The sequence below is a fragment of the Cnephaeus nilssonii genome, assembly GCF_951640355.1.
Source record: "Cnephaeus nilssonii genome assembly, chromosome: X".
NCBI classification, from domain to species: domain Eukaryota; kingdom Metazoa; phylum Chordata; class Mammalia; order Chiroptera; family Vespertilionidae; genus Cnephaeus; species Cnephaeus nilssonii.
Window position 1 is genome coordinate 33,732,573 of NC_137071.1, and position 144,179 is coordinate 33,876,751.

The 144,179-nt window shown below is 39.0% G+C and overlaps 1 pseudogene across 1 annotated transcript; it reads right to left on the reverse strand.

Moving 5' to 3' along the window:
• Nucleotides 1–5,781: 5,781 nt before the first annotated feature.
• On the reverse strand, nucleotides 5,782–116,567 carry LOC307095992 (pyruvate dehydrogenase [acetyl-transferring]-phosphatase 1, mitochondrial-like; annotated as a pseudogene). The gene is made up of 3 exons: nucleotides 116,351–116,567; nucleotides 115,151–115,280; nucleotides 5,782–7,424 (listed from the first exon to the last, which is right to left on the reverse strand). The product of its transcript is annotated as a pyruvate dehydrogenase [acetyl-transferring]-phosphatase 1, mitochondrial-like (transcript).
• Between the last annotated feature and the right edge of the window lie 27,612 nt (nucleotides 116,568–144,179).

Genomic DNA, 144,179 nt, shown 5'->3' on the forward strand with positions numbered 1-144,179 from the left:
TATAATAGGGCTGCCAGAAGGACAAGAAGAGCAGCAGGGATTAGAAAATCTATTTGAAGAAATAATGACAGAAAACTTCCCGGATATGGGAAAGATAAAAGTTACGCAAGTAAAGAGAGTCCCAAGCAGGATCAACCCCAAAAGACCCACACCAAGACATGTCATAATTTCAATGGCAAATATAAATGATAAAGAGAGAATCCTAAAGGCGGCAAGAGAGAGACAGAGAGTTACCTACAAAGGAACACCCATCAGATTGTCAAATGATTACTCATCAGAAACACAACAAGCTAGAAGTGAATGGAAGGAGGTATACAAAGTGTTGCAAAGCAAAGGACTGAATCCAAGAATACTATATCCAGCAAGACTATCAATCAAAATTGAAGGGGAAATCAGGAGCTTTGCAGACAAAAAAAGCCTCAGGGAGTTTATCACCACCAAACCAGCAATGCAAGAATTGCTAAAGGGAATACTGTAAAAAGAAGAAATAAACAGGTAAGAAGGAATACAGACACAAAAATAGATATGACTGCAAACAAATACCTTTCAGTAATAACTTTAAATGTAAACGGACTAAATGCTCCAATCAAAAGACATCGAGTAGCTGAATGGATAAAAAAACACGACCCATGTATATGCTGTCTACAAGAGACCCACCTCAGAACAAGAGACTCACACAGATTGAAAGTGAAGGGATGGAAAAATATCTTTCAGGCAAATGGAAATGAAAAAAAAGCAGGGGTAGCAATACTTATATCTGACAAAATAGACCTCAAAGTAAATGTCATAACAAGAGATAAGGAAGGCCACTTCATAATACTAAAGGGAGAAATCCAACAAGAAGAAATAATTCTGGTAAACATATACGCTCCCAATATAGGAGCACCCAAATACATAAAAAAACTCCTGGAGGATATCAAGGGAGAGATTAATAGCAATACAATCATAGTAGGAGACTTTAATACCCCACTATCACCACTGGACAAATCCTCTAAACAAAAAATCAGCAAAGAAACAGCAATCTTAAATGACTCACTAGACCAGATGGAATTAATTGACATCTTCAGAACATTTCACCCCAAAAGCCACAGAATATACATTCTTCTCAAGTGCACATGGGTCATTTTCAAAGATAGACCATATGCTGGGTCACAGGCAAAGTCTCTTCAAATTCAAGAAGATAGAAATTATATCAAGCATCTTCTCAGATCACAGTGGCATAAAACTGGAAATCAACTACAATAAATACAATCCAAAGAAATCAAACACATGGAGACTAAACAGCATGCTATTAAACAAGGACTCAATCACCAGAGAGATCAAGGAAGAAATAAAAAACATCATGGCAACAAATGACAATGAAAACACAACAATCCAAAATCTATGGGACACAGCGAAAGCAGTCTTGAGAGGGAAGTTCATAGCTCTACAAGCCTATTGCAAAAAACAAGAAACAATGGTAATAAATTACTTAACCCTACAACTCAAAGAGCTAGAAAAAGCGCAGCAAGAAAAGCCCAGTGTAACCAGAAGGAAGGAAATAACAAAGATCAGAGCGGAGATAAATGACATAGAGACCAAAGAAACAATACATAAGATCAACAAAACCAAGAGCTGGTTCTTTGAAAGGATAAACAAGATTGATGGACCTCTAGCCAGGCTCACCAAGAAGCAAAGAGAGAGGACCCAAATAAACAAAATCAGAAATGAAAGAGGTGAAATAACAACAGACCCTGCTGAGATACAAAGGATTGTTACAAAATACTACGAACAACTCTATTCCAACAAACTGGACAACCTGGAGGAAATGGACATATTCCTAGAAAAATATAACCTTCCAAAAATCAATCAAGAAGAATCTAAACAGCTCAATAGGCCAATAACTATGGACGAAATTGAAGCAGTCATCAAAAAGCTTCCGGCAAACAAAAGCCCGGGGCCTGATGGCTTCACAGGAGAGTTTTACCAAACATTCAAGGAAGAACTAAAACCTATCCTCCTCAGACTATTCCAAAAAATTCAAGTGGAAGGAACACTTCCAAGCTCCTTCTATGAAGCCAGCATCACCCTAATACCAAAACCAGATAAAGACAACACAATGAAAGAGGATTACAGACCAATATCCCTCATGAACATAGATGCCAAAATCCTCAACAAAATTCTAGCAAATCGGCTCCAGCAGTACATCAGAAAGATCATACACCATGACCAAGTAGGATTTATCCCAGGAATGCAAGGATGGTACAATATCCGCAAATCAATAAACGTGATACATCACATAAACAAATTGAAAGATAAAAATCACATAGTCATATCAATTGATGCAGAAAAAGCATTTGACAAAATCCAACACCCTTTCTTGATAAAAACTCTCAACAAGATGGGAATAAAAGGCTCATACCTCAACATAATACAAGCTATATATGATAAACCCACAGCAAACATCATACTCAATGGACAAAAACTAAAAACATTTCCCCTAAGAACAGGAACAAGACAGGGATGCCCACTCTCACCACTCCTGTTTGACATAGTACTGGAAGTATTAGCCATTTCAATTAGACAAGAAGAAGAAATAAAAGGCATCCAAATTAGAAAAGAACAAGTAAAGCTGTCTTTATTTGCAGACGACATGATATTGTACATAAAAAATCCAAAAGACTCCGTCAAAAAACTACTAGACTTAATAAAGGAATTCGGCAATGTAGCAGGATACAAAATTAACGCCAAGAAATCTATGGCCTTTCTATACACCAATAGTGAACTTACAGACAGAGAGACTAAAAAGGCAATCCCATTTACCATCGCGCCAAAAAAATTAAGATACCTAGGAATAAACTTAACTAAGGAGGTAAAAGACCTATACACGGAAAACTACAGGACACTGAAAAAAGAGATAGAGGAAGACATAAACAGATGGAAGAACATACCATGTTCATGGATTGGTAGAATCAACATCATTAAAATGTCCATACTACCCAAAGCAATGTATAGATTCAATGCACTCCCCATTAAAATACCAACGGCATATTTCACAGACCTTGAAAGAACTCTCCAAAAATTCATCTGGAATAAAATAAGACCCCGAATAGCCACAGCAATCTTGAGAAAGAAGAATAAAGTAGGAGGGATCTCAATACCAGATTTCAAGCTGTATTACAAAGCCACTGTTCTCAAAACAGCCTGGTACTGGCACAAGAACAGACATATAGATCAATGGAACAGAATAGAGAATCCAGATATTGACCCAAACCACTATGCTCAATTAATATTTGACAAAGGAGGCATGAACATACAATGGAATAAAGACAGTCTCTTCAATAAATGGTGTTGGGAAAATTGGACAGATACATGCAAAAAAATGAAGCTTGATCACCAACTTACGCCATACACAAAAATAAACTCAAAATGGATACAGGACTTAAACATAAGACGGGAAACCATAAAAATACTAGAGCAATCCACAGGTAGCAAAATCTCAGACATATGCCAAAAGAAATTCTTCACTGACACTGCTCCTAGGGCAGTGGAAGCTAAAGAGAAAATTAACAAATGGGACTACATAAAAATAAAAAGCTTTTTCACAGCAAAAGAAACCATCAACAAAACAAGAAGAAGGCCCACTACATGGGAGAACATATTTGCAAATGGCATCACTGATAAAGGTTTAATCTCCAACATCTACAGGCAGCTTATGCAACTTAATAAAAGGAAGATAAATGATCCAATAAAAAAATGGGCAACAGACCTAAATAGAATCTTTTCAAAAGAAGACAGAAGGAAGGCCAAGAGACACATGAAAACATGCTCAACGTCACTAATTATCCGAGAGATGCAAATCAAAACAACAATGCGGTACCATCTTACACCTGTCAGAATGGCTATCATCAACAAATCAACAAAAGACAAGTGTTGGCGAGGATGCGGAGAAAAAGGAACCCTCGTGCACTGCTGGTGGGAATGCAGATTGGTGCAGCCACTGTGGAGAACAGTATGGAGTTTCCTCAAAAAACTGAAAATGGAACTCCCATTTGACCCAGTAATCCCACTCCTGGGAATATATCCGAAGAAACTAGAAACACCAATCAGAAAGGATATATGCACCCCTATGTTCATAGCAGCACAATTCACCATAGCTAAGATTTGGAAACAGCCTAGGTGCCCGTCAGCAGATGATTGGATCAGAAAACTGTGGTACATCTACACAATGGAATACTATGCTGCCATAAAAAAGAAGGAATTCTCATCATTTGCAGCAACCTGGGAGGAATTGGAGAACATTATGTTAAGTGAAATAAGTCAGTCAATGAAAGAAAAATACCACATGATCTCTCTCATTTATGGATAATAAAGAACATTATAAAATTGAACAAAAAGATAGATACAGAGACAGTAAAGCATCAAACAGACTGTCAAATTATAGGGGGAAGGTTAGGGAGAGATGGGGGAGATAAGAGATCAATCAAAGGACTTGTATGCATGCATATAAGCATAACCAATGGACGCAAAACTCTGGGGGGTGAGGGCATATATGGGAGGGGGTTGGGGGGGCAATGGTAAGATATGTACACATATAATACCTTAATAAAAAATTGGAAAGAAAAAAAAACAAAAAAAAGAGATAAAAATATTGAAGATTTGCTTTTGTTCTTTGATCTTATTTTTATCATTATTGAATGTCTGCATCAAAGAGAAGCAGACTTGCCCAGCTGGTGTGGCTCAGTGGATTGAGTGCTGTCCCATGAACAAGAAGGTCACTGGTTTGATTCCTAGTCAGGACACATGCCCAGGTTGCAGACTCAATCCCCAGTGGTGGGCATGCAGGAGGTAGCCAAGCTATATTTCCTCTCACATAAATGTCTCTCTCTCTCTCTCTCTCTCTGAAAAAAATCAATAAAAACATTTTTAAAAGAAGCAGACTTAATATAGTTCAAAGAATGCTGAGTTCAGATATATTCCCTCCTTTGCTTCCCCCTTGTAATTTGAACAAATCACTGATATCTGTGGGCTTTTTTCCCCCTTTGTTCTATCACTACGTGCTCTTTTTCTGTTTTGGGGGTTTTTTAGTCTCTTCTTTTGCTTCTGGATCTTTTATTTCAAACTAAATAAAACTTTCATTAATACAAACTAAAAATATGTTTTCTTTATTTAACATCAATATAAGTGTAGATATAACTAAAAACCTTTACAGTCTTCAAGTATGTGAGAAAATAGAATATGTTTCAATTACATTAGGTAATTTGGTAGGAAAGTGATTAGTTTGTTTTCCCATTTTAAAAGCATTCCAAATAATCAAGAACACTTACAAATTCAGATTGCTTCGTTCTCAGTCATTTATAGCTTAAAATACTGCATTTGGAAACCACCTGAGGATAAAATAAGTTTATATGAATAACGCACAAATTGTATATCTAGGAAATCATGCAATATATAAATGTTCTCCTGTACATTGGTATCAGTGACAAAAGGAGCTTGCAGATGTGAACAGTTCTGTTTCTCTTACTAGGAAAATATGCCCAGCAAGATCCTTGCTTTTGACCTATTCAAGATCCTACTTGCCAGGTCATCCTAATGTTCTCAGACTGATACAAGAAGTCAATGTCACAAGAAATCTGTGATAAGAAACTGATTTGCCTCAAGTGCAGGAGCTGTGAGGTCTGAGCCAGGAAGAACGACACTCTCATTATCCTACCACCCTACTGTCAAGCCCATTTGAGCTCTTGGGTAAATGGGTAAATACTTAGAATGACCCTCTAGAAATGTTTACTACTGTAGTATCTTTTAAAAATCTATTTCATTTGAAAATTGCAAGGGTAAGATCTCACTATTCATGATTTTATATGGCCCTACCACATGAGAATTGAAGTGAACTACAATGATAATGTCATCTCTGTATATCTGAGCAAGCTCTTCAGGAAGACTCAGTATTTTGGAGAGACGCTCATGATCAACAGTCCCAAACTCATTGTTACCCACAGCATGGCGAAAAAGATGCTGCATTCTGATCCTCAAATATTGAGAACAACTTGGCTCTCCTTTCTATTAACAGGCCATGAATCTATCCTGGAGTCACCTTGTAGCCACCAACAGATATTGGCTGTTGGTGGTGCATGCCGTTTAGGTACTCGCCCACAATCCTAACCACATCCTGTGTATGCATTTATCTCCTACAACCCATCAGTAGCCAGTACCAGAAACTTATCTTGTGGCCTTAAACAATGGTAGTTTACCTCTGGCTCAGCAGTGATATAGGAGATGTATAATAATTAGGAGGGATAAACTTGGTATATTTGTTGTCATTCAACTTGTCTGGGCCAGATTCAATCACTCTCTTGAAAGTCAATGCTCCATTTGAACTTTACATCTCCAAAAGAACTAAAAGTCATCAGAAAGCCAAGCAGCCGATCCTATTTTGGATGTTCCAATTTTAGCCTTTCCAGTTCACTTTCATTCTGAGCATTGTGGTAATTAGAGATAGTGACTGCTGACCAAGAGCTGTCCTCCTTCCTGCACACCCAGCATGGCTCTGCTATCACCAGTATTGGCCACATGAAAGTTGACACCATCCACATGGGCCACATAAGCAGTAGCCCCAGAAAATGCCACTCAAAGCACCAGGTAGTTGAGGAAAGCATTAATTAGAGCCTCCTTAACATCAATATCATCTGACTCCCTAGTGTTGAGGTCTATAAGTTCTTGCCAGTAAGTCCTCAAGCTGTTGAAGTACAATTTGGATGCCTCCTTGCTGAACTAATCATTGGGATACTTGTGCCATTGGAGAATAGGTAGCAGTGCCCGGCCAGTCTCCACTGTATTTTGAATCTCTAGCAAAGTCTCGTGAGGTTACAAAGAGACAGCAATATAATAAAAGTTTTCACTGACTGCCTGGGAACAAGCACAGCTTGCATGGCCATCAAAAATCCCCCAAAGCATCCCTCTGGGTCTGCAAGCAGGTTGCTGTACTTCTCGGATCCTCAATGGGTGCATTTGCAGGTAGCGGATTGCTGTCAAATCCAAGGATAGAACTGACATTTTTGCCATCAAATTCTGGCACTTTGAAACTGTATTCATTAGCTTTCAGGATGCTGTAGACTTGTGGAAGTGTGAAGTAAAATTTCTGTGGTGTGGAAGCATATCTCTTTCCTTGGGTGGATTGCCACCAGGTCTCCCTTGGCCTGCAAAAGGTAGCATATGCTGGATGAGGTGTATACTTCAGGTGACTCTGAGGAATGTAAGGAGATGAGCAGCGGAGATGCCTGTGGGGCAGTAATATGCAGTACCATAGAGTCTGTTAAGTTCACAGTTACAAATCAGAGGCAAAAATAGTTGAATTGGTCCTGGAATGGCATCAGAGAATAGCGGCAGCCTGGAACTTCTGACCGGGATTCCAATTCATCTGGGCCAGGGGGCACACACACATTCTCCTAGCCCGAGGGAAAGGCAGAGACACAGCCTAAGGCAGTGGGGGCCCAGACGCGAGCAGAGTCATGCCCTGAGACCAGCCCCTCCATCCAGCTCAGCAGAGTTCAGATGGGCTTCTCATGGAGCCACCCCAGACCCTTGGCAAGGCAGGTGGGAGCCTCTCCTTTCTGAAGGAACAGATGGCCACATGCACAGCCCTATGGTCCCTCCACTCTTTTTCTGTTCTATAAATCAATGCTGTTTAGAATACATGTAAATTTAACTTAGCAGATAAATATGATTTTCCCCACTTATGTTGACATTTAAATTTGGCCCATATATTTCTCTAATAGTGAAAAACTGATCTCAGAGTGCTGTTTGAAAGTAAGAGCAAAGAAAATAGAAAGCTCTTATACTTAGCAGGTCTATGAAGGACTTGAATAAAGAGAAAAGAATATGCAGAATATAGACTTGCTTTTATTCCCCATCATCAGCCAGATTTTTTCATGACTTAGAGCTAAGAAAATATTAGCCTCTTTACAAGGAATTGTCCAAAATATTTTGCTGGAATGTGGTCTTCTAAGATCTGATCTTAGACTCTTTTGGGTCATGTTGCTCATGACATTCTCATTTAAGATTTTTTTTTTCTGAGCAAGTTGGGTCTTCAATGCATAGTCTTCACTCATTATCTTTGTCCTTATTATTCCCACAACCTAAGGTGTCTTCATATCTAAATATCACTAATTCTTCCTAACTCCTAGTGGCTAAGAAATATTTAAAATAAATCAATTTCTATTTTTATATAAGCTGAATTATAGATGTGTAGTTTTTAGAAACTGTCTAAAGTTAGCCTTTTTCTCTGAGTTATTGTTTTCTGTATATACTCTCACTCCAGTGAAATGAGAAGATTGGGTTGTTTACTTTTCTGATATTCTCTTTGACTTCAGCTGATTTATCTGTAAAAGCAGAAGGTTTTAACTACTTGTATTTTTTTTTTCTCTACATTAAATTATTCTATATAATAAAAGCCTAATATGCTATGTGTCTGGTTGACCGGTTGGCCATTCAACCAATCAAAGCATAATATGCTAATGATATGCTAAGGTCACTCAACTCACTATGATGTGCACTGACCACCAGGGGGTAGAGGCACCAACCAATAGGTTAGCTTGCTGCTGGGGTCCAGCCAATTGAGACTGAGTGAGACGAGCCGGACACGCCCCAGCTGGCCAACCTCCTCAGTCCCCGGACCCGATTGTGCACCGGTGGGGTCCCTTGGCCTGGCCTGTACCCTCTTGCAATCCGGGACCCCTTGGGGGATGTCGGAGAGCCAGTTTCAGCCTGATACCACAGGCCAGGCCGAGAGACCTCACTGGTGCATGAATTTGTGCACCAGGCCTCTAGTTGCATATAATGTGAATGGCAGAAAAAAAATGTCACATAATAACTGGTCATATGGAGTAGAATAGAATGAAAACTTGGCAGTTCAGTTTGACATAGAAACCTATTGACTGAAAAAACTGTAATGTACTGTTTATATACAGACACAAGTATTCAGTTTTAGATCATGTTTTAAAAGGGGCATTGAAAAATGAGTATATGTTAGGGGTGATCAGGATCATAAATTGCCTGGAATTAAAATCATATGAGAAAAGTTTAAAACAACCTGGGATATATAGACTGGAGAAGAATGAATTTTTAGGAACAAAATAATTGTCTCCAAACATTAAAGAACTATCATGTAGAAGAGGGAAGAGGGCTGTTCTGGGTCTAAACATGTGTATTAATTGGGTGAAAGTTACCAGGAAAAAAATTTAGTTTGGTTCAAGAGAGACTTCTGAATAAAAATGTCATCCAATCAAATTGATTGCTTTAGGGAATGAGCTATTCATTAGGGTAATGTTCATATATATATATATATATATATATATATATATATATATATATATATAATCATCTGTTAGCGATATCATGGAAAAAACAAGAAGGTAGATTCTACTTTTAGAGTCCCTTCCAAATCTAAGCTTTTATGAGTCTGAGTTTTATTTTTTGTTAACCTGAGTGGTGCAGGCTTTATGATATCACATGGTAGAAGAAAAACATTCCTAGTCTTTTTAAATTCTCTTTCCATTGGATCACGCTTGGTTCAAATACTGAATTGCTCAGTTAGCTCTAGTAGCATTGTGTACACTATTAGTTGCATGTTCCAAAGTAACTTTCAAAATCTTTTTGAAATCTTCCATGGCAACTGGTAATGTGAAAGAACACGCTGGATTGTACTGCCACTTCTGACCCCATATTGCCCACCAAGAATGGATTTTCATAAGAATACTTTTTAACTTATTGAGGGTCTGTAGTCAGTAACAACTATAATTTATTTAAACAGTATTATAGTGTCCATACTCTGTATACCAAATGTTTATAATATAAAAATTGATATTTACATTTATTAATTAAACTTGATGAGGGTGGTGCAGAGCTTTCAATTTTCTGCAAAGAACATGGTGGAAAATTATATAATTAATATTGAAATAGAAAAATTTCCTGTCACTCATGCCAGATGCTGAAATTAAAGAATGCAATGCAAATATAGGTTTGAACCATGGCAGAATGGTTTAAAATAACTCCAGACATTATGAATGTTTATTTTCCTGTATTTTAATTGCCCTATAAAGCAAAGAGGATACATTTTCAACAAATGAAATGAATTCAAGTCATTTCAGAATTGATAACTGCAATAGATTAACATTTTTGTGCCACATGGAAAGGAATAAATTTATAATACTGGGTAATATTTGAACCTACTCATTTATGTAGTAAAGATGGTTAGTCATAAAACAAGAGAAATTGCAAGTAACTTAATCTTCACAAAATTTTCCCAGTTCTTATATTTAACATTATTAAGTAGAGAAAAGGAACACCCTAGATTTCTAATCATGAATATGTGCTATGCTTATTTTATGCAAACAATAAATCTTCTGTGATCCTCCAGGTTCATTTTTTTTTCACGTGGAAAACCTTATTGGTGACAGGCATTCCTTATAATGATCATGGTTTTGGAAAGTAGTTTGCATATTTTGGCACTTCATTTTAGAGAGGAACTGAAATTGCTGCCAACATTGCACTAAACTACACCTTTAAAGGTGTGTGGGATTTTTTTTTTTTTATGTCTCCACTATTTCACTTTGGAAAATCCTAGAATAAGTACAGTTATACATTCCCCAAAGAACAGCTTCCCATAATCAGCCCTAACAAATTTCAGGAAGTTCTATTTTCATGGGGGAAGTGCTTTAATCAAGATTAATTTTTTCCAGTTTTCTGTAATTGGAGCTCTTCCTGAGTTTTTTCTCAACCCTCCTTTAGGATGAAATTATCAAATTTCCATGGCAATTAAATAAAAAGTTCAAGTGTGTGGATCATTTTGTATAATACTCACCAAGGTACAAGTGAAATTAAGTAAGGGAGAAAAAAGTGCAGGATTTAGTTTGAAGGGCATAGTTTCACAAAATGCAAATCTGTGACTGAAATCCTCTGCTGTGAAAGGTTTGCTTTCTCACCAGTTTCATTTCTCTGGACCTGTTTTATCCATAGCTCCATCCAGACACAAGTTCCATAATTTAAAAAGCAAATAATAGCATAAAATTATTTTTTAATTGTATCTTTACCACATTATTTTTTTTTCAAATTTATTTTTTTATTGTTTAAAGTATTACATGAGTCTCCCTTGCCCCCCATTGACCTCTTCCCGGCCTCTCCTACCCCCAGCACATGCCCTCACCCCGCTACTGTCTGTGTTCATTGGTTATGCTCACATGCATGCATACAAGTCCTTCGGTTGATCTCTTACCCCTTCACCCCCCCCCCACCTTTCCTCATAGGATGGACAATCTGTTCCATGCTTCTATGGCTCTGGTTCTATTTTTGTTCATCAGTTTATGTTGTTCATTATATTCCACAAATGAGTGACATCATGTGATATTTATCTTTCTCTGACTGGCTTAGTTTGCATCCATACTGTTGCAAATGATAAGAATTCCTTCTTTTTTACAGCAGAGTAGTATTCCATTGTGTAGATGTACCACAGTTTTTTAATCCACTCATCTGCTGATGGAGACTCAGGCTGTTCCCAAATCTTAGCTATGGTAAGTTGTGCTGCTATGAACATAAAGGTGCATATAACCTTTGTGATTGGTATTTCTTTTTTCTGGGGATATATTCCTAGAAGTGGGCTTACTGGGTCAAATGGAAGTTCCATTTTTAATTTTTTTTTGAGGAAACTCCATACTGTTTTCCACAGTGGTTGCACCAGTTGTTTTTAATCTTACAAACTCATCATTTCCACAGTTAATTAAATCATCACCACTTTTACCCCACCAATTTTAAAGAGGTTATGCTTTACATTTGCAATATACATAGATAGTTGTCACAGTCTGCATTCTATCTTGGGTGCCCATGACTTCTGAGTTGGTTTTTAAAAAAATAATTCATTTATGTTCATTTTTTGTTATAAATTTCCATGTGTTTAATACATGTGTAGTGCAAAGTATCTAGCATTAAGTACCATACAAAATAGTTTCACAGCCCTGTGAAGTATTCCCTGTGTTTCTCCTAGTCAAACACCCCCTTTTCCCCAAATATCTGACAATCCCTAATGTTTTGTCATTATCGCATTTGTATCTGTTCATGTGTCAATATTCATGGGTTGCTTCCATATATTGGGTATTATAAACTAGAGGCCCAGTGCACGAAAATTCATGCACTGGGGAAGGGGGGTCCCTCAGCCCGGCCTGCCCCCTCTCACAGTCCAGGAGCCCTCAGAGGATGTCTTAATGATGGCTTAGGCCCACTGCCTGTGGCTCTTGCAGCTGCTGAGTCTTTGTCTGTAAGACGTCCGGTCTATCCAGTCTAATTAGCATATTACCATTTTATTAGTATAGATGTTGCAATGAATATAGCGGTGTGTATATTTTTTTAAATTAGTGTTTTCATTTCCTATGGATAGATCCCCAGAAATGGAATTACTGAGTCATAGGATTACAACTTTTATTTTTTAGGAGCCTCCATACTATTTTCCTAATGGCTGTTACAGTGTACAATCCCACCAACAGAGCATTAATGTTCTCTTTTATCCACATAATCTCCAACAATTGTTGTCTTTTTATAATAGCCAATCTGATGAGTGTCAAGTGATATTCATTGTGGTTTTGAATTGCATTTCACTAAAGATTAGTGATGCTGAGCATCTTTTCATGTATGTGTTGGCTATCTGTATGCCTTCCTTGGGGGGGGGGGGATGTATATTCAGGACCTCTAGCCATTTTATTTATTTATTTATTTATTTATTTATTTATTTATTTATTTATTTATTTTCTTTATTGATTAAGGTATTACATATGTGTACTAGCCATTTTTTACATCTGATTGTTTGTTGTTGATGTTATTGTTGTTGTCTTGATGTTGAGTTGTATTGGTTCTTTATATATTTTGGATATTAACCCCTTATCAGATGTGTCATTTGGAAATATCTTCTCCCATTAAGCAGATTGCCTTTTCACTTTCCTAATTGTTTCTTTTACTGAGCAAAAGTTATTTAGTTTGATGCAATTCTGCTTGTTTATTTTTTCTTTTGTTTCCATTGCCTGGAGAAGCATATCCAAAAAATATATATTGCTAAGATGGATATCAATGAGTTTAGTATCTAGGTTTTCTGATAGGAGTTTCATGGTTTAAAGTTTTACATATAAGTATTTTATCTATTTTTAGTTTATTTTTGAAAAGGGTATAAGATAGTGGTCCAGTTTATATATATTTATTTGTATGTAGCTGCCCAGTTTTCCCAATACCACTTCTTGAAGACACTGTCTTTCCCCATTGTATATTCTTACCTCCTTTGTTGGAGATGAATTGACCATATACTTGTATTTTTTGTGTTCTCTACTCTGCTCCATTAATCTATGTTTTTTTTGTGCCAGTACTGTATTGTTTTGATTACTATAGTTTTGTAGTATAGTTTGAAATCAAGGAAAATGATACCTCCAAATTTGCTCTTCTTTCTCAAGATTTCTATGGCTATTCTGGGTTTCTGTAGATCCATGCATATTTTAAGATTTTTTTTCTAGTTCTCTAAAAAATGCCATTGGTATTTTGATAGGGATTTTATTGAATCTGTAGATTGCTTTGAATAGTATGGACATTATTAATGATATTGAATCTTCCAATACATGAGGAGTGTGGTATATCCTTCCATTTATTTGTGTTACATTTAATTTTTCATCAATGTCATAGTTTTCAAACCTGATGACAAACCTGTTATCATATTCATTAAATTTATTTCCAGGTATTTTATTATTTTTTATGAAATTATACATGGAATTGTTTTCTTGATTTCCCTTCCTGATAGTTTATTATTGTAGAAAAAAATTCATTTTTTTTAAATACATTTTTATTGATTTCAGAAGGAAGGGAGAGGGAGAAAGAGATAGAAACATCAATGATGAGGGAGGATCATTGATCATTACCTCCTGCACGCCCCCCACTGGGGATCGAGCCCACAACCCAGGCACGTGCCCTTGACTGGAACCAAACCCAGGACTCTTCAGTCTGCAGGTTGATGCTCTATCCACTGAGCAAAACCAGCTGGGGCAAAAAAACAATTTCTTTACATTAGTTCTAATAGCTTTTGTGGAATCTAGGATTTCATATGTACTATCATGTCATTGGCAAATATGATATTAGTTCCTCTTTTCTTTATACATGCATTTTGGTTTTTTTAAATCTGCTTTCTATGGCTAGGACTTTCAATACCATGTTGAATAAAAGTGGTGAGAGTGGACAACCTTGTCTTGATCTTAGAGGAAAAACTTTCAGCTTTTTATTATTGAGTATAAATTTAGCTGTGAGTTTATCATATATGGCCTTTATTAAAGTGAGATATGTTCCCTCTATCTAAATACATTATTGATGCATGCATATGAGCATAACCACTGGACACAGATTGGGGGTGGCGGAGAGGTGAGGGCATGTGTTGTGGGGTGGAGGCAGGCAGGGAGAGGTCAAGGGGGCGGGGAAGGAGACATATTTAATACTTTAAACAATAAAGAATTTAAATTAAAAAAAAATAAATTTTATGGAAAAAAATAAATGCATTATTTTGGCTTTTCATCAATAATGGATGCTCAATTTTGCCAAATGCTTTTTCTACATCGATTGAGATTATAATATGATTATAATCTTTAGTTTTGTTGATTGTGATATCATACTAGAGGCCCAGTGGACAAAATTCGTACATGCGGGGTTGTCCCTCAGCCTGGCCTGCACTCTCTCGCAATCTGGGATCCCTAGGGGGATGTCCAACTGCCAGTTTAGGCCAAATCCCACAGGGACCCCTGCAGGATCGGGACTAAACTGGTAGTCGGACATCCCTCTTGCAATCCGGGACTGCTGGCTCCTAACCACTTGCCTGCCTCCCTGATCTCCCCTAATTGCCTCTGCTTGCCTGCCTCATTGCCCCTAAGCACTCGCTTGCCTGCCTGATCACCCCTAACCACCTCTGCCTCAGCCCTCGTCCAGAAGTATGTCCGGAATGATGTCTGGAAGTTTGTTCGGCTGTCCAGTCTAGTTAGCATATTATGCTTTTATTATTATAGATAGGTTGACTTGCAAATACTGAACCATCTTCCAATCCTGGAATAAACCCACTAAGTCATAGTGTATGATCCTTTTAATGTATTGGTGAATGTTATTTTTGTTTTCATAATTTTTCTGAAGTTTTTTTGTGTCTATGTTTATAGGTTACTGGCATATATATATATATATATATATATATATATATATATATATATACATATATATATACATATATATATGTATATATATATATATATATTAGTGTTTGTTGTTGTTTTGGTAACAGGGTGTAATGCTGCATTTGTAGAATAAGTTTGTAGGCACTCCATCTTCAACTTATTGGGATAGTTTTAAAAGGATAAGTATTAATTTTTTAAATTTTTGGTAGAATTCACTCATGAAGCTTTCTGGTCCTGGACTTTTCTTTGTTGAGAGTTTTTAAAAATTATTATTACCTATCCACTTGTGTTACTAGTAATATATTTATTCAGATATTCTGTTTCTTCCTGATTCAGTCTTGGAAGAGTGTGTGTTTCTAAGAATTTATCTTTTTATTTTAGGTTGTCCAATTTGTATGCATATGATTCTTTTTGTTGTATTCTTAAAATCCATTGTATTTCCATGGTGTCAATTATAACTTTCCTCCTCTCATTTATAATTTTATTTGTGGTCTCTTTTTCTCTTGATGTCAGGCTAAAGGTTTATCACTTTTACTTATATTTTTTCAAATAACAAGCTCTTAGTTTTATTCATATTTTCATTTTTTTAAATTGATATTATTTATTCCCACTCTGATATATACTATTTTCTTTTTTCTGTTAACTTTAGGCTTTATTTGATCATCCTTTTCTAGTTTCTTTGAGCATGAAGTTAAAGTATTGAGATTTTTTTATTTGTTTGTTTATTTTGAGATGGGCCTGTATCTCTATGAACTTCCCTCTATCTCTATGAACTTCTCTTTTAAAATTGCTTTGGCTGTGTTCTGTAAATATTGGAACACTGTGCTTCAATTTTGATTTGTTTCAAGAGTTTAATAATGTTATCTTCAATTTCTTCATTAACACATTGATTATTTAGTGTCTTATTGTTTAGCCTCCATGCTTTTTTGTGTTTTTCTCTAGCTTTCTTCTTGTAATTATTTTCTAATTTTGCCTCATTGTAATAAGAAAAATGCTTGCTATGATATCAGTCTTCTTACCTTTATTGAGAAATGTTTTGTGACTTAACAAGTGATCAAAATGTTCCAAGTGCACTGGAAAATACTGTGCATCCTGCTTTTTGGGGATGTAATGTTATAAAAATATCTATGAAGTCTATCTAAACATTAAAGGCCAATGTTTCCTTGTTAATTTTCTGTCTGGATGCTTTACCCATTGATATAATTGGGGTGTCAAAGTCCCCTACTATTATTGTTTTATTATCAATCTCTCCATTTGTGTGTTAATATTTGTTTTACATAAATAGGTGTTCCTATTTAGGTGTATAGATGTCTACAAGTGGTATATATTTTGTTAGATTGATTCTTTTATCACTATGTAATGTTCATCTTTGTCTCCTGTTACAGTCATTGTATTAAAGTTTATTTTGGCCCTAACTGTTTTGGCTCAGTAGATAGAGTGTCGGCCTGTGGACTGAAAGGTCCCAGGTTTGATTGCGGTCAAGGGCAAGTACCTTGGTTGCAGGCACATCCCCAGTAGGAGGTGTGCAGGAGGCGGCTGATCAATGTTTCTCTCTCATTGATGTTTCTGACTCTCTGTTGTCCCTCTCTCTTCCTCTCTGCAAAAAATCAATAAAATATATTTAAAAAAAAGTTTATTTGGTGTGATATAAGTATTTATAACCCATCTTACTCTGGTTTTTATTTTTCCTAAATATCTTTTTCTATTCTTGCACTTCCATTCTGTATTTGTCTTTAGATTTGAAGTGAGTATCTTATAAGCATCATATGCATTTTTTTTTAACTTTGGAAAATTCTTCTCAGGTGGGTTTTTTCCAGTTGCTGCTCTGTTTGAGTGTTTTTTCCTACCTTGTCTTCTAGCTCACTGATGAAGTCCTCAGCTTCTTCTAGTCTACTGTTGATGCTTTCTATTGTGTTCTTTATTGCAGCTATGCCATTTCTTCATTTCTTCTTTGTTCTTCTTAATTTCCTCTTGATTCTTACACATGTTGAATTTGTCTTGCATCCGTTTCAGCGTCCTTATGATTATTACTCTGAATTCTTTCTCTAATAAATTGCTTGCCTCCTTTTCATTTACTTTCTTTTCTGGTGATTCCTCCTTTTCTTTCCTATGGGGGCTGTATCTTTGTCTCCCCATTTTCACTCCTCTCAGGGTGTCTGGTTATGTGGTTCACTCTTACCACATTGATCAAAATACAACTCAAAAAGACAAAACGGAGAGAAAACAAAACATAAATGTATTCACAACACCAATATCCCCAAATAAATGTGACCACCAGAGAAAAGAGAATTAAGGGGGAGAAAAGAGTGCAAAAATGATATTGAGAATGAAAAAATGTAAAAGAGAAAAAAAGAATAAAAAGAAGGGGAAAATATAAGTATATGGGGAGAACACTCCACAAAACCAACAACTAATCCAAAAAATGCAAACAATAAACATGCAGAAATAAAGAGGGGAGCTAAATCTGAAGAGGCAGAGCTTATTTCCATAAGGTAAGATAAAGGAATTGAATGAATGGGGGAATGGCCACAATTCAGTATAGAGGAGGTAGAAAGAGAATGAGTGTATAAGAAGAAAAGTAAAAAACAAAGTACTCAATAAGAAATATAAAAATATGAAAAAATAAAAATAATAATAATCCTAGCTAATAAAGAGGGAATATGGTAATTGACCCTCATGCCATCAAAAAGATGGCGGTGCCCACAGCCAATAGGGAGAGAATATGCTAATTGACTGTCCCACCCTCTAAAATTGTGGCACCCACAACCAATAAGTAGGGCATATGCTAATTGACTGCCCCACCCTCAAAGATGGCAGTGCCCCCAGCCAATAAGGAGGGAATATGCTAATTGATTGCCACACCCTCAAAGACAGCAGCGCCCACAGCCACAATATGGTGGCACCCAGTCTCCTCAGCACTGCTGGGGCGGCAGGCACACAGCAAGGCTGGGCCCACCCCCAGGTGGGCCTGGACACTCCAAGCACCTGCTTCTGGAGTCCCCCAGTCCCCTCAGCCCCCCAGCCACCCAGGGATGCCCCGAGGTGCAGGCAAGCCTCAGTTAGTTGCTGCCCAGCCTCTCAGGGCTGCCCGAGGCTCATGTAACCAGAGCCAGCCAAGGCTTGCACTGCTGGTAGTGGCAGTAGCAGAGGTGTGATAGGGTGTCGCCTTCCCCTGATCGCCGGGTCATCTCCTGAGGACTCCCAGACTGTGAGAGGGGGCAGGCTGGTCTGAGGGACTCCCCCTTCAGTGCATGAATTTTCATGCACTGGGTCTCTAGTAGTTAAAATAAAAATAATATTTTAAATATATATTTATATTATATATATAAATTAAAAAAATATTTCCACTTTCTTTAATCTATCTATATTTATATTCATCTATTTTTGGAAAAGGAGAATATAGTAGAGAGCAGATAGGCCTGAGTTTGGTGAGTGAAACTAATTAAGCTATTAGTAGAAGAAGAGAACATGTGAGGAGAGGAAAACAAAAGCATAAAATTAAAAACAAAATCAACAACAAAAAAACTAACAAACAAACAATCAAACAAACAATGACAACAAGAAAAAATTGTCTAGCACAGAAAGAGAAAAGAGAAGGTTGCATGGACTTGGGGCAGGGGAGAGGAAATTAGATATATGAGTAAGCCAACAGAGACTACTATAATAGTATGCACCAATAAAGCAGATAAAGAATATCAATTTTTAACTAGGAGTAAAAATAAAGGAGAGATAAAAACGAAAGCAGGAACATGAAAAGAGAAACAGGATGAAAAAGGGACAAGTGAGGAAGAATGAGATGGCATAAAGGAAATAATGAGAGAGGGTAAAATAATGATAATGTGAGTGTTTGTAATTGAAAGATCTTATGCATTGGGTTTAGTGAGTAAAAGCAAGGCAATTATAAGGACAGAGCAACCATGCAGCTGTGTGTCTCTCCCCTCGCCCACCCCTGGCACTGTGTGGCCAGTATGGAATTTCAGGCTGCCTTTCTTGGCACAGTCTCCCATGGCTGTGGGCTTAGATCTAGAGTCCCCACTGCCAGCAGTCCTGTGGACTCCCTTCCAAAGTCGAGTGCTACACACATCCCCAAGGGATGCGAATTTGGTATAGCACAGTCTCCCTCAGATACTCTTGTCCCAGTTGCATGTGTTTCTCCCTCCAGCCCGGATCCTAGATCCCACCTCTTTCCAGGCCATCTCTGACATATCCATCCACAGATTGCCTCACCAGTTATGTTTAATTCACCAATTCCAGGTGTATGTTATTCGATTCATCTGTTTCTTCTATCTGCTTCGTGAGAAGGTGCAGGACTGCTATGCCTATTCTGATGCCATTTTGTCTCCTCTTGGACAGACTTTTTAGGAGCCCTTTCCCAGGGAGGCTGGAGTCTTGGTGTTTGTGGGTTCCCAGTTGAGGCAGCTGGTCCCTACCCGGTCTGACTGTAGGGTCCCAGGAGCTGTCCGAGGTCTCCCCAGGTGGAGATGAGGGTGGGCTCCCAGCCACAACCACTCTCCCTTCAAGATGGCATTGTCTCTGTGGGAGATCCGGCCACCCTGGGGGAGATTTCAGCAGTAGTAGGGTAGCCTGGTTGGCCAGTCACCAACAGTCTTATGGAATATAACTGTCCCTACTCACACATACACATAAATTATCTAACCCTACAGCTCAAAGAGTTAGAAAGAGAGCAACAAGAAAAGTCCAGCATAAGCAGAATGAAGGAAAAAATAAAGATCAGAGCGGACATAAATGACATAGAGACCAAAACACAATACTAAAGCTCAATAATACCAAGAGCTGGTGCTTTGAAAGGATAAACAAGATTGATGAACCTCTACCAGGCACACCAAGAAGAAAGTGAGAAGACCCAAATAAACAAAATCAGAAATGAAAGAGGTGAAATAACAACAAATCCCACAGAAATACAAATAATTATGATGAAATATTATGAACAATTCTATTCCAACAAAATGGACAACCCAGATGAAATGGACATATTCTTAGAAGAATACAAGATCACAAAACTCAATCTGGAAAAAAAAAAAAACATGAATAAGCTGATATCTGCCGAAGAAATTGAGGCAGTGATAAAAAAAATCTTCCAGCAAACAAAAGCCCTGGTCCAGACAGCTTTACAGAGGAGTTCTACCAAGCATTCAAGGAAGAACTAAAACCTATCCACCTCAGACTATTCCAAAAATTCAAGAGGAAGGCACACTTCCAAGCTCTTTCTATGAAGCCAGCATTACCCTAGTCCCAAAACCAGATAATGACAACACAAAAAAGAGAACTACAGGCCAATATCCTTGATGAAAATAGATGCTAAAATCCTCAACAAAATTCTAGCAAATCGGATTCAGCAATACATTAGAAAGATAATACCATGACCAAGTGGGATTTATTCTGGGGATACAACGATGGTACAATATCCAAAAATCAATAAATGTGATACATAAGATAAACAAATTGAGAGACAGAATCACATAATCATATCAATCAATGAAGAAAAAGCATTTGACAAAATCCAACACCCTTTCTTGATAAAAACTCTCAGCAAAGTGGGAATAGAGGGCTAATATCTCAACTTAATAAAATGCTTATATGACAAACCTATAGCCAACATCATACTAAATGGGCAAACACTAAACTCATTTATTTTAAGAATGGGAACAAAATAGGGATGTCTACTTTCACCACTCCTGTTCAACATAGTACTGGAAGTGCTAGTCATAGTGATCAGACAAGAAGAAGAAATAAAAGGCATCCAAATTGGAAAAAAGAAGTAAAACTGTCCTTATTCACAGATGACATGATACTATATGTAGAAAACCCCAAACACTCCATAAAAAATTATAGACCTAATAAATGAATTTGGCAATGTAGCAGGATAAAAAAATAAAAACTCAGAAATCTATGGCCTTTTTATACACCAATAATGAACTCACAGAAAGGGAAACAAAAACAAAAAATAAAACAATCCCATTTACCATTGCACCAAAAAAAATTAAGATACCTAGGAAGAAACTTAACTAAGGAGGTAAAAGATTTATACACAGAAAACTACAGGACATTGAAAAAAGTGATAAAGACATAAACAAATAGAAGAACAAATGGATTGGTAGAATCAACATCATTAAAATGTACATACTACCCAAAGCAATCTACAGATTCAATGCAATCACCATTAAAATACCAACGGCATATTTCAAAGATCTAGAACAAACTCTCTAAAAATTCATCTGGAATTAAAAAAAAACGAAAATAGCCACAGCAATCCTGAGAAAGAAGAACAAAGTTGGTGGGATCGCAATACCAGATTTCTAGCTATATTACCAAGCCACAGTTCTCAAAACGGCTGGGTACTGGCACAAGGACAGACATACAGACCAATGGAACAGAACAGAGAACCCAGAAATTGACCCAAGCCATTATGCTCAATTAATACTTGACAAAGGAGGCAAGAGCATACAATGGAGTCAAGACAGTCTCTTCAATAAATGGTGCTGGGAAATTTGGTCAGATACATGCAAAAAAATGAAACTACATCACCAACTTACACCATACACAAAAACAAACTGAAAATGGCTAAAGGACTTAAAAGACAGGAAACCAGCCGAAACCGGTTTGGCTCAGTGGATAGAGCGTCGGCCTGCGGACTCAAAGGTCCCAGGTTCGATTCAGGTCAAGGGCATGTACCTTGGTTGCGGGCACATCCCCAGTAGGGGGTGTGCAAGAGGCAACTGATCGATGTTTCTCTCTCATCGATGTTTCTAACTCTCTATCCCTCTCTCTTCCTCTCTGTAAAAAATCAATAAAATATATTTAAAAAAGAAAGACAGGAAACCATAAAATTTCTACAAGACTCCATAGAAAGCAAAATAGCAGACATATGTCATACTAGTATCTTTACCAACGCAGCTCCTAGGACAATGGAAACTAAGGAGAAAATAAACAAATGGGACTACATCAAAATAAAATGCTTCTGCACAGCAAAAGAAACCATCAACCAAACTTCAAGAAAGCCCACTGCATTGGAGAACATATTTGCCAATGATATTTCAGATAAGGGTTTAATCTACAAAATTTACAGAGAACTCATACAACTTAACAAAAGGAAGATAAACAACCCAATCAAGAAATGGGCAAAGGACCTAAATAGACACTTTTCTAGAGAGGACATACAGAAGGCCAAGAGATATATGAAAACATGCTCATAGTCACTAATCATCTGAGAGATGCAAATCAAAACAACAATGAGATACCATCTCACACCTGTCAGAATGGCTATCATCAACAAATCAAAAAGCCACAAGTGCTGGAGAGGATGAGGAGAAAAAGGAACCCTCATGCACTGCTGGTAGGAATGCAGACTGGTGCAGCCACTGTGGAAGACAGTATGGAGTTTCCTCAAAAAACTAAAATTGGAACTCCCATTTGACCCAGTAATTCCACTTCTAGGAATAAATCCCAAGAAACCAGAAACACCAATCAGGAAGCATATATGCACCCCTATGTTCATAGCAGCACAATTTACAATAGCTAAGATTTGGAAGCAGCCTAAATGCCCATCAGCAGATGAGTTGATCAAAAAACTGTGGTACATCTACACAATCGAATTCTATCCTACCTAATAATAGACAAATATGCAAATTGACCATACCTCCGACACACCCACCAGCCACACCCACCAGCCACGTCCACCATCCAATCAGAGTGAGCATGCAAATTAACCCAAACCAAGATGGCTACAGCCACAGAGAGCAAGGTTTCCTAGGTAACAGAGGAAGCCCAGCTCTCCGCCCTTGCCAGGCCTAAGCCTCCACTCAAGCTACAAAGTTTCAATTATAGAAGGTAAACAAATTCAAACAAATGGCGGCAGAATGGAGCTTGAGAGAGCAGGCCAGGGTTTCCACTGGCAACAGGGGAAGCAAAGCTTTCCGCACACCCTGGCCGGGCCCACCTGCTTAAGGCAACAAAGTTTCAATGATAACCCCAACAGAAATGGCTGCCGGCCTCGGAGGGAGCCCCAGGCTTGGCTCCACTCCAGGCTACAAAGTTTCAATTGTAGAAGGAAAATAAATTCCAGATACCAGGGCCTCTGCTTGGGTTGCCAGGGGGCGTGGCCCGCCTGCAAACCACCACAGGCCCCTCGCTCAGGCTGCCCCACGCCCCAAGGGAACCCCCAGCTGATCCAGGACACCCTTCAGGGCAAACCCGCTGGCCCCCACCCCTGTACCAGGCCTCTATCCTATCTAATAAAAGAGTAATATACAGATTGATCATCACTGCAACACACAATATAGCTGCCCCCATGTGGTCAAAGATCCTGCCCCCATGTGGACACAAGATGGCCACCACAAGATGGTCAGCAGGAGAGGGCAGTTAGTGGTGACCAGGCTGGCAGAGGAGGGAAGTTGGGGGCAAACAGGCTGGCAGGGGAGTGGTTAGGGGGTGATCAGGCTGGCAGGCAGAAGCTGTTAGGGGCAATCAGGCAGGCAGGCAGGCAAGCGGGCCTAAACGGGCAGTCTGACATCCCTTGAGGGGTCCCATATTGGTGAGGGTACAGGCTGGGCTGAGGGACAACCCCCCTCCATGTACGAATTTTGTGCACCGGGCCTCTAGTGCTGCTATAAAAAAGAAGGAATTCTTGCCATTTGCAACAACATGCATGGGATTGGAGAGCATTATGCTAAGTGAAATATGCAAGTCACAGAAAGGTAAATATCACATGATCTCACTCATATGTGGGATATAATGATCAAAATAATTTGATGTACAAGAATAGATCCAGAGGCAAATGGCAGAGGAGGGGGTGTGTTGGAGAGCAACCAAAGGACTTGTATGCATGCATAGTAGCATATCCAATGGACACAGACACTGGGGCGGTAGGGGTGTGCCCAGTGTGGGAATGGCTAAGGGGGCAGTCAATTGGGTAAAAAAGAGATATATGTAAAACTTTAGACAATAAAAAAATAATAAAAGAAAGAAAAGCAAATAAAGTTTCAAAACACATAAATAATAATAATACTAATAAAAGTGTAATATGTTAATAAGACCAGATATCTTTCCGTACGAAGCCAGGGCTGCAAGGGAAGCCTGGGTCCCGGGTGCCAGTGGGAAGTTGGTGCTGGCAGCTGGGGAAAGGAAGGCCTACTCTTGCACTGATTTTGTGCATCAGGCCTCTAGTAAGAGTATAAATATTCATTATACCACACTAATAATAATACTTACTTTTAAATTTTACTTGCATATTAATAAACTAGAGGCCTGGTGCACAAAATTCGTGCATGGGGGTTCACTCAGCCTGGCCTGCAATGACACCAGAGTCCCACACCCCAGCCTCTGGCCAGAGGTTCTCCCTCTGCGAGGCTGGGGCACTGGACGCTGGGCTCGCGTCACTGGGGCAATGCCACCAACGTCCCTCCCCCCACCTCCCACTGCTATAGGCACCACCATCTTTGTCATGGAGTGATGGTTAGTTTGCATATTACTCTTTTATTAGGATAATAATAATTACACTATAAAAAATTTTAAAATGAAACTCTTTTAACCAGTGATCCCACTTCTAGGAATATATCCTAAGAAACCTGAAAGACCAATCAGAAAGGACATATGCACCCCTGCATTCATAGCAGCACAATTTACAATAGCTAAGATTTGGAAACAGTCCAAGTGCCCATCAGCAGATGAATAGATAAAAAAGCTTTGGCACTTTTATACAATGCAATACTAAGCAGCAGTAAAAAAAAAAGAACTCATAATTTTCAACAGCTTGTATGGATCTGGAGAGTATTGTGCTAAGTGAAATAAGCCAGTCAGAGAAAGATAAGTATCACATGATCTCACTTATATGTGGAATCTAATGAACAAAATAGGTCCAGAGACATAGAAGCATGGAACAACTGACAGATTTCTGAGAGAAAGCAGGAGTAGATGGGTGAATGGTGTTGGGAGAAATTAACGAGGGAACTTATATACATACTAGAGGACCAGTGCATAGATTTGTGCGCTGGTGGGGTCCCTTGGCCTGGCATGCAGAGATCTGGCTGAAACTGGCTTTCTGACATCCACCAAGGAGTCCTGGATTGCAAGAGGGTGCAGGCCAGGCCGAGAGACCCCACCAGTGCAAGATCAGGACTGGGGAGGGGCTGTGGGGGTGGGGAGGAGGGGCTCCAGGGTATGCTGGCCTGTCTCACCCAGTCCTGATCGGCCGGACCCCAGCAGCAAGCTTAACTACCGGTTAGAGTATCTGCCCCCTGGTGGTCAGTGTGTGTCATAGCGACTGGTTGAATGGTAGAGAATGGTCGGACACTTAGCATTTTAGGCTTTTATTATATAGGATATGCATAGCCCATGGACACAGACAGTAGTGTGGTGAGGCCTTGGAGGGGTGGGTGCAGAGTGGAGGGAGTCAATGGAAAAAAAACAAAATTAAAAAAACAAAGGGGACATCTGTAATACTTTCAACAATAAAGATAATTTTTTAAAAATAAAAAAGTCTATTCTTAAGCATTTTACACATTTTCATATCAGTCAGACTGCTGCTTACAATGCATATGTTAAAAATGATTCTATCTCACACTCAAGAAAATAAGTCCTTAACTGAGTTTAGGTGTGCTTCTAATATGAAAAAACATGTGGGTGAGTGGGAAGAGATAAACCAATAAACTTGTATGCATATATGCTTAATGTATGGACACAGACAATAGGGGGGTGAAGGCCTGGGGTGGGGATGGTTGCTGGTTGAGAGAAGTCAATGGGGGAAAAAGGTGACATATGTAATACTTTCAACATTAAAGATTAAGAAATATATGAAAAAGTATATTATTGAGAATATGATAACTGTTCCAAGATTCAAAATTCTCAGAAAACTAAAATAAAAAACTTAATGATGGATTTGCCATTGATATTTCAGATAACCCTTATCATTCATAATATTGCAATTGTAATGGGATGATATCTTAGCTGACATGATAGAATTCCTTTATACACAAATGTCATCCAAAAGCTCTCCCACAGTATCTCTTGACAGTAAAAGAAAAAGAAAGTTACATGAATAATGGACTATTAAAAGACCTTAGAGTTATTATATTTTACATTCAAATATCATTCTTATCACACAAGGGATTGTTGCTAACAGAAAGAATAGAACACAGGAAAGGCATGATTCAGAACATGTGCATTTTTAGACATATATTTATGCTATAGAAAGTTAAGCCAGAGTCCTGGCTGGTGTGGCTCAGGTGGTTGGTGTCCTGTGCACCAAAAGATTGCCAGTTCAATTTCTGTTCAGGGCACATGTCCGAGTTGAGGGCATAATCCCCGGTAAAGGGTGTGAAGAAGGCAGATGATCAATGTTTCACTCTCACATTAATGTTTTCCTCGTCCTCCTTCTCCCTTCTTCTCTCTCTAAAAATCAATAAAAAGTTAAACTAGGTTATTTCAGTGATTTGGAGGTACTTTATTCAGAGGGAAGCATCACTTTGTGAGATCATGGTCTTCAATAACTATCCAAATGGATGCCAAGAATTGTTAGAATTAACATAATTTAATCAACAAATAATGTTGATTTTCCCCATGATGTTAACATCCAGAAGTTGTAACTTACTCAGAGATTCCAGGGCAAGCTCTCTCTAGATAACATAGTATTTGGAAAAGAACTTATAAATGATTTAAAGAGAAATATGAAAAATGAAATTGTGTGGTTTCCAAGTACACTGTGAGTGAACAAAATAAGCAGCCATCCATTGTTCAAGCTCCACACACAATGGGCTTGGATAATGACTCTCTTCCTTGTGTCCCCATAGCGATTTACTCATTTAATAGATAATATCATGGTACTTATTACTATATTTTAAAACTGTCATACACAATAACAAATAGTTTTATAACAAGAAAAACAACAGCACTTTAGAGGCTGTCTCAAGTGGCATGATAATAATAGTGTTCACATGGTGGGCTAAGAAAGGGCAATAGAAATTCTGATGTAACATTTTCCACATAAATTCCTGGTTAATTGAAATGATATAATGATTTATAGTCTTTGATATCAGTTTTAACCATGTTCAAGAAGTCAGTTTCCTCAACCAATAACAGAAGTTAGCAAAAAATATTGATGATAATGATTTATAAGTAACTTCATGGGGATAAGAAATCAAAAGTCATGGAGTAAAAATGAGTTTGGAACTTAAAGGGACACACATATATTGAACATGGTATCTTTAAGAAAGTGAAATAGATATATTTTATCCAATAATTTCACTGTCATTTCAAATTAGTTTTGTTGAGCTGTCCACATGAATGGTGGCTCTTGCCCTGAGAGATTATAAAACATATCACTTGCCTTTCCCCCAGTAATTCTAGGCAGAACTCAAAGGTAATTTAATTAATTCAACCAGCAATTATTGATGATTAATTTGTGCCTATGTACCAGAAACTTGACTTGTGTTATATGAGATTAAGATGATCTTATGTTCCACAAATTTAAAAAAAAACAAACACCTTCTTGTTTGTAGAATAAACCTGATATCAAATTATTTGTACATATCTATACTATTAAAAGCCTAGGTGGCCCTCACGCCCTCGCACGATGCCTTCACATTATCACAAGATGGCCGCCCCACATTGTCACAAGATGGCCGCCCCCACATCATCACAGGATGGCTGCCACAAGATGGCCAACAGGGGAGGGCAGTTGGGGGCAATCAGGCCAGCAGGGAAGGGCAGTTGAGGGCCATCAGGGGAGGGCAGTTGGGGGCGAGATCAGGCCAGCAGGGGAGGGAAGTTGGGGGCGACCAGGTCGGCAGGGGAGAGCATTTGGGGCGACCAGGCCAGCAAGGGAGGGCAGTTAGGGGTGATCAAGCCAGCAGGGTAGCGGTTAGGCGTCAATCAGGCTGGCAGGGGAGTGGTTAGGGGGTGATATGGTTGACAGGCAGAAGCAGTTAGGGGCTTATATATCAATCTTTGGATTACACAACATATACTGTGGACAGGGAAAGAGAAGTCAAATGACCTTAGAGATTTCTTCAGTTATGATTTTCTTGATCAATCATGCTATGCATTAAGGAATTTGAAGTATAGAAGTTTGAGTGAATGGGATCTGCATATTCTGACACTTCTCAGAAAAAGAATTTGGGAAGGAATAGAAAATTTTTAACTTTGGATTAATAATATTAGCTAAGGCAAAAGATGCCTATAGTTGAATAAACAATAGTAAAGAAAACTTACCCTCCTTTTTATTATAGTTCTTTGAAGAATTATTAAGCCTTGGCCAATGGAAAGGGCTAAACCAATAGAGCTGAGAAATAAAGAAAATATTGTGTATCTCTTTTTTGTGTGTATGTTTATATAAAACATAATTTGAAATAATTATTTTAGACTCTGTTATTTAAACCTCATCTCTGTATTAAACATGACAGTTGAGAGGTGACTTGTTTTACAAAGCTCTTATGATAGTTGTAGCTATTACCCAATCACTCTATCTCCAGTATCTTACACAACACCTTTTACATAGAAGGGGTTTAATAAATATTTTAGAGTATATTAAATTGACCTGGAATAGCATGGAATTATAGTTCAGAAAATGAGATACTGGAGTTTGCTATTTCAGAGATGTAATCCTATCTAATAAAGAGGGAATTTGCAAATTGATCATCACACCATCTCAAAGATGGTGGCGCCCATAGCCACAAGATGGTGGTGCCCAGTCCCCTCAGCCCCACCAGAGGCCCCCAGTCCTTTCAGCCCTGCTGGGGGGGTGGCAGGCATGTGGTGCAGCTGAACCTGCCCTCATCCCCCCAGCAGCTCAGGGCCGGCCCGAGGTGCAGGCAAGACTCGGATGACAGCTGCCCAGCCACCTAGGGCTGCCCAAGGCTCAGGTAACCAGGGCCTGCTGAGGCTTGCGGTGCCAGCAGAGGCAGCAGCAGAGGTGTGTTGGGGGCATTGCCTTCCTCTGATCGCTGGGTCGCTTTCCACTCCTGAGGGCTCCTGGACTGTGAGAGGGAGCAGGCTGGACTGAGGGATTCCCCACTCCAGTGCATGAATTTTCATGCACCGGGCCTCTAGTATTTCTAATAATTACATATTCCAGAATGCATGCATGTAAGTAAGTGGCTGATGTAAAAGGTAGTTGACTATATCTTCTTGATGTATGTCATAACTCATTCAATGAATAAAGTATTTAATCATTTTATACTGACTTCTTATTCAGCTTTACCCTCCTACATATTTCTGGGCATATCAAGATCTCTTTGAAGTTGAAGGAGAATGTTTAGGAAGCAAGATGAAAATCTGGCCTTCAGTTGGTTTACATATAACATCTTCTGTTTTATTGTATCCTTGTAATCTCTTGCACAGAACTTAAAGATCCAAAGAAAAGCAAATAAGTAGCATTATTCCAACTTGACCTTGAATTGTAATATATATCAACAACTCCAGAGGTGGTATTAGAGAATCCTTTCTGGTGTTGGGGAAAAAAAAGAAACAGAAAAGAATGAGTTGGCAAGAAGGGAGTATCACAATTCACTTACTGAGATCCTTGAATTAAACATTCTCATATATTGTTCATATAAAAAGGATTACTGACACTTGGTGGCAAATAGGAAGAAGTTGTCATCATATTCAGTCTTGCTAAAGCAAAGGAACCCCATTTTGAAACAGGGAATGTTTAAAATTGCATTTTATAACAAACCAAGTGGACACACCTAGATAGAACATGAGATGGCTTAGTTGTTACAGGGATTTTTTTTATTAGAAAATTGACTTTCTAAAAATGTGTTAAAATAGTTCACAAATTTCTGTATGTGAATATTACTATCACTATGTTGATTTTAATATTATTAAATGTGTAATTACATCATTGCCGCCAGTCTTTCTATAGCAGAAACAAATAAACAGCAAGTACGTATTTGTCAGTCTCTGCAATAAACTATAGTGGCAGCAAACAATCTGTTGCTAATTAGGCTTGTGGAAAACTAAATCAACCGTCAAAAACCACAAATTATTTTAGGCTTCTTCTAGCATAAACAGAATACCTTGAGGGTCCATAACATGTTATTTTTGTTGACAGTCTTCCACTTTTTGACCAATTGATCTCATGTTTCTGATAGTCTCTGTCTTGATTGCCCTTAGCTCTGTTTTCTCTTGGCCTTCAAGCAGCAGTTTGTTAATCCCTCTGATTTTTGTGTATTTAAGCAGGATTACAAACTTCAAATACATTGAAAAATGAACCTGTATACAATCTTTCAAAACCACTTAAGTGATCTAGTGATGGAAGTACCAGCCTTGTAAGTAAATATAGAACATTTAGGAAATCGTCCTAAGTGTTTATTTATAAGTCATTTTTAATTACTAACTAAGAATGAATGAAAGCTCTGGAAAATATAAAATGGCAGAGCCTTTTGTGTTAAATTACTCTTTACCCACAATACAAAAAGGATAATACTGTGTTTTTTTAAAAGTTTGTTCTAATTTCATTGGAAATAAAATAAAGACTTTTAAACTGCAGAAACTTTAGTACACAGGTAAAAGAATAAGTCATTACAATGACCAAGCAGTTATGAGCAATGGTCATGCTCCACTGCAAGGATTCCTTACAGTTTCATTCACCTAAATGATGACTGATCAAGTAATGAATTTTTAAAAATTATTTGTTGTTACTGGAAGTTCAAATTCAACTGGTATTCTTTATTTTATATGATAACTCTACTCATAATGGACTAAGTGTAAATTAAGAAAGCAATGTGATTTTATTTTCATAGCATCTGGCAATAATAAAAAGTCATAGCATCTGGCAATAATTAAAATGATTGTATCCTGTGTGTTTAACCTTGTCTGAGTTCAGAATCAAATTAGACCTAGTTAAGGAGTACCAGGGATCATAGCCTAGAAATAATTTTATTGTCCTAAACCTGAGTTACAGTGTACCACAATTAAGCACCTAGGCACCATTTTGCCTACAATAACAAAATTTTCTTGTTTGCTCTGTCAAAACAATCAGGATGTGCTTTAGTATTTTTCATGTACTCTGACTCATTTGGAGGCTGTAGTCATATTCTTAACGCCAGACTAGTGCTTGAGTTCTAGAACCACTTATCTAATCTTGTCAGCTCTACTGTATTTTGAGCTGATTTTTTTTGGTAATTTTTATTGACTTTATTTGCTTAATAACATTTTATATGTTTCAGGTGTAGAAATTTTAATTTTTCTTCTTAAGGACTTTTTCAAAAATTCTTTATTGTTTAAAGTATTACATATGTGTTCTTTTTTCCCCATTGACCTCTCCACAGCCACCCACACCTTCCACACATGCCCTCACCCCTTAGTGTCTGTGTCCATTGGTTATGCTTATATGCATGTATACAAGTCCTTTGGTTGATCTCTAACACCTCCTCCACTGCCATTTGTCTCTGGATCTATTTTTTGTTCATCAGTTTATGTTGATCATTATATCCCACGTATGAGTGAGATCATATGATATTTATCTTTCTCCATTTGCCTTATTTTACTTAGCATAATGCTCTCCATGTCCATCCATGCTATTGTGAATGGTAAGAGTTCTTTCTTTTTTACAACAGCATGGTATTCCATTAGAATTCCCAAATATACTCCCTAAACTCTACTTTTTATTATTATTTTTAATCAGTGTAAAAGCCCTAGATGTTTTCTTAGAAATTCCTTTCTTCCTTCCTTCCTTCCTTCCTTCATTTCTCCCTTTTGCCTGCTTTCCTTTCTGTCTTTGAGCATTTATCCACATTATTTCTTCATGTTTTTATCTCCATTATTCCCACTTTTCAGCTCTGTCTATCTCACCCTCCCTCCCTTTCTTAGTCTCTTTCGCTTCCATCTCTATCTCTCTGCATCCTCATGAGCATTTCTAATTTTTCTTTTTTTGAATGGTTAACCATTTTATTCCCCCCACCACCACCATGAACATTTCTTAAGCACCTACTCTGTATAATCTCTTGAAGTTTCAATATCAAGTAAGACAAAGTTGCATCCCTATATGAGTTTACCACTTAGATAAGTGGACACAAACATCAAAAAGTACAAAATAGAGTGTCATATTTGTTTAAAAATCCTATGGAATAAATAGAGATATTCTTTGGTGCAATAAGGAAACAGAATGGGCATATATATCAGACTGGAGGACATGATCAGGAAGGCATCTTAGAGACTGTGATGCTTGTGATGGACTTTAAAGTACAGATAGAGGTGACTATTTCACAATATATAGCATCAGGTCATTGGGTTGTACATTTAAAATATATACAATTTTTAATTGTCAATTATACCTCAATAAAGCTTGAAAAAAGAAAATAAAAAGAACAGATAGGAGTTAATTGCAGCATCATTCACAATAGTCATGATACACACACACAATGGAATATTATTTAACCTTTAAAAAGATGGAAATTTTATTTTTGACAACATAGATGGAGCTGGAAGATGTTATGTTAACTGGAATAAACAAGAGACACAGAAAGACAAATACTACATAATATGCCACTTATATGTATGATGTTAAATAGTCTAACTCATAGAAACAGAGAATAGCTTTGTGGTTGCCATGGGTGAGGGAAAGGGGAAATGAGATGATTTGATCAAGGGTACAAAGTTTTAGTTATGCCTGATCAATAAGTTCTACTATTCTAATCCATTCCATAGTGACAGTAGTTAATGATACTTTTATGCACAGTTATCCCTTGCTTTTTGAAAGTTCGCATAATGCCACTTTACCTTTACAAAAGACCTACATGAGTACCTGTTTTCACTAACAAAAGAAACCTAATAATTTTTTCACTTTTACACAAATAGAAGGAAAGCAAATAAAGCATTCAACTTATGAAAGGCTTTATAGGAACATTCTATTTCAAATAATGGGAAAACCTGTACTTGAAATTTTCTAAGAGGATAGATCTTAACTTTTCTCACACCACACACACACACACACACACACACACACACACACACACACAAATCGGAAACTATGTAGAGATGATAGATATTATAATTAAATAGATTGTGGTGATAATTTAAAATTGGGTACATATATCAAAACATCAAGTTGTACACTTTAGTATATACAATTTTATATGTCAACTAGAAGCCCGGTGCACAAAATTCATGCACGGCGAGGGGTTGTCCCTCAGCCCAGCCTGTACCCGCTCCAATCTGGGACTCCTGGAGGGATGTCTGACTGCCTGTTTAAGCCTGATCCTTGTGGGATCAGGCCTAAACGGGCAGTCGGATATCCCTCTCACAATCCAGGACTGCTGGCTCCCAACTGCTTGCCTGCCTGCCTTCCTGATTGCCCCTAACCGCTTCTGCCTGCCAACCTAATCACCCCCTAACCACTCCGCTGCCAGCCTGGTTGATGCTTAACTGCTCCCCTGCCAGCCTGTTTGCCCCCAACTTCCCTTCTCTGCCAGCCTGGTCACCCCTAACTGCCCTCTCCTGCAGGGTTGATCACCTCCAACTGCCCTCCCTTGCAAGCCTGGTCCCTCTCAACTGCCCTCCCTTGCGGGCCTGGTCCCTCACAACTGCCCTCCCTTGCAGGCCGGTTGCCTCCCAACTGCCCTTCCCTGCTGGCCATCTTGTAGTGGCCATCTTGTGTCCACATGGGGGCAGGATCTTTGACCACATGGGGGCAGCTATATTGTGTGTTGCAGTGATGATCAATCTGTATATTACTCTTTTATTAGATAGGATAGAGGCCTGGTGCACAGGTGGGGGCCAGCTGGTTTGCCCTGAAGGGTGTCCTGGATCAGGGTGGGGTTCCCTTGGGGTGTGGGGCGGCCTGAGCGAGGGGTCTGTGGTGGTTTGCAGGCGGGCCACGCCCCTGACAACCAAAGCGGAGGCCTGGTATCTGGAATTTATTTTTCTTCTACAATTGAAACTTTGTAGCCTGGAGCGGAGCCAAGCCTCCTGCTGCTCCCTCTGGAGCCAAGCCTCCTGCAGCCATTTCTGTGGCAGTTAATTCACCTTCTACAATTGAAACTTTGTAGCCTTAAGTGGGTGAGCCCGGCCAGGGTGTGTGGAAAGCTTTGCTTCCCCTGTTGCTGCCGGCAACCCTGGCCTGCTCTCTCAAGCTCCATTCTGCCGCCATTTGTTTGAATTTGTTTACCTTCTATAATTGAAACTTTGTAGCTTGAGTGGAGGTTTAGGCCTGCAAAGGCTATTGGAAAGCTTGGCTTGCCCTGTTACCTGGGAAACCTTGCTCTCTGTGGCTGTAGCCATCTTGGATGGGGGTTAATTTGCATACTCGCCCTGATTGGATGGTGGGCGTGGCTTGGCTGGTGGGCGTGGCTTATGTAGCAGAGTGATGGTTAATTTGCATATTACCATTTTATTAGAGAGGATGATATCGTAATAAAAATAACTTATAAAAGGTTCATAAAGGAGGGGTGAAGGTCACCTTAAACAGTAAAATGAACATGAACAAAAGCATGGTGGTATCATGCATTCAAGATGCATTCTGAAACTTATGTTCAATATACTGAGAGGAGAGGGTACATGTGGAGTGAGGCAGAGGACTTGACCATAGAAATAGACATTAGTCAGAATATGGAGTGGCTTACATGTTAAATTTAAGAAATCAATTTTAATTTGGAAGTTATGGGCAGCCATTTGATGAATTTTAAGCATGAACATGGCATAATCATGTTACAGGTTTTTAAAATATTACTTTAGAATTATGTGAAGTGAGATAGCTTAGGGCAGAAAACCAAGTTAAGGAGGTTATTGGTACAATAACTAGGCAAGTATAGATAAAACATTTATCTAAGGAAATGGTTTTGGGACAACAAGAGGGAATAGATTTGAGTTATTGGGATGTGTCCTAAACAGGACTCATCCTGTAACCTTCCTAATTTGGATATATCCTGCACTTGTTTTACATAGCACTTATGACAGCTGTAGCTAGTATTCAATCTACCTCCAGTGTCTTATACAACACCTTTTACTTAGAAAGAGTTCAATAAATATTTTTGAGTATATTAAATTGTCCTAGAATGGCAAGGAATTATAGTTCAGAAAATGAGATACTGGAGGCTGTTATTTCAGAGATGGGATATTTCTAAATTATTACATATTCCAGAATGCATGCATGTAAGTAGGTGGCTGATGTGAATGGTAATTGAAGAACAAGTAATTGTGACACAAAGGTGATAGATCAGTTATGTAGATGGATACTTTATTCTCTTGAGCATGAACAAAGAAATCTGTACTAATGGTGGCTTCTGGGGAGGCACAATCTTTTTTTTAAATATATTTTTATTGATTTCAGAGAGGAAGGGAGATTGAGAGAGAGAGATAGAAACATCAATGATGAGAAACATTGCTCAGCACAATCTTGATGGAACATGGTCTTGGATTCTGACTGCTACATAATGGGTTTCTAGTGACATGTTCATACATAGGGAACCATAAATGAACAAATTTCAGTATGTGAATATTAATATAATTAAAAATACATATGACTGTGATTTGTGAAGGATCACTGAGGTAATTGTTTATAATTAAAACATAATAATAACAAAACAAACAACCATACAATACTATTGGTCAGATGTGGCCCTTGGTTTATGAGACTTATCTAAATATATATAAATATATATATGAAGTCTTGCAGCAGGTAAACAGTCATTTTATAATAGGTTACATGTATATTTTGTTTTTTGTTTGTTTTTTAAAACTTATAGTGCACTGACTTAATTTTTTAAAATTTATCTTTATTGTTGAAAGTATTACAAATGTCCCCCTTTTCCGCCCCCCCAATGATCCCCTCCTCCCTAATCTCTCCCCTGCACTGTGTCCATGGGTTTTGCATATATGCATATAAATTATTTGGCTAATCCCTTCCAGCCCCCACCCTTCCCTCTGAGAATCCTCAGTCTGTTGCATGCTTCCATGTCTCTGGATCTGTTTTGTTTGTCAGTTTATTTGTTCATTAGATTCCAAATATAAGTGAGATTGAAAGGGCAGAGCAGGACTAACAAGATCATGTGATATTTGTCTTTCAATGACTGGCTTATTTCACTTAGCATAATATTTTCCAGGTCCCTCCTTGTTGTCTCAAAGGGTAAGAGATAGTTTTATTACAGCTGTATAGTTTTCCATTGTATAAATGTGCCACTGCTTTTTTAAGTATTCATCTACTGGTGAGCACTTGGGCTGTTACCAGATCTTAGCTATTGTAAATTGTGCTGCTATGAACATAGGGGTGCGTACATTCTTTTTTATTGTTTTGGGTTTCTTAGGATATATTCCTAGAAGTGGGATCACTGAGTCAAATGGGAGTTCCATATTTAATTTTTTGAGGAAACTCCAAACTGTTTTCCATTGTGTTTGTACCAGTTTGCAGTTCCTCCAGCAGTGTACTAGGGCTCCTCTTTCTCCACAACCTTGCCAGTACTTGGTTTTTATTGATTTATTTATGGTAGCCATTCTAGCAGGTGTGAGGTGATACCTTATTTTCATTTTAATTTGCATCTCTCTCATGATTAACAATCTTGAGCATATTTTTATGTCTCTTGGCCATTTGTATTTCCTCTTTTGAGAAGTGTTTATTTAAGTCATCTGCCCATTTTTAAATTGGATTGTTTGTCTTTCTTTTGTTATGTTGTCCAAATATTTATATGGAACCATAAATGACCCTGAATAGCCTCACAGTCTTGAGAAAGAAGAGCAAAGTTGGAGGGATCATAATACTGGATATCAAGCTATAGTGTAAAGCCACTGTAATCAAAACAGCCTGGAAGTGGCACAAGAACAGACATATAAGAGATCAATGGAACATAATAGAGAGCCCATAAATTAACTCCATAATTAAAACCATTATGCTCCATTAATATTTGAAAAAGGAGGCAAGAGCATACAAGGGAGTAAAAATAGTCTCTTAAATAAGTGATGTTGGGAAAATTGGACAGGTACATTTAAAAAAATGAAACTAGATCACCAATTTATGCCATGAACAAGAATAAACTCAAAATGGATAAAAGACAAATGAAAGTTGTGAAACCATAAAAATTCTAGAAAAAAAATGTAGGCAGCAAAATGTCAGGCATCCCACCTAGAATAATTTTCACAGATACAATGCCTGGAACAAAAGAAACAAAGGAGAAAATAAACAAATGGGACTACATAAAAATAAAAAGCTTTTGCTCAGGAAGATAAACCATCAAAGAGAGCCCACTGCATGGGAGAACATATTTAGCAATGATACATTTGATAGGGGATTAATTTCCAAAATATACAAAGTGCTCATACCAGTCAATTAAAGTGTCTTTTGAATTAGAGTAAATTATTACATTTTATTCTCACATGTTTTGGAATAAAAATACAGTGTTTAAAACATGAAAAATATTAATAAGTCAGAATTTTAAAATATTTTCTACTATATTTAGTCCCAAATTAACCACTTGTCACCCTCCAGAGCAGCAATCCCAGACTTTATGTTTGTGCACATGTTCAGAATGATAATATTTAGATATCATATTGTGAGAAAACAGACCATACTGTTCATGGTCTGAAGGACTGGTGCTAGGCTACCCTGCTCTACAGTTCATCCTAAGGGCTGAGGGTAATATCGTGGCACTCCTATAACTCACATTTGGCCTGCGTCTTTTTTTGTTGTTATTAATCCTCACCCAAGGATATTTTTCGCATTGCTTTTTCAGAGAAAGAGTGGAAGGATAGGAGAGAGAGAAGGATCTATTTGAGTGACACATCAATTGGTTGCCTCCTGAATGCACCACAACCTGTGGCAGGGAGCAAATCTGCAAACGAGGTACATGCCCTGGAGTGGAAATCAAACCCATTATTATTCAGTGGGTGGGGGCAATGCTCTAACCAGTTAGCAATACCGTCTAGGTCTAGTTTTCTTATGAAGCACCGCCCCAAATTTTCTGAAGTTCAGAATGAACAAATACATTTATGATTAACACATCAACTTAAGTACTAATAAAAGTTAAATTCAATACTGGAGAAGGTATGGTTCCTGCACTCAATGTATCCCTGTGAGTTCAGCTAGCCTTGGCTCACATGTCAATTATATTAATTCTATGTAAGAGATATCTAGGTCAAAATTCCCTAGTTTACACTCTCAATCTGCCTATAAGGAACTTTTCTTCATATATAAAACAGCTCTCATCAAATTATCCCAAATGTCAAATAAACTTGTTCTGAAGTAACAATACTTGACATAAAAAGAATGTCAGTGTTCCTGTTAAGAGGCAAACAGATGAGGCATTAACATCCTATGTTTTGTAATTGCTTTCAATCACTTTTTTCATTTTACTTTTCATTATGGAAATTTTGAAATACATACAGAAGTTAGGGGCAAATCATGTTTCATCTACACCCAACCCACTTTCCACCATCGCCATTCTACACTGATTTATTTTTTTTCATTAAATTTATTGAGATGACATTGGTCAATAAAATTATATAGGTTTCAAGTGTACAATTCTATGATATAACACCTGCATACACCATTGTGTGCCCCCCCCCCTGCAAAATCAAGTCTCCTTCTGTCACCATAAATTTGAGTTCTTTTATTCTTTACTACCCCCATCTCTTTCCTTCTGGTAACCACCATACTGTTTGTGTCTATAAGTTTCAGTTTTATATCCCACATATGAGTGAAATCAGATGCTTCTTAACTTTTTCTGTCTGACTTATTTCACTTAGCATGATATTCTCAAGGTCCATCTAATTTGTCACAAATGGTAGTATTTCATCTTTTCTTATGGCTGAGTAGTATTCCATTGTATATATGTACCATGTCTTCTTTACCCAATCCTCTATTGAAGGATATTAAGGTTGTCTCCATATCTTTGCCTCCATGAATAATGCTGAAATGAACACAGGATTGCATAAATCTTTGCATATCCACGTTTTTAAGATTTTGGGGTATATACCCACGAGAGGGATTGCTGGGTCATATGGTAACTCTAATCTTAATTTTGTGAGGAAGTGCCAGACTGTTTTCCATAGTGGCTATACCAGTCTACATTCTGACCAGCCATGAATGAGGATTTCCTTTTCTCCACAACCTTTCCAGCACTTTTCATTACCTGTCTTGTTGATAATCACCATTCTAACATGTGTGATGTGGTACCTCATTGCAATTTTGATTTGCATTTCCTAATAGCTAGTGAAGCTGAATATCTTTTCATATATCTGTTGACCATTGGCATGTCTTCTTTGGTAAAGTGTCTGTTCAGGGACCTTGGTAATCGAGAGGACTTTATGAATTTGACCTTAAATATAAGAGAAGCAAAAGCAAAAATAAATAAATGTAACTGTATTAAACTAAAAAGCTTCTGCACAGAAAAAGAAACTGTGAAAAAAGAAGGCAACCAACAGAATGCAAAAGAATGAAATAGAAACCTTACCTCATGCCATATATAAATATTAATAAAACATGTTCAAAGTATTAAATGTAAGAGCTAAATTTATAGAATTATCAGAATCAAATCTATGGTAAATCTTCATAACCCTGTATTTTTAAATAGATTATTATATATGACCAAAAAACACAAGCAACAAATGAAAAATTGGACTTTTACATCATCTGTATATTGTATTTTGTGTTCACTATCCATATAAAAATAAAAGTAAAATTGTACCAGCTCACTCTGTCAAAAAAAAATGGACTTAAAAAAATGCATCATAGGAGAAGGGAAGATGGCTGCCGACAGGAAGGCAGACTGCAATATACTGTGTGAGTGAGAGAACAAAGAGAGAGTGTGTGGTCTCGCACTGGGAGTGTTTGTTAGTGAGTTGAGGGACAGCAATACTCCAGGAGACTATGGGGTCAGCCGGACGGGGTTCCCCTGACCGGGAAGCCCCCACTGCTGCTGGGTTCCCTCCCGGAGTGACCAGCTCTGACACAGAGACCACACCATCTTGAAGGGGAAAGTGGATGTTATCAGAAGCCTGAAAATCTACAACTATGGCACCCAGCAAACAGCTGCAAACTGGAGAACACTGGTTCCCAAGTGGCGTGAACACATGGATTCAGAGGAGCTCTGGACCCCCTCGCTAAAGGTCAGATTTCGCCTGGGATAAGGTGAGGTCTGTGGTCTGAGCAGGAGAGAGAAACGTGCACTGCGGGAGCTGGAGGATCTGGGGAAGTCTGCGACCAGAAAAATCAGCAGCCCTTGGGGCTGACATGATCCGAGAATGTGGAAGGGGGTCCACAGAGCTGCTAACAGAAGGGAACTCTAAAAAGCAACCCATAGCTGAACTGGGCACAGAAGGACAGCCTAGAGATGTTGGGGGTGTGCCAGCTGCTTGGACCCAAGGAGAAAGGAGACTACACAGATTTGAGCGCAGCTCCAGGATTTGCACTATTGCTCTGGCTCTTTTCTGTCTCTCTCTCTCTCTCTCTCTTTTTTTTTTCTGCTTGGATCCTTGCTTTTGATTGCTGAGCCCAGTGCATAGGATCACCCAATTGGGGACACTCTAGGAGACTTCAGGGGAAAGTTGTTTTTGTGAAACCTGGGGATAAGAGCGGGGAGTGGCAATCAGAGAAGCAGCTCTGGGGTGGCCCTTTCCCCAAAACTGATATTAAGTGCCACAGGAAAACAAAATCTAAACACTAGCTAGAGAGGACCTATAGACCCGGAGGTCAATCCAGAAACACTGCCACCCAGGGGTTGAATCACAAATTTACTCTTGTGTAAACACAGATAAAGGAGTATAAGAAATAAAGACTTACTGCCTGCTTGAAAATCAGAACTGTGGCCTACAACACTGAGGAGCAGTGGAACTCAGGGAACTTCAATACTCTCCTGACTAGGAAGCAGGAGTGCAAAACAGAACAGTAGAGGAAGTGAATGACCTTCACTACTGCACATTTTTATTTTTATTTTTTTCATCTTTTACTTAAGAAACTAAATTTTTTTCTTTTTTCCTCACTTGACTTTACCTTTTTAATTATTACATTTTTATTTTCAATCACTATTATTACTACTACTATTTTCCTTTTTTTAAAAAGTGTCATTTTATTTTCTCTTTATTTTAATTTGGGATTAGTGTTCTACATTCTATTTTCATCTTTCCTTTAGCATCACTTTACTCTATCTCAACTTTACCTTTATGCCAACACTCTCTTCGTCACTTTCCCCCTTTTGTTGTCCTGTTTCTCTTACCCTATTCCTGCTTTAGATTTTCCCTATTCCTTCTTTTTAGCCCCTACTTAAAATTTCACCCTACTTATATATCTAATTTCCAACCCCCTGATCCAAGTCCATAGAAACCTCTCTCTTCTCTTTCTTCACTATCAAAAATGTTTTTTTCTCTGTCCTTTAGTTGTTGTTTGCTTTATTGTTGATTAAATAGTTTTTTTATGCTTGTTTGTGAGATTGTTTTGCTTTTTGTTTTTTTTGTTTTGTTTTTGTCTGTTTTTTGCTTCTGTTTTCCCTCGCCTCACTTGATATTAGTTGTTGTTTGTAGTTTGCATTCATCTCTAGGTATTTGTTGCTGGCATTGGTTGGGATTAGCGGCCATTCTATTGGAGTTTCCGCCCATATAAATAGTTTTATCCCCTGTTCTTTCATATTCTCTTTCTTTTCTCTCTTATTTTTTTCCAGTTTCATTTAGGCACTCTTTTTTTTATATCTCTCTTCTTCTTTCTCTCTTATCCTCTAATTCACCTTTTTCTGGTGGTCACCTTAATTTGGGGTTATTGATATCGTGAATAAATTTGTGTTCAGTGCCTTGTGCATTGTGCCTTGTTGTGTTGTATTTTGTGCCTTTAAATCAACACAGGAGAGAGAGAACTACATAACAAGACACCCGGAGAAGAGAGATCATGGGGAGAAAAAGAAACAGCCTGCATATGAAAGAAAAACAGGCATCACCAGAAAAGGAAGTAAATGAAATGGAGGCAAGCAACCTGTCAGAGAAAGAATTCATAGAAATGGTCATAAGGTGGATGAAAAGAATGGAAGACAAAAATTCAACAATATGTGTAAGAACCAAGAGAAAATGAAGAACCAAGAAGAAATGAAAAATGACATCACTGCTGTAAAGAATTGAATAGAAAGCATCAACAGTAGACTAGAAGAAGCAGAGGACCACATCAGTGAGTTGGAAGACATGGTAGGGAAAAATATGCAAGTAGAGCAGGCTCTAGAAAAAAAAATTAAAAAGCAAGAGGAAAGCCAAAGGAAATTTTGGGACAACACGAAACAAAACAACATCCACATTATAGGGGTGCAAGAAGGTGAGGAGCTGAGCAAGGAATAGAAAACCTGTTAGAAGATATAATGACAGAAAACTTCCCTGATATACGGAAGAAAAACCTCACACAAATCCAAGAAGCTCACAGAGTCCCAAACAAAATGAACCCCAAAAGACTGACACCAAGGCACATTATAATTAAATTGGCAAACAACAGCGGCCAGGTAATAATCTTAAAAGTGGCCAGAGAGAGACAGAAAGTTAGCTACAAATAATCCCCCATCAGACTAGCAACTGATTTCTCAACAGAAACACATCAGGCCAGAAAGGAATGGAATGAAATATACAAAGTCATGCAAAGGAAGGGTCTGAATCCAATAATACTGTACCCAGCAAGGCTATCAATCAAAATTGTGGATGAAATCATGAAAGAAGAAATAGGAGGTAAAGGAACACAGGGGTTGACAATAAAAATGGAAACAAACAAGTACCTATCAATAATAACATTAAATGTAAATGGATTAAATGCCCAATCAAAAGACATAGCGTAACTGATTGGATAAGAAAATATGACCCATATATCTGCTGCCTATAGGAAACTCACTTCAGAAAAAAAGACGCACACAGACTGAGGGTGAAGGGATGGAAAAAGGATTTCCAAGTGAATGGAAATGAAATAAAATATGGGGTAAAAATACTTATATCTGACAAATTAGATCTCAAAGTAAAGGACATTAAAAGAGATAAGGAAGGCCACTTCATAATACTAAAGGGAGCAATCCAACAAGAAGAAATAACTCTGGTAAACATATATGCACCCAATGCAGGAGCACCAAAATACATTAAAAAAAACTCCTGGAGAATATCAAGGGAGAGATTGACAGCAATGTAATCATAGTAGGGGACTTTAATACCCCACTATCACCATTGGACAAATCCTCTAACAAAAATCAGCAAAGTAACAACAATCCTAAATGACTCACTAGACCAGATGGAATTAATTGACATCTTCAGAACATTGCACCCTAAAGCCACAGAATATACATTCTTGTCAAGTGCACATGGGTCATTTTCAAAGATAGACCATACATTGGGTCACAGGCAAAGTCTCTTCAAATTCAAGAAGATAGAAATCATATCAAGCATCTTCTCAGATCACAATGGCATAAAACTGCAAATCAACAACAATAAAAACAATCCAAAAAAAATCAAACACATGGAGACTAAATAGCATGCTATTAAACAAAACAATGACTGGTTACCAGAGAGATCAAAGAAGAAATAAAAAACATAATGGCAACAAACAACAATGAACACACAACAATCCAAAATCTATGGGACACAGAGAAAGCAGTCTTGAGAGGGAAGTTCATAGCTCTACAAGCCTACTGCAAAAAAAACAACAAACAATGGTAATAAATTACCTAACCCTACAACTCAAAGAGTTAGAAAGAGAGCAACAAGAAAAGCTTAGTGTAAGCAGAAGGATGGAAATAATAAAAATCAGAGTGGAGATAAATGACATAGAGACAAAAAAAAAATCAATACAAAATTCAACAAAACCAAAAGCTGGTTCTTTGAAAGGATAAACAAGATTGATGAACCTCTAGGCAGGCTCACCAAGAAGCAAAGAGAGAGGACCCAAATAAACAAAATCAGAAATGAAAGAGGAGAAATAACAACAGACCCCACAGAAATACAAAGGATTGTTTAAAAAAATACTACGAACAACTCTATTCCAAAAAACTAGAAAACCTGGAGGAAATGGAGATATTCCTAGAAAAAGACAACCTTCAAAAACTCAATCAGGAAGAATCTACACATCTCACTAGGCCAATAACTATGGAAGAAATTGAAGCACTCATCAAAAAGCTTCCAGCAAACAACAGCCTGGTGCCAGACAGCTTCAAAGGAGAGTTTTACCAAACATTCAAGGAAGAACTGAAACCTATCCTCCTCAGACTATTCCAAAAATTTCAAGAGGAAGGAACACTTCCAAGCTCCTTCTATGAATCCAGCATCACCCTAATATCAAAACCAGATAAAGACAACACAATGAAATAGAATTACAGGCCAATATCCCTCATGAACATAGATGCCAACATCCTCAACAAAATTCTAGCAAATCGAATCCAGCAGTACATCAGAAAGATCATACACCATGACCAAGTAGGATTTATCCCAGGGATGGAAGGATGGTACAATATCTGCAAATCAATAAACGTGATACATCACATAAACAAATTGAGAGATAAAAATCACATTGTCATATCAATTGATGCAGAAAAAGCATTTCCCAAATTCCAAAAAACCCTTTCTTGATAAAAACTCTCAGCAAGGTGGTAATAGAAGCATCATACCTCAATATAATAAAAGCCATATATGATAAACCCACAGCAAACATCATACTCAATGGGAAAAACTAAAACCATTTCCCCTAAGAACAGGAACAAGACAGGGATGTCCACTCTCACAACTCCTGTTTGACATAGTACTGGAAGTATTAGCCATTTTGATTTGAAAAGAAGAAATAAAAGGCATCCAAATTGGAAAAGAAGAAGTAAAACTGTCCTTATTTGCAGATGACATGATACTGCATATAAAAATCCCTAAAGACTCCATCAAAAAATGATTGGACTTAATAAATGAATTCAGCAATGTAGCAGGATACAACAATAACGCCAAGAAATCTATAGCATTTCTATACACCAGTAGTGAACTTACAGAAAGACAGACTAAAAGAGCAATCCCATTTACCATCACACCAAAAAAAAAATTAAGATACCTAGAAATAAATGTAACTAAGGAGGTAAAAGACCTATACGTGGAAAACTACAGGACACTGAAAAAAGAGATAGAGGAAGACGTAAACAGATGGAAGAACATACCATGTTCATGAATTGGTAGAATCAACATCATTAAAATGTCCATACTACCCAAAGCAATATATAGATTCAATGCACTCCCCATTAAAATACAAATGGCATATTTCACAGAACTAGAAAGAACTCTCCCAAAATTCATCTGGAATAAAAAAAATACCCCGAATAGCCACAGCAATCCTGAGAAAGTAGAACAAAGTAGGTGGGATCTCAATACGAGATTCCAAGCTGCATTACAAAGCCACTGTTCTCAAAACAGCCTGGTACTGGCACAAGAACAGACATATAGATCAATGGAATAGAATAGCGAACCCAGATATGGACCCAAACCACTATGCTCAATATTTTTATTTTAAATTAATTTTTGACAAGGGAGACAAGAACATACAATGGAGTCAAGACAGTCCCATCAATAAATGGTTTTGGGGAAATTGGACAGATACATGCAAAAAAATGAAACTAGACCACCAAATAACACCATACACAAAAATAAACTCAAAATGGATAAAGGACTTAAACATAAGATGGGAAACCATAAAAATACCGGAGGAATCCACAGGCAACAATATCTCAGACATATGCCAAAGCAATTTCTTCACAGATACCGCTCCTAGGGCAAGGGAAACTAGGGAGAAAATAAACAAATGGGACAACATCAAAATAAAAAGCTTTTGCACAGCAAAGGAAACCATCAACAAAACAACAAGAAAGCCCACTGTATGGGAGAACATATTTGCAAATGGTATCACTGATAAAGGTTTAATCACCAACATTTATAGGAAACTCATACAACTTAATAAAAGGAAGATAAATGATCCAATAAAAAAAAATGGAAAACGGACCTAAATTGAAACTTTTCAAAAGAAGACAGAAGGAAGGCCAAGAGACATATGAATACATGCTCAAAGTCACTAATTATCCGAGAGATGCAAATGAAAACGACAATTCGGTACCATCTCACACCTGTCAGAATGGCTATCATTAACAAATCAACAAACGACAAGTGTTGGCGAGGATGCAGAGGAAAAGGAACTCTCTTGCACTGCTGGTGGGAATGCAGACTGGTGCAGCCACTGTGGAGAACAGTATGGAGTTTCCTCAAAAAACTAAAAATGGAACTCCCATTTGACCCAGTAATCCCACTTCTAAGAATATATCCCAAGAAACTAGAAACACCAATCAGAAAGGATATATGCACCCCTATGTTCATAGCAGCACAATTTACAATATCTAAGATTTGGAAACAGCCTAAATGCCCATCAGCAGATGAGTGGATTAGAAACTGTGGTACATCTACACAATGGAATACTATGCTGCTATAAAAAAGAAGGAATTCTTACCATTTGCAGCAGCATGGATGTATCTTGAGAGCATTATGTTAAATGAAATAAGCCAGACAATGAAAGAAAAATACCACATGATCTCACTCATTTATGCAAAATAAAGAACATTATAACCTGATGAACAAAAAGATAGATACAGAGGCAGTAAAGCATCGAACAGACTGTCAAATTACAGCGGGAGGGCTGGGGAGTGTTGGGGACGGGGGGAAAGAGATCAAAGTACTTATATGCATGGACCCAAGACACTGGGGGTGGGTGGGATGAGGACATGCGATAGGAGGTAGGGGATGCTGGGGTAGGTCAATAGGAAAAAAAGGAGATATATGTCCTACTATATGTAATACTTTAAACAATAAAAAAATGCATCATTGGACACAATCAAGAAAGCAAAATGACATGTGGAATGCGATGGGAGGAAATATTATAAAATTATATAACTAGTAATTTTCTAGTATCCAGACTGTATAACAAACTTTTACAAGTCAACAATAAAAGGAAAAGCTCCAAACTTAAAAAAATAGACAAAGAACTAGAATAGACATTTGTCCACCGAGAATTTACAAATAGCCAATCAACACAGAAATTAATTAGTAATATTTTCAATCATTAGGGAATTATCAATAAAAACCACAATGGCATTCCACTTTAAACCCAATAGGATGTCCATAATGTTTTAAAAGAAAAATAACATGTGTTGGTGAGGATGAAGAGCAATTAGAGCCCTTGTACATTGATGATCAGTAGTTAAGGTGTCTTAGATGCTGTGTGAAATATTCTGTAAAATTTAAAATCTATGTTTCTACCAAAAACCATGGAAAACAGGTATTCAAATGGAAATTTTTACAGAGATATTCAAAGAAGTACTATTCGCAATATCTGAAAAGAGGAAAGCACTCCGATGTCTATCAACTGGGGAATAGATATGCAAAATGTGACACACTCATACAATTATATGTTAATCATAAATGTGTATGTATTACTAACATGAATGAACCTTAAAAATATGCTAAACTGTAAAAATCCAGATGCAAAGTGTATATATTTTTTAATTTCATTTATACAAAGCATGCATAACTGTAAATCTATATAGTTAGAAAGCAAAATAGTGGTAACTAGGGCCTGAGGAAGTAATCCTACATAATAAAAGGGTAACATGCAAATAGACCAAATGGCAGAACAACCAGACAACCAATCAAAGCGTAATATGCTAATGATATGCTAAGGTTGCTCAACTGCTAGCTATGACATGCACTGACCACTAGGGGGTAGACAGTCAACTGGTCAACCAGTTGCTATGACATGCACTGACCACCAGGGGGCAGATGCTCCGACCAGTAGGTTAGCTTGCTGCTGGGGTCTGGCTTATTGGGACTGAGCGAGACAGGCCAGACATGCCCTGGAGCTCTCCCATGGTCCCTCCCCAGCTGGCCTACCTCCTGCTTCTCTCCCCAGCCCCGATTGTGCATAGGTGGGGTCCCTTGGCTTGGCCTGCACCTTCTTGCAATCTGGGAACCCTTGGGGGATGTAGGAGAGCCAGTTTCAGCCTGATCCTGCAGGTCACTCCCCTTGGGAGGGCACCAGACGCAGGACTTATGACTGGTGAATGCTGCTGTGGCAGCGCGAGCCTCTCCCGATCAGGACTGATTGGGCACGAGTCAGCGGCAGGCACAGTGGGGCCAGGATGAGCGGGAGCAGCAGGTAGGAGCTGCAGACAGTGTTGGACTGCGGGTTTTGGCCCGTTCCCTGCAGGTCACCCAGAGGAACCCTACCCATGCATGAATTTGTGCACCGGGCCTCTAGTTGTTACAGGACTTGTTTAAGGAAGGGGTTATAAAATGTTTCAATATTTGATATATCTGATTATTGTACACCATGGTGAATGTGTTGTCATTTAATTGTACACCTTGAGTTAAAGTATATGTGAATTTTATCTCTTTAAAAAGCCAATAGACTTAAATAAATTTCTAATAGTTATATTATCTGTATTAGAACCAATAAGCATAGTAAAAGGAGTCTCTCTCTCTCTCTCTCTCTCTCTCTCTCTCTCTCTCTATCTCTCTCTCTTATTATTATTTTTTTTGGTCAATTGGCTTATAGATATGCAAGGGACTTAGAAAATACACATTGGGATAAAAATTATCAAATTAGTTTTCAAACATGTGACATAACATTTTAAAATAAATGTAGAATATAAGCCAGGAATCAAAACAAAATGACAATCCTCCATATAAATGAACTTGCTGGTAAATTTTAAAATGTCCTGTTATTTATGAATTGGGAGTGTATGGAACCCGTAAAGATGCTGTAAGAAGAATATTGATAGAGACCAGCTGCCTCAGATGCAAACCCATGAAAACCAAGACTCCAGCCTCCCCAGCTACAGGCACCTAAAAAATTTGTCCAGGGCGGAGACAAAGTGGTGGCTGAATACTTGGGGCCTGCACCTTCTCACAGAGCGGATAGAAGAAACAGCTGAATTGAATAACATCCACTGAATAACATCCACCTGGAATTGGTGAATTAAACACAGATGGTGAGGCAATCTGTGGACAGAAATGTCAGAGGTTACCTGGAGAGAGGTGGGATTGGGGATCTGGGCTGAAGGGAAAAACGTATGCCAACGGGACTAGAGTCTCAGAGGGAGACTGTGCTGCACCAAATCCATGTATCTCAGGGTCAGTATAGCCCTCAAATGTGGAAGGGGGTTCACAGAGATGCTGGCAGCAGGGGACTCTAGATCTAAGCCCACAGCTGTGGGAATCTGCACCCAGAAAGGCAGCCTGAAGTTCTATATTGGCTGTGCAGTACAGGGGGGTGGGGAGGGGAGAGGGGCGGAAGATATGAGGCTGTGTGGTTACTCTGTCTTTATAACTTCCTTGCTTTTACTTGCTAAACCCAGTGCATAGGATCTTTCAATTAAAAACACTCACCAAGACTGTAGGGGAAGGTGGTTTTTGTGGAAACTGGAAGCAGAATAAGGAGAGATGAATAGGAGGCCAGCTCTGGGACAATCCATCCCTCCAATCCTGAACAGACATTTTTCTCCTGAAGACCAGGCTTCTCCTAGCAGCTCAGCAGCACCCAGTTTTGAGTGCAGCAGAAAAGGGAAGATTCTAAATACCCCTAGGGAGCCCTGGGGGACTGGGTTGATGGGCCATTTGGTCTCAGAAACTAATACGGAAACTAACACCACCACCTAGGGGCCATGTCAGAAATAGACGTTTGTGTAAATACAACTGAATGCAGGCAGAAAACAAAGTGGGCAGATAGATCCTGCCTGTTTGAAATCAAGGTTGTGGCGTATGATACAGAGCAGTGGTGGATCGCTGGGAACTTCAACACTGCTGACTACCTGACAGAAAACTGAGATGTGGCAGGCAGAACAGTAGAGAGGGCTCTTAAACCAGCCCCCATGGGACATTGAAGCTCCGCTGAAGCCAACAAATTTCACTACTTAACTTTTTATTTTTTATCTTTTACTTAGGAATCTAAATTTTTTTTCACTTTATTCTATTATTATAGTTTTCTTTATTATTATTATTTTATCTTTTCTAATTTTATTTTTCTTTTGGATTAGTGGTCTATATTCTATTTTAATTTTGTAATCATTATTTTACTCCATCTTATTTTTTCTTTTATGCCAACACTCTCTTCCTCACTTTTCCTTTTTTATCCTGTTTCTCTTCTATTCCTCTTTAGTTTTTCTCTATCCTTTCTTTTTTTAAAAAAATATATTTTATTGATTTTTACAGGGAGGAAGGGAGAGGGATAGAGAGCTAGAAACGTTGATGAGAGAGAAACATTGACCAGCTGCCTCCTGCACACCCCCCACTGGGGATGTGCCCGCAACCAATGTACATGCCCTTGACCGGAATCGAACCTGGGACCTTCCAATCTGCAGGCCGATGCTCTATCCACTGAGCCAAACCGGTTTCGGCTATCCTTTCTTTTTACTCCATGTTAAAATTGATCTTCTTTATCTGCTTTATTTTTTCAATTTTTTGTTGATTAAGGTATTACATATGTGTCCATATCCCCCCATTGCCCCCCAAACCCACTCCCACACATGCCCTCACCCCCCTGATGTTTCTGTTCATTGGTTATGCTTTATTGATGCATTATTAAAGTAGTCTCTGTTGGCCTACTCATATATCTAATTTCCTCTCCCCTGCTCCAAGCTCATGCACACTTCTCTTTCTTCACTAACCAAAATTTTTTTTCTTCCTGTTTTTCTCTTTTGTTGTTGTTTGTTTGTTAGTCTGTTTTTTGTTTTTATTTTTTTTATTTTATACTTTTGTTTTTCTTCTCCTCACTTGTTCTCTTCTTCTACTAATAGCTTAGTTTCAATTGCCAACTCAATCCTATCTGCTCTCTATTCTCCTTTTCCAAAAATAGATGAATACATAGATAGATTAAAAATGGAAAATTATATATATACTAGAGGCCCGGTGCACGAAATTTGTGCACGGAGGGGGTTGTCCCTCAGCCCAGCCTGTACCCTCTCCAATCTGGGACCCCTCAAGGGATGTCTGACTGCCCGTTTAGGCCCGATCCCTAAACGGGCAGTCAGACATCCCTCTCACAATCCAGGACTGCTGGCTCCCAACTGCTTGCCTGCCTGCCTTCCTGATTGCCCCTAACCGCTTCTGCCTGCCAGCCTGATCACCCCCTAACCACTCTTCTGACAGCCTGTTTGCCCCCAACTTCCCTCCTCTGCTGGCCTGGTCACCCCTAACTGCCCTCTCCTGTAGGATTGATCACCTTCAACTGCCCTCCCTTGCAGGCCTGGTCCTTCTCAACTGCCCTCCCTTGCAGGCTGGGTGCCTCCCAAACGCCCTCTCCTGCTGGCCATCTTGTGGTGGCCATCTTGTGTTCACATGGGGGCAGGATCTTTGACCACATAGGGACAGCTATATTGTGTGTTGCAGTGATGATCAATCTGCATAGTACTCTTTTATTAGATAGGATAGAGGCCTGGTACAGGGGTGGGGGCCAGCTGGTTTGCCCTGAAGGGTGTCCCGGATCAGTGTGGGGTTCCCTTGGGGCGTGGGGCGGCCTGAGCGAGAGGCCTGTGGTGGTTGGCAGGCGGGCCACGCCCCTTGGCAACGCAAGCGGAGGCCCTGGTATCTGGAATTTATTTTCCTTCTACAATTGAAACTTTGTAGCCTGGAGCAGAGCCAAGCCTGGGGCTCCCTCCGAGGCCGGCAGCCATTTGTGTTGGGGTTATAATTGAAACTTTGTTGCCTTAAGCGGGTGGGCCCAGCCAGGGTGTGCGGAAAGCTTTGCTTCCCCTGTTGCAGGCGGCAACCCTGGCCTGCTCTCTCAAGCTCCATTCTGCCGCCATTTGTTTGAATTTGTTTACCTTCTATAATTGAAACTTTGTAGCTTGAGTGGAGGCTTAGGCCTGCAACTGCTGGCAGAAAGCTGGGCTTCCTCTGTTACCTAGGAAACCTTGCTCTCTGTGGCTGTAGCCATCTTGGTTTGGGTAAATTTGCATACTCGCTCTGATTGGATGCTGGGTGTGGCTTGTGGGCGTGGCTTGTGGGTGTGTGGAAGGTATGGTCAATTTGCATATTTGTCTATTATTAGATAGGATGTAAATTTTAATATACATATATAAATACACATTAATATATATTTTAAAAATTATTATTTATTTTAACTTAGTATTTTCTAATTATTTTTAGTATTTTGCTTTTTACTTTTCTTCTTATACACTCATTCTTTTTCTACCTCCTCTATACTGCATTGTGGCCATTTTCCCATTCATTCAATTTCTTGAACTTACCTTCAGGAAATAAGCTCTGCCTCTGCCGATTCAGCTTCTTTCCATCTTTTCTGGGTGTTTGTTGTTTGCATTTTTTAGATTAGCTGTTGTTGTTTTTTGTTGTTTTCTCCATATATATATATATATATATATATATATATATATATCCACACACACTTATCCACACACACTTATTGGCCAGATTATTATGATCTCTGAATGCATAATAATCTGGCCACTCAGTGTGTGTATGTGTGTGTGTGTGTGTGTGTGTATATATATATATATATATATATATATATATATATATATATCAGCGGCCCGGTGCATGAATTCGTGTATGGGTGCGGTCCAGCCAGCCTGACCAGGGGGAGGGAACATGGGCGGTTGGCTGGCCTGCCTGCTAGTCGAACTCCTGGTTGAGGGGACAATTTGCATATTAGCCTTTTATTATATAGGATATACACTGAGTGGCCAGATTATTATGTGTTCAGAAATCATAATAATCTGGCCACTCAGTATATATATTTCTCCTCCTTTTTTCTTCTTTTACCTTTCTCTTTCTCGCTTAGCTTTTTTCTTTTTCTCAATATCATTTTTATGCTCTTTTCTCTCCCCTAACTCTCTTTACTCTGGTGGTCACCTTTATTCATGGTTATTGGAATGATAAATACATTCATGTTTTGTGCCCTCTGTGTTGTGTCCTTTTGAGTTTCATTTTGTGTCATTAAGTCAACATGGTAGAGAGTGAGCCACATAATCAGACACCCTGAGAGGAGCAAGAATGGGGAGTGAAAGAAACAGCCCCCATTGGAAAGAAAAGGAGGAATCACTGGAAAAGGAAGTAAATGAAATGGAGGCAAGCAATTTGTCACAGAAATAAGTCAGAGCAATGGTCATAAGGATGCTGAAAATGATGAAAGATAAATTCAACAACATGTGAAAGAACCAAAAGGAAATGAAGAGCCAAGAATAAATGAAGAATGACATAGCTACAATAAAGAACACAAAAGAAAGCATCAACAGTACACTAGAAGAAGCTGAGGACTGCATCTGTGAGGGAGAAGACAAGGTAGGAAAAAATATCGAAGCAGAGCAGCAACTGGACAAACAAACTTAAAAAAAGGAGGAAACACTAAGGCAGAGTTGGGAAAACATGAAATGAAACAACATCCACATAACAGGGGTGCCAGAAGGAGGGGAAACTAAGCAAGGAATAGAAAACCTGTTTAAAGAAATAATGACAGAAAAATTCCCTGATATGGGGAAGAAAAAACTCACACAAGTCCAAGAACTCACAGAGTCCCAAACAACATGAACCCAAAAAGTCCGACACCAATAAACATTATAATTAGATTGGAAAACACCAATGACAAAGTAAGAATCTTAAAGGATTCCAGAGAGTGACAGAAAGTTACCTAAAAGTGATCTCCCATCAGAATATCAACTGATTTCTCAACAGAAACACATCAGGCTAGAAGGCAATGGAATACAATACACAAAGTCATGCAAAGCAAGAGTCTGAATCCAAGAATACTATACCCAGCAAAGCTATAATTCAAAATTGAAGGTGAAATCAGGAGCTTCACAGACAAAAAAGGACTAAGGGATATTATTACCATCAAACCAGCAATGCAAGAAAAGCTAAAGGAATGGCTGTAAAAAGAAGGAATAGGAAGGGAAGAAGGACAGACATAAAGAATAAAAATGGCGACAAACAAGTACCTATCAATAATAACTTTAAATGTAAATGGATTAAATGCCCCAATCAAAAGACATAGAGTGGCTGAATGGATAAGAAAATAAGAACCATATACATCCTGTCTAAAGAAGACCCACCTCAGAACAAAGGACTAACAGAGAGTGATAGTGAAGAGATGGGAAAAAATTTTTCAGGCGAATAGAAATGATAAAAAAGCTGTGGTAGCAATACTTATATCTGACAAAATAGACCTCAAAGTGAAGGCCATAACAAGATAAAATGAAGACCACTTCATAATACTAGATGGAGCAATTCAACAAGAAATAAGTCTGATAAACATCCATGCAGCCAATACAAGAGCACCCAAATACATAAAAAATTACTTCTGGAAGATATCAAGGGAAAGATCAACAGCAATACAGTCATAGTAGGGGACTTTAATACCCCACTAACAACACTGGATAAATCCTCTAAAAAAAAGTCAGCAGAGACATCAATCTTAAATGACTCACTATATCAGAAGGAATTAATAGATATCTTCAGAACATTTCACCCCAAAACCACAGAATATACATTCTTCTCAAGTGCACAGAGGTCATTTTCAAATATAAACCACATATTGGATAACCGGCAAAGACTCCTCAAATTCAAGAAGATACAAATCATATCAAGTATCTTCTCAGATCACAATGGCATAGAATTAGAAATAAAATACAATGAAAAAATCAAACACTTGGAGGCTAAATAGCATACTATTAAACAATGATTTGTTTAGCAAAGAGATCAAAGAAGAAATAAAAAGCATCCTGGACACAAATGACTATGAAAACACAACAATCCCAAATCAATGGGACACTGTAAAAGCAGTCTTGACTGGAAAGTTCATAGCTCTACAGGCCTGCCTCATAAAACAATAAAAATGCTAATAAATTATCTAGCCCTAAAACCTAAGAATTAGAAAGAGAGCAACAAGAGAAGCCCAGAGTAAACCAAAGGAAGGAAATAATAAAGATGAGAGCAGAAATAAATGACAAAGTGACAAAAATATATAAAAGATCTATAAAACCAAGAGTTGGTTCTTTGAAAGGATAAACAAGATTGATGAAACTTTAGCCAGGCTTACCCAGAAGCAAAGAGAGAGGACCCAAATGAACAAAATAAAAAATGAAAGAGGTGAAGTAACAACTAATCCCACAGAAATACAAACTATTATGAAAAAATATTTTGTATATCTCTATTCCAATAAACTGGAAAAGCTAGATGAAATGGACATATTCTTAGAAAAATACAAGCTCCCATAACTCAATCAGGAAGAATAAAAAACCTGAATAGGCTGATAACTGCTGAAAAAATTGAAGCAGTTATCAAAATCCTTCTAGGAAACAAAAGCCCTGGTCCAGGCAGTTTTACAGGGGAGTTAATTCTACCAAGCATTCAAAGAAAAACTAAAACCTATCCTCCTCAGACTATTCCAAAAATTCAAGATGAAGGCACACTTCCAAGCTCTTTTTTAAAGCCAGCAGTACCCTAATTCCAAAACCAGATAAAGACACCACAAAAAAGAGAACTACAGGCCAATATCCTTGATGAACATAGATACTAAAACACTCAACAAAATTCTAGTAAATCAGATCAAGTATTACATATGAAAGATCATGCACCATGACCAAGTGGGATTTATTCCGAGATCCAAGAATCATACAATATCCACAAATCAATAAAGGTGATATATCACATAGACAAATTGAGAGACAAAAATCACATAATCATATTAATCAAATCAGAAAAATCATTTGACAAAATCCAACACCCTTTGTTGATAAAAACTCTCAACAAAGTAGGAATAGAGATATCATACCTCAACATAATAAAAGCCTTATATGACAAATCTACAGCCAACATCATACTCAATGGGAAAAAACTAAAATAATTTCCCCTAAGAACAGGAACAAGACAAGGATGCCCACTCTCACCACTCCTGTTTGACATAGTACTGGAAGTGCTAGCCATAGCAATCAGACAAGAATAAGAAATAAAAGGCATCCAAATTGGAAAAGAAGTAAAACTGTTCTTATTGGCAGATGATATGATACTGTATATAGAAAACCCCAAAGATGCCATCAAAAAACTAATAGACTTAATAAATGAAGTTGGCAATGTAGCAGGATATAAAATTAACACCCAGAAATCTATGGCCTTTTTATACATCAATAATGAACTCACAGAAAGAGAAACTGAAAATACAATCCCATTTACCATTGCACCAAAAAATTAAGATAATCAGGAATAAACTTAACTAAAGAGGTAAAAGACATGTACTCAGAAAACTACAGGACATTAAAAATAGGTAGAGGTAGACGTAAACAAATGGAAGAACATATCATGTTCACGGACTGGTAGAATCAATATCATTAAAATGTCCATACTACTCAAATCAAGGTACAGGTTCAATGAAATCCCCATTAAAATACCAATGGCATATTTCAAAGATCTAGAACAAACTGTCCAAAAATTCATCTAGAATTAAAAAAAAAAGAACCCGAATAGTTACAGCAATCCTGAGAAAGAACAAAGTTGGAGGATCACAATACCAGATATCAAGCTATATTACAAAGCCACGGTTCTCAAAACTGCCTGGTACTGGCACAAGAACAGACATATAGACCAATGGAACAGAACAGAGAACCCAGAAATCGACCCAAGTCATTTTGCTCAATTAATATTTCACAAAGGAGGCAAGAGCATACAATGGAGTCAAGACAGTCTCTTCAATAAGTGGTGCTGAGATGTTTGGTCAGATACATGCAAAAAAATGAAACTAGATCACCAACTTACACCATACACATAAACAAACTCAAAATGGCTAAAGGACTTAAATTCCTAAAAATCCATAGGGAAACCATAAAAATCTTAGAAGACTCCACAGGCAGCAAAATATCAAACATATATCATACCAACATCTTTACTGATACAGCTTCTAGGGGAATAGGGACTAAGGAAAAAATAAACAAATGGGACTACATCAAAATAAAATGCTTCTGCACAGCAAAAGAAACCATCAACCAAACTACAAGAAAGCTCACTGCATTGGAGAAAATATTTGCCAGTGATATTTCAGATAAGGGTTTAATCTCCAAAATTCACAGAGAACTCATACAACTTGACAAAAGGAAGATAAACAATCCAATCAAAAAATGGGCAAAGGTGCTAAATAGACACATTTCAAAAGAGGACATACAGAAGGCTAAGAGACATCTGAAAACATGCTCAAGGGCACTAATGATTGTAGAGATGCAAGTCAAAATGACAATGCTGTACCATCTCACACCTATCAGAATGCTTATCATCAACAAATCAACAAATGACAAGTGCTGGCGAGGATGCGGAGAAAAAGGAACCCTCGTGCACTGCTGGTGGGAATGGAAACTGGTGTAGCCACTGTGGAGAACAGTATGGAGTTTCCTCAAAAAACTAAAATTGGAACTCCCATTTGACTCAGTAATCCCTCTTCTAGGATTATATCCCAAGAAATAAGAAACACCAATAAGAAAGGATATATGCACCCCTATGTTCATAGCAGCACAATTTACAATAACTAAAATTTGGAAACTGCCTAAGTGCCCATCATCAGATGAGTGGATTAAAAAACTGTGGTACATCTACACAATGGAATACTACGCTGCTATAAAAAATAAGGAACTCTTGGGGGGTGAAAAAAATGGCGACGGAATAGAGTCGTGTTTGGAGTCTGGTCCTGGGGCGGAGAGTAGGAGCAGCAGAGGTTCGCAGGGGGAGTGTATATTGGCAAGCCAAGGGACAGCTAAACTCCAGAAGAAGGCAGGGGAGTGCTGGCCAGGGTTCCCCGGACCGTGCAGCACCCACAGTGGATGGGTCTCCTCCCGGAGGTGCGGGCTCACCGGGCGCCTCACCATCTTGCAAGGAAAGGAGGATTTTATTGGAAACCTGACTTTCCGCGACAACTGCAAACACTGAACAGCTGCGAGCACCAGAACACCGGTCCCCTATAGGCGCAAACATTCGGATTCAAAGGAACTCTTCACTGCACCACGGAAAGGTCAGATTTTGCCTGAAATAAGGTGGGGTTTCTAATCCCCACGGTGGGAGGGAAGCACGCGAGCCGTAAGACCAGCAGGAACCAGGAGGTCTGTGCCTAGAAAAATCGGCGGCAGTTGGAGCTGCCGTGATCCGTGAATGTGGAAGGGGGTCCTCTGAGCTGCTAACAGAAGTGACCTCTTAAAAGCAACTCATTTTAATCTGACGAGGAGGATCAGACTAAAAATTTTCAAAGGAGTGCAGGTTCCTTAGTCTGGCGCACAGACCCACTGTCCGCACACTTCGGCTCTTTCCGACTCTGATTACTAAGCCCAATACATAGGAAAACCCAGGTGGAAAAACCCTGAAAGACTGCAGGGGGAAGTTGTTTTTTCGGAACCTGGGGAGCAGAGCTGGGTGTGACCGTCAGAGAGGCAGCTCTGAGGCACACACCTCCACAAACCAGTAGTGAGTGCCATAGAGGGGAAAAAAAAAAAAAAAAGCTAGAGAGGCCCGGAAGTCAATTCAGATTCAGAAACACTGCCACCCAGGGGCTGAAACTCTAATTGTCTCTGGTGTAATCAAAAATAAATATGAGAAATTAAGACACGGCCGGCTTAAAAAGCAGGATTGGCTTACAACACTGAGGAGCAGTGGAACGAAGCTGAACTGAAATACCGCCTAGACTGGGAAACAGGCATACCAAACAGAATAATAGAGGAAGTGAATGACAGCCGCTGCTGCACATGTTAGTCTTCCTATTTTTTAATTTTTAATTCTTTTTTCAATTTTTTTTCAATATTTTATTCTAATTTTTTTATTTTCATTTTTTGCATCTTTTACTTAAGAAACTAATTTTTTTTCATTTTCCTCACTCGATTTTCACCTTTTTAATTATTACATTTTTATTTTCAATCAGCATTATTACTTTTATTTTATTATTATTTTTTTAAATGTCATTTGATTTTCTCTTTCTTTTATTTTGGGATTAGTGTCCTACATTCTATTTGCATCTTTCCCTTACCCTATCTCAACGCTAACATTTTGCCATCACTCTCCTCCTAACCTTTCCCCTTTTGGTCTCCTGTTTATCTTAACCCTTTCTGGCTTTAGATTTTCCCTACTTTTTCAGTTTACCCTCTGCTAAAATTTCACCCTACTTATATATCGAATTCCCAACCCTGTGCTCCAAATCCATACATACCTCTCTCTACACTACCTTAAAAAATTATTTTTCTCTCTGGCCTTTTGTTGTTGTTTGCTTGAATGTTGATTAGATTGAATTTTTATGCTTTTTTATGAGATTGTTTTGATTATTCTTTTTGTTTGTTTGGTTGGTTCTATTGTTTGCTTTGTTTTTGTTTGTTTTTTACTTTTTTTTTCCCTTGCCTCACTTGATATTAGTTGGTGTTGCAGTTTATATTAATCTCCAGGCTCGTGTTGCTGGAATTTGCTGGGATTAGTGGTTGTTCTAGTGGAGTCTACTCCCCATATATATACTTTGATCCCCCTTTCTCTCTTAGTATTGTTCTTGTCTCTCTCACTTTTTTTTCTTTTCTTTTTTTTTTCCTGCTCTTTTCCCAAGTTCAGATTCACACTCTTTTTTTTGTTGTTCTTTCTTTTTACTCTCCCTCATCCACTCCTATTCCCTAATTTGTCTTTCTCTGATGGTTACCTTTATTGGAGGTTATTAATATCGTGAATACAATTCTGTTCCGTGCCTTGTGTGTTGTGCCTGGTTGTGTTGTATTTTGTACCTTTAAATCAATGCCGGAGAGAGAGAATTATATAACCAGACATCCGGAGAAGAGAGACCATGGGGAGACAAAGAAATAGCACCCATAGGAAAGAGAAGCAGGCAACACCAGAAAAGGAAGTAAACGAATTAGAGGCAAACAACCTATCAGAGAAAGAATTCAGAGAAATGGTCATAAGGTGGCTGAAAAGGATGGAAGACAAATTCGACAATATGAGGAAGAACCAAGAGGAAATGAAGAAGAACCAAGAAGAAATGAAAAATGACATCACTGCTGTAAAGAACTCAATAGAAAGCATCAAGAGTAGACTAGAAGAACCAGAGGACCGCACAAGTGAGTTAGAAGACAAGATGGAAAAAATACCCAATTACAACAGCTTCTAGAAACGAAAATTAGAAAGCATGGGGAGAGCCTAAGGGAACTTCGAGACAACACAAAACAAAACAAAATCAGGATAATAGGGGTACCAGAAGGAAAAGAAATGGAGCAAGGAATAAAAAACCTATTAGAAGAAATAATAACAGAAAACTTCCCTGATATAGGGAAGAAAAAACCCACACAAATCCAAGAAGCTCACAGAGTTCCAAGAAAATGAACACCAAAAGACCGACGCCAAGGCTCATTATAATTAAGTTGGCAAACACCAACGACAAAGTAAGAATCTTAAAAGCGGCCAGAGAGAGACAGACAGTTACATACAAAGGAACCCCCATCAGACTAGCAACTGATTTCTCAACAGAAATTCATCAGGTCAGAAAGGAATGGAATGAACTATACAAAGTCATGCAAAGGAAGGGTCTCAATCCAAGAATACTGTACCCAGCAAGGCTATCAATAAAAATTGAAGGTGAAATCAGGAGCTTCACACACAAAAAAGGGCTAAGAGAGTTTATCACCACCAAACCAGCAATGAAAGAAATGCTAAAGGGTCTGCTGTAAAAAAAAAAAAAAGAAAGAAAGAAAGAAATAGGAAGCAAAGAAGGAACACAAGGGTATAGAATAAAAATGGCGACAAATGAGTGCCTATCAATAATAACTTTAAATGTAAATGGATTGAATGCCCCAATCAAAAGACACAGGGTAACAGATTGGATAAGAAAACAAAACCCATATATCTGCTGTCTACAGGAAACAAACCTCAAAAAAAAGGATGCATACAGACTGAGAGTAAAGGGATGGAAAAAGGTTTTCCAGGCGAATGGAAATGAAAAAAAAGCTGGGGTAGCAATACTTATATCTGACAAATTAGATCTCAAAGTGAAGGACATAAGAGATAATGAAGGCCCCTTCATAATACTAAAGGGAGAAATCCAACAAGAAGAAATAACTCTGGTAAACATATATGCACCCAATACAGGAGCACCAAGATACATTAAAAAACTCCTGGAAGATATCAAAGGAGAGATTGACAGCAATAAAATCATGGTAGGAGACTTCAATACCCCACTATCACCATTGGACAAATCCTCTAAACAAAAAATCAGCAAAGAAAAATCAATTCTAAATGACACACTAGACCAGATGGAATTAATCGACATCTTCAGGACATTTCACCCCAAAGCCACAGAATATACATTCTTCTCAAGTGCACATGGGTCATTTTCAAAGATAGACCATATGTTAGGACATAGGCAAAGTCTCTCCAAATTCAAGAAGATAGAAATCATATCAAGTATCTTCTCAGATCACAGTGGCATAAAACTGGAAATCAACTACAATAAAAACAACCCAAAGAAATCAAACACATGGAGACTAAACAGCATGCTATTAAACCATGACTTGGTTACCAAAGACATCAAGGAAGAAATAAAAAACATCATGGCAACAAATGACAATGAAAACACAACAATCCAAAATTTATGGGACACAGCGAAAGTAGTCCTGAGAGGGAAGTTCATAGCTCTACAAGCCTACTGCAAAAAACAAGAAACAATGGTAATAAATTACCTAACCCAACAACTCAAAGAGTTAGAGAGAGAGCAACAAGAAAAGCCCAGTGTAAGCAGAAGGAAAGAAATAATAAAGATCAGAGTGGAGATAAATGACATAGAGACCAAAGAAACAATACAAAAGATCAACAAAACCAAGAGCTGGTTCTTTGAAAGGATAAACAAGATTGATGAACCTCTAGGCAGGCTCACCAAGAAGCAAAGAGAGAGGACCCAAATAAACAAAATCAGAAATGAAAGAGGAGAAATAACAACAGACCCCACAGAAATACAAAGGATTGTTTAAAAAAATACTACGAACAACTCTATTCCAAAAAACTGGACAACCTGGAGGAAATGGACATATTCCTAGACAAATACAACCTTCCAAAACTCAATCAGGAAGAATCTAAACAGCTCTACATTCCAGTAACTATTGAAGAAATTGAAGCAGTCATCAAAAAGCTTCCAGCAAACAAAAGCCCAGGGCCAGACGGCTTCACAGGAGAGTTTTACCAAACTTTCAAGGAAGAACTAAAACCTATCCTCCTCAGACTATTCCAAAAAATTCAAGAGGAAGGAACACTTCCAAGCTCCTTCTATGAAGCCAGCATCACCCTAATACCAAAACCAGATAAAGAAAACACGATGAAAGAGAATTACAGACCAATATCCCTCATGATCATAGATGCCAAAATCCTCAACAAAATCCTAGCAAATCGGCTCCAGCAATACATCAGAAAGATCATACATCATGACCAAGTAGGATTTATCCCAGGAATGCAAGGATGGTACAATATCTGCAAATCAATAAATGTGATACATCACATAAACAAATTGGGAGATAAAAATCACATAGTCATATCAATTGATGCAGAAAAAGCATTTGACAAAATCCAACATCTTTTCTTGATAAACATTCTCAGCAAGGTGGGAATAGAAGGATCATACCTCAATATAATAAAACCCATATATGACAAATCCACAACCAACATCATACTCAATGGGCAAAAACTAAAAGCATTTCCCCTAAGAACAGGAACAAGACAGGGATGCCCACTCTCACCACTCCTGTTTGACATAGTACTGGAAGTATTAGCTATCGCAATTAGGCAAGAAGAAGAAATAAGAGGCATACAAATTGGAAAAGAAGAAGTGAAGCTGTCCTTATTTGCAGATGACATGATAGTGTACATAAAAAACCCAAAAGATTCCATCAAAAAACTAATAGACTTAATAAATGAATTTGGCAATGTAGTGGGATACAAAATCTATGGCATTTCTATACACCAATAGTGAACTTACAAAAAGGGAGACTAAAAAAGCAATCCCATTTACCATCGCACCAAAAAATTAAGATACCTAGGAATAAACTTAACTAAGGAGGTAAAATACCTATACGCGGAAACTACAGGACACTGAAAAAAGAGATAGAGGAAGATGTAAACAGATGGAAGAACATACCATGTTCATGGATTGGTAGAATCAACATCATTAAAATGTCCATACTACCCAAAGCAATCTACAGATTCAATGCACTCCCCATCAAAATACCAACAGCATATTTCACGGACCTAGAAAGAACTCTCCAAAAATTCATCTGGAATAAAAAAAGACCCCGAATAGCCGCAGCAATCCTGAGAAAGAAGAATAAAGTAGGAGGGAATCTCAATACCAGATTTCAAGCTGTATTACAAAGCCACTGTTCTCAAAACATCCTGGTACTGGCACAAGAACAAACATATAGATAAATGGAACAGATTAGAGAATCCAGATATCTACCCAAAACACTATGCTCAATTAATATTTGACAAAGGAGGCATGAACATACAATGGAGTCAAGACAGTCTCTTCAATAAATGGTGTTGGGAAAATTGGACACACATGCAAAAAAATGAAACTATATCAACAACTTACACCATACACAAAAATGAACTCAAAATGGATACAGGACTTAAACATAAGATGGGAAACCATAAAAATACTAGAGGAATCCACAGGAAACAAAATCTCAGACATATGCCAAAAGAACTTCTTCACTGACACTGCCCCTAGGGCAATGGAAGCTAAAGAGAAAATTAACAAATGGGACTACATCAAAATAAAAAGCTTTTTTACAGCAAAAGAAACCATCAACAAAACAACAAGAAAGCCCACTGCATGGGAGAACATATTTGCAAATGCTATCACTGATAAAGGTTTAATCTCCAACATCTACAGGCAGCTTATGCAACTTAATAAAAGGAAGATAAATGATCCAGTTAAAAAATGGGCAACGGACCTAAACAGAATATTTTCAAAAGAAGACAGAAGGAAGGCCAAGAGACACATGAAAACATGCTCAAAGTCACTTATTATCTGAGAGATGCAAATCAAAACAACAATGAGGTACCATCTCACACCTGTCAGAATGGCTATCATCAACAAATCAACAAACGACAAGTGTTGGCAAGGATGCGGAGAAAAAGGAACCCTCGTGCACTGCTGGTGGCAATGCATATGGTGCAGCCACTGTGGAGAACAGTATGGAGTTTCCTCAAAAAACTGAAAATGGAACTCCCATTTGACCCAGTAATCCCACTCCTGGGAATATATCCAAAGAAACTAGAAACACCAATCAGAAAGGATATATGCACCCCTATGTTCATAGCAGCACTATTTACAATAGCTAAGATTTGGAAACAGCCTAGGTGCCCGTCAGCAGATGACTGGATCAGAAAACTGTGGTACATCTACAAAATGGAATACTATGCTGCCAAAAAAAGAAGGAATTCTCATCATTTGCAGCAACCTGGATGGAATTGGAGAATATTATACTAAGTGAAATAAGCCAGTCAATGAAAGAAAAACACCACATGATCTCACTCATTTATGGATAATAAAGAACATTATAAACTGATGAACAAAAAGATAGATACAGACAGTAAAGCAACAAACAGACTTTCAAATTACAGGGGGAAAGTTAGGGAGAGGTAGGGGAGATAAGAAATGAAACGAAGGACTTGTATGCATGCATATAAGCATAAACAATGGACGCAAAACTCTGGGCGGTGAGGGCATGTATGGGTGTGGGGTGGGGGGGTAATGGTAAGATATGTACACATATAATACCTCAATAAAAAAATACAAAAGCAAAAAAAAAAGGTTTTTCCTCTTGAAAAAAAATAAAAATAAAGAACTCTTACCATTTGCAACAGCATGGATGGAACTGAAGAGAATTATGCTAAACGAAATAAGCCATTTGGAGAAACATAAATATCACATGATCTCACTCATATGTCGGATATAATGATCAACATAAACTGATGAACAAAAGATAGATCCAGAGACAAATGGCAGTGTAGGAGGGGTTAAAGATCAACCAAAGTACTTGTATGCATACATATTAGCATGACCAATGTACATAGACACTGGGGTGGGGGGGGGCTTGCGTGCAGGAGGTGGGAGTGGCCCGGGGGTGTCAATTAGGGAAAAAAGGAGACATATGTAATACTTTAAACAATGAAAGAAGAATATTGAAAAAACCTATGACCTATAAAGTCTAAGAATTGAAAGAAAATATCCACAATTTTTCTAAAAAAATCACACCAAGGGAATACTTCTCACCCAACAGTTTCCTACCCTTTTTCTAAATCCCCAAAGTTCTGTGAATATAAAAGAATAACAGTGCTACTTTCTTATTTATATGAGTTCCACTATCTATATGTATAAAAGGCTAATTTGCAAAGTGTCCCCTCAGTTGTTTGACTGGGAGTTCCATCGCTCACTAGGATGTGTGCTGACCACCAGGGGGCAGTGCAGAATGAAGGAAATCCCTGGCCAGAAGTCATAAGGCCCTGACTGGCCGTGATCACCGGCCAGGCCGAGGGACCCAATCCATGCATGAATTTCGTGCACTGGGCCTCTAGTATTTAATATAATGTATTGTGCAGTCATGTTTTCCATAAAAACATTTTGGTCAACAACAGACCGCATATGCAATGGTGATATCATATATATACATATATATATATATATATATATATATATATATATATATATATATATATATATATATATCTTACCTAATAATAGACAAATATGCAAATTGACCATACCTCTGACACACCCACAAGCCACGCCCACTATCCAATCAGAGCGAGCATGCAAATTAACCCAAACCAAGATAACAGAGGAAGCCAAGCTTTCCGCCTGCCCTTGCCAATCCTAAGCCTCCACTCAAGCTACAAAGTTTCAATTATAGAAGGTAAACAAATTCAAACAAATGTCGGCAGAATGGAGCTTGAGAGAGCAGGCCAGGGTTGCCGCCTGCAACAGGGGAAGCAAAGCTTTCCGCACACCCTGGCTGGGCCCACCCGCTTAAGGCAACAAAGTTCCAATTATAACCCCAACACAAATGGCTGCCGGCCTCGGAGGGAGCCCCAGGCTTGGCTCCGCTCCAGGCTACAAAGTTTCAATTGTAGAAGGAAAATAAATTCCAGATACCAGGGCCTCCGCTTGGGTTGCCAGGGGGCGTGGCCGGCCTGCAAACCACCACATCCCCTCGCTCAGGCCGCCCCATGCCCCAAGGGAACCCCCACCTGATCCAGGACACCCTTCAGGGAAAACCAGCTGGCCCCCACCCCTGTACCAGGCCTCTATCCTAGCTAATAAAAGAGTAATATACAGATTGATCATCACTGCAACACACAATATAGCTGCCCCCATGTGGTCAAAGATCCTGCCCCCATGTGGACACAAGATGGCCACCACAAGATGGCCAGCAGGAGAGGGCAGTTGGGAGGCACCCAGCCTGCAAGGGAGGGCAGTTGAGAAGGACCAGGCCTGCAAGGGAGGGCAGTTTGAGGTGATCAACCCTGCAGGAGAGGGCAGTTAGGGGTGACCAGTCCGGCAGAGGAGGGAAGTTGGGGGCAAACAGGCTGGCAGCAGAGTGGTTAGGGGTTCATCAGGCTGGCAGGCAGAAGCGGTTAGGGGCAATCAGGAAGGCAGGCAGGCAAGCAGTTGGGAGCCAGAAGTCCTGGATTGTGAGAGGGATCCCATATTGGAGAGGGTACAGGCTGGGCTGAGGGACAACCCCCCTCCATGCACGAATTTTGTGCACCGGGCCTCTAGTATATATATAAAAGCCTAGGCAATCAGCCAACCAGCCAACCAGCTGACCAGCTGACTGTCCGGTAGCTATGATGTGCACTAACCACCAGGGGGCAGATTCTCAATGCAAGAGGGGAAAGCACAGGCATGGAAACATGGAACAGACTGATGAATCTCAGAGGGAAGGAGGGAGGGGAAGGGCACTGAGAGATTAACCAAAGATCTTATATTCATACTAGTTGCCTGGTGCACAAAATTCATGCACGGGGGGATGTCCCTCAGCCCAGCCTGCACCCTCTCCAATCTGGGACCCCTTGAAGGATGTCCTACTGCCAGTTTACAGGGATCGGGCCTAACCCAGAAGTCAGACATCCCTCTTGCAATCTGGGACTGCTGGCTCCTAACCGCTTACCTGCCTGCCTGCCTGATTGGCCCTAACCACTCTGCCTGCCAGCCTGCTCACCCCCAACTTCCCCCCACTGCCGGCCTGCTTGCATCCAAATGCTTCCCCCTCCAGCCTGATCACCCCTGTGCCAACATGCTCGCAGCCAACTGCCCCACATTTCTGGCCTTCTCACCCCCACCTCCCCTCCCCACTGGCCTGCTTGCCCCCAACTGCCCCCCTGCTGGCCTGCTCACCCCAAGCTTCTCTCCCCGCTGTCCTGATCACCCCAACCTGACCCCCACTGATGGCCTGCTCACCCCCAACTGGCCCCCTGCTGGTCTGCTCACCCCCAAGTGCCCCCCCTCACCAGCCTGATCACCCCCAATGACCCCCCCACCAGCCTGATCACCCACAACTGCCATCCCATCCTGGCCTTATCACCCACAGCTGCCCTCCCCTCTTGGCCTCTGAAGGATGCCCTCCCCTCTTGGCCTCTGGTTTGCCCTGAAGGATGTCCCAGATCAGGGTGGGGGTTCCCTTGGATGTGGGGCAGCCTGGGTGAAGAGCCTGTGGTGGTTTGCAGGCCAGCCATGCCCCCATGGGCTGAGGTTCCCTGCTGGAGGGGCATGGCCAGCCTGGGTGAGGGGCTGAGGGCCGTTTTCAGGCTGCCACACCCCCAACAGGGTGGGGGTCACCACTGGGGTGCCTGGCCAGCCTGGGTGAGGGGCTTATGACTGTTTTCAGGCTGGCCAAGCCCCCCAGCCGGGACCCTCATCCCATGGGGATGTGGCCAGCCTGAGTAAGGGCTGAGGGCTGTTTTCAGGCTGGCCACGCCCCCTGGCGACCCAGTCCCTCAGCCCCACCCTCAGCGGAGGCCAGGGCAAATGGGAATCTTGTCTTCCTCCATCGCTGGGGGCAACCCAAGGCTCCTGCTAGCCCCAGCTCCATGGCCACCGCCATCTTTGTTAGGTTAATTTGCATACTCACTCCTGATTGGCTGGTGGGCGTAGCAGAGGGACGGTCAATTTGCATGTTTCTCTTTTATTAGTGTAGGCTAGAGGCCATGCACCAGTGGGCTCCCTCGGCCTGGCTTGCAGCAATCGGGCTGAAACCAGCTCTCCAACATCCCCTGAGGGGTCCAGTATTGCAAGAGGGTGCAAACCAGGCTGAGGGATTCCACAGGTGCACGAGTCCGTGCACCAGGAGTCTAGTAGGATTATAATGAGGTGAAAAAATTCTTATTGCCTAGTGATATAATAGCAATAATATGTCATAGTACAACTGATCAGTAAAGTGTTTGTGGTAATACTACTATATACAATTCTACCATGCTGCTAGTCATATGAAAGTATACCACATATAATTATGAACAGTACAAAATACTTGATATGATAATAAATGATAATGTTACTGGTTTGCATATTTGCTATACTATAATTTTCATCATTATTTTAGTATAATCTTTGTGATTATTAAAAATAAAGTTTGTTGTAAAACAGTATACTCTGCTTTGCCAGCAGAAGCCTCATACATAATATAACCTCATACATATTTACCACATCTCTTGACTGAATAATTTCTTTTGTAGTTGATGTAATTTCATGTTGTATTTTTTCTTTTTTCATTATGGTCCCTAAGAATACAAAATCCACTGTTAATGTTGCTAGTAAGCATCAACATCAAGTGAGTGACATGGAAACAAAAGTGCTTGAGAACCACAAAAGGTATTCCAACATGGCTTCAGAGTAGTTGGAAACTGACTCCACTTGCTTCCAGTACCAAAATGGATTTACAGTTAAATTACAGAGCAATCAACTTTTAAAACCAATCAAAATACAGCTGATCTAAAATATTATAATCAAGAAATACATAAAAAGCCACAAAGAGACTGGTAAGAAAGGCAGAGAAGCAGAAATGGATAACCCCCTTGTTCACGTGCAGGGTTGTCTGAGAAGCCAGTGATATCACAGCTGCCACAGCTGCAAAATCCCCTCCCCCTGTGTGCATAGGGTCTCACCCAAGCAGGGATCTCCAACCCAGAGAAACAGAGACAGAAAGAGTAGTCTGTGTAGCTTCGGGTGGTATGAATAAATGGGAATTCTGTCTACCTGGGAGACTCAGACTGCACTACCCAAGGAAGGAACACTCCTATTATTATAGGACCTGCCTTAGAAGTTCACTTTGTAATCTAGACTCTCACTGCTGGAGAGACCATGATGCCATGTTAGGGTGCTTCAGTCAGATCCACTGGCTACACCAAGCAGTGACATTTAGGGGCCCTCTGTTCTCTGGAAAGGATTTTAGCATAGACCCAGTTGATGACTAAACTGTGTGGCTTTGTGGGGAGGAATAGTCTCTTCCACCTCAAGCACACAATTGGCACCCTTTGCCCCACCTGTTGAGCAGCTTGGCCTGACCTGTTTTTTCTGGGTTCTATGGAACAGGGGAGTGGAGAAGGGCTGGGATTTTAGGCCTATCCTGTTGGGTATTATGGCATAAGGTAGCCACACTTCTGGCCTGTCCTGCTGGGTTCAGGATCTGAGCTGAGCTGAGGATTTTGACCCCCCACCCTGCTAAGACCAGCCACAAGGAGAGACCAAAGTGCTGTACAAGGCTGATTTTTGGCCCCCTACTGCTTGGTTTAATGGTACAGATGTGCTGGGGAGCCACACAGAGCTGGGATTTTTGGACTATGTCTCATGGGGAGGCTTCTGTCCTGGAGTCTGATATAGTGCCCATGGGAGATTGTATCATCCCAGCCAAGTCCTGAATAACTCTATTGGGTATAGTTCGGTGGGAAAAGGGAGAGTGGCTCAGAGTAGATACATTCAAAGTGTGAGACTCTTGGAGGCTATTGTCTCAGACTGGGGGATAAATGCTTAGTCCCTGTTATGTGCTGGACTGGCATTATCCTCAATGGGATACTCTTTTGATCTATCATCCTGATCCCAGAGTGGCTAACTTGCTCCTGCAGAAGAGATGGCTGGCTATACCCAACCTGAACCCACAGCGAGCCACCCTATGAGGAACAAAGTTGGAGACTCTGGTAGAGACTAAGGGGTTTGGCTTTGAAGCAAGCACTGCTGTCCCCTAATTGAGTGTGCCTGACTTAATGATCTGCAAGTATGGTACCCACTTGCCCTATTTTAACTATCCTGGGTTTATGTTACATTCTCTATTTGGAAGACTCTGGAAAAAGTCCAAGCAACCTCAGGGGAGAGATGGAGTAGCTGATAGATGGAGGTGGATCTCAGGGAGCCTTGGCCCTATCACAAATCTGCCCCAGCTCTAAGCTGGAGAAGCCAACAAGTTTACACAGATTTCCCCCTTCCATGCACATTCAGATCTAATAGATTCAGATACAAACAGGGAATAGTGTGGAAGCTTCAGAAAGTTAGCCCAAGGCCAGTTACACACAACATCTGACACAGACCAGCATCTGAAACTCACCAAAGAGAATCTAGAACTAACACAACCAGTGGCACAGTTCAACCCTACTAGCCACACAAGTGGCACACCCAAAAGGGGATCCCAGCAGGCACCAAACCTTGCTGATAACAACCCTGTCTAAAGGGGTAGCCCCTGCACATTGTCTCATAAACAATGATAGAGTTTTATTCCTATAGTCACCCAGTAGGAAGGGTTAATTCTATCCACAAAAGGGCCTACAGCAACCAAGCTTCAACTACAACATGGCAGGGGGCATGTAACCCGCAAGAGACATCCTGGGAAAATAGTGATCATATCTGGAAGATTGTGCCACTAAGCCCAACAAGACACTTCAAGACTGCACCTACACATAAGCTTGCATGCGTGATTGAGAGTAAGCCTCACAGTCAGCCATTCTGAGGGTCAATGCCACCCAGGAATAGGGCAAAATCAATCAAGACCAAACTATAAGAGGGCCCACATAACAGACACAAGAACATTCCTAGAGAACCTAGCTCAGAAAATCAAAGAGACTACAGCATTGTTTCCCAAAGGACACCCACAAAGACTTGAAATCAGCAGTTTTATCTAATACATAAAAACAAACACAAAGAAACAGCCAAAATGAGGCAATAAAGAAATAGAGGCACAAATGAAAGAACAACAGGAATCTCCAGAAAAAGAGCAATATGAAATGGAAACAGGTAATTTATTAGATATATATACAGTTCAAACTAATGGTTAAAGAGATGCTCAACAAACTTTGTGAGAATTACAAGAACATGAAATAGGACATATAAACCATAAAAAATAACCAGTTGGGAATGAAGAATACCATGTCTGACATCAAAAATACACCAGAAGGAAAAAAGTAGATTGGATAAAGCAGAGGAACAAATCAGTGATTTGGGAGACAAGGTAGAAAAAAAGACACCCAATCAGAGCACAACAAAAAATAAATAAATTAAAAGTAATGAGTATAGTTTAAAGGAACATTGGGACAACATGAAATGTAACAACATCCACATTATAGGAGTAGCAGAGTAGAAGAAAAGTGAGTAAAGGATAAAGAATAAGATTGAAGAAATGATGACAGAAAACTTCCTTAGTACAATGAAAGAAAAAGTCACTGAAGTTCAGGAAGCATAGACAACCCCAATCAAGTTGAACCAATAAAGACCTAAACCAAGACACATCATTATTAAATGGCAATGTTTAAAGACAAAGAGAAAATCTTAAAGGCAACAAGAGAGAGAAGGAGAGAGAGAGAGAGAGAGAGAGAGAGAGAGAGAGAGAGAGAGAGAGACTTATTTACAAGGGGATTCACATAAGGCTGCCAGCTGATTTCTCAACAGGCAAGAAAAGATTGGCATGAAGTAGTCAAAGTAATGAGAAGCATGGATCTGAAACCAAGACTATTCCATCCACCAAGGTTAACATTTAAAGTTGAAGGTGAAATATAGAACTTCTCAGACTAAAAAGAAGGCTAAAGGAGTTGATTTCTAGAGTATCTATTCTGTTTTTCTTTGTTGAATTGTATGAGTCCTTTACATATAATGGATACATTATGGAATACTACTCGGTCATGAAAAAATGAAGAAATCTTGTCATTTGCAACAACATGGTTTGACATAGCAAATTTTATGTTAAGTGTAATAAATTGGATGGAGAAAGACTAATATGTATAATATCACTCATGTAGAATCTAAAGAATGAAGCATACAAACAAAATCAAACACAAACTCATAGAGAAAAATCTGATGGTTGCCAGAGTGGATAAATTTGTATGGGTAAAAAAAGAGAAGATAATTTTGAAGTACAAACTTCCAGTAATTTAAAAAGTCACAATGATAAACTGTATACCATAAAAATAATATTAGAATATTATAATTACTGTGTGTGGTGGTGCCAGATGGTTACTAGACCTATTGTGGGATTACTTCATAAGGTGCATGAATGTTGAATTACTATTTTGTAAATCTGAAATTGAAGCATCATTTTCTATCATCATTTATTCAATCTTATTCTTTGTCTCCCAAATATGGGAAACACCCCATATTTGGGAGACAAAGAAGGTAAAAATATATAAATAGGGAAATTTCCTCCATGTTGGGGCCCAAAATTTGAGAGACATTTTCCTCTAGGCCCGCGCGTAATAAATGTAACTCCATCTCTCTAAGTGTTGCTTGGTTCTTCTACAGTTTTCTGTAACAAAATAAGTATAATATTTTATATAAAGTACAATTAAAACAAAATTTAAGAAATTAAAAATATAAATTAAAAAAGTGATGAAATGTGTTAAAGGATCTTCTTATGTTAGACGTGGAGAAGCTTATAATGACCTGGAATGAACAACAGACACAGGATTGTATCAGTACTGTGACAATTATGACCAAAGCAAAAGTTTTTTTTTTTCAGTGTTAAAAGAATATACTAGATTCAACTGCAATGTTGAATTTACTGCTAGCACTGGGTGGTTTAAATAATTCAAGTGTCACTATTCATTACACAATGTTAAAGTGAGTGGTGAGTCTGTGAGTACTGAAGAAATTTTGGAAACTCGAGGTAAGCTAATTGTGGAGGAAAATTACTTGCCAGAGCAAATATTCAATATGGACAAAATATTTCTATTCTGGAAACAAATGCATAAAAGGATTTCATCCATAAGGAAGTCAAGAAAATGTCAGGTTTCAAGATTTTTTAAGTACAGGATAGCCATTTTGCATAGATGCAGTGTTGCTGGCTACAAATTGAAACATTGTGACCCTGCTCCCCTCCCAAGATGCTCTCCTGAATTTCTTTTTTTAAAATATATTTTATTGATTTTTTACAGAGAAGAAGGGAGAGGGATAGAGAGTTAGAAACATCAATGAGAGAGAAACATCGATCAGCTGCCTCCTGCACACCCCCCACTGGGGATATGCCTGCAACCAAGGTACATCCCCTTGACTGGAATTGAACCTGGGACCATTCAGTCCACAGGCCAATGCTCTATCTGCTGAACCAAACGGCTCAGGGTTCTCCTGAATTTCTTTGCCAGCAAAATAAAAATATACTATTTGGAGAATAACATACATTTCAAGATTTTACTTATTGTTGACTAGAGGTCTAGTGCATGAAATTCATGCAGTCAGGGGGTTCCCTAAGCCAAGCCTGTGTCCTCTCACAGTTCAGGAGCTTTCAGGGGATGTCCAACTGCCGGCTTAGGCCCGCTCACTGCCACTGCTACGCTTACCAGCCCTGAGCCCAGCTTCTGGCTGAGTGGCACTCCTCCTGTGGGAGTGCACTAACCACCAGGGGTCAACCCACACCCCAAGGGAACCCCCACCCTTATCTGTGACACCCTTCAGGGCAAACCAGCTGGCCCCCACCCGTGCACCAGGCTTCTATCCTATCTAATAAAAGAGTAATATACAGATTGATCATCACTGCAACACACAATATAGCTGCCCCCATGTGGTCAAAGATCCTGCCCCCATGTGGACACAATATGGCCACCACAAGATGGCCAGCAGGAGAGGGCAGTTGGGAGGCACCCGGCCTGCAAGGGAGGGCAGTTGAGAGGGACCAGGCTTGCAAGGGAGGGCAGTTGGAGGTGATCAACCCTGCAGGAGAGGGCAGTTAGGGGTGACCAGGCTGGCAGAGGAGGGAAGTTGGGGGCAAACAGGCTGGCAGGGGAGCAGTTAAGCATCAACCAGGCTGACAGCAGAGTGGTTAGGGGCAATCAGGAAGGCAGACAGGCAAGTAGTTGGGAGTCAGCAGTCCTGGATTGTGAGAGGGATGTCCGACTGCCCGTTTAGGCCCGATCCCACTAGGAGTCCCAGATTGGAGAGGGTACAGGCTGGGCTGAGGGACAACCCCCTGCCGTGCATGAATTTCGTGCACCAGGCTTCTAGTATAGGATAATACTCCTGGACATCCTCTTTTTATTGGTAATCTTCATCCAAATATCAAAGTGGTATTTACCCTCCAAACACCACCTCTTTGATCCAAGGAATTATAGCAACTTTTAAGGCTTACTGCCTGAGGAGGATCTTTGCCAAGGCTATTGATGCAATTTAGGAAAACACTGAGAAAACACTGATGCAATTCTAGAAGGATTACAACCTTTATGACTGCATCAAGAACCTTGCTTCAGCTTGGGATTATGTCACCAAGGAATATATGAATGGCATCTTGAAGAAAACACTAAACAGGTTTGTCAATGACTTTAAAGAATTTGCTGAGGATGAGGAGCTTGCAAAAATCAACAAGGCTGTGGTTGAAGTAGCAAACAACTTTAACATGAGTGTGAATGAGGATGACATGGGGGAGCTTCTAGAGGTGATTTCTGAGTAACTAATGAGTTTTTAGAAAGGAAACAAGGATATATAGTTGAAGAAAAGGCAATAGAAAATGAAACTATTGGAAAAGATCAAGAACCTCCAAAAACTTCACAGAATTTATTTTGACTATTTAGCATATTTTATTTGGTAAAATGTCTATTCATGCATTTTGCCAATTTTAATTGGTTTATTTGTTTGTCTTGCTATTGAGTTATATTTTTATATATTTTGAATATTAATCCTTTATTATATCTCTATCTCTTTATCTATATATCTATATTTATGGTTCACAAACATTTTCCCTTCTCATACATAATATTTTCATTTTTTTGAGAGTAACTTTTGCTTTACAGAACATTTTTACTTTGATGTATGCTACATGTTTATTTTTATTTTGTAGCTTCTGCTTTAGGTGCTATATTTTTTAAAAAATCCTGCTAAGATCCATGTCAAGCATCATTATTTACAATATTTTATTCTAGGATTTTTATGGTTTCCAGTTTTCTATTTAAGTCTTCAAATCAATTTTAAGTAATTTTTTGTGAGTTCTGTAAGATAGATATCTAGGTTCATTCTCTTATATGTGAATATTTCATTTTCTCAGCATTATCTTTTCTTTGATTAGTTATTTTTTTGCTCCTTTTTACAAATATTAATTGTCCATGTATGCATGATTTTTATTTCTAAGCTCTCAAATCTGTTCCATTTGTTTGTGTGTCTATTTATGCTAACATCATACTGTTTTGATTACTTTTGCTTTATAATATAGCTTGAAAACAGGAATTGTGATACTTCTTGCTTTGTTCTGCTTTCTCAGGATTCAGGATTGCTTTGGCTGTTTAAATCATTTTGTGGTTTCATATAAATTTTGAAATATTTTTTTTCTGCTTCTCTAAAACATGACATTGTATTCTTAATAAGAATTGTATTGATCCTGCAGTTAGATTTGGGTAGCATGGATACTTTAATGATACTAATGCTTTCAATCCAGGAACACAAGATACATTACACTTTTTTTTTTTTTACATCTTCTTCCGTTTCCTTCATCAAAGTTTCCTAATTTTTAAGGAGTAAATATTTCACCTTCTTGGTTAAAGGTTTTTCTATTTTATTGTTTTTGATTTTATCATAAATAAGGTTGTTTCATTTATTTATTTTAAAATAATGCATTGTTACTTTATAAAATATTACTGATTTCTTCATGTTATTTTTATCCTACAAATTTACTGAATTAATTGACTAGATCTATCAGTTTTGGTAGAATATTAAGATTATCTTTGCAACTATATTTATCAAGAATATGGGCCTATATTTTTTTGTATTCTTTTTGTCTGCTATTGTTATCAGGGAAATTCTGCCTTTTATAGTAACTTTGGAACTATTTCATATTCTATTTTTTGGAGTAGTTTAAACAGGATATATACTAATTCTTTATTACATGCTTGGTACAGTTCAACTGTGAAGAGATCAGGCCCTAGAATTTTGTTTGTTGTGAGGTTTTGTTTTTTAATTACTGCTTCTATTTTGTTGTTAGCAATTAGACTGTTTAGATTTTCTGTTTTTCTTTTCTTTTTTGGGGGGGTGTTTAGTCTTGGAGATTTGAATCTTTTTTGAAATTTATCTATTTCTTCTAGGTTGTCCAATTTGTTGACATATATTTATTCATAGTATTCTTTTATGATCCTTAGTATTTCTCTGAGTGATAACCTAACTCAATTCCACTGAAAATTTTTTATGTCAATCCCTGGTATTATAAAAGAAAAGAAAAAGAAGGAGAAGAAGGAGGAGGGGGAAAAGGAGGTTGTAAATGTACTTTATATATCAATTCCAAAATCAACAAATTTTATGAGATTTGTTTTAATGTGCCATCTTCTCTACTGACATCCCAGTGTACTCAGTGGGTTATGGGCTAAATGGACTCTGGAAATAAGTTGCTTATGCTAATATCTCAAATCTGGCCTTATCTAGCTATACAACCCAGATAAGTCACCTAACCTCTCTAAGCTTTGTTTCTTCATTTGTAATTCTGGGTTAATAATCTATATATATAAAGCCTAATATGCAAAGTGTCTCCTAGGGATTTCGACTGACCAGGAGTTCAATCACTCACTATGACATGCGCTGACCACCAGGAGGCAGTGCAGAACGAAGGGAGGCCCCAGCTGGCAGTAGGCAGCCACTAGGGACCCTACCTGTGCACAAATTTTGTGTGCTGGGCCTCTAGTAGTATATACCTCAAGAGAATTGTTGTGAGGACTAAATGAGATGTATGTAAACTAACTAGCACATTGTCTTGGCATGAAGTTAACACTTGTTATATTCTAATTATGATCATTACATTAATATGATGGCAGTTGTATCAGTAGTAGTAGTAATACTAGAAGTAAAATAGAAGTACTAATATACTGGTAAGAAAAAATATGAGGTTAGCCTTTGTTTTGTTTGCTTATATACATTGTTATATACCTCCAAATATTAAGACTGTTAAAGCAAACTACTAAAATATGACAATTCAATTTTATGTCAATTGAATTTTTTCTACTTTTTTATTTTTAAATTGCCATCAGCAGGGCTTACAGTCCTTTCTCACCAAGATTGTAAATAATACTTATTCTAAATTTTGAATGATTTTTTTCTCTTTTTATTTTATTTTTTAATTACAATTTACATTCAATATTATTTTTTATTATTTTCAGATGTACATTATAGTGGTTAGAAAAACATGTACTTTACAGATTGCCCCCCCCCTGATGTTTCATTACCCACCTGGAAAAAAATGTACCTAAGTTAATGTATTTTCTAGGGTTTTTATATATTCCTTTTGTAGGATATAACCTGTGAAAGTGTATAGATACATGATATATAGATAGGTGGTTGGATGGATGGATGGATGTGTAAATAGATAGATACATGATAGCATGAGTAATCTGTCTCAAGTGAGGGTAAGTAAGCATTGGCTACCAGAGAGTAGCAAAAGATCAGAATGTGCAGAAACATATTGGATAGTAATAGGGTCAGTTACCGGTAAAAGCAACTGAAAAAAAGGTTATTTAATTTATAATATAAAAAGTTATTTTATCTTTTATATATCTTTAGTAATTATTAACAGTTGGGCAGCATACATGAAGTTTGAGAAAAGTCTAAATAATAAATATAATAATAATTATTATTATTATTTGCAGTCATATTAAACTTTTTGATGCATAACTTTGTCCAAGAGGAAAGGTCCTGGAGTAGTCTAAAGCACAGAAGACAGTGGATTCATAACTCAGGGATGTAATAAAATTGCTATACCTCAAAGGGTCTGAAATAGATGAAACAAAGAATTTAGCAATATATTTAATACTTTCAAGGAGCAAAGAGGAACTAGACTTAATAACAGAAATTCCAGCCTGAATTAGCTTTCAAATCAGATTATTAAACATAAATCCAAGCAGAGATGAAGAAATAAAGGAATCACAATAGAAAGTGAGGAAGTAGCTGAAACCGGTTTGGCTCAGTGGATAGAGTGTCAGCCTGCGGACTGAAAGGTCCCAGGTTTGATTCCGGTCAAGAGCATGTACCTTGGTTGCGGGCACATCCCCAGTAGGGGGTGTGCAGAAGGCAGTTGATTGATGTTTCTCTCTCATCAATGTTTCTAACTCTCTATCTCTCTCCCTTCCTCTCTGTGGAAAATCAATAAAATATAAAAGAAAGTTAGGAAGTAAATATATCACTGGGCAATCTAGTGTTTTTATAATGCATTGTAAAAATAATACCTCCTTTTGAAGTAGTACTATTTATTAGTGACACCTAAGTCAATACAATTTAAAAATGCAGTATCTAGAGAATTTCTGGCAACTTGACACTCATCTGTTCTCAGGCCTATGCCTAGGAAATAGTGAAATCTTTATTGGGGTATCCTTTATGAAAATCTATGAGGAAGATGGTCAGCATTGAAGTTGGATGCTAACTCTATGTTTCAACAAAAAATGCAACTGGTATTTAAAAATTGCTCCTTCCTAATAACTAAGCTATTGTATATGACTCCATCAGTATCAGGAACACAAACTACCAGACTCATTTATATCAGGAAAAGTTATGTGCATTATCAAGAGTAATCAATACATAATGTGAGTAAAACCCATAATTGATATGGAAGCGGCCTTATAGTAGACATTGATCATTGTAGATTTTTTTTTTTTTGTATCAGAAGCCACATCTTACTGGTACCATCTCATATTCCTTCTGGAGATTTATCAATTCCATATTACATGTTTTTGTGTGAATATAATTCTCTGCATCGATCTCCCACTGTCCAACTCCATGCCTGTGGAGCAGATAGAATCAGAAGGTGGGCACCTAACTGAATCCCATCCAAACAAAAGCCCTCTCTCCAGATTTTAAACTTTGAAAAAAATAATTAGAAAGAATATTTGGACATATTTATCAGAGCAGCATTCATGATGGTGGTAGCAATAAACTTGGAAAACCAGTAATAGCTTCTGAACAAATGAACCTTTCTTAAAAAATGGAATTGGCTATGATTTTCTTTCCCTGCTTCTTGTTTTCTCAGAACCTCCTGATCTTCTAGCCTCCTATACATTCTGTGAGTCTTCACTCTTTTTTGCTAAATTTATTTTCACTTAAGTTTACCAATGTTGCATTCTGTTGTTTGCCACAAGAGACCTTAACACTTGAATATTTTGAATGGAACTGTATAAGACATTACTATATACAAATTTGGCTGTGGGATGAGATTACATTTTATTATTTTGATCACATAGGCTATAATAATTGGTCTTTGTTCTAAGTTATTGTGATGAATGTAGAATTTGTTTACTAATCATCTATCAATGGAAAATATCAAGCAGATAGCAGTTTGCAATGTATGGCTTAATAGTCTGTGCATTATGAAACACTCTGAGAATCATTCATATAGACTAAAGTATTAGCTTTACCCACTAGAAATTCACAATATGGTGGAAAAAATTAAAAGTCAACATGCAAAACATTGAAGCAAAGTGTACTCCTTAATAATATCATTTCATTTGTGCATCTATAAAATCAGAAGATAACTTGAATTAATAACAACCAATAGGGAGTGAGGTAGTCTGTCCTTGTTAATACGTTGAAACAACATGAAGATTATATTATAGTACTATGGGCCTGGTGCACGAAATTCATGCACTGGGGGTGGGGGGTCCCTCAGCCCAACCTGCCCCCTCTCATATACTGGGAGCCCTCAGGGGATGTCCTAATGATGGCTTAGGCCCACGGGGAGCGGGCATAAGCCACACTCTGGCCTCCCTTTGTGGGAGGCAACCAGGCTGATCAGGGGAAGACACCAGCCCCATCACCCCGCTGCTGCAGCCACTGCCAGTCACCACAGCCACCAAGGTGTTTTCATCAACATGGACTCCAGTCCCTTCACCAAGAAAAAATGACAACTTTCTTTAGGCATTTTCAAGATGTGTCTTTCATAGGATATGCATTTCTTTCTTTCTTTTTTTTTTTTTATCCTCATCTGAGGATATGTTTCCATTGACTTTTAGAGAATATGGAAGAGAAAGGGAAAGACAGAGAGAAACAGCAAAGTGAGAGGAACACTTTGATTGGTTGCCTCCTGTATGAACCCTGATCTGGGCCCCAGCCAGGGAGGAGCCTGCAACCTAGGTACATGCCCTTGATCAGAATCGAACCCAGACCCTGCTGTCAGCAGGCCGAGGCATTATCCAATGAGTCAAACCGGCTAGGGCAGGATATGACATTTCTTAGCCCTCTAGCAGCGGACCTTTGTTTTTTTCTCTAGAAGTATGGTAGAAAAACCCTAGATCACCATTTTGGATTCTTATTACCCAAGTTACTAAGAATATTACCAGTGGCATACAGAAAACTTAGCCAATGTGCAGTCAGAAAAGGTGTTTCCTCTATAGTTCACACCAATCGAGGACTGGGCCCTGCCCAGGCCTAAAGCCTCTGGCTGAAGCTTTAGGCCCAGGGCAGGGGACCCCCAGCTCCCTCTGATCTCCAGCTCTCTCCCTGCTCAGGCTTGCCCAGACCGAAAGCCTCTGGTGGAGGCTTTCAGCCTTGGGCAGGAGTGGATCCCCAGCTCCCTGTGATAGATCTCAGGAGCAGACCCCCAGCTCCCTGCGATCAATCATAGGATCCGCCCCTGCCCTCTCATTCTGATTGCAGGTTTGGCCCTGCCCAGGAGCCCCCTAGCTCAGGCTCTTCCCAGGCTGCTCTGGGCCCACGTGGCCTTACTTCACAGTGACCTGGGTGCCAGGATGTTCCTGGGACACAGGCGCTGGGCGCCTATGTATGCAAATTAACCGCCATCTTTTTTGGGTTAATTTGCATACTCACTCTGATTTGCTATTGGCGTAGTGAAGGTATGGTCAATTTACATGTTTGTCTATTATTAGGTAAGACGGGATTCAGGCTATTCTATAGTTGAGCTCAGAAGTTCAAATGCCTATTAATATTGGGAGAAGGCGGAAATGGTTAAATAGTTCCAAAAATCTATTGAGTTTGCCAGTATACTGGGTAAGTAAATTACTGTATTCCTTTGTCTCAGATCTGGACCCATTAAATATCATAGAATAGAATTTTTTAAAAAAGCACAACACCTTATATTGTGGTGGAAAGTGTTTACATCATAAAATTAATATTTCCTGCATGAAAATAATATACATACTGGATATATGTACCACATATAAAAAACAATCATTGCCAAATATAGCAGTTTTATTTGATAGTACATGGCACTTACATATAGGAATCTATTTTTGCATAAATGAAACACAGAAAACCAAACCTAACATTTCAAAACAAAACAAGAAAAAACAAGCTCTAAAATTCCTAAAAGCTTCACAATTAAGCAAACACGATAGCCTAGCAGAAATTGATTAATTGATATTTTAAGAAATCAACAAGATAGCAGAATATGAGTTTTCAGTGCTGCCACCAACAGAAACACCAATTTTGACAGCCACAAGAGTATCTGGTGGGAGCTTGTGAGTCCAGCAGAGAGGTTCCAGCACCCCATAGGAAAACAAACAAACAAACAAACTGGAGAATAGACATATTGAATAGAATAAGAAGAAAAGTTTCTCTTTACCTGTGTCACCCCCTCTGCCAAGGTGGCACAGTTTATTGCCAAGAGATACATGCTTGCCTTGTAATATCTCCCCTGGGGGAAAGTGAAAACATAGAGTGCCTTCTTTCCTGAGCCATGTAGGGCACTGCCCTAGAGGCCCGAGTCTTATTCATTCAATTAAGAATACTGAGAGAGCCCTGACCAGTTTGGCTCAGTGGATAGAACATCGGCCTGCGGACTGAAAGGTCCCAGGTTTGATTCCGGTCAAAAGCATGTACCTTGGTTGCAGGCACATCCCCAGTAGTAGGTGTGCAGGAGGCAGCTGATAGATGTTTCTCTCTCATCAATGTTTCTAACTCTCTATTCCTCTCCATTCCTCTCTGTAAAAAAATCAATAAAATATATATTTTTAAAAAAAGAATACTGAGAGAATTGGCAAAGCTGAATAACACAGAGAAATTAGGAGCAGAAAAAGGAGGGATTCACAAGAACTAGATATGAAACTCAAGAAAAGACCATATGAACATGTTTTTTGTTTTTTTTTACTTTATCCAAGAAACTACTCATAGACCTTATAAGATGTATAACCTATAGTTCTATCCCCAACAAAACCATGTGCTCCCTAGCACTTCTCTCTAGTAGGTAGTGCCCTGTACACATTGGCATCTCCATATAGTACACAAACATATGCAGATATCTGGTTCAACATTGCTAGATTTGTAGAGGGTGCACAACCTTAAACTGTCTAGGGAAAATCAACAGAAGGCTCTTAGTACCTCTCTTGAATTTGGAATAGTAAGAAAAGGCATACAATCTGAAGACTTCCCCCTCAGTAGGGAGCATGAAGACTGAAGAATATAAATACACAAAAAAGTGTGAGAAAATTCCAAAATTCCTACGTTATTAATGAATATTTATTTGGTCCTGAAGCTAGTCAGTAAATACTAGAAGTAACTACATCTTCAGATTTGAACACAGCAGCTCAAGATAAAATACACAAGGGGAGAGCAGCCTCTTCTAGAAAATCATCAGTACCACCACCCAGACTGGCCTTGGACACTGGCCACGACCCTGCAGCCACTCCAGTCAAAATCCTACTGCCCTGCCTGCAGACCTGCAGACCCTAGGACTTCCACCTCCAAGGGTGCATGGCTCTTGCAGCAGTAAGTGCGACTTCCCCCTCCCTGGCTGCCGACCACCGGATACCACAGTTGTGCCTTTCCAGCATGCAGGCTTCCTGAGCCCACCACCCCAAAGATGGTTCGTGGGTGACACTGTGAGCCCATATTGGGGGCGCTCATATCCAAACAAGGGTGTATGGCTCCAGCAGTAGAAATTGGGACTACCTCCTTCCTGGTTGCCTGCCCACAGGCACCGTGGGTTGTGCAGCTTCAGCGCAAGGGACCCTCTGAGTGCTCTGCCCTGGCAAACAGCCCCCAGGTGCCTCTGTGAGCCAACGCTAGGCACACATGAATCCAACAAAGGGCCCAAAGTCCCAGCAGCAAAAACAGTCTTCCCAATCCACAGCTGCCAACTGCCAGACACCACAGTTATGCCTTTCCAGTGCATAGGCCTCCTGAGCCCACTGCCCCAAAAGGCAGCACTGAGGACCAGTCAGTGAATTGATGCACAGTGCGCACATGCTGGGACTCTGTTTCTTATCTCACACACACGGGGTTCCTGATTCTCAGTGCAAACACACTGAGTGCCAGTGACTCCAATTCTCGACGCACGTGCAAATAGGAACCCTAAATCTCATTGCGAGGTCATTCCAATGCTCAATTCTCAGTGCGTGCACACGGGGATTCTGACTTCTGGCATGCACTATGGGACTATGATTTTCCATGCAAGCCTATAGGGACTCTTTTTTCAGTGTGGCGCATGCAGGGTCCCTGATTCTAGATGCATGCATGAGGCCAAAATGAGCGCCGATGAGACTGATTCTTGGTGCACGTGGCACCCACTGACCTATGGAAGCCATAGGTCTCAGTGTCAGAGAACTTCAGTGACACTCGGGTGGCATGATGCTCCCACTGCACATGGGTCAGGTCCCCACAACTCGGTGTTAGGACCTTCTGGTGATAGAATGGGGAGACAACAAAACAATCCCCAGAGGAAAGAAAAAGAGGAATTGCCAAGAAAGAAAATAAATAAAATGGAGGCATGCAATATAACAGAAAAAGAATTCAGAATAATGGTCATACAGTTCATAAACAGGATGGACGAGAAAATCAACAACATATGCAAAAATCAGGAAGAAATAAAAAGTGATATAGCTACAATCAAAAACATGATGGAAGGTTTCAACAGTAGATTAGAAGAAACAGAGGACTGAATTAGTGAGTTAGAAGATAAAGTAGAGAAACAAGCCCAAACTAAACACCAACTGGAGAAAAAAATTTAAAAGCAGGAGGAGAGCCTAAAAGAACTTAGGGACAACATGAAACGAAGTAACATACATATAATAGGGGTACCACAAGGACAAGAAGAGCAACAAGGACTAGAGAATCTATTTGAAGAAATAATGACACAAAACTTCCCTGATATGGGGAAGAAAAAAGTCACACAAGAACAGAGAGTCCCAAACAAGATGAATCCTAAAAGACCCACACCAAGACACATCATAAATACAATGACAAATGTTAACAACAAAGAATCTTAAAGGCTGCAAGAGATAGACAGAAAGTTACCTGCAAAGGATCCCCCATCAGATTATCAAATGATTTCTTACCAAAAACACACTAAGCTAGATGGGAATGGAATGAAGTATACAAAATGATGCAAAGCAAAGGACTGAATCCAAGAATACTCTGTCCAGCAAGACTATCAATCAAAATTGAAGGGGAAATCAGGAGCTTCAGAGAAAAAAAAGCTAAGTGAATTTATCACTACCAAGCCAGCAATGCAAGCAATGCTAAAGGGAATGCTGTAAAAAAGAAGAAAAATACAGGGAAGAAGGAACACACGTATCAAGTACAGAAATGGCTACAAACAAGTACCTATCAATAATAACATTAAACAAGAAAAACTTGTAATAAACCATCTAACACTGCAACTTAAATAATTAGAAACAGAGCAAAAGGAAAAGCCCAGAGTAAGCAGAAGGAAGGAAATTATAAGATCAGAGTGGGGAAAAATGACATAGAGAACAAAAAACCAATACAAAAGATCAATGAAACCAAGAACTGGTTCTGTGAAAGGATGCACAAGATAGGTGAACCTCTAGCCAGGCTCACCAAGAAGCAAACATAGAGGACCCAAATAAACAAAATCAGAAATGAAACAGGCGAAATAACAACAGACCCCACAGAAATAAGAAAAATTGTTACAAAATTACTATAAGTAACTTTATTCCAATAAATTGGTCAACCTAGAAGAAATGGACATATTCCTAGAAAAATATGACCTTCCAAAACGCAACCAGGAGAAATCCAAAAATCTGAATAGGCTGATAACTATGGAGGAAATTGAAGCAGTAATAAGAAAATCTTCCAACAAACAAAAGCCCTGGACCAGACAGCTTCACAGGGGAGTTTTATCAAACATTCAAAGAAGAAATATAACCTATCTTCCTCAGGCTATTCCAAAAAATTCAAGAGGAAGGAACACTCCCAAGCTCTTCTACGAAGCCAGCATTACGCTAATCCTAAGAGCAGATAAAGACAATACAAAGAAAGAGAATTACAGGCCACTATCTCTCATAAACATAGACGCCAAAATTCTCAACAAAAATCTAGCAAATCAAATCCAGCATTACATTAGAAAGATCATACATCATGACCAAGTGGGATTTATTCTGGGGATGCAAACATGGTACAATATCTGCAAATCAATAAATGTAATACACCATATAAATAAATTGAGAGATAAAAAACATATAATCATATCCATTGATGCAGAAAAAGCATTTGACAAAATCCAACATATTTCTTGATAAACATTCTCAGCAAGGTGGGAATAGAAGGATCATACCTCAATATAATAAAACCCATATATGACAAATCCACAACCAACATCATACTCAATGGGCAAAAACTAAAACCATTTCCCCTAAGAACAGGAACAAGACAGGGATGCCCATTCTCACCACTCCTGTTCGACATAGTGCTTTAAGTACTAGCCATTGTGATCTTAGCACTTGTCTAAGAAGAAGAAATAAAAGGCATCCAAATTGGAAAAGAAGAAGTAAAACTGTCCCTATTTGCAGATGACATGATATTGTACATATAACACCCCAAAGACTCCATCAAAAATAGAATAGACTTAATAAATGAATTCACAATATAGCAGGATACAAAGTTAACATCCAGAAGTCTATGGCTTTCCTATACACCAATAATGAACTCACAGAAAGAGAAACTAAAAAAGCAATTCCATTTACCATTGCAACAAAAAAAATTAATATACCTAGGAATAACTTTAACCAAGGAGAAAAAGGACCTGTACTCAGATCATTTCAGGACGCTGAAAAAAAGATATAGAGTAATACATAAACAAATGGAAGAACATACCATGTTCATGGATTGGTAAAATCAACATCATTAAAGTTACCATACTACCCAAAGCAATGTATAAATTCAATGCAATCCCATTAAAATACCAACCACATACTTCAAAGACCTAGAACAAACTCTCCAAAAATTCATCTGGAATAAAAAAAGACCCCAAATAGCTGCATAAATCTTGAGAAAGAACAATGTTGGAGGAATCACAATACCAGGTATAAAGCTATACTACGAAGCCACAGTTCTCAAAAATGCCTGATACTGGCACAAGAACAGACTTATAGACCAGTGGGACAGAACAGAGAACCCAGAAATTGACACAAGTAATTATACTAAATTAATATTTGACAAAGAAGGCTAGAGCATACAATGGAGTCAAGACAGTCTCTTCAATAAACAGTGTTGGGAAAATTGGACAAATACAAAAAGTAAAACCAGACCAACAACTCACACCATACACAAAAATAAACTCAAAATGGATAAAGGACTTAAATGTAAGATGGGATACCATAAAAATCTTAGAAGAAGCCACAGGCAACAAAATAGCAGACATATGTCGTAGCATTATCTTTTCCAATACAGTTCCTAGGGCAATGGAAACTAATGAGAAAATAAACAAATGTGACTATGTCAAAATGAAAAGCTTCTACACAGCAAAAGAAACCATTAACCAAACTACAAGACAGCCCACTACATGGGAGAACATATTTACCAATGTTATCTCTGATAAGGGTATAATCTACAACATGTACAGGGAACTCATACAACTTAACAAAAGGAAGATAAACAATCCAATCAAAAAATGGGCAAAGGAAATAAATAGACACTTTTTGAAAGGGGACATACAGAAATCAAAGAGACTTATTAAAACATGCTCAAAGTCAATAATCATCCAAGAGATGCAAATCAAAACAACAATGAGGTACCATCTCTCACCTGTCAGAATGGCTATCATCAACAAATCAACAAAGGTCAAATGCTGGTGAGGATGCGGAGAAAAAAGAACCCTTGCGCACTGTTGGTGGCAATGCATATGGTGCAGCCACTGTGAAGAACAGTATGGATTTTTCTCAAAAAAATAAAAATGGAACTTCCATTTGACCCAGTGATCCCACTTCTAGGAATATGTCCCAAGAAACTAGAAACACTAATCAGAAAGGATATATGTACCCCTATGTTCATAGCAGCATAATTTACTATAGCTAAGATTTGTAAACAGCCTAAGTGCCCATCAGCAGATGAGTGGATTAGAAAATTGTGGTACATCTACACAATGGAATACTACACTGCTGTAAAAAAGAAGGAATTCTTACCATTTGTAACAGCATGGATGTACCTGGAGAGCATTATGCTAAGTGAAATAAGCCAGTCAGTGAAAGATAAATACCACATGATCTCACTCATTTGTGGAATATAATGAACATTATAAACTGATGAACAAAAATAGATCCAGAGACAGAGAAGCATCGATCAGACCATCAAACCTCAGAGGGAGGCAGGGGAGGGTGGGGGTAAGGGGAGTGATCAACCAAAGGATTTGTATGCATGCATATAAGCATAACCAATGGACACAGACACCCAGGGGTGAGGGCATGAGTGGGGGGCGGGCACGTGAGGGGGAGCAAGGGGGGATAAGGACACATATGTAATACCTTAATCAATAAAGAAAAAAATACATCAGAGAGCTTTGATAGTAGACTCAATCAAACAGAAAGGAGATTCTGCAAACTGAAATACAGGTAATTTGAAATTCTGCAGTTAGTAGATAAAAAAATTATGAAAAAGATGCCCAGCAGGTGTTGCTCAGTGGTTGAGTGTAGACCTAAGTACCAAGAGGTTATCGGTTCAATTCCTGGTCAGGGAACATGCCTGGATTTTGGGCTCGATCCCTGGTGAGGAGCATGCAGGATGCACCAAGTTGATGTTCTTTCTCATTGATTTTTCTATTTTTCTCTCCTTTTCCCTTCCTCTCTCTCTATAGAAATCAATAAAAATATGTTTTTAAATGTTATGAAAAAGAAAGAAGAAACCCTCCAGGACTTATGGGAACACCATAAAAACATCAATATGTGTCTTATGGAAATTTCAGTAGGAAAAGAAAAGGAAAGAATTGCCAAGTTTCTTTAAAGAAATTATGGCTAAATACTTTCCAAATCTAGGAAGGGATATGGATATCCAGATCTATGGAGCAAAAAGATCCCTAAAGAAAACAACCCAAAGAAGATTACACTGAAATATATTAAAATCAAATTCTCAAAACTCAAGGACAAAAAGTATTTTGAAAGAAGTAAAAGAAATGTAACTTGTCATATTTAGAGAAACCTCATAAGAGTGTAAGATGGCTTCTCAGCTGAAAACTTGCAAGACATGAAAGAGTAGGATAATATATTCAAAGTGCTAAGAAGAAGAAAAAAACTGACAATCAAAAATATTTTATAACACAAAGCAGTCCTTCAAAAAATAAGAAGAGTTAAAAATATTCCCTGAAAAACAAAAGACTCGAAAATTCTTCACCACTTCACATGCCTTAAAAGAAATACTAAAGGGAATTCCTCAAGTAGAAACAAAAGGATGCTAAGGAACAACATGCATATATATGAAAGTATGTAACTAACTGGTGAAAGTAAATATATGCTGGAATTCAGAAAATTCTATATAGTGGTTTTGAAAACATTTAACTACAGCATAAAAGTTAAAAGACAATACTATTTAAAACAATTATAGCTACAGCCTGGCCAGTGTTACTCAGTTGTTGAGCATTGACCTATGTATCAGGAGGTCATAGTTCCATTCCCAGTCAGGGCACATAGCTGGGTTTGAGACTCAATCCCAAGTAAGGTACATGCAAGAGGCAGCAGATCAATGATTCTCTCTCATCAATTATATACAATTATAGCTATAGTAATACATAATATAAAAAGTTGTAAACTGTGACATCAATATAAAATTATGAGGGAAGCAAGTTACAGTTTGTACACAGTTGAAATTAAGTTGTTCTCAGATTTAAATAGACTATTATAACTATAAGATATTTTATATAAGCCTCATGGTAATCACAAAAGAAAAACCCTACAGTACAAACTAAAAATATAATTATAAGGTATTCAAAATATTACACTATGGAAAGGCACCAATCACAAAGAAAATAGAAAGGAACACAGGGACTACAAAATGGAAAACTATTTATAAGGTGGTATTAGTGAGTCCTGATCTATCAATAATTACTTTAACAGTAATTGGAGAGTGACTTCAAAGGAATGGCGATGTGAGAGAGCCCTTGGACTCTCCCCCTGATATTTCAAGAAGTGAACCAACTATAATTCAACAAAGAAATCCCTGCTCAAAACAGAGGCATGCCAGAGAGACTTTCACATTGAAACATCAAAAGGTGGGCAACTGGGGAATAAACGGGGAGATGAGAAGGAAGGAAAGCACAGACAGCCCACAGATACATCCCTACAGCTGGGAGTTCCAGGCTTAGCCTGGAGAGGAGAGGAAGCCAGGTGAAGGATGGGAGGAACAGAGAGCTGCAGAGGGCAGTCCAGCAGAGCAAGCAGTGAGGGAGCGAACAGTGACTGAGCCAGCAGACTTCTGACAGTGCATGGAGTTCTGCCATGCATATCTCCACTATTGGTCTGGGAGGTGGTTTTCCAGACAAAGAAATGGAACCACAGAGCCCTGCTACTGCTTGGACTCCCAAAACTTACCTTCCATTGCCATTGGAGTCGGCTGAGGAACATATTATCTGTAAACCAAGAGTTATTATAGTAGAACAACTATTCCCCTCTTGTACAGATCCCAAAGTAAGATGCTTGGGGTGGGCCCCATGGAGGTCAGGGGTTGCCATTACACTGAGGGAAACACACATGCAACCCTCAAGCAGTGCAGCTGTACTATCTTACAGAAACCGTGAAGGTCAAAACTAAGAGATTACAGAGATAAAAACAAACAAACAAACAAACAAAAAAACTTGTGACTCTGTATCACTTACTGGAAAATAGTAGAAAGAACTCTTCAAAGGAAGTTGCTATCAGTCATAAATATAGAAAGATATAAATTGCAAAGCAAAAAAAAATAAGAACAGCAAATACCATGAATAACCACAGTAACGAGGATGACAAGAAAGAAAATGAAAAATGCCCAGGAAGCAAGTTGGAACACATGGAAATATGTGATATAAATGACAGAGATTTCAAGATGGCAGTTCTGAAAATACTCAATGAGATGAAAAAAAAATACAGACAGGCAATCCAGTGTACTTAGAAAACAAATCAATGAACAAAATTAGTAGTTTACAAAAGAGATTGACACTTTAAAAAGAATGAATCAGAAATCCTGGAAATTAAGCATGCAATTAATGAGATTTGGAGTGAACTGCTTAGCATAGAAAATAGCCAACCAGATGGAGGAAAGAATTAATGATATCAGGATGAATAATATATCCAGCAAATTATCCTTTAAATATAAAGGGGGAATGATAATGTTCCCAGACATACACAACTGAGGGATTTCATCACCAGAAATCCTCGATTGTAGGAAATACTCAAAGGAGTTATACACATGAAACAAAGAACATGAGGTTACAAAACTACAAGTAAGATCACCAAAAATCTTACAGTATAAACAGGGATAATTTGTGACAACAAAAAGACAAAAGGGAAGCCGGTAAAGGTCTTAACTGGCAAAGAAAGATGAAGATCATATGCACTGAAAAGGAAGAAAAAAAAAAACCAACTACGATATATATGAAATTCATTTTATATAAACCTAATGGTAACTACACACAATAATTCCCAAACCAGGACATACAGCTTTAAAAAAAGAAGAGACAGAGGAAATATGTATGGGAAAACCACCAACAGACAGAAACACAAAAGAAAACAAAATGGAGGCACAGAGCTACTAGGAAGAAAAAAAAGATAAAATAGCTATAGAAAATCCTCATACATCAATAATAACCCTAAATGTAAATGGTCTGAATTCACCAATAAAGAGGCACAGAGTAGCAGAGTGGATCAAAAAACAAAGCACAGCCATATGCTGCTTACAAGAAACATATCTAAGCTACAAAGACAAACATAGATTCAAAGGAAAATGACATCCACAAAAAACAGTCACTCTATATCTTTCAATTGGATAAATTTAATTCATTGACTTTTACCATTTTTTTCTTTACTTATTTATTTTCATTAAATTAATTACTGTGACATTGGTCAACATGAACATATAGGTTTCAGGTGTAGGTTTCTATGTTATAAGATTATATTACATCATGTTCCCAACACTCAAAGTCAAATCTTCTCCTGTCACCTTATATTAGGACCCCCTTCTACCTCCACCTTCTTCCCTCTGGCAACCACCACAATGCTGTTTGTGTTTATGTATTTCAGTTTTATATCCCACATATGAGTGAAATCATATGGTTCTTAGCTTTTTCTGACTGACTTATTTCACTTAGCATAATGTTCTCAAGGTCAAATTAATGTTGTCGCAAATGACACTATTTCATCCTTTCTTATGGCTGAGTAGTATTCCATTGTGTATATGGGCCACTTCTTTATCCAGTCTTGTATCATGGGACACTTTGGTTGTTTCCATGTCTTGGCTACTGTGAATAATGCTACAATAAGCATAGGGGTGCATATATCTTTGCAAATACATGATTTTGAGTTTTTTGGGTATATACCCAGGAGAGGGATTGCTGGGTTGTATTATAGCTGTATTCCTAATTTTTTGAGTAATCACTAGACTGTTTTCCATAGTGGTTGTACCAGTGTACATATCCAACAGCAGTGAATGAGGGTTCCCTTTATTCCCACCACCTCTCCAACAATTGTTATTGTTTGTTTTGTTGATAATGGCCACTCTAACAAGTGTGAGGTGATATCTCATTGTACTTTTGATTTGCATTTCCCTAACTACAAGTGAGGTTGAACATATTTTCATATACTGATTGACTATTCATCTGTCTTCCAGGGAGAGGTGGTTTGTTTCATATTGAGTTTTATGAGGTCTTTATATATTTTGGAAATTAAATGTTTGTTGGAGATACTGTTTGCAAATATCATCTCCCATCTGGTTGTCTGCCTCTTTGTTTTGCTGTGCAGAGGATTTTTAGTTGGACATAGTCCCATTCATTTATTTTTTCCCCTGTACTTCCCTTGCCTTTGGGGTCAAGGTCGTAAAATGTTCTCTATGACCTAGGTCCATAAGTTTGGTACCTATGTGTTTTTTTTCTATGTAACTAATTGTTTTGGGTCTTATATTTAGGTCTTTAAACCATTTTGAATTAATTGTTGTATAAGTAGACAAACTGTAGTCCTGTTCCATTCCTTTGCATGTGACTTTCCAATTTTCCCAGCACCATTTATTGAAGAGGCTTTCTTTACTCAATTGTGTGTTTCTGGCTTCTTTGTCAAAGTTAGCTGTCCATATTCATGTGGTTTTATAGCTGGGCACTCTATTCTGTTCCATTGATCTGTGGGTCTGTTTCCCTGCCTATACCATGCTGTTTTGATTATCATAGCTCTGCAGTATAATTTGAAGCCTGGTAGCATGACACCTCCAACTTCATCCCCTCCCCCCCCCCCTTTTTTCAGGATTGCTTTGGCTAGTCAGGGTCTTTTGTAGTTCCATATATATCTGATAATTTCTTGTTCTATTTCTTTGAAAAATGACATTGGGATTTTGATGAGTATTGCATTAAATCTGTATATTGCTTTGGGTAATATGGACAGTTTAACTATGCTGATTCTTCCAATCCATGAACAGGGGATATTTTTTTCCATTTTGCTGTGTATTTTTCAATCTCTTTTAATGATGCTTTGTAATTTTTAGTATATGTCTTTCACGTTCTTTGTTAAATTTATTCCTAGGTATTTTATTCTTTTGCTTGCAATTGCAAAGGGAATTGTTTTGTTCATTTATTTGTATCAAATTTTGTTGTTAGTATACAGGAAGGCAATGGATTTTTGCACATTGATTTTATATCCTACAAATTGACTTTACTTGTTTATTGTCTCTAATAGTTTTTGGGCGGAGTTTTTTGGGTTTTCTATATACAGAATCATGCCATCCATAAAAAGGGACCGTTTGTCTTCTTCCTTCCCTATTTGGATGCCATTTATTTATTTATTTTGCCTTATTGCTCTGGCTAGAACTTCCAACAACAGGTTGAATAAGATTGGTAAGAGTGGACAGACATCTTTGTCTTGTTCTTGACTTTAAAGTAAAAGCTATCAGTTTTCCATCATTGAGTATATTAGCTGAGGGTTTATTTTATTTTTTTAAATAAATCTTTATTGTTCAGATTATTATAGGTGTTCCTCTTCCCCCCCCATAGCTCCCCTCCACCTGATTCCCCACCCCACCCCATACCCTTATCCCCCCCCCGCCATTGTCTTCATCCATAGGTCTAAGATTTTTATCCAATCTCTTCCTACACCCCTCAGATCCCCTTCCCCCTGAGAATTTTCTGTCGCCTCCCTTTCTATGTCCCTGATTCTATTATATTCACCAGTCCATTCTGTTCTTCAAATTTTTTTTATATATATATATTTTTATTGATGTCAGAGAGGAAGGGAGAGGGAGGGAGAGAGAGAGAAACATCCATGAGGAGAGAGAATCATGGACCGGCTGCCTCCTGCACGCCCCCTACTGGGGATCGAGCCCGCAACCAAGGTACGTGCCCTGGACCGGGAATCGAACCCGGGACCCTTCAGTCCGCAGGCCGACGCTCTATCCACTGAGCCACACCGGCCAGGGCTGTTCTTCAAATTTTTTTATTCACTTGATTTTTAGATTCACTTGTTGGTAGGTATGTATTTGATGTCTTTTTGTTGTTCATAATTTTTACTTTTACCTTTTTTTTCTTCTTCCTCTTCTTAAAGAATACCCTTCAGCTTTTCATGTAATCCTGGTTTGGTGGTGATGAACTCCTTCAGCTTTTTCTTATCTGTGAAGCTCTTCATCTGACCTTCAATTCTGAATGATAGCTTTGCTGGGTAGAGTAATCTTGGTTGTAGGTTCTTGCTGTTCATCACTCTGAATATTTCTTTTTTAAAAAATATATTTTATGGATTTTTTACAGAGGAAGGGAGAGGGATAGAAGCTAGAAACATCGATGAGAGAGAAACATCGATCAGCTGCCTCCTGCACACCCCCAACTGGGGATGTGCCCGCAACCAAGGTACATGCCCTTGACCAGAATCAAACCCGAGACCTTTCAGTCCTCAGGCCAATGCTCTATCCACTGAGCCAAACCGGTTTCGGCACTTTGAATATTTCTTGCCACTCCCGTCTGGCCTGCATAGTTTCTGTTGAGAAATCAGCTGACAGTCGTATGGGTACTCCCTTGTAGGTAACTAACTGTTTTTCTCTTGCTGCTTTCAAGATTCTCTCTTTGTCTTTTGCCCTTGGCATTTTAATTATGATGTGTCTTGGTGTGGTCCTCTTTGGATTCCTCTTGTTTGGGATTCTGTGTGCTTCCTGGACTTCTAAGTCTATTTCTTTCACCAGGTGGGGGAAGTTTTCTGTCATTATTTCTTCAAATAGGTTTTCAGTATCTTGCTCTCTCTCTATTCTTCTGGCACCCCCAAAATTCAGATGTTGGTATGCTTAAAGCCGTCCCAGAGGCTCCTTACACTATCCTCACACTTTTGGATTCTTCTAACTTTCCGCATCTCTGGTTGGGTGTTTTTTGCTTCCTCATGTTCCAGATCTTTGGTTTGACTCTTGGAGTATGGTGATCTACAGTTGAGTTTCTGTATATTCTTTATTTCAGACAGTGTATGCATAATTTCTGACTGGTCCTTTTCCATTTTTTTGGTATTCTCATTAAGTTCCTTGAAGGTCTCTTCAAGTTTATCAGCCGTTTTTAGAATATTCTTGAGTAACCTTATAAATGTGGTTCTGAACACTGTGTCATCCATTAGTTTACTTTCCTCCATCTCTTCTATTCGTGACCTGCTTCAGTGTCTCCACAATTTGGCTGCCTCCCTGTGTTGATGGAGTGACTTTGTGTGGTCAGTGACCTATAGGGGCCAGTAGCTCAGCTTCCCCAATCTCCCTAGGTGGTCGCTCTTGGTACCCCCCTTTGCAGGCTGAGTGCAAAGTCTTGGTGTTGTTAAGCCTTGATTGCTGTTGGTACACTGGGAGGATTTGACCTCCAGGCCAATTAGCTGTGAGGATCAGCTGTGTCTATGCCGGGAGACAGCCTTATTCAACTAGACTTGCAAAATTGTAAAAGTCTCTGTGCTCAGCTTGGATGGGGCGAAGTTTCAGGGTGGAGCCTACAGCCTTGGCTTCCCATCAGCCCCACCCTATGAGGTTCCTGGGTCTCAGTGTCCCCCAGTGTCCCTCTGTACGCCCTGCAAGCACCTCTAAGAGAAAGGAGCCCTGGAGTTCAGTGCAGTCGGAGCTGGGGTTCAGAGCAATCTGGAGCTTTTATCTCCTTCCCGCTAGAGAACGCCAGCCAGGCACTCAGCCGCCCAGTCCTCTCCGTCTCCGTCCTCCCCGCACACGTGAGCGCCCATATCTCCGCCCATGTCTCCGTACCTCAGGCTTTTATGGCTCCTCTGATTTTCCTTGTGGTTTTCTCTTTCCTTCTAGTTGTGGGCGTTTCAGTCAGCCAGCTTTCCTGTGGTTCTGGATGATGTCCGTTTTGACTTTTAGTTGTATTTTTGAAATTGTTGTGCGAGGCTGCAGACTAGGTGTTTACCTATGCCGCCATCTTGGTTTCTCTCTGAGGGTTTATAATATATGACCTTTATTAAGTTGAGATACCTTCCTTCATAAATGGATATTGTATCTTTTCTAATACTTGTTCTGTATCTATTGATAAGATAGTATAACTTTTATCCTTTCTTTTGTTAATATAGTGTATTACATTGATTGATTTGCATATGTTGAACCATTCTTGTGCCTCTGGAATGAACCCCACTTGATCGTGATGTATTATTTTTGGATGTACTGTTGTATTTGAGTTGCCAGTATTTTGTTTATGATTTTTGCATCTGTATGCATCAGAGGTATTGATCTTTAGTTTTCTTTTGGTGAGTGTTATATTTGCCAGGTTTTGGTATTGAGGTTATATTGGCCTCATAGAATGTGTTAGGAAGTATTGCCTCTTCTTCAATTTTTTTGGAAGAGTTTGAGAAGGATAGTTTTTAAATCTTCTTTGAACATTTGGTAGAATTCACTGGTGAAAATATCTGGTCCTGGACTTTAGTGTTCTTGAAGGTTTTTGATGGTTGTTTCAGTTTCTTCACTGCTTATCAGGCTACTTATACTTTGCAAGTCTTCATGATTTAGTTTAGGAAGGTTATATATTTCTAGAAACTTACCATTTCTTAGAGGTTACTGAATTTGCTGGCATATAGTCTTTCATAATATTCTAGTATGATCCTTTGTATATCTGTGATGTCTGTAGTGACTTCTCTCTCTTTTCTGATTTTGTATATATGGGTCTTTTCCCTTTTTCCCTTAGTGAGTCTAGACAGGGGTGGGTCAATTTACTAATCTTTTCAAAGAATAAAACCAGCTCTTGGTTTTATTCTTTTTTTGAATAGTCTTTTTGTTCTCTATTTCATTTAATTGTGCTCTAATGTATATTATTTTCTTTCTTCTGCTGACTTTGGGTTGCTTTTGTTCTTCTTTTTCTAGTATTTTAAGATGTGATGTTAAGTTGTTTACTTGGGATTTCTCTTGTTTCTTGAGATAGTTCTGCAATGATATAAACTTCCCTTTCTTACTGCTTTTGCTGCATCCCAGAAGTTTCCAGAAGTTTTGATATGCTATATTGGCATTTTCATTTGTCTTTATATATTTTTTATCTAATCTTTTATTTCTTCTTTTTTTAAATTTCTTTATTGATTAAGGTATTACATATGTGTCCTTATCCCCCCATTGCTCCCCTACCCCCCTACCCATGCCCTCACACCCCTGTTGTCTGTGTCCATTGGTTATGCATGCATACAAGTCCTTTGGTTGATCTCTCCCCCTTACCACCACCCTCCCCTTCCTTCCCTCTGAGGATTGACAGTCTGATCTATGCTTCTCTGTCTCTGGATCTGTTTTTGTTCATCAGTTTATGTTGTTCATTATATTCCATAAATGAGTGAGACCATGTGGTATTTATCTTTCACTAACTGGCTTATTTCACTTAATATAATGCTCTCTAGGTCCATCCATGATGTTGCAAATGTTAAGAATTTCTTCATTTTTACCCCAGTGTAGTATTCCATTGTGTAGATGTACCACGATTTTCTAATCCACTCATCTGCTGATGGGCACTTAGGCTGTTTCCAAATCTTAGCTATGGTGAATTGTGCCACAATGAACATAGTGGTACATAAATCCTTTCTGATTCGTGTTTTAGTTTCTTGGGACATATTCCTAGAAGTGGGATCACTGGGTCAAATGGGAGTTCCATTTTTAGTTTTTTGAGGAAACTCCATACTGTTCTCCACAGTGGCTGCACCATATGCATTGCCACCAGCAGTGCACGAGGGTTCTTTTTTCTTTGCATCCTCACCAGCACTTGACCTTTGTTGATTTGTTGATGATAGCCATTCTGAAAAGTGTGAGATGGCACCACATTGTCGTTTTGATTTGCATCTGTCGGATAATTAGTGACTTTGAGCATGTTTTCATATGTCTCTTGGCCTTCCTTCTGTCTTCTTTCAAAAAGTATCTATTTAGGTCCATTACCCATTTTTTGATTGGGTTGTTTACCTTCCTTTTGTTAAGTTGTATGAGTTCCCTGTAAATGTTGGAGATTAAACCCTTATTGGTGATAACATTGGCAAATATGTTCTCCCATGCAGTGAGCTTTCTTGTTGTTTTGTTGATGGTTTCTTTTTCTGTACAAAAGCTTTTTATTTTTATGTAGCCCCATTTGTTTATTTTCTCTTTAGCTTCCATTGCCCTAGGAGCTGTATTGGTGAAGAAATTGCTTCAGCATATGTCTGAGATTTTGCTGCCTTTGGATTCCTCTAGTTTTTTTTATGGTTTTCCGTCTTATGTTCAAGTCCTTTATCCATTTTGACTTTATTTTTGTGTATGGTGTAAGTTTGTGGTCTAGTTTCATTTTTTGCATGTATCTGTCCAATTTTCCCAACACCATTTCTTGAAGAGACTGTCTTGACACCATTGTATGTTCTTGGTTACTTTTTCAAATGTTAATTGAGCATAGTGGTTTGGGTTGATTTATGGGTTCTCTATTCTACTCCATTTGTCTGTATGTTTGTTCTTGTGCCAGGACCAGGCAGTTTTGAGAACAGTGGCTTTGTAATATAGCTTGATGTCTGGTATTGAGATGCCACCTACTTTGTTCTTCTACCTCAGGATTGCTGCAGCTATTCAGGGTCATTTTTTATTCCAGATAAATTTTTGGATAGTTTGTTCTAGGTCTGTGAAATATGCCTTTGGTATTTTATTGGGAGTGTATTGAATTTATAGATTGCTTTGGATAGTATGGACATGTTAATGATGTTGATTCTGCCAATCCATGAACACAGTATGTTCTTCCATCTGTTTATGTCTTCCTCTATCTCTTTTTTTCAGTGTCCTGTAGTTTTCCATGAATAGGTATTTTACCTCCTTAGTTAAGTTTATTCCTAGGTATCTTAATTTTTTTGGTGCGATGGTAAATGGCATTGTTTTTATAGTCTCTCTTTCTGTAAATTCACTATTCGTGTATAGAAATGCCATAGATTTCTTGGTGTTAATTTTGTATCCTCCTACTTTGCCGATTTCATTTATTAAGTCTAATAATTTTTGATGAAGTCTTTCGGGAGTTCTATGTACAGTATCATGTCATCTTCGGATAATGACAACTTTACGTCTTCTTTTCCAATTTGGATGCCATTAATTTCTTCTTTCTGTCTAATTGCAATGATTAGTACTTGCAGTATTATGTCGAACAGGGTAGGCTGCTCATGTGGTTGCTGTTCCTCTGAAGGGGAAGCAGGCCACTCACACAGCTGCTGCTCCTTGGACAGGGGTAGGCTATGTGAGGCTGCTGCTCTTAGGACTGGGGTGGGCTGCTCACATTCCTGCTGCTCACGTGGTCACAGTGCCCTGGGCTAAAGTGTTGGGCCAGTCAGAGGGGAGTGTGCTTTGGAACTCACAGGAGCCTGCGCCCAGGTGGCTGGAGACTCAGTGACCGTGGGACCATAGTCAAAGTAGCAGGTCCCAGGCAGGCATGGCTGTAGAGTCCCAGGTGTTATATGAGAGCACCCTGGGTGGAGGTGAGTCTGGGCTCCCAGTTACAGCAGCTCTCCCCTTCAAAAAAAGCTAGGCCTCTGAGGAAGAGCCAGCCTGCTGGTACTGTTTGCAATGGTAGCAGAGGCTGCTTAGTTAAGCGAACCCAGTTAGCCTGCCCCTGAAGTTCCTGCAGGATCTAACTGTGCCTCACACACACACACACACACACACACACACACACACACACCACACGACCACACACTCCTCTTTTGCTCCCTCACTCACTCACACTCTCTCCCTCACTGCTGCTTTCTTCCTACCTCTGTAGTTGACCCATTCGTAGATGGAGTTTCCTCTCCAGGTGTCTGGTTATGTGGCTTGCTCTCTAGCACATTGGCTGGACAGGATAAAATTAACCTTGACAAGACACAACACAAAGGGAACAAAACACGAATGTACTCATGACACTAATAACCCCAATATAAGTGACCACCTGATAAAGGAGAATTAGGGGAGAGAAAATAGAGCACAAATGATATTGAAGAGAGAAAAAAAGATAAGAGAGAAAACACCACAGAACAAACAGATAAGCCAAAAAATGGCAAACACCAAATACCCAGCAAAGAGGGTGGGAGCAGAATCTGTAGAGGCTGATCTTATATATAGAAAATAAGGTTAAGAATTGGATGAATATGGGGCGGACCTTAGTTCAGTATAGAGGAAGTAGAAAGGGGATGAGTGGATAAGAAGAAAGAGAACAAGAAGAAAATAATAATAATAATAATAATAATAATAATAATTAATAATTAATTTACAAAAAAAATGAGTTAAAAATGGTATAAAAATAAAAAATAGAATAAAATAGAATGATGGAAAATTAATGCAAAAAGCCATAGAAAATAAAGCAACAAACAAAAAAAAGGAAAATAAAGAAAAAAAGAGATAACAAAATAATAATAAAATAAAATAAAATGAAAATGAAAAAATGAAGTGTTGTTCCTTTGGCTGGCTTAAGATCCCAGTCTTCTGGACTGTCTGTGGTTTCTCAGGTTCCTGTTGCTGGGACTGAAGGCCTCTCTTTAGGCCAGTCCCTGTGGACTCTCAGGGACTATTCAGATTTTTTTAATCCTTTATACCATTCAGGGCGTATTCTGGGTGTGGCTGTATTGGTTGCCTGGAGACTGGAGGGAGGGGCTATCTCTTCAGGGGAAAATGGCTGCCCAGGTCCCGGGCTCAGGTGTGACTCAGCGCCAGACTCGCTGCCACTTCTCCTGGACCCTCTTCTCTTCCTCGCCTCTCCCCAGACTCCACAAGTCCGCACCTTCTCCTGCACCTCAGCCAGGGTTGAGTGTCCATATCCAAAAGGTCTTAAGAACTAGGTTCAGTGAAGAAAATCACAGGCTACAAAGAAGGGAAAGACTGCGCCTCTGCGAGCTCCTCTCCTGCTGTCACTGCGTGGTCTGGTCAGCCCTTTAGGCTGCCCCTCTGGGCTCAGTCTTTCGTGACTGTGGACCCAGATCTACAATCCCCTGCCACCAGCAGTCCTACAAACTTCCTTTCCACAGTCAGATTCTATGCCTGTCCCAAGGGACATGGCTCAGTGCTGTTCGGTTTCCCTCTGACCCTCTGGGCTCATAGGTCTGGCAGCTTTCTGCTTTCCAGATCCTTGATTTTGCCTTTCTCCAGGGGTCCTCTACCCTTCCCAGCTGCAAATTGTCTCACCAGCTGAGTCTCCTTCGCCAATTCCGGGTGGATGTTAATTCCTTTCAGCTGTTCATTCTGTCCACTCTGGGACAAGGCTCGGGACATGTCTATCTATTCTGCCACCATTTTTTTCGTCCTCTCAATTATTTTTTAGTCTTTTATTTCTTCTTTGACTAAGTCATTTTTAGTAGTATATTGTTTAATTTCAACGTATTTGTGGAGTCTTTACTTTTAACTGTTGATTTCTAATTTCATAATCAGAGAACATCCTTGGTATACTTTCAATCTTCTTGAATTAGCTTATGTGGTCTATCCTTGAGAGTGTTACATGTGCCCTGGAGAAGAATGTATACTCCGATGTTCTTGAATTAAAGGTCTTTAAATATCAATTATGCCCATTTGTTCTAGTGTTTAACTTAAGGCCGATATTTCTTTATTGATTCTCTGTTTAGTTAATCTGTCTAGAGCTGTCAATGGAGTATTACGGTCCCTGGCTATGATTGGGTTTTGATCTCTTTCTTCCTTTAGTTTTTTGAGTAGTTGTTTTATATATTTTGGTGCTACCTTGTTGGGCACATATATATTAAGAATGTTATGTTCTCTTGTGGTAGTATCCCCTTTATCATTTTAAGTGAACATCTTTGTCTCTTGTTATCTTTAAATCTATTTTGTTAGATATAAGTATGGCTGCACCTGCTTTTCTGTGGATGTTATTTGCTTGGAAAATAATTTTCCACTCTTTTACTTTGAATCTAACTTTATCTTTGACCTCAGATGTGTATCTTGTGGGCAGCAAATGGTTGGGTTTTGTTTTTGATCTGGTCTGCTACTCTGTGCCTCTTTATTGGTGAATTCAGACATTTACATTTAGGGTAATTATTGACATATTTGGATTTCCTATAGCTATTTAATCTTTTATTTTCCGGTAGCTCTGTGCCTCCATTGGTTCTTTTCCTTTATGTTTTTGTCGTTGTTTTTGTTTGGTGGTATTCCATACATCTTTCCTTTGCTTCCTCTTTTTTTAAGTGATATGTCGTGGTTTGTGGATTTTTGTATGTTTATGAAAAATGAAGTCCCATATATACCATAGTTTTTTTCCTTTTGAGTGCATCTAATATTCATCTAACTTTGTCTGCTGAAACATTTCCCTCCTCTTTTATATTGTTGTTGTCACAAATTATCCTGGTCTAAGTGTTTTGGTGATCTTACTCATAGTGTTGTGACCTTATGTTCTTTGTTTCTTGTAGAATAATTCTCTTGAGTATTTCCTGCAATCAAGGGTTTGTGGTGATAAAATCCCCCAGTTTCATGTTTATTTCTCTTTTGTATTTAAAGAATATTTTTTCTGGATATATTATTTGTGGCTGATAATTTCTCTTTTCAGACTTTTTAAAAGTATTTGGTTCCACTCTCTTCTGGCTTGTAGAGTTTCTGCTGAGAAGTCAGATGAAATTGTGATGGGTTTTTCTTTGTAGGTTATTTCCTTCTTTTCTCTTCTGCTTTGATAATTTTTTCTTTGTCACTAATTTTTGACAGTTTCAATACTGAGTGAGGTGGAGAGGGCCTCTTGGGATTGAGGTAACTAGGTGGTCTGTGTGCTTCTTGGATTCAAGAATCTAACTCTTTCCATAGATTTGGGGAGTTTTCTATTTGTCTTAATAGACTCTCTATTCCATGCTTCCTCTCTTTCTTCTCTGCAATGCCTATAATTCTAATATTGCTTTTTCTGATGAAATCAGATAGTTCTCATTGAGCTCTTTCATTTTTTTATTCTCAAATCTCTCTTCTTTCTTTTGTTTTATTTCTTGTTTACTATCTTCTGTATCACTAGTTCTTTCCTCTATCTTATTGGTTCTGTTTTATATGCTCAAGTATTTCACTCTTAATCTCCTTAATTGCTTGGTTCATTTCCAGGATTTTTTGATTGGTTCTTTTGTAAAGTTTTAATCTACCTGCTAAAGTACTCATTTTGTTCATTGATTTGTTTTCTGGGTTCACTTAGTTGCCTGTTAGCATTTTCTCATATCTCATTGAGTATTTTCAGAAATGCCATCTTGAAATCGCTCTCATTTATATCACATATTTCCATGTGTTCCTGTCTACTTTTTGGTGATTTTTTCATTGTATTTCTGCTCATTGTCATTACTTTGGTTCTTCATGGTATTTGCTGTCCTCTTTTGCTTTCATATTACTGAAGAGGTCTTTCTACTATTTTCCAATAGATGGCACTAAATCACTAGGTATTTACCTCTGTGATCCACTAGTCATGAACCTTCTTAGCTTACATAAGGCAGTACAGCCAAACTGCTTGGGTATGGAGTTTGTTTTGCCCTTACCCTAATAGCAACTCCTGACTTCCATGGGGTCCCTCCCCAAGTACTCCTCCTGGGTATAAGTCATGGAGGGAAACTATTATTCTACTGCATCAGCTCTTGGTTTATAGGTAATATGTTCCTGAAACCCACTCCAAGGGCAACAGGAGGCAAATTTTGGGAGTCCAAGCAAGCTCTGTAGTCCTGTTTCTTTTTCTGAAACACCACCACCCCATCTGACATTCGGGGAGCCACAAGACAATATTCTGTGCTCTGTCAGGAGCCTTCGGACTCAGACACTGTTTACTCTCTCCCTGCTTGCCACTCGCCCTGCAGGGCTGTCTCACCACAACTCTGTTTCTCCTAGCAGAAGTAAGTGCTTGCTACTGCAGGATTTCTCCTTTCTCTTGTCCAAGTTATGAGCTCCCAGCTGTGGGGCTGTGTCTGTGGGACATCTGCACTTTTTTTCCTTCTTGTCTCCCCATTTATTCCCCATTGCCTACCTTAAGATGTTTCTGTGCACAGGTCACTCAGGCATGCTTCTGTGTTGAGCAGGAATACATTTGTTGAATTATACATGGTTAACTTGTTGAAATGTCAGAGGGAGAGGAAAAGATTCACCCCTATGCCACCATTCCTCTGACATCACTACGATATAATCTTATATATAAAAAATTCTAAAGGATCCACAAAAAATGTTAGAACATATTGCCAGCTTACATCATACACAACAACAAACTCAAAATTGACAAAATACTTCAATGTAAGTTGTGAAACCATAAAAAGGGAATCCATAGTATGGAAGAACATATTGCCAATGATCCATCTGATAAGGGGTAAGTTTTCAAAATATATAAAGTATTAATAAAAGTCAACAAAAGGAAGACAGTCAACCCAATTAAAAAATGGGCAGAAGACCTAAATAGATACTTCCCCAATGAGGATATACAAATGGCCAAGGGACATTTGAAAAAATGCTCAACATCACTAATATCAGAGAGATGAAAATTAAAAAGAAAACGAGGTATCACCTCACATCTGCCAGATAGGCTACCATCAATAAATCAGCAAACAAGTGAAAACAAGGCTGTGGATAAAAAGGAAGCCTAGTGCTATTGCTGGGAATGCAGACTGGTAGAACTACTATAGAAAATAGTGTGAAGTTTCTTCAAAAAATTAAAAATGGAACTGCTATTGACCTGGTGAGATCACTTCTAGGAATATATATCCTAAGAAGCCTGAAACACCAATCGACAAGAATATATGCACCTCTAAGTTCATAGCAGCACAATTTATAATATCTAAGACCTGGAACCAGCCCAAGTGCACATCAGTAGATGAGTGGATATAAAATTTATGGTAAATTTACACAATGAAATGCTATGCAGCTATAAAAAAGAAGGATCTCTTACCTTTTGAGACAGCATGGAGGGACCTGGAGAATATTATTCTAAGTGAAATAAGCCAGACAGAGAAAACAAGTATCACATGATCTCACTTATATGTGGAATCTAACGAACAAAATAAATTGATGAACAAAATCGAACTAGAGACTTTGAAGCATGCAACAGACTAACAGTTCATAGAGAAAGGAGAGGTGGGAAGAGATTAACCAAAGAACTTATATGCATATATGTATAACCCATGGACACAAAACTAATGCTATGAAGGCCTGGGGAGGGGGCATGAGTGTGATTGAAGGGGTCAATGTGGGGGAAAGAGAGTGATATCTGTAATGATTCAACAGTAAATATAAATTGAAAAATGTGAGAACTAATAAATGAATTCACTAAATTTGCAGAATACAAAATTAATATACGTAAGTTAGTTGTATTTCTACACACTAAAAACAAACACTCCAAGGAATAAGTGAAGAAAATATGTCATTTACAACACCATCAAAAATAATAAAATGCACATGTATGAGTTAACCAAGGAAGTGAAAGATCTCCACATGGAAAATTACAAAATATTGATGGAATAAATTAAATAAAACAAAACTAGATGTGATTGCCTCCAGAGAGTGCAGATCCAGAGGACTAGATGCATCCCAACCAACACATCAATATTTTGAGATGGCAATGAGGAGATTTGATATCTAGAAAAGAATACTAAGGAGAAAATATTGAGGTGGTGACTCATTTGTGCATCTGAAATTAATTTGCTGTTATTACCAACTACTGCAGAATCCATATAATGCTGGAATATTAAAAGGTAAGTGATAGTTTAAATAGCTCACTTCAAATGATTATTTATCAGTGATGTCAGAGGAATGGCAGCATGAGAAATACCCTTGGTCTCTCTCCTTGAAGTTTCAAGACTTTGAACAGTTATAATAAAAAAAAGGGATTCCCTGATCAACTCACAAACACACCTGAGAGATCCTCACATTGAAATATCTATCAGTGGGCAAGTGGGAGGAAACTGGAGCGGTGAGGAGAGAGAAATGCTGAGATGATCCACATACCCAGCCCTACAGCCTTGAAAGGGGAGAAATCAGGTTGTGCCTTGCACTCCATTCACCAAGGAGGAGCAGAGAGATTCAGTGAACATTCAAGCAGGAATGGGCAGTATGAGCTGCAGCTGAGCCCAGTGACCAGAGTAGGGATGCAGACAGATTGTCTGGTGGTTGGCATTCCAGACAGAAAAACAGAGCCACAGATTCTGTCTGCTTCTTAAATACCCAGAGATCACTTCTGTTCAACCGCAGTCTCAGGTTGTGGAGCACCTTTTATCTGAAAACCTGAGAACTGACCCAACAATGGCACTTCTCCCCCAAGCTAAGGGTGCACTCTCTGACTGGTCCCATGGTTGAGACACAGGGAGAACCTCTCAGAGATCTGAGGTCACCATTACCAGGTGGGAAAAACAACTTAGGAGGTTTCTGGGTTCCCCTAGTCAAACCCACCTTACACATCTCTGCTAAACTAACAACAACATGTGACATCAGAAAAATCACTCGGATTTCACAAATGTGGAGCCACATAGACCACCACATTCACCTATGAGTGGGTCACCTCAGACTGGGGTGACTGGATTACAGGTGAGGCACCAAACTTCCCATTTTTCATCACCCATGAAGATCACAAAATCTAGAGAAATGCAATTGAGCTTAAAAAAAAAAAAAAAAAAAAAAAAAAAAAAAAAAAAACTTGTGATTCAGCATCACCTACTGGAAATAATAGAAACATTTCTTGTTATTCTACTACAGAAGTGCTACTCATAAATATATGCCTACACAGAGAAAAATTCCATCAAATACCATGAATAACCAAAGTAGTGGGAGAGATCAGAAAGAAAAGAAATATGAAAAGTCTTCAGAAAACAAACTTAAAGACATGGAAACATGTGATTTAAATGAGAGAGAATTAAACCTTGAAGTTCTGAAAAAACTCAATGAAATACAAGAAAATACAGAAAGGCAGTTTAATGAGCTCAGAAAACAAATATATGAACAAAACAAGTACTTTAACAAAGAAATTGAAAGTTTAAAATGAACCAAACATCCCTGGCTTATGTGGCTCACGTGGCTGGAGTGTCGGCTCAAATACTAAAGGGTGGTGGGTTCAATTCTCAATCAGGGCACATACCCAGGTTCTGAGTTTGATCCCAAGTTGGAGCACACGTGGGAAGGAGGAGCCTATCAGTATTTCTCTCTCACATCAATGTTTTTATCTCTCCCCTTCTCCACCTTCCTCTCTTTAAACACTTCCTTCCTCTCTCCCAAAATTTAAAAAAAGAAAAAAGGGTAAAAAAATGTAAACAGAACCAAACAGAAATTCCAAAGATGAAGAACTCAATAAAAGAGACCAATAATTAACTAGCAAGCAAAGGAAATAGAGCTAGAACAGACAAAGGGGAAAACATTAGTGATACCGAATATACAAGTCTAGAAATGGTGAGAGGGAAAGGATAGAAACAAGCAAAAATTTTTGGGGAAAAAAAGCCTCTACAAGATATATCTGACTTCATCAGAAAGAGCAATATAAGAATAATATGAATAACTGAAAAAGAATAGAGGAAGAAGAAAATGAATAGCCAAACAGATGGTTGATAAGAACTTTGCAAATTAATGGAAAGAGCTAGATCCTTGAATCTAAGAAGCAGATGGAGCACCTAATTACTTCAATGCAAAAAGGTGTTCTCCAAGGCACCTTGTGTTGAAACTATCACAAAATTAATGACAAAACAGATCCAGAGACAGAGACGCATCGATCAGACTGTAAAACCTCAGAGGGCAGATAGGGGAGGGTGGGGGGTAAAGGGGAGAGACCAACCAAAGGACTTGTATGCATGCATATAAACCTAACCAATGGACACAGATACCAGGGGGGTGAGGGCATGAGTGGGGGGTGAGGAGCAATAGGAGGATAAGGACACATATGAAATACCTTAATCAATAAAGAAAAAAACAATAGTGACAAAAAATGAATTCTCAACACAGACAGGAAAAATAAGAAAGTGCCTTATAAATGAGAGCTCATTAGATTATCATCAGACTTATTAGCAGAAACTCTACAAGGTAGAAGAGAGTGGAACCAAATATTCAAACTACTGAAAGAGATAAACTACCAGCCAAGAATAAGATATACAGCAAACATATCCTTTATATATAAAGAAGAAATAAAGACTTTCCGAACATACAGAACCTGAAAAAAAAAAAAATAACGCAAAAGACCTCCATTGCAGGAATTACTCAAGGTGTATCCTACCTGAAACAAAGAACAAAAGGTCACAAAACTATGGGTAAGATAATCAACTAACTTACAGCATAAACAGAAATAATTTTTGCCAACAAACATATAAAAAGGTAGGTGGTAAATGTCAGTTTTCAAAGGAGGATGTGGACCAGACACAATCAACAGAAGAAGGACTACTGTATATATTTTCTATCATTCTCAAACTTTTCCAAAAATTTGAAGAAGAGATAATACTTCCTAACACATTTCATGAAGCCAACTTCCTAATACATTTTATGAGGCCAACATATCCTGATAACAAAACAAACAAATGGTAACACAATAAAAGTCAACTACAGGTCAACATCTCTGATAAATACAAATGCAAAAATCCTGAACCAAATACTAGCAAATCGAATATAACAATACATTATAAAAGAATATATCACAAACAAGTGGGGCTCATTCCAGGGACACAAGGATGGTTCAACATATACAAATTGATTAATGTAATATATCACATTAACAAAAAAAGGATAAATTATATGATCCTATCAATAGAGGCAAAAAAGCACTTGATAAGATACAACATCCATTTATGATTAAAACACTCTATAAAGTGGCTATAGAAGGAAAGTACCTCAACATAATAAAGGCCATATATGACAAAACCTCAGCCAATATAATACTCAATTGTGAAAATTTGAAAGCTTTTCTTATAAAATCAGGAAAAAGACAAAGATGCCCACTCTCACCACTCTTATTCAACATAGCTCTGGAAGTCCTAGCCACAACAATTAGGCAGAGAAAGTAATAAATTGCATCTAAATTGGAAATGATGTAGTAAATATTTCATTTTTTGCATGACATGATTCTATATATTGAAACCCTAAAAACTCCACTTTTCTGTATACTAACAATGAAATTTAAGGAAAAGAAATGAAAAAATTCCTTTTATAATTGCAACAAAAATAATAAGATACCTGGGAATAAGCTTAACAAAAGATTTGAAGGATCTATATACTGAAAACTGTAAAGCATTATTAAAAGAGGCTAAATATGATATAGTCTAGATGCTGTGGTTCAGTGGTTGAAAGTCAACACATGAACAAGGAAGTCACTATTGGATTCCAGGTAAGGGCACATGTGCTGGTTGCAGACTCAATCCCCAGTAAGGGAGGCAGCTGATAGATGATTTTCTCTCATTATTGATGTTTTTATCTCTCCCTCTCCATTCCACTCTCTGAAATTAATAAAAACATATTTTTAAAAGTGATATAATGAAATAGAAAGATATTCCACATTCAGGCATTGGAAGAATCAACATAGTTAAAATGGTCACATTACCCAAAGTAATATGTAGATTAATGCAATCCCAATCAAAATGCCAACATTATTTTTAAAGAAATAGAAAAAAAAGCATTAAACTTGTAAGGAATCACACAAGACCCTAATCATCAAAGCAATCATGAAGAAAAAGGATTAAACCAAAAACATCACACTACCTGACTTCAAATTATAGTACAGAGCTAAAATATTCAAAATAGCATGGTATTGCTAGATAAACATACACACAAACCCAATTACACAGAATTGAGATCCCAGAAATAAAACCACATATATATGGGAAAGTTTTTTTTTTTTTTTTTTTTACAAAGGAGCCTAAAACACAAAATGGAGAAAAGATAACCTCTTCAATAAATGACTCTGGGAAAATAAGAAAACTGCATGCAAAGGAATGAAACTAGATTATACTTTATTCCATGTTCAAAAATTAATTAAAAATGAATAAAAGACCTAATTATAAGATTTTCCACAATAAACTAAATAGAAGAAAGCATAGATACTAAACTTATGAATCTTGATTGTAGAGAACATTTTATGAATTTGATTCCAAAGGCAAGGTAAGCAAAGAAAAAAATTAATGAATGGGACTATGTCAAATTAAAAAGCATCAGGACAGCAAAATAAGTGACCAATAAAACAAAAAAGGCATCCAGATGAATGGCAGATGATATTTACAAATAACAGCTCCAAAAGAGCATTGATATCCAAAATATATAAAAATCTCATACAACTCAACACCAAACAAACAAACAAATTTTATAAATGGTCAGAGGACCTGAACAGGCACTTCTCCCTAGGTAGGGACCATACAAATAACCAACAGATATATATAAAGATGCTAGTCTTCAGTAGCTATTAGGGAAATGCAAATCAAAACTTCAACAAAATACTACCTAACACCTGTTAGAATGGTGATTATCAACAAAACAGGTAATAACAAGTGTTGGAGAATTTGTGGAGAAAAGGGAACTCTCAATTGCTGCTGATGGGAATGTATACTAGTACAGCCATTATAAAAAACAGTATGGCATTATCTAAAAAATGAAGAATTGAGTTACCATATGATCCAAGAATCCCTCTCCTGGTATCTACCCAAAATCTCAAAAATATTTATTTAGAATATATATGTACCCCTATGTTCATTGCAGCATTATTTACTGTGTCCCAGACATGAAGACAAACAAAGTGTCCTCCCACAGAATATTGAATAAAGAAGATATCCTACATATATACTATGGAATACTGCTCATCCATAATTAAAGATAAAATACTTGCCATTTGTGACAACATGGATGGAAAGTCAGTTAGATACTCTCATGTGGGATATAAAACTGAAATGAATAGATACAGTAACAATATGTTGGTTACCAGAGGGAATGGGGGAGTAGGGGTATTAAAGGGGGCCATATATATGGTGACAGAAGATGATTTGACTTTGAGTGGTGGGCACACAATGCAATATACAGATCATGAATCACAGAGATGTACATTTGAAACCTATATGATCTTATTAACCAATGTCACACCAATAATTTAGAAAAAGGAAAGAAATAAACAATTAAATGGAAATGTATCCAAAATACAAGGATTGTAAGACAGCATCATTAAAATGTTCATAGTATTCAACGTGATGTACAGGTTTAATGTGATCTTTATCAAAATTGCTATGGAATTCACCACAAAATTAGAAAAAAAGCACACAGCAATTCTAAAGTTAATATGGAACCACAAAGATCCCTGAATTGCCAAAGTGAACTTGTTGTAGAGAACAAAAGCTGGAGATATCACATTTTCTAATTCCAGAATATATTACAAAGCTACTAATCAAATCACGGTGCTGCCATAAAGACAGAGATATAGACAAAGAGAATATGGAGTCCAGAAATAAATTCACATATCTACAGTCAAATTATTTTGACAAATGTGTCAAAAGCACAAAATGGGCAAAGATTATATGATAGATATATATAGATATAGATATAGATATAGATATAGATATAGATATAGATATAGATATAGATATAGATATAGATATAGATATAGATATAGATATATATAGAGCTGTAGGGATTGGGAATCCACAGGTGTTTTTTTTTTTAAGAGGAAGAAAATAAAATGCTTGCATAATAATGTAAGAGCTCTTTTTCTAAGTGTAAGAATATACTAGGATGTGAGTAGAAATGAAATTGTGTTTTAATTCCTTGAAAGCGTTCAGAGACTCAGGAATCACTAATGTGCTAGTATTTTTCCAGAACATTGGTTGAAAAGTCACAGAGCCAAAAAAGGGAGTGTAAACTTTATACAATTATGCATGTGATGTGAAAGATTATTGATTTTATAAAATATATATATATGGGTTTTAATCAGTACTCATCTGAATTTCCACAGGTCCTTCCCAATCCCTTGTGAGAATGTTACATGCAACAGGCACTTGGAAAATTTGTATTTTTAATTTTTTGGCAAAAAGTTGATACTATTGGAGATAGTCCAGGGCCATCTGGACAGTGCTATCATGAGTAGACTTAGATATTGCCCAGATATATTATCATGCTTCAATCCAGAATAGTTCTGAAACCCCATGTTCATAAATTTTTGGAAAATTGCCCAGGCATAATGAAATCCAAAAGATATAATGGTGCATAAACACACCAGCCATACTGAGTGCAAAAAAATATTTCTGTTATCTATCCTGAAAGCCATATGTTCTACAGGACTTATATAGAACAGGTACACGTCATTGGAGGTTGATGGAATTGTAGAAACATGTTAAGGATCAATTGGAGAAATCCTATTCCTTCATGTAGTTTTTGAAAAACATATAGGAACTTCAGGCAAGGAAACTGAGAGAGAAATAAACATTTACTGACAATTAGTTTCTAATGTATTTCTATAATGTCTAAAACTTAAGTTCTAAAAATAAATTTATTTTCCAACTAGAACTGTATGCATAAAGTTAAGAAACTAGCATATTCACAATGTCAGAGAACAAGTAGTCATCCTATATAATAAAAGCCTAATATGCAAATCATCCGAAGAGCAGAATGATCAGTGGAACCACTGGTCACTATGATGCGACCTGACCACCAGGGCAGACGCTCAATGCAGGAGCTGCCCCTTGGTGGTCAGTGGGGGAGCACAACTCAGCCAGAAGCTGGGCTCATGGCTGGCGAGCTCAGGAGGTGGTGGTGGGAGCTTCTCCCACCTCCATGGCAGCTCTAAGGAGCAGTGAGCCGAGAGGTAAGGAGCAGTGAGCAGGTGGGCAGTAAGGAGCGAGGGGTCCCGGAATGAGAGAGGGTGCAGGCCAGGCTGAGGGACCCTCCACCCCCCCAGTGCATGAGTTTAGTGCACTGGGCCTTTAGTAAAGATATAAAACACATTCCATAATTTTGGTAAGTACAGAGACTTCACATATCCAATATATCATTGTATGCTGCATTATCCTATATAATAAAAGCCTAATATGCAAATTGTCCCCTCGGGTGGTTGTTTGACCGGAGGTTCGACCGGTAGTTGGACTGCTTGCTATGATGTGTGCTGACCACCAGGGGGCAGTGCAGAACACGGTGGGCATCGGTGATGTGACACTGCCAGCCCCAATGGGCCCGATGAGAGTGGGACCGCGATGGGATAGTGGAGCAGATGAAAGGGCAGCTCCAGGCCAAGGCAGGTGTAAGTGGGGGCTCAATTGCCCCGCAGAAGGCGACCAGCGGCAGCAGCAGGGGACCCAGCCCTGATCGATCACCCCGCAGATGGGATGGTGGAGCAGGTGAGGGGGTGGCACCAGGCCAAGGCAGGGTGCCAGGCAGGGCTGTGGGGCTGCGAGGCTGGGGGCCCGAGCTGGGGGCCAATTTCCGAAGGCCACCCTGAGGGACCCCACCTGTGCACGAATTTGTGCACTGAGCCTCTAGTAATTAACATAAAACTCTTCTGTTTCTTGGACTGATAATAACATCTAATAACACAATATTTACTTGAGGAATTCTTGTAGATTGAAGATCAGCAAATACCAAAGTCCATATAGCTAGAACTAGCAAAAGTATCTAAAAATAAAATTAAGGATATAAGTTCTCTAGGTGATTATGGAGTCATGTATCTCTCTGAGAGACATGGAGAAATCAGACATTATTTAATGGGCATTTCCAGCCACATAAAATTATATCCCCAATTTGATACGAATGATGCTTATCAACAGTGTTCTTTTATCTACATTAATAAAAGAGAAACATGCAAATTAACTATATCTCTGCTACGCCCACAAGCCAATCAGGAGCGAGTATGCAAATTAACCCAACCAAGATGGCTACGGCCACGAAGCGAGCAGGAGGCTTGGGTCTCCCCGGAAATGGAGGAAGCCAAGCTTCCCGCCCTCTCTGGCTGGCTCTGGCCTCCTCTCAAGGCTACAAAGTTTCAATTGTAGAAGATAAATAAATCCCAAAAAAATGGCTGCAGCCACGGAGAGAGCAGGAGGCTTGGGTTTCCCCCGTGATGGAGGAAGCCAAGCTTCCTGGCCTGCCCTGGCCTCCACTCAAGGCTACAAAGTTTTAATTATAGAAGATAAATAAATTCCAGATACCAGGGCCTCCGCTTGGGTCACCGGGGGGAATGGCTGGCCTGTAAACCACCACAGGCCCCTCACCCAGGCCGCCCCATGCCACAAGGGAACCCCCACCCTGATCCGGGACACCCTTCAGGGCAAACCAGCCAGCCCCCATCCATGCACCAGGCCTCTACCTATCTAATAAAAGAGTAATATGCAAATTGACTGACACTCCAACACACAAGATGGCTGCCCCTATGTGGTCAAAGATGGTTTCCCCCATGTGGATACAAGATGGCCACCACAAGATGGCCAGCAGAGGAGGGAAGTTAGGAGGGACCAGGCCTACAAGGGAGTGTGAGTGTCCCCTACGTCCCGCATGGTTTAGGGTTCAGGTTCAGGGTTCAGGTTCTGGAGGAGGCTTCACACAAATGAAAGAGACTAGACAAGAAAATATAAATTTAGGAATTGGGGGCCAGGTGGGAGCCCAGCTCAAGAGGAAGGATTCCACTTTGCTCTGGCCTTGCTATCCCTTTTATTCAGGTTTTGGGATACACCCATAGCCCTTAGGCAGGCAATTCCAATAATAGCCAATCAGCAAGGATTTACATAAAACTAAAAGGTGGAAGTTGCTTCAGCTATCATTGTCTCAACTAAACAGTGGGTGCAGAGCTCTGACCTTTCAGAGCTCAAGGTCTCCAGCCTTGTGAGTTCCTTGTCAATACCTCTCTGCTAGTGAAGACAATGGGTGGCTTCCAACTACTCCCCCATTTCTTTTCCTTAGTAAATCTTGCATGGTGAATGCCGCCTGAAGGGTTTGAGTCCTCTTAAGACTCTTCATTCCACATCTACAAACTAGAAATAAACATATGAGAACAAAAATGAGATAAGCAATTGTGGTTATGCTGAGAGGCAAATGCAAGGACATCCAGTGGAAGGGATTAAATTCTTCCATGTCCTTTTTAAATTGCTGCCAGAAATCCAAAGAACTAGTTTGTAACTTTGCTTGGGATAATTGTAATTCTAAAATATCAAGAGTTGTGGTACCTTTGTCTCCAAACACCAAGAAGATGATTTTTTATTGATTCCCAAGGGTGGAAGGTACTATTATAGGTAACGGGGGTAACACACATCTGGGAAAAATTATAATGACATTGTAAGGATATTCTTTGCTCTATGCCAGTGGTTGGCAAACTCATTAGTCAACAGAGCCAAATATCAACAGTACAATGATTGAAATTTCTTTTGAGAGCCAAATTTTTTAAACTTAAACTTCTTCTAATGCCACTTCTTCAAAATAAACTCGCCCAGGCCATGGTATTTTGTGGAAGAGCCACACTCAAGGGGCCAAAGAGCTGCATGTGGCTCACGAGCCGCAGTTTGCCGACCACAGCTCTAGGCCATGAATTTTATCACCCATCCACAAGACTGTAGACCTTAATGCTGTCAATTCAATTTCAAACTGGCTGTCAATTCTTTTTTGTATAGACAAGGTCTTAGTTACATTTTCTGCACCTCTCCCCAGAGCAAGTAGTGATAGTAGATGTATTTGGGCTTTTGCCTCCCCCTCCTTTGGTGTCCATGCAAGCCAGAAGCCTCTCTTTAATTTTACACACAAAGGAGCAGTGGTTTGATTTTGTGTCATACAAAAGGGAAACTGGGTGGCGACACCTGTGTAATTATACTTTGCCCTATATTTCCTTGCCCCACCCGTGTTCCTCCTGGATGACCAAAGTGTTTGTTATTATTGGTGACTATATTAGGAGGGGGATCAGCCCACGTAAGGGGTCTTACCCATGGAGGGTCAGGAACATAAGTCAAAAATACTTCCCCATTTGCCCCAGGTAATATTACCACACAGCTGATTATTGCTAGCATGGCAAGAAAGACGTTCTCAGGCGTTCTTGGGGATCTGGTCTCCTCACAAATTTGCTCAGCTTTCTGTACCATCTTCTTTACCATGCCCCAGGTGACCTCCAGGCTGTTTGTTGTCCGGCTCGTCCTTCTACTGCTCCTCATCTTCAGTGGATTGCTTGCAGTCACTGCTCTCTGTGGCTGAGGTAGTTGATTGTCTGCAGCTGAATGGTGTGGCTCCAGGCGCAAGGTCCTTATTAATCTGGCTAGTTCCTCTCTTGGATCCATGTTGCAGTTTAATATTTCTAGCAGGAATCCACACGGGTTTGGAAAAATTTTCTGGAAATATACAAGCATGCCATCTGCCAAAGGTTAATAATGGATCGGGTCCCTTCCATAAACCAGATTCGGGATCTTTCCATTTAACTAGAACATTTTCCCTTGTTTTATTCTGACACCAGTGTAACTCCATAGGTGTCTTGCCATCAGCATCACAAGTGAAAAATAAATTAAAGTAATTAAGGCTTGGTGCAGCCTACCCACAGGTGATTTCTCCATAATCCCCCCTTTTTGTTTTTCAAGTTGGGATTTTAGCTGCTGATGCTGTCATTCAATAATGGCTGTCCTTGGGAATTATATGGTATTCCTGTAATGTGCCGAATTTTCCACCTTTTACAAAATTCCTGGAAATGACACCTTGTGTAAGCAGGCCCATTATCAGTTTTAATAATTTTTGGAATTCCCATGAAGGCAAAAGCAGCTAGGCAATGATTAATAACCTGTTTTGCCGTTTCTCCTGTAGATGCAGTAGCCCATATGACTTTTGAAAAGGTGTCTACAGAGACATGTAATGCCCCAAGGCATCCAAACGAAGTATAATAATGTGTTACATCCATTTGCCAAATATGGTCTCTTAGCAAACCTCTAGGGTTGACTTCTGTGTTAGGCCCTTGAGGTAGATGTAACATGCAAGTGGGATATTCCTTAATAATCTGTTTTGCCTGTTGCAGAGTGATTGAGAATTGTTTAGACAACATTTTGGCAGGCTGATGTAAAAGCTGATGAGTTTCTAAGGCTTCTTTTAATAAAGCAACCAATTGATCAGCCTGTGCATTTCCTTTTGTTAAAGGACCAGGTAAGACACTATGAGCCCTGATGTGAGTGATACAAAAAGGATATTGTCTCTGTTGTACAATCTGCTGAACTTGTTTAAATAGTAAAAATAAACTTTGGTCACTGAGCCATTTCAACCGGGCAGTTTCAATTCTATTCACTAGTTTTGCAGTGTAAAAAGAATCAGACAATATTAAGAGGCTCTTGGAAATCCTGCAATGCAGCCTTAAGCTTCTAGTTTGATTCTTTGTACAGAAGTATGACTGGTCAGTATGACTCGGTCTGAATTCAGTGTATGATAGGCAGCTTTCCCATTAGATGATCCATCAGTAAAAACAGTTAAAGCTCCAGGAACAGGTTCCTGCCTAGTATTTTTTGGTATAATGATGGAGGTATTATATAAAAATTGTAGTAATTTATCTTTTAATAGGTGACAACTAAGTTCCCCTGAATATCCACTTAACCCAATTTGCCAATTTATATCAGTCTGAAATAACATTTTAATTGCTTCCCAGTGAGGGGGAGGTAGATACACTGGGGGTCTTCCCCTCTAAGCTGTTTACAATGCTTTCTAATTTGAAATATTAACTGAGCCAATAGTTCCACATATGTAACCGCAGTTTTAGAGGATTGATGCCCTAGGTGGACCCATTCAATAATGGCAGGAGAGTTTTTATTTTGAAAGATGACTCCAGTGGGACTATTTGCAGTAGGGTTAATTTGTTCCAATAAAGGTAATTCAGGCTGTACCTGTGCTACTTGGGCAGAGGAAATTGCCTGCTCAATTCTTAGCAACTCATTCCTAGCTTCATCTGTTAATGTTCGGGGAGAGGAAAGATTTGAGTCACCTATAAGTATATTAAATAAATTTGTCATTTCTCCTGTAAAGATCTTCAGATAAGGTCTTAACCAGTTAATGTCCCCTAATAATTTCTGAAAGTCATTTAAAGTTTTAAGACAATCTTTTCTTATTTCCACCTTCTGAGGCCTAATGCATTGGTTTTTAATTATGGTTCCCAGATATTGGAAAGGCGTTTCTGTACCTTTTTTGGAGCAATTCTTAAGCCCCATTTAGGGAGCTCCTCTTCTAATTAAAACATGGCCAAGTCTGCTCTTCCAGTGGACTTGCTAAGAGCAAGTCATCCATGTAATGAATAATGTAATATTGGGAGTATTTGTCCCTTAAAGGCTGAACAGCTTGAGCCACATATTTTTAACACAAGGTAGGGCTATTGTCCATTCCTTGAGGTAAAACCTTCCATTTATATCTTTTCATGGGTTCTATATTATTAATAGATGGCACTGAAAATGCAAATCTCTGTTTATCTTGAGGTGCCAAGGGAATGGTGAAAAAACAATCTTTAAGATTTACTACTATAAGAGACCAATCTAAAGGGATTTGTGAAGGCGCTGGGAGTCCAGGTTGTAAAACTCCCATGGTATGCATAGTAGCATTAACTGCTCTAAGATCATGTAACAATCACCATTTTCCTGTCGCCTTCTTAGGGATTGTAAATATAGGCATATTCCAAGGACTATTGGAAGGCTCTATGTGACCAGCTTCTTTTTTTAAAAAATATATTTTATTGATTTTTTACAGAGAGGAAGAGAGAGGGATAGAGAGTTAGAAACATCGATCAGCTGCCTCCTGAACACCCCCCACTGGGATGTGCCCGTAACCAAGGTACATGCCCTTGACCAGAATTGAACCTGGGACCTTTCAGTCCGCAAGCCAATGCTCTATCCACTGAGCCAAACCGGTTTCGGCAACCAGCTTCAATTTGTTCTTGTATTAATTAATGAATATGACTTAATTTCTCTTTGGTTAATGGCCACTGATTCATCCATACACGTATATCATCTTTCCATTGTATAGGATTAGCATGAGGGTGAGGAGACTGAGCAGTGACCGCTCCTAAAAAAGTTGATATCCTAATCCTCATCTTCCTGGGTTTCCTTTGGCTTGGATGGGCTCTTTAATTCCCTGATCATTTTTTCCTAAGCCTTGACCAGTCTGCTATCCCATCTGAGTCATTAACTGCTGTCCTTTGCCAGTAAGAATACATGCCTGTAAACATTCTAAGACATCCCAGCCCCATAAGTTGACTGCAATTCCAGAGACAATGTAGGGCTGAAACCATCCTGTCTGTCCTTCCTCATCTTGCCACCTTAACACTGTAGCACTACGTTGTGTGTTATCAGGAACTCCCACCCCCCTAACTGAGCCCATAGCTTCTGCCGTGGACCAACGTGGAGGCCAGAATTCTTTGCTGATAACACTGACATCTGCTCTAGTGTCCACTAGACCCCTAAATTGTTTTCCCTCTATTCTTAAATTAATCATAGGATGGGTTTTGCTAATTTCATGTATCCAATAGATGTCCAAGCTTCCAAATCCTTGCATTCCTCTTTTCCTATTTATAGCCTCGCCTTGCTGAACATAAGGTAGAAGTAGTATCTGAGCAATAATTGTCCTGGAGTAATTTGCATAACATGATTACATTCTAGTATAACTTTAATTTCTCCCTCATAATCTGAATCAATGACTCCAGGCTGAACAGTTAGTCCTTTTAGAGTGTTTCCACTCCTCCCTAAGATTAATCTGAAAGTTCCCGGTGCCACAGGTCCCCAAATTCCTGTAGGAATAGCTTGCCGAGCAATATCGGGAGTCAAAATGACTGCTATAGTGCTGTTAAGATCCAGTCCTGCACTTCCTGGAGTTGCTCAGATGAGGGAATCCACTGTGGGCCTTGCAGGGCAGATTCCCCCTATTGATGACAGGGCTGGGAGGTGGCCCTCTGGCTGTTTCCCTGCGTTTGATCATGCCCTTTGTCTTCATTTAGCGGCTGCCCATTTCTATGAAATTTTGATCTACACAGAATGGCCCAATGGTTCCCTTTCTGACATCTAGGACACCAAGAGATTAAATCTGGAGGGGGAGTGTTCATGCCTCTCCCTAGAGCGCTACTTTGTGTCCTTCTTGGTTGTCTACATTCCTTTTGGAAATGTCCTGTTTTTCCACACTTATAACATCTCTTATTTTTCACTGTTACTACAGTACCGAGTAAATTTGCTTGAAAAGTGCCTGATCCCACATTCTGACACGCTCGAATCATTTCTGTAATGGTACTATCTTTTCTCAGAGGTGTCAGGCATTTCTTACAATCAGCATTGGAATTTTCATAAGCTAATTGTTGAATTAAAATATCTCCTTCTGTCTCATGTTGAATCTGTCCTCTCACTGCTCGAGTGAGACGAGCCACAAAATCAGAAAATGACTCTGTAGGTCCCTGCATACATTTTCTAAAAGCTCCCTGAGGGTCCCCTTTTGCTGGTAAAGCTCACCAAGCTCTCCTTCCACAAAGTCTAATTTGCTCATATGCCTGTTGCACATAATGTAGCTGATTTTGTACATCCATATACTGTCCCAGTCCTGCCAGCATTTCATAGGTTATTTAAGCATTCGGCCCTCCATTTGCTTGGGCTTGCTCTCAACATTTCTCCAAATATTCTCCCTTCCATAGTAAATAATCTCCTCCATCCAGAGTTGCACAAGCCAGAGAATACCAATCATAAGGAGCTAAGAATGCTTCAGAAATAGTATTCATAATTTCTCCTGTAAAAGGAGCCGTTGGACCATTTTGAACAATGCTTTCTCACAAAGCTTTTATCATTTTAAAATCAATTTTTTCATGGTGTCTTATTATCTGATTTGGGAGCTGTGGGTCAGCTACTTGTATAACAGGAAAAGCAAGCTTTTCTTCCACCAACATGTCTTTCATTCCTTCTCTGATGGCTCTCTGTATAGATGATTCTATTGATGGCGAATTAAATGTTTCAAGATTAGGACATGGAGGTGGAGGGAGCCATAAAGGCCATTCCTCCAATTTTTCTTCCTGCTCCTCTCTAGGAGCAGAGGGAGCCAGGGGAGGAGACTCCTCCTCAGCCTCTCTAAAAGGCTCTAGCAAATGCAATATTGTGTTCCCCATGGAGAAACAGTTTGGAGGCAAGTTTTTTCCCTGCTGCTGAGTTTTTTCAAGTTTTGACCAACATTTGCCAAACATTCAAGATCTAATGTACCTTCTTCAGGAAACCAAGGGTTATGTTCTAAAACATCAAACAAAAACTGTAAGAGAATACTTTCTAAAACTTTAATTCCTAAATGGACAGCCAGTTTGAAAGAGAATTGCCATGGACTAGAACAAAGAATATCCTTACATGACATTATTCTACACTATCATTAAATTTTTCCCCAGATTTGGATCACCCCCAGTACTTATAATAGTTCCTCGCACACTTGGGGATAAAAAAAAAAATCATCTGTTTGGTGCTTGGAGACAAACTTAACACATCTCTTGATACTTTAGAATTACAACAGCATAATACAATTATGTGGGATCCTTTGTCACGTCCCGCGTGTTTCAGAGATCCTGTTCAGGTCCGGTTTCTGGAGAAGGCCGCAATCAAAATGAAGAGAAGCTAGAAAAGAATCAATTTGGGAAAATGGGGGGCCAGGCGGGAGCCCACCTCTAGTGGGAGGACTACTCCCTGCTCTGGCCTTTGCCATCCCTTTTATTGGGGTTCTGAGATACACCCATTGCCCTTAGGCAGGTAATTCCAGTAACAGACAGATTATCTTATCAATAAGGATTTACATGATTATTTGGTGGGGAAGTTGCCTCAGTTACCATTGTCTCAATTAGATAGGGAGTGGTTGGCTCTGACCTTTAGCTTCAAGGTTGACCAGCCTTCCCGGGTTCCCTTTTCACATAACTACCAAGTGACAATGTTCGGTTTCCGGCACAATTATCCCAAGCAAACGTACAAACTAATTCTTTGAATGTCTGGCAGCAATTTAAAAAGGACATGTAAGGATTTAATCCTTTTCATTGTGTAGAGGGCCTCCTGGGAAGGCACCTGAGCACTCTATATTGGTCCCTCTTACCCTTTAGGCCAAGAGAGACCCTCTTCTCACAATTCAATTGCTCACAGCTGTTGCATGAGCTCTCTGTTCATGTCGAGGTTGAAGTCTCCTGATGACTGGTGCCATGGATCTGTCTCTCACCCAGTGGGGCGAACTGAGCCCTCCCTGGAGAAGAAACCCGGGTTCCACAAGATATGTGATCAGTGCTGGGGCACCACCAGCAGGCGAGGGGATCCCAAGGCAGGTGCTGGGCATGGAGGCCACGGGGGCATAGGCTACCAAGGAGACAAAACTGAACCTCACGTTACCCTGCTTGGCCCTGGAGGATGGCTGGTTAGCCAGAGACGGGTAAAATTCCTCAAGGGAGAAACAACCTAAGACAGGCACAGTCGCAGAGGGGCCATAAGGAGAGAATTTGGGGATCAACAGAGGTGGGGCACACACCCTCATCCCTCCAACATTGCAGGGGCCTGAAACCTAACCCCTTCTGAGGGAGGTCTCCTGCCCCCATGGCTGCTTCGTGCTTCCCAAGCCCAGCTGAGATCAGGACCCAGGTGACCGACAGAGACTTGGCCGACAGCAGCTGCCCTCTCACTTCAACAAGTATTGTTTGAGTTGTCTTGTACCCATGGTGTGGGGAAGTGGGTTTATGATATCTAAATCCAGCCTACCACCAGGAATGCTCAGGACCTACTCAAGAAGGCAAATAATCCCTTCCACCAATATTTACAGGGTAAAATAAGATTGTTGTTAGAGTAATAAATTTGACAGTAAAATAGTAGTCAAGTTTTCAGGCAAATTTAAATTGTCTAGTTGAAACAAGCGAATATTCTAGAAAAATTAATTGTACTGGACAAAAAGGTGTTCCTAAAGTGTTAACTAAATTTTTTTTGGTACTTCATCTCATGATAAAATTGTGCACCATGTAATGAACCTAAAACAGTAATATTATAGTGCAAACAATTAAAATTTAAAAGCCATCAAGACTACATTATAAAATTTTCAAAAGCCTCCTAACATTTAAATCAAAAAAGGAGGGGATAGTAGAGGAATATCATGTAAGGAAAAATATCCTGTAAGTAAATTACATCTAGAAAATTAATACTTTAGAAAATTAATTGTAAGGCTAAAAGCAAGACACCCATGAAAAACACACAAGTTGACAAAACAAGCCAGAGGAAAATCATTTGGGCAAAAATTGAAAAAGGATCCCCAGTCAAATTTATAGAAAATATTCCTTTATTAACTTTTGGTCGAGAATATGTTTGTATATTTTCAGAAAACAACTCTGAGACCATGTGGATTCCAGCAACAGAGAGGAATCGACAGGACTACTCCAGTCATGAAGACAGAAGAGAAGCAGTCCAGAGATGGAAGACGCTGATGTGGCCTTCCCATACTAGCAGTTAGCAGCTGTGCATCACTGCAGGTTGCCCAGGACCAAACCAGACAGAGTTGGACCTGCATTACCACCATTTGTCCACCATCCAGAACTGAAATGTCAGTGCTGACATGTACACATAAGGAACTGTTGGACATTGAAATTGGGTCTCAAAAGAACTGTTGGCCCAGAAAGAAACTCACTACACACTGATTCATTTGCCTGTCACCATAACCATTTTTGCTTGTCTCATTTTTGGTTCTTATAAGTGTATTTCTAATAGCACATGATCTCACTCATCTAGGGGAAATAATGAACAACATAGACGGATGAACAAGAACAGACCCAGAAACAAGGAGGCATGGATCAGACTGTCGGGCCTTAGGGGGAGGGTAGGGAAGAGTGGGGGTAAAGGGGAGAGATCAACCAAAGGACTTGTGCATGCATATGAGCCTAACCAGCGGTTAAGGACAACAGGGGGGTGGGGGCATGTGTGGGGAGGGGTGTGGAATGGGAATGGGGGGATGAGGACAAATATGTGATACCTTAATCAATAAAGAAATTAAAATAATAATAATAAAAATAAAACTTTAATTCCTTAAGCATGCAAACCAAAAGTTTATAATAAAGTTTACTTTATAACCTAATTCTGCCCCATTAGCCTGGCTGAAAAAGACATTCCCTCCCTAGTTAGAGATTGCGACTTCTGCAGCTGATTGTGGGCTTTGCGTGCAGTGAATTTCCCTCACCTATATGGTGAATTCTTCCCCACCTTTTTGGTGAATTCTTCCCCACCTTTTCGGTGTATTCTTCCTTTCTTTGCTCTAGGTGAAATATCATCCCCTCCAGAGGTCCCACATCGAAGGTGCCAGTTGTGAGTGCCTCCCCCCATGTCACGTGTGGTTCAGGGTTCAGGTTCAGGGTTCAGGTTCTGGAGGAGGCCACACAAATGAAAGAGACTAGACAAAAAAATATAAATTTGGTAATTGGGGGCCAGGAGGGAGCCCAGCTCAAGAGGAAGGACTCCACTTTGCTCTGGCCTTGCTATCCCTTTTATTCAAGTTTTGGGATACACCCATAGCCCTTAGGCAAGCAATTCCAATAATAGCCAATCAGCAAGGATTTACATAAAACTAAAAGGTGGAAGTTGCTTCAGCTACCATTGTCTCAACTAAACAGTGGGTACAGAGCTCTGACCTTTCAGAGCGCAAGGTCTCCAGCCTTGTGAGTTCCTTGCCAACACCTCTCTGCTAGTGAAGACAATGGGAGGCTTCCAACAAGGGAGGATAGTTGTGGGCTATCAGGCCAGCAGGGGAGGGCAGTTAGGAGGGACCAGGTCTGCAAGGGAGGGCAGTTGGGGTTGACCAGGATGGCAGAGGAGGGAAGTTGGGGGCGACCAGGCCTGCCGGGAAGGGCAGTTGTGGAGGACCCAGGCCTACAGGGGAGGGCAGTTGAGGGGGGACCAGGTCCGCAGGGGAAGGCAGTTAGGGGCAATCAGGCTGGCAGGGGAGTGGTTATGGGGTGATCAGGCTGGCAGGCAAAAGCAGTTAGGGGCAATCAGGAAGGCAAGCAGGTGAGCAGTTGGGAGCCAGCAGTCCTAGATTGTGAGAGGGATGTCCGACTGCCTGTTTAAGCCTGATCCAGAATCCCTTGATTTTGGATCAGGCCTAAACGGGCAGTCGGACATCCCTTGAGGGGTCCAAGATTGGAGAGGGTGCAGGCTCGGCTGAGGGACACACCAGCCGTGCAAGAATTTTGTGCACCAGAGCTCTAGTATAAATATAAGATAAATTTTAAATTTGTAACTGTGTCCATTAGATCAAGACTTGATCTGCAGAATTAGTTAATGTTTGAGTCCACAATGGTACATATGTAGAAAAAGTTTCATAGCACCTTTATATTATTATTTCACTGGTGCTTAGCACAAAGCCTGACACAGAAAGAATTCAGTAGCTCTGAACAAGCAAGATGTTGCTCATTTGTAACTTCCCTGAACAATAACAATTTGTCATCCATTCACAGAACATCTAGGAACATAAAAATCAAGGAAACAAGACACCATCAAAGATCACAAAAATCTTCCAGTAACAAGCTCCAAAATAGAGATAGTTGATTTATAAAAATAAAAATTAAAAATAGAAGGCTACATGAGCGAGGAGATCCAACATGGAGGTCAACGGGATGACAGGCTGCAAAATAGTGTGTGAGTGAGAGAGCGAAAGGAGAGTGCATGGACGGGCAGGGAGAGTCTGTATTTGTGAGTGAGGGACAGTTATATTCCACAGGATTGTTGGGGACTGGTGGACCAGGCTCCCCTGGCCTGGCAGCATCAACTACTGCTGAAATCTCTTCCAGAGTGGCCACCTCTGCCACAGAGACTGTGCCATCTTGAAGGAGAGATTGGCTGTGATTGGAAGCCCAGCCTTACTTTCAACTAGGGAGACCTCAGGTACCTCCAGGGACCCTATAACCACAACACTCAGAGACCAGCTGCCTCAGTTGCAAACCCATGAACACTGAGATTCCAGCCTCCCCAGCCACGGGTGCCTAAAAAGTCTGTCCAGGGAAAAACAAGGTGGTGGCCGAATACGTGGTCAGCTCCTGCACCTTCTCAAAGAGAAGATAGAAAGAAGAGCTGAATTGAATAACACCCACCAAGAAATGGCGAATAAAACACAGTTGGTGAGGAAATCCATGGACAGAAAGGTCAGAGATTGCCTGGAGAGAGTCAAAGCAAGAGAGAGAGAGAGCTAAATAACCAAACACCCTGAGAGGAGTGAACATGGGAGACAAAGAAACAGCCCCCATAAGAAAGAAAAGGAGGAATCACTGGAAAAGGAAGTAAACCAAATGGAGGAAAGCAATTTGTCAGAGAAAGAATTCAGAGCAACGGTAATAAGGATGCTGAAAAGGATGGAAGACAAATTCAACAATATGTGTAAGAATCAAGAGGAAATGAAGAGCCAAGAAGAAATGAAGAATGACATTGCCGAAAAAAAGAGAACACAATAGAAAGCATGAACAGTAGACTAGAAGAAGTGGAGGACTGCATCAGTTAACTAGGAGACAAGGTAGAAAAAATACCCAAGCAGAGCAGCAACTGGGGGGAAAAAAACATAAAAAACAGGAGTAGGCCCTAAGGGAACTTGGGACAACATGAAACGAAATAACATCTGCATAATAGGGGTGCCAGAAGGAGAGGAAACTCAGCAAGGAATAGAAAACCTGTTTGAAGAAATAATGACAGAAAACTCCCTCGATACTGGGAAGAAGAAAAAACACACACTAGTCCAAGAAGCTCACATAGTCCCAAACAAGATGAACCCAAAAAGACTGACACAAAGACACGTTATAATTAAATTTGCAAACACCAATGACAAAGTGAGAATATTAAAACCTGCCAGAGAGAGAGAAAGTTACCTACAAGGGAAATCCCATCAGACTATTGACTTATTTCCCAACAGAAACACATCAGGCAAAAGGAAATGGATTGAAATATACAAAGTCATACAAAGCAAGGGTCTGAATCCAAGAATACTGTATACAGCAAGGCAATCAATCAACGTTGAGGGTGAAATCAGGAGCTTCAAAGACAAAAAGAACTAAGGGAGTTTATTACCACCAAACCAGCAATGCAAGAAATGCTAAAAGGACTGCTATAAAATGAAGAAATAAGAAGGAAAGAAGGAACACAAGCATAAAGAATAAAAATGGGGTCAAACAATTACCTATCAATAATAACTTTAGATGAAACTGGATTAAATGCCTGAATCAAAAGACCTAGGGTAACTGAGTGGATAAGAAAGCATGACCCATATATCTGCTTTCTACAGGAAACCCACCACAGAAAAAAGGACTCACACAGACTGATGGTGAAGGGTTGGAAAAAAGTTTTTGAGGCAAATGGAAATGAAATACAAAGCTGGGGTAGCAATACTTATATTAGACAAATTAGACCTCAACGTGAAGGCCATAACAAAAGATAAGGAAGGCCACTTCATAATACTAAAGGGAGCAATTCAATAAGAAGATATAACTCTGGTAAACATAGATGCACCCAATACAGGAACACCCAAATACATAAAAAAACTTCTGGAGGATATCAAGGAAGAGATTGACAGCAATAGTCATAGGAGGGGACTTTAACACCCCACTAATACCACTGGATAAATCCTCTAAACAAAAAAATTAGCAAAGAAACATCAATCCTAAATGACTCACTTGATCAGATGGAATTAATTGATATCCTCAGAACATTTCACCTCAAAGCCACAGAATATACTTTCTTCTCAAGTGCACATGGGTCATTTTCAAAGATAGACCACATATTGGGACACAGGCAAAGTCTCTTCAAATTCAAGAAGGTAGAAATCTGCCATACCAGTTTGGCTCAGTGGATAGAGCATTGGCCTGCAGACTGAAGGGTCTCAGGTTCGATTCTGGTCAAGGGCATGTACCTTGGTTGCAGGCACATCCCCAGTAGGAGGTGTGCAGGAGGCAGCTGATCAATGTTTCTCTCTCATCGATGTTTCTACCTCTCTATCCCTCTCCTTTCCTATCTGTAAAAAATCAATAAAATATATTTTTTAAAAAGAAGGTAGAAATCATATCAAGCATCTTCTCAGATCACAATGGCATAGACCTAAAAATCAACTACAATAAAAAGAATAAAAAAAAACACCTGGAGGCTAAATAGCATGCTTTAAACAATGGCTTGGTTATCAACGTGATCAAAGAAGAAATAAAAAGCATCATGGCAACAAATGATAAAGTAAACACAACAATCCAAAATCAATGGGACACAGTGAAAGCAGTCTTGAGAGGGAAGTTCATACCTCTGCAGGCCTACCTCAAAAAAACAAGAAAAAATAATAATAAATTATCTAACCCTACAACTCAAGGAGTTAGAAAGAGGGCAACAGGAAAAGCCCAGTGGAAGAAGAAGAAAAGAAATAATAAAGATCAGAGAGGAAATAAACAACATAGAGAACAACAACTACAAAAAACAATCCACAATATGAATATTAAAAACAAACAAACGAGAGCTGGTTATTGGAAAGAATAAATATTATTGAGGAACCTCTAGCCAGGCTCACCAAGAAGCAAAGAGAGAGGACACAAATAAAGAAAATCAGAAATGAAAGAGGTGAAGTAACAACCTATCCCACAGAAATACAAATGATTACGAAAAAATACTATGAACAACTGTATTCCAACAACATGGACAACCTAGATGAAATGGACATATTCTTAGAAAAATACAAGCTCCCAAAACTCAATTAGGAAGAATCAAAAAACCTGAATAGGCCGATAACTACCAAAGAAATTGAAGCAGTGATCAAAAATCTCCCAGCAAACAAAAGCCCTGGTCCGGATGGCTTTATAGGTGAGTTCTACCAAGCATGAAAAGAAGACCTAAAACATAACCTACTCAGACTATTCCAAAAAATCCAAGAGGAAGGCACACTTCCAAGCTCTTTCTATGAAGCCAGCATACCCTAATTTCAAAACCAAATAAAGATACCACAAAAAAAGAGAACTACAGGCCAATATGCTTAATGAACATAGATGCTAAATTCCTAAACAAAATTCTAGCAAATCAGAATCAGCATTATATTAGAAAGATCATATACCATGACCAAGTGGGATTTATTCCGGGGATGCAAGGATGGTACAATATCTGCAAATCAATAAATGTGATATATCAGATAAACAAATTTAGAGACAAAAATCACATGATCATAACAATCTATGCAGAAATAGCATTTGACAAAATCTAACGTCCTTTCTTGATAAAAACTTTCAGCAAAATGGGAATAGAAGGATCATACCTCAACATAATAAAAGCCTTATATGACAAACCTACAGCAACATCATACTCAATGGGAAAACACTAAACAAATTTCCCCTGAGAACGGGAACAAGACAGGGATGCCCACTTTCACCACTCCTGTTCAATATAGTACTGGAAGTGCTAGTCATAGCAATCAAACAAGAAGAAATAAAGGCATCCAATGTCAGGGACCAGCCTGACAGGTTGAACCGGGCTGAGGTAGGGAGGTGGGAATTGAGAAAAGAAAGAAAGACAGGACAGCGGGGTCAGGAGGAGTCTGCAGGTAGTCATTGACTGATTGCAGCTCTGCAAGCCGTCGAGCTACTGCAGCTAGCTTTATTAACCGTGTAATGCCATTTATACACAAATACTGAATAGGAGGTCAAGAAAGAGGAATGTACTCTCTGTTCTTCTTAATCTCTAAGAGAAGTCAGGAGGCCAAGTTCTCGGTAAATATTTACAGACTTTTGATAAACTATGAAAGGTCTCTCTTATTCTACTCATCTGCTGACAATAGGAATGTGCCATCAAAACAAGTTAGATCGAAACAAGTCAGTAACACTGCATCAGCTTACACCCGGTCTCCAACAATCCAAATTGGAAAAAAAAGATGTAAAACTGTCCTTAATTGCAGATGACATGATATTATACATATAAAACCACAAAGACTCCATCAAAAAACTACTAGAGCTTATAAATGAATTTAGCAAAGTAGCAGGATACAAGATTAACACCCAGAAGTATATGGCCTTTTTAAACACCAATAATGAACTCAAAGAAAGAGAAATGAAAAAAACAATCCCATTTACCATTGCACCAAAAAAATTAAGATACCTAGGAATAAACTTAACCAAGGACATAAAAGACCTGTACTTGGAAAACTACAGGACATTAAAGAAAGAGATAGAGGTATATATAAACAAATACTAGAACATGCCATGGTCATGGATTGATAGAATCAACATCATTAAAATGTCCATACTACCCAAAGCAATCTACTGATTTAATGCAATCCCCATAAAATACCAATGGCATACTTCAAAGATCTAGAACAAACTCTCCAAAAGTTCATCTGGAATTAAAAAAAAAAGACCTCGAATAGACACAGCAATGTTGAGAAATAAGAACAAAGTTGGAGGGATCACAATACCAGATTTCAAGCTATATTACCAAGCCACAGTTCTCAAAACTGCCTGGTACTTGCACAAGAACAGACATATAGACCAATGAAACAGAACAGAGAACCCAGAAATCAATCCAAGCCCTTATGCTCAATTAATATTTGACAAAGGAGGCAAGAGCATACAATGGAGTCAAGACAGTCTTTTCAATAAATGGTGCTTGGAAATTTGGTCAGATACATGCAAAAAAATGAAGCTAGATCAACAAGTTACACCATACACAAAAACAAACTCAAAATGCCTAAAGGACTTAAATGTAAGACGGGAAACCACAAAAATCCTACAAGACTCCATAGGCAGCAAAATAACAGACATATGACATAGCAATAACTTTACTGATAATAGCTTCTAGGGCAATGGAGACTAAAGAGAAAATAAATATATGGGACTATATCAAAGTAAAAAGCTTCTGCACAGCGAAAGAAACCATCAACAAAACAACAAGAAAGCCCACTGCATGGGAGAACATATTTGCCAATGCTATTTCAGATAAGGGTTAAATCTCCAAAATTTACAGAGAACTCATACAACTTATCAAAAGTAAAATAAACAATCCAATCAAAAAATGGCAAAGGACCTAATTAGACACTTTTCAAAAGAGGACATGCAGAAGACGGAAAGACATATGAAAACATGCTCAAAGTCACTAATCATCCAAGAGATGCAAATCAAAACGACAATGAATACCATCTCACACCTGTCAGAATTGTATCATCAACAAATCAACAAATGACAGGTGCTGGTGAGGAGGTGGAGAAAAAGGAACCCTCATGCACTGCTGGTGGGAATGCAGACTGGTGCAGCCACCGTGGAAGATAATATGGAGTTTCCTCAAGAAGTTAAAAATGGAACTCCCATTTGATCCAGTAATCCCACTTCTAGGGCTATATCCCAAGAAACCAGAAACACCAATCAGAAAGGTTATATGCCCCCCATGTTCATAGCAGTACAATTTACAATAGATAAGATTTGGAATAAGCCTAAATTCCCATCAGTAGATGAGTGGATTAAAAAACCGTGGTACCTTTACACAACAGAATACTACATTATAATAAAGAAGGAACTTTTACCATTTGCAACATCATGGATGGAGCTGAAGAGCATTATGCTAAGTGAAATAAGCCTATTGGAGAAAGATAAATATCACATGATCTCACTCATATGTGGGATATAATGATCAACATAATTTGATGAACAAGAATAGATCCAAAGACAAATGGCAGGGGTAGGGGAATTAGTGAGCAACCAAATGACTTGTATGTATGCATATTATCACAACCGTTGGACACAGATACTGGGGCAGTGGGGGCTTGCCCGGGGTGGGCATGGCTGAGCGGGGGGGTTAAGCGGGGAACAAGGAGACATATGTAAGACTTTAGATAATAAATAAAAAAAGAACTGAAAAAAAAAACCTACAATAGGGTGCCTGCATAAAAACAGACAAATAGCCAAATGGAACAGAATTGAGAGCCCAGAAATAAATCCAAGTATATATGGTTCACTATATTTTGCAAATGAGTCAAGAATACTTCAATAAATGGTGCTAGGATAATTGGATATTCACAAGTAAAATAAAAAACTGGAGCTATACCCGACACCACAAGCAAAAATGAACTCAATGTGGGTTAAAGATTTAAATATAAGACCTGAAAACATTAAACAGCTGGAAATATGTTGGAATAAAGCTCTTTGAATTGGGTCTTGGTAGTAAGTTTTTTATATGACATCTAAGGAGCATGCAACAAAATTAAATATAAACAAGTGGAAACATAACAAACTAAAATAACTTCTGCACAGCAAAAAACCATCAACAAAGTGAATATAAAACCTATTAACTGGTAAAAATATTTGCAATCTATACACTCAAGAAGAGGTTAATATCTAAAATATATAAATAATAACTCAATAGCAAACAAACTTAAAAAATGGACAAAAGGTCCTAGTTGGTTTGGCTCAGTGGAGAGAATGTCGGCCTGCGGACCCAAAGGTCCTAGGTTTGATTCTGGTCAAGGGCACATGCCTGGGTTGTGGGCTCGGTCCAACGTGCAGGAGGCAGCCAATCAATGATTCCTTCTCATCATTGATGTTTCTATCTCTCTCTTCCTCACCCTTCCTCTCTGAAATAAATAAAAATATATTTTAAAAATTCATCTAATTTAAAAAAAAATGGACAAAGGACTAAAATAGGCATTTCTCCTAAAAAGATATATGAAAGGTCAACAGGTATATGGAAACATGCTCAACATCACTTATCACTAGTCATTAGAAAAATTCAAATTAAAACCACAATTAGCTATCACCTCATGTATATTAGAATGGCACTTATCAAAAAGACAAAAGATAACAAATGCTGATATGAATGTGGAGAAAAGGGAACCCTTCAACAAATGTCACTGGGGTAACTGGGTATCCAGATTAAAAAGGATAAATTTGGGTGCTTACCCCATACCATATTTAAAAATTAATTCAGCCCTAGTAGGTTCAGCTCAGTGGATAGAGCATTGGCCCCACACTGAAAGGTCCTGGGTTCAATCCTGGTCAAGGGCATGTACCTTAGTTACAGGTTTGATCCCCGGCTCTGGTAGGGGCATGTGCAGGATGCACCAATCGATGAATCTCTATCACATCAATGTTTTTCTCTCTTTGAAATAACATATAATACTGCAATTACTTTCCTAGGCATATACCAAAAAGAATTAAAAGCAGGTGTTCAAACAAAATTTGTACCTGAAATATAGCAGCACAACTCACAATAATTAAAGTGGAGGAAACTCAAACATCTATCAACTGGTAAATGGATAAACAAAATGTGGTATATCCATACAATGGAATATTGTTAGCCATAAAAGGAACAATCCTATCTAATAATAGACAAATATGCAAATTGACCATACCTCCGACACACCCACAAGCCACGCCCACAAGCCATGCCCACCATCCCATCAGAGTGAGTATGCAAATTAACCCAAACCAAGATGGCTACAGCCACAGAGAGCAAGGTTTCCTAGGTAACAGAAGAAGCCAAGCTTTCCGCCTGCCCTTGCCAGGCCTAAGCCTCCACTCAAGCTACAAAGTTTCAATTATAGAAGGTAAACAAATTCAAACAAATGGCGGCAGAATGGAGCTTGAGAGAGCAGGCCAGGGTTGCCGCCGGCAACAGGGGAAGCAAAGCTTTCCGCACACCCTGGCCGGGCCCACCCGCTTAAGGCTACAAAGTTTCAATTATAACCCCAACACAAATGGCTGCCAGCCTCGGGAGGGAGCCCCAGGCTTGGCTCCGCTCCAGGCTACAAAGTTTCAATTGTAGAAGGAAAATAAATTCCAGATACCAGGGCCTCCACTTGGGTTGCCAGGGGGCGTGGCCGGCCTGCAAACCACCACAGGCCCCTCGCTCAGGCCGCTCCACACCCCAAGGGAACCCCCACCTGATCCGGGATGCCCTTCGGGGCAAACCAGCTGGCCCCCACCCCTGTACCAGGCCTCTATCCTATCTAATAAAAGAGTAATATGCAGATTGATCATCACTGCAACACACAATATAGCTGCCCCCATGTGGTCAAAGATCTTGCCCCAATGTGGACACAAGATGGCCACCACAAGATGGCCAGCAGGAGAGGGCAGTTGGGAGGCACCCGGCCTGCAAGGGAGGGCAGTTGGGAGGCACCCTGCCTGCAAGGGAGGGCAGTTGGAGGTGATCAACCCTGCAGGAGAGGGCAGTTAGGGGTGACCAGGCCGGCAGAGGAGGGAAGTTGGGGGCAAACAGGCTGGCAGCAGAGTGGTTAGGGGGTGATCAGGCTGGCAGGCAGAAGCGGTTAGGGGCAATCAGGAAGGCAGGCAGGCAAGCAGTTGGGAGCCAGCAGTCCTGGATTGTGAGAGGGATGTCCGACTGCCCGTTTAGGCCCGATCCCACCAAAAACGGGCAGTCGGACATCCCTCCAGGGGTCCCATATTGGAGAGGGTACAGGCTGTGCTGAGGGACAACCACCCTCCGTGCACGAATTTCGTGCACCGGGCCACTAGTGTAATTATATAAGCTACAGCATGGATGAACCTTGAAAATATAATGGTAGGTGAAAGCAGCCATAAACTAAAGGTCATATATTATACTAGTGGCCTGGTGCATGAAATTTGTGCACAAAGGGGGGGTTCCCTCAGTCCAGCCTGCACCCTTTCCAATTGGGGACCCTTGGGAGATGTCCAACCGCCAGTTTAGGCCCGATCCCTGTGGGACATCCCTCTCTCAATCTGGGACCACTTGCTCCTAACTGCTCACATGCCTGCCTGCCTGATTGCCCCTAACTGCCTCTGCCTGCCTGCCTGATCTCGCCCCCAATGGCCCTCCCCTGCCAGCCTGATCTCCCCCAACTGCCCTCCTCTGCCGGCCAATTTGGTTCTGATTGGCCTGTTTCTATGCCAGTCATTGTCAAAAGCTCTGCCTCCTAGGCAGCCATTGGCTCCATTCACTTCACCCAGATTTGGTTCTGATTGGTCGGTTTCTATGCCAGTCAGCATCTCTTGGCCTATCAATGGAGCCTTATCAGAAAGGCATGGCTGATCAGCAACTCTGGTGGAGGCCTGGAGAGAAATGGAGGCGTGGCTGCTGGCCCGCCCTGGAGAGAATGATAGAGGCAAGTGCTAATCAACAGCTGCCACATAGGCTACGGATCAGACACTGCCTCTCTCTTCAGGCCTCTCTCCAGCCTGATTCTCAGCCCCCTCAGCAGTCAGTGCTGGGTCACCATGCCTGCAGCCGCAGCAGTCAGTGCTGGGTTGCCATGGCAATGCAGCACTGACAGCAGGACTGACTTACAGTTGGTCGAGACTCCGGTCATGATGGACCCAGGGTTTTTATTTATTAAGCTGGTTCCATTTAATAAAATTGTAATCCATACACACAAAAAGCAAATTATTGTCTTAGGCTGTGGAGGGCTTGGGGGAAGTGAGAAGTGAAAGTTTATAGGGTTTCTGTTTCAGGTAATATAGTTTTTATAACTAGATAGTGATGAAATTATACTACAAATAAAAAATTCTAATTTTCATTTTTAATTACAGTTTACATTCAATATTATATTATTTTCAGGTGTACAGCAGAGTGGTTAGATAATCATATACTTTACAAAATGTTTCCCTGATATTTCCAGTATCCACCTGGCACCATACTTAGTTATTACAATATTATTGACTATATTTCCAATGATGTACTTCACATTCCCATGACTATCTTCTATCTTCCAATTTGTACTCTTAATCCCTTCCCCTTTCTCACCAAGCCTCCTAATACCCCTATTATCTGGAAACCATCAGCTTGTTCTCTGTATCTATGAGTCTGCTTCTGTATTGCCTGTTGCACTACATTTTAAATGTATATAACACCATGGCCTTGTACACTTTAAAGTTGTTCAAATGATAAATACATTTTATTATGTGTATTTTACTAATAAAAATGAAAAAAATAAACTATTATTTTATTACAGTTGCCCCTTCATAATTTTCTCCCTGTGTTCATAGGTTTATCTGATCCGAGCAAACAGAATTTTGAAAGACAGATAAGAGGAGTGATGTATTTTATGAGATATCAAGTTTGGACTCTCCAGAGTGAGACAAGACCACTAAAATATGTCAAAATGTTCTTATGATATGTCTGATAGTAACACTTAATGAATATGGGAGGAATATCACTAAGGAACTATGGTATATGATGAGACAGGTGCCAGATACAGGAAAGAGGAATATCTCAAAAGGAGAGGAACTATTAAAGACAAACTCGACTTCTCTATTTTGTCAAGGGCTAGAATGGACAGGATCATATGAAGTTTTAAAACCTTTTCCTGAAAAACACTAGAATACTTTTCAACACTAAGTTACACATAGGCATTTTAAATCTACCTTGGGATTGATACACTTGCAGTGAGTGGATTAATACTTCTGGAAAGTATAGAAAAAAGCAAGTTTCTTTTTTCTCATAAATTATTTGGTATTCAAACCATTAGTCCTAGTACTGTGCTTGCCATTTATTAGACACTGATACTATTTTGACAAAGTCTTTATGAAGTCCACTATAAGTCACATCATTTTTAATTAATAAACATATTTGTGAGTGTATATGAAGACCCTCTTCTCTGATTATATTTCAGTTTTCCTTCCTTATTCCAGGCCACTAAGTGCAGAATCCAATTCCTAAGTCATATTTGACTTGATAGCTAACCTGGAAAATTCTAGTATACGGATGTCTATTGGTCCTGTACATTAGGTTTTAGGCCTCTTATTCAGACTCCTGGGACTTCCATTTATTTTATTTTATTTTATTTTATTTTATTTTATTTTAGTTTAGTTTAGTTTAGTTTAGTTTAGTTTAGTTTAGTTTAGTTTAGTTTAGTTTAAAGTATTACAAATAGTAGTACATATGTCTCCTTTTTTTCCCCATTGACCTTCCTCCGGCCTCTACTACCCCGCCCCCCCACCCCCGACATGCCCTCACCCAATCCCCCCAGTGTCTTGTATCCATCAGTTATGCTTATATGAATGCATACAAGTCCTTCGGTTGATCTCCCACCCTCCCCCTGCAACAATACCCAGCCTTCCGCTGTAATTAGACAGTCTGTGTGATGCTTCTCTGCCTCTGTATATACCTTTTTGTTCATCAGGTTATAATGATCTTTATTATCAATAAATAAGTGACACCATGTGTTATTTTTCTTTCACTGCCTGGATTATTTCACTTAGCATAATGCTCTCCAGATAGATCCATACTGCTGCAAATGGTAAGAATTCCTTCTTTTTTATAGCAGCATAGTATTCCATTGTGTAGATGTGCCATAGTTTTCTAATCCACTCATCTGCTGATGGACACTTAGGCTGTTTCGAAATCTTAGCTATTGTAAATTGTGCTGCTATGAACATAGGGATGCATATATCCTTTCTGATTGGTGTTTCCATTTTCTTGGGATATATTCCTAGACGTGGTATTACTGGGTCAAATGGCTGTTCCATTTTTAAATTTTTAAGGAAACGCCATACTGTTTTCCACAATGGCTGCACAAGTCTGCATTCCCACCAGCAGTGAAGGAGGGTTCCTTTTTCTCCGCATCCTCTCCAGCACTTGTCATTTGTTGATTTGTTCATGATAGCCATTCTGACAGGTGTGAGGTGGAACCTCATTGTATTGATTTGTATCTCTCAGATGATTAGTGACTTTAAGCATGTTTTTTATGTGTATCTTGGCTTTCTGAATGTCCTCTTTCGAAAAGTGTCTATTTAGGTACTTTGACCATTTTTTAATTGGGTCATTTATCTTCCTTTTGTTAAGTTGTATGAATTCCCTGTAAATGTTGGAGATTAAACCCTTATTGGTGATAACATTGGCAAATATGTTCTCCCTTGCAGTGGGCTTTCTTGTTGTTTTGATGATGGTTTCTTTTGCTGTCCAGAAGCATTTTATTTTGATGTAGTCCCATTTGTTTATTTTCTCCTTAGACTCTCTTGCCCTAGGATCTGTGTCTGTAAAGATATTGCTATCACATATGTCTGCAATTTTGATGCCTATGGAGTCTTGTAGGATTTTTATGGTTTCCCAACTTATATTCAAGTCCTTTGGCCATTTTGAGTTTGTTTTTGTGTATGGTGTAACTTGGTGATCTAGTTTCATTTTTTTTAATATATCTGACCAAATTTCCCAGCACCATTTATTAAAGAGGCTGTTTTGACTCCATTTTATGCTCTTGCCTCCTTTTTCAAACATTAATTGAGTATAATGGCTTGGGTCAATTTCTGGGTCCTATATTCGGTTCCATTGGTCAATATGTCTGTTCTTGTGCTAGTATTAGGCAGTCTTGAGAACCGTGGCTTGGTAATATAGTTTGATGTCTGGTATTGTGATCCCTCCAACTTTGTTCTTCTTTCTCAGGATACCTGTGGCTATTCAGGTTTTTATTATTATTATTCCAAATGAATTTTGGTGAGTTTATTCTAGATCCTTGAAATATGCCATTAGTATTTTAATGGGGTTTACATTGAATCTATAGATTGCTTTATGTAGTATGGACATTTTAATGATGTTGATTCTACCAATCCATGAACATGGTATGTTATAATATTTATTTATATCTTCCCCTATCTCTTTTTTCAATGTCCTGTAGTTTTCTGAGTACAGGTCTTTTACATCCTTGGTTAAGTTTATTGCCAGGAATCTTAATTTTTTTGGTGCAATGGTAAATGGGATTGTTTTTTCATTTTTCTTTCTGTGAGTTCATTATTGGTATATAAAAAGGCCATAGATTTCTGGGTGTTAATTTTGTATCCTGCTACATTGTCAAATTCATTTATTAGGTCTAGTAGTTTTTTGATGGAGTCTTTGGGGTTTTCTATGTATAGTATCATGTCATCTGCAAATAAGGACATTTTTACTTCTTCTTTTCCAATTTAGATGTCTTTTATTTCTTCTTTTTGTCTGATTGCTATGGCTAGTACTTCTAGTACTATGTCAAACAGGAGTGGTGAAATTGGGCATCCTTGTCCTGTTCCTGTTCTTAGGGGAAATGGGTTTAGTTTTTGCCCATTGAGTATGATGTTGGTTGTAGGTTTATTATATAGGGCTTTTATTATGTTCCGGTATTATCCCTCTATTCTCACTTTGCTGAATGTTTTTTTCAAGAAAGGGTGTTGGATTTTTTGTCAAATGATTTTTCTGCATCAACTGATATGATAATGTGATCAATGATAATGTGATTTTTGTCTCTAAGTTTGTTTATGTGATGTATCACATTTATTTATTTATGGATATTGTACCATCCTTGTATCCCCGGAATAAATCCCACTTGGTCATGGTGTATGATCCTTCTAATGTAATGCTGAATCTGATTTGCTAGAATTTTGGTGAGGATTTTAGCATCTATGTTCATCAAGAATATTGGCCTGTTTTTCTCTTTTTTTGTGGTGTTTTTATCTGGTTTTGGGATAAGGATAATGCTGGCTTCATAGAAAGAGCTTGGAAATGTGCCTTACTCTTGAGGAGGATAGATTTTAGTTCTTTGAATGCTTGGTAGAACTCCCCTGTAAAGCCATCTGGACAAGGGGTTTTGTTTGCTGGAAGATTTTTGATCAATGTTTCAATTTCTTCAGTAGTTATCAGCCTTTTCCTTTTTTAAATTCTCCATGAGTTTTGGGAGCTTGTATTTTTCTAGCAATATGTCTATTTCATGTAGTTTGTCCATTTTGTTGGAATACAGTTGTTCATGGTATTTTTTCATAATTGTTTGTATTTCTGTGGGATCGGTTCCCACCTCTTTCATTTCTGATTTTGTTTATTTGTGTCCTCTCTCTTTCCTTCTTGGTGAGTCTGGCTATAGGTTCATCAATCTTGATTATCCTTTCAAAGAACCAGCTCTTGGTTTTGTTGATTTTTTGGTCTCTATTGCATTTATCTCCACTCTGATCTTTATTATTTCCATCCTTCTGCATATGCTGGGTTTTTCTTGTTTCTCTCTTTCTAACTCCTTGAGTTGTAGGCTTAGATAATTTATTACCATTGTTTCTTGTTGTTGTTTTTTGCTGTAGTCTTGTAGAGCTATGAACTTAACTCTCAAAACTGCTTTCATTGTGTCCCATAGATTTTGGATTGTTGTGTTTTCATTGTCGTTTATTGCCATGTTGCTTTTTATTTCTTCTTTGATCTCTCTGGTAACCCAGTCATTGTTTAATAGCATGCTATTTATTCTCCAAGTGTTTGGGGTTTTTTATTGTTTTTATTGTAGTTGATTTCTAGTTCTATGCCATTGTGATCTGAGAAGATGCTTGATATGATTTCTATCTTCTTAAATTTCAAGAGTCTTTGCCTGTGACCCAATATATGGTCTATCTTTGAAAATGACTCATGTGCAGTTGAGAAGAATATATATTCTGTGACTTTAGGATGAAATTTTCTGAAGGTGTCAATTAATTCCATCTGATCTAGTGAATCATTTCAGATTGATGTTTCTTTGCTGATGTTTTGTTCAGAGGATTTGTCCATTGGTGATAGTGGGATATTATATTCCCCTACTATGACTGTATTGCTGTCAATCTCTCCTTTGATAGCTCCCAGAAGTTTTTTATGTATTTGGGTGCTCCTGTCTTGGGTGAGTATGTGTTTACCAGAGTCATTTTTTCTTGTTGGATTTCTCCCTTTAGTATAATGAGTGGCCTTCCTTATCTCTCGTTATTTCCTTCACTTTGAGATCTAATTTGTCAGAAATAAGTATTGTTACCCCAACTTTTTTTTTCATTTCAATTTGCCTGAAAATCCTTTTTGCATCCCTTCACCATCAGTCTGTGTGAGTCTTTTTTTCTGAGGTCGGTTTCCTGTAGAAAGCAGATATAAGGGTCATATTTTCTTATCCACTCAGCTACTGTATGTTGTTTGATTGGGGCATTTAATCCATTTATATTTAAAGTTATTATTGGTAGGTACTTGTTTGTTGACATTTTTATTCTTTACCCCTGTGTTCCTTCTTCGCTTCCTATTTCTTCTTTTTATAGCAGACCCTTTAGCATTTCCTGCATTGCTGGTTTGGTGGTAATAAACTCCCTTAGTCCTTTTTTGTCTGTGAAGCTCCTGATTTCACCCTGAATTTTGATTGATAGCCTTTCTGGGTACAGTATTCTTGGATTCAGACCCTTCCTTTGCATGACTTTGTATATTTCATTCTATTCCCTTCTGGCCTGATGTGTTTCTGTTGAGAAATCAGTCGCTAGTCTGATGAGGGATCCTTTGTAGGTAACTTTCTGTCTCTCTCTGGCTGGTTTTAAGACTCATACTTTGTTGCTGGTGTTTGCCAACTTAATTATAATGTGCCTCGGTGTTGGTCTTTTGGGGTTCATTTTGTTTGGAATTCTGTGAGCTTCTTGGATTTGTGTGAGTTTTTTCTTCCTGATATCAGGAAAGTTTTCTGTCATTATTTCTTCAAACAAGTTTTCTATTCCTTGCTCAGTTTCTTATCCTTCTGGCACCCCTATTATGTGGATGTTACTCTCCCCTTCAAGATGGCATGGTATCTGCAGCAGAGCCAGTTGCTCTGGGAGAGATTTCAGCAGCAATGCAGTCTGCCAGGTCAGGGGAACCTGGTCCGACAATCCCCAACAGTCCCTTGGAGTATAGCTGTCCCCCACCCACAAATATACACTCCCGGTATGTGCACACACTCTCCTTTCATTCTCTCACTCACACACTATCTTGTAGTCTGCCTTCCCGTCGGCAGCCATCTTCCTACTTCTGTCGTGATTTCCATTTCTTAGTGCACATTTTGACATAGGAAGGCCAAGAAAGGAACAGGATCGTAAGAATATATCAACAACAAGAATTAATAAATCAGTTAATCCTAAAACAAATAAGGCTTAACAATAATTGAACTTATAGGAGGAAAAAGAATGAAATAGTATGAAAAGCTAATGAACTCTATGGTTCCTTATCCTAATATATAAAGAGCCATGTGCCATCACAACTGAATGGATGACCGGTCACCATGAAGTGCATGGAGCACCTCTCAGTCTCCTCCCTCCTCCTGGCCCCCTAGCCACTCGCCATGAGGGTCCGGTGGTGGTGGGAGGGACTGGGGACTGTTGAGAGGCAGCTACTGTGGTGGCAGGCTGCTTTGTGGGGCAGCTGCAGGCTTAGCAGAGTAGTCACAGGGCAGCAGCGAGTTTTGCGGAGCAGTCGCGGAGTGGGGGAATTTGCGGAGCATCCAGCGGCAAGCTTTGTGGGGTGGCAGCAAGATTCACAGAGCAGAAATGGGGCAGGGGGAGCCTCGCAGAGCAGTCATGGGGCAGGGGGAATTTTGCAAAGCGGTAGGGGGGGAAGCCTTGCGGAGCAGTGGCAGGGTGGGGGGGTACCTTGTGGAGCAGTGGTGGGGCAGGGGGAGCCTCATGGAGCAGTCAAGGGCAGCAAGCATCATCATGGAGTTTCCTGGGGCTGGAAGATTCATGTAGTATCACAGGGTGGCAGAGGCCAGTGACAGAGGCCAGGCTAGACCTAGGGACCCTAACTGTTCATGATTTTGTGCACTCTGGGCCTCTAGTATAAATATAATTTGGCTCAATTTAACATTGGTCATTATTTTAATTTCTGTACTGTTAACTAAACCTAAAATTGAAAAGCTCAATAATTAAGAGTAGAGGCATAAAGCATGCTCAGAAAGGCAGGTCTTATGGGACATTAATTTATAAGACTTCCATACCAATTCAGTTAGTCCTTACATGCCATATTATACTGAGGAACTATTACTGATGAGGAATTAACGTGGTGAGATTCAATGGGTACCAGGAAGTACTCACCAACCTCACCAAACTTACTTAAAAAATTGCCTCACGCTGAAATTTGTACTTGCATTATTAGCAAGTTATTTTCTTTAAATAGTGCTTTTTGTGGGGTCCCTTTCTATATTGTAAATATCTCAATGTAGGATAAATGACAGCTTTTCAGAAGTGTGAGGAAACCAGCTCTTACAAGTGTAATAGACCCATTGTGTGCATACTTCACCAATTTCTCCTTCAGTGACTCTTCTTTTGTAGCTTTAAACTACTCAGGATTGGAGAATAAACACCACTGAAATGGGGCTAATAAGGTTGAAGGCAGTAGAAGAGGGATAAATGTTGATAGACAGATATTTGACTTTGGGTGGTGAACACACAATGCAATATATAGATGATGTATTATACCTTTTTACATCTCATGGCACACTTAAAGTAATTACTAAAATTCTGTATGTAGCACATCAAAAAATACTGTATTTTGGCCAATCTGACAAAAATAGGTATAATTTTTATTAATTCACACTGGATAGCTATTGTTATTTTTTAATTTGGTAATCTAAAAGAAAATAAGTCAATACTCCTGACTAAATACTCAGGTATTTCATGTTTTTAAATTTTTGAGTGCACACCAGTGTGCCAGCTGTGGTATGGCAGTTGAAAATTGCTGTATTGTAGAATTGTACACTGGAAACCTATATAATCTTATTAATCAATGTCACCTTAATAAATGTAATTAAAATTTAAAAAATAAATTGGAAAACAAATCATATTTACTTGAAGGTCAATTTAACCATTTTAAGTTCATATCTGTAATGTCAAAAATTGTTTATGTAACATACTTTGCACTCATAAAAATACACTGTTATAGAAAAGCTTTCCTTGATTTTACATATTGTTTTATACTCATCTACTTCAATGACTTCAAAGTGGTGTGTGAGTGTGTGTGTGTGTGTGTCGTTTCCCCAAAAGAGACAAGAATATGTAGAGGTTTATCTTAGTTTGGGGTACACAAAATTTTCATATATGTTATAAATGGGTTACATTGGAAGCAGCCTTAGATTAAGTGTATGCTTACACAGTATGGTTTAAAAGATAAAGGAAAATTAGTGAAAAAAATTACCATAGGCTTTCAAGGATTCAGAAACTCCCTTTCTACTGTGAGAGACTGAGGTTACCTAGTATGCAT